Source organism: Archocentrus centrarchus, chromosome 9 (genome assembly GCF_007364275.1).
Source record: "Archocentrus centrarchus isolate MPI-CPG fArcCen1 chromosome 9, fArcCen1, whole genome shotgun sequence".
Taxonomy (NCBI): domain Eukaryota; kingdom Metazoa; phylum Chordata; class Actinopteri; order Cichliformes; family Cichlidae; genus Archocentrus; species Archocentrus centrarchus.
Window position 1 is genome coordinate 13,372,873 of NC_044354.1, and position 141,988 is coordinate 13,514,860.

The 141,988-nt window shown below is 41.4% G+C and overlaps 7 protein-coding genes, 1 long non-coding RNA gene and 1 pseudogene across 13 annotated transcripts; 6 read left to right on the forward strand and 3 right to left on the reverse strand.

The window, feature by feature from the left end:
- The first annotated feature begins 660 nt into the window (after nt 1-660).
- On the forward strand, nt 661-1,147 carry LOC115785432 (uncharacterized). The gene is made up of 3 exons (XR_004020364.1): nt 661-768; nt 898-922; nt 1,044-1,147. It is a non-coding gene; the product is annotated as an uncharacterized LOC115785432 (long non-coding RNA).
- Nucleotides 1,148-1,208: 61 nt separating this feature from the next.
- Nucleotides 1,209-24,609, forward strand: LOC115785648 (membrane-associated phosphatidylinositol transfer protein 2-like; annotated as a pseudogene).
- A 3,953-nt stretch (nt 24,610-28,562) lies between these two features.
- Nucleotides 28,563-31,263, reverse strand: LOC115785974 (ADP-ribosylation factor-like protein 6-interacting protein 4). Its single transcript, XM_030737938.1, is given in 9 exon segments — nt 28,563-29,011; nt 29,095-29,164; nt 29,249-29,366; nt 30,689-30,871; nt 30,874-30,957; nt 30,960-30,991; nt 30,993-31,008; nt 31,084-31,209; nt 31,212-31,263. Coding segments are annotated over 9 exon segments (723 nt in total). The 5' UTR covers nt 31,249-31,263; the 3' UTR covers nt 28,563-28,954.
- Nucleotides 31,264-32,426: 1,163 nt separating this feature from the next.
- Nucleotides 32,427-37,635, reverse strand: mthfd2 (methylenetetrahydrofolate dehydrogenase (NADP+ dependent) 2, methenyltetrahydrofolate cyclohydrolase). Its single transcript, XM_030737308.1, has 8 exons — nt 37,464-37,635; nt 35,585-35,769; nt 35,337-35,459; nt 34,788-34,940; nt 34,591-34,698; nt 34,381-34,473; nt 34,105-34,230; nt 32,427-33,119 (listed from the first exon to the last, which is right to left on the reverse strand). The coding sequence occupies exons 1-8, from the start codon at nt 37,544-37,546 to the stop codon at nt 32,971-32,973; spliced, it is 1,020 nt and encodes a 339-aa protein (XP_030593168.1). The 5' UTR covers nt 37,547-37,635; the 3' UTR covers nt 32,427-32,970.
- Nucleotides 37,636-39,650: 2,015 nt separating this feature from the next.
- On the forward strand, nt 39,651-47,228 carry mob1a (MOB kinase activator 1A). The gene is made up of 6 exons (XM_030737309.1): nt 39,651-39,837; nt 40,876-41,042; nt 41,502-41,595; nt 42,732-42,865; nt 43,645-43,808; nt 45,297-47,228. The coding sequence occupies exons 1-6, from the start codon at nt 39,824-39,826 to the stop codon at nt 45,372-45,374; spliced, it is 651 nt and encodes a 216-aa protein (XP_030593169.1). The 5' UTR covers nt 39,651-39,823; the 3' UTR covers nt 45,375-47,228.
- A 3,318-nt stretch (nt 47,229-50,546) lies between these two features.
- On the forward strand, nt 50,547-63,406 carry trafd1 (TRAF-type zinc finger domain containing 1). 3 transcript variants are annotated; one of them, XM_030738235.1, is made up of 12 exons: nt 50,547-50,638; nt 51,330-51,378; nt 51,465-51,600; nt 53,580-53,633; nt 53,727-54,147; nt 54,952-55,227; nt 55,302-55,366; nt 56,991-57,251; nt 57,478-57,616; nt 58,095-58,305; nt 58,499-58,556; nt 61,193-63,406. In XM_030738235.1, the coding sequence occupies exons 2-12, from the start codon at nt 51,344-51,346 to the stop codon at nt 61,229-61,231; spliced, it is 1,695 nt and encodes a 564-aa protein (XP_030594095.1). In that variant the 5' UTR covers nt 50,547-50,638; nt 51,330-51,343; the 3' UTR covers nt 61,232-63,406. The 3 variants fall into 3 exon arrangements, with proteins under 3 accessions (XP_030594095.1, XP_030594094.1, XP_030594096.1); XM_030738234.1 differs by having other exon boundaries at nt 50,570-51,005; XM_030738236.1 differs by having other exon boundaries at nt 50,596-50,662.
- Nucleotides 63,407-64,798: 1,392 nt separating this feature from the next.
- On the forward strand, nt 64,799-110,499 carry smtnb (smoothelin b). Of its 3 annotated transcripts, XM_030737366.1 has the most exons (21): nt 64,799-65,141; nt 78,825-78,982; nt 80,281-80,359; nt 80,442-80,520; nt 81,878-81,951; nt 87,337-87,433; nt 91,494-92,164; nt 93,267-93,318; nt 93,969-94,565; nt 96,095-96,168; nt 103,461-103,640; nt 103,876-103,951; nt 104,131-104,163; nt 104,928-105,101; nt 105,306-105,368; nt 105,471-105,543; nt 105,637-105,813; nt 105,926-106,052; nt 106,207-106,358; nt 107,792-107,969; nt 108,856-108,994. In XM_030737366.1, the coding sequence occupies exons 1-20, from the start codon at nt 65,091-65,093 to the stop codon at nt 107,937-107,939; spliced, it is 3,135 nt and encodes a 1,044-aa protein (XP_030593226.1). In that variant the 5' UTR covers nt 64,799-65,090; the 3' UTR covers nt 107,940-107,969; nt 108,856-108,994. The 3 variants fall into 3 exon arrangements, with proteins under 3 accessions (XP_030593226.1, XP_030593225.1, XP_030593227.1); XM_030737365.1 differs by lacking the exon at nt 107,792-107,969 and having other exon boundaries at nt 108,856-110,499; XM_030737367.1 differs by lacking the exon at nt 104,131-104,163.
- A 111-nt stretch (nt 110,500-110,610) lies between these two features.
- On the reverse strand, nt 110,611-113,478 carry selenom (selenoprotein M). 2 transcript variants are annotated; one of them, XM_030737575.1, is made up of 6 exons: nt 113,262-113,478; nt 112,494-112,529; nt 112,271-112,305; nt 112,090-112,168; nt 110,997-111,235; nt 110,611-110,907 (listed from the first exon to the last, which is right to left on the reverse strand). In XM_030737575.1, the coding sequence occupies exons 1-5, from the start codon at nt 113,355-113,357 to the stop codon at nt 111,005-111,007; spliced, it is 477 nt and encodes a 158-aa protein (XP_030593435.1). In that variant the 5' UTR covers nt 113,358-113,478; the 3' UTR covers nt 110,611-110,907; nt 110,997-111,004. The 2 variants fall into 2 exon arrangements, with proteins under 2 accessions (XP_030593435.1, XP_030593434.1); XM_030737574.1 differs by having other exon boundaries at nt 110,611-111,235.
- A 4,554-nt stretch (nt 113,479-118,032) lies between these two features.
- On the forward strand, nt 118,033-138,851 carry inpp5jb (inositol polyphosphate-5-phosphatase Jb). The gene is made up of 13 exons (XM_030738343.1): nt 118,033-118,457; nt 124,487-125,007; nt 126,622-126,729; nt 127,508-127,616; nt 130,684-130,800; nt 131,596-131,771; nt 134,231-134,342; nt 134,736-134,845; nt 135,071-135,266; nt 135,993-136,130; nt 136,249-136,332; nt 136,413-136,517; nt 136,647-138,851. The coding sequence occupies exons 2-13, from the start codon at nt 124,499-124,501 to the stop codon at nt 136,974-136,976; spliced, it is 2,094 nt and encodes a 697-aa protein (XP_030594203.1). The 5' UTR covers nt 118,033-118,457; nt 124,487-124,498; the 3' UTR covers nt 136,977-138,851.
- Nucleotides 138,852-141,988: the final 3,137 nt, after the last annotated feature.

A 141,988-nucleotide genomic window follows, 5' to 3' on the forward strand; every position in this document is an offset into this window, starting at 1 on the left:
TTCTAATTGCTTTATATTCTTTAAGAAATCTATAGTAACATCCTTCCTCATGTTTGCCAAGTTTTCTTTCAACTAATTGATATCTGTTTCCTTATAGACTGCTTCAGTAAATGTGTCACCTTAGCTGACACCTGTGATATTTAATTTAGATAAACTTGCACTACAGCGCTGCACAGGCTTGATCTTGTTTTGTACTTTCTTAGATTTGGAGAGCTGTTCTTGCCTTAGCGGTCAAAGCAGACTTCTGCAACTCATGCCACCCACACATTGCGTATGTATAGCCCACACCTACCCCTATTCTGCCCAGTGGTTTGAAAACAATGCTTTGTGTAATTCTCCTATTTGTGAAACCTCGATCATGAACAGGGGGCTCTTACAATGTTACGTAATGCTCCCCACCCTACTGTAATCCCTCTTATGCTGACTTAGCCCCCCATGTGACGGTGCTGGACTGTTGGGAGAAACAGGGTGGCTGTTGGGACCTTCGGCAAGGCACACTTGCTCTCCGTAGACTCTGGCCACCCACCTACACACACACACACACACACACACACACACACACACACACACACACACACACACACACACAGGCCTGTGTATAAGAAGGAGAATTTATCCTGGGAAGTGCTTTACTTGGATGTGCGATGCTGGATGGAGGCACAACACTGATGCTTGTCTTTGCTGCCGAGGCTTGGAGTAGATATGTGTTCCTATGCTACATGGAGCATATGTCCTGAATGACACTCCGGCTCTTGTCTTCATCTGCGTGTGAGCCACGAGAGGGAATCTTTGTCCTCAGTTGTGCATAGCAGAGTTTGACAGATTCAGAAATGAGTCTGTTTGCTGACATGTTCTGCATATGATTAATTATTTTTATTGCTGCTTTCTGCTTTTGAGTGTTGGGATCTGGAAGAATCATTAGGTATTTTCAGATGTTGACTTTATCCACATGTTTTGATTGTAAGAAACTCTATTAATTTGATATTTTTGCATTAATTTACAGCTTCCATAACCCAGTTTTTGTATTTTCTTTTTCCCCACAGGAGCCATCAATGTGGACTTCAGCTGGTGATTTGACAAGACACATATAGGAGCACCCCAAGTCTCTCCTTCCCCCCTCTCCCCCTCCCTTCCCTCTATCCCTCCCTCCCCCCTTTCCCTTGTCAATCTCCTCCCTCATCCCCCTTTCCCCTTATCTAAGCTTCACCATGCTCATCAAGGAGTACCGCATCCCATGCCCATGAGTGTGGAGGAGTACCGCATCGCCCAGCTTTATATGATACAGGTGAGGCAACACAATAAAATGTACTCTTTTCCAGCAAATTCTCACCCACACATGACCAAAATGAACAACTGCAGAAACAAGGGACGAAAACGAACAGTCAGAAGGGAGATAAATTAACACAGGGAGTTTTTCAAGTGTGCGATCACAGCTTGTCCAATTATGAAATGATTGGTCATATGATGTGTGACGTTGGTGAAGTAACCAAACAAAGGGAGCCTGTGTGCTGATATATTAGCCAATTTAAACTCTCTGAAGCTGGCTGCTTACAGCGGTTATAGGCTGCATGTTTCTGCTCTCACTGCAAACTCTGTGCACACGTACTGCTGCGATGGAGATGGACGTACTGCTTTGTCCGTACCAGACAGTTTCATTTGTCAAAACAGGCCCTTAACTGGAGATGGAGGGTCTGTGTTGGAGGCTTAGGGTTTACAGCTCCAGCAGGAAGGGCCCATTTATACAGCTTTAGTCATCCTGTGCAGCATTATTTCCTCTTCATATGGCATGTTTACATGAAGATGGATTTATTTAATCCAGTGCTGCTGCCAGTGTGAGCAGCAGCACTCAGAAGAGGTATCAATGGCAATTGCAAAGACTCTGTGTTAAAAATACAGTGTTATTTATAGTTCAGAGATGTGCATATTAGGCATTAGGTGCATTTGTTTGGATTTGAGCTGCATGGTTATGTAATGTGTGTTTATAAGTAGCAGTTTTACAGTCATTGTAGAGGACGTTACAGGTCTGTTTGATAAGGTTGAAGTATTTTGTGGGTTTTTATGTGTCTCGCCTCTTCATTGATCTTGTATTGTGAGGGCAATGTGAGTGTAGTTGTTTTTTGTTATCAGAAAATAAGAACCCAAAAGCATGCCAAATATATTGGCAGTGCAGTATCAAGTGAAATCAGCAGCTAAAGAGTTATGGAAGGGTGGTGTTTGACAGTCAAACATTAGAACTGAATAGTTTCATTGGATAGGTTCAGCATTTAGGGCTTAGGTAAGGTAAGCCCAGCAAGCTTTCAAGGTGTAGACCCCTCCTACAGCTGTTAATCTTACATCCAAATAAGAGTGTTGACAGGGTTGTTTAAAATTAACATCCACCCACAGGTATAACAATACTACAGATTAATTCAACTGTATTTTTCTATCTCTTTGTACTTTAAAAACAGTTTGTCACATTGAGCTATTAGCTACAGTTACATTGCATCATTGCAAATAAAATAATAGATAATTTAGTTGATAGCAACATGTAGTGGGATGTGTTTGCTTTGCAACAATCTGTCTGTCTGCAAAAACTGACCTAATTTCAATAATTTCAAGTCCAGAAAGTGTATATGGGTCCCTCAAATAATTTCAGATTTTATTTATTTATTTTCAAGCTTGCAAACACATTGTTATTCTCTTGTTTTTTCTACACATCCTTCCCATGGTGTAAAAAACAGACAGGTAGTCTGTAGATGTTTGGGAACATGACTCAGTGGACATGCCCCAAAGCAATCAGACATTTCAAGACGGCACATGTCAGGCACTGCGGCACACTTCTACTCACTTCATAATGTCTTTGGCACCTTTGTTGTATTTGATGGTGTATTGTAAAGACTTAATAAATCCTAAAAACAATAGCTATATATATATATACTTTTTTTTTCTTTTTTTCATTCGAACTGCTTCGCTCTCAGATTCTCAGGACAAACACTGAGCACACAAGAGAGATTATGAAAGAAACTCTTCATGTGTGAACTCTCAAGTATGTAAACAAATATTGGAGTTCTAACGTTTATTGACCCATAGTTGCCTTTCCCCTGACCTAACCATCTCTAAACAGCCACAGTGCTCTGAGGCTTCTGTCACTATGGCAACCATGACATCAGCAGCATGCCAGTGGTCAGGTTTTGTTCACGAGAGGAAAAGTGAATGAGGAAATGGAGGATAAAAAGAGAGCCAGCAAAGAAGGGACAGGAAGAAATAAGAGAGGGGGTGGAAGGAAAGAGAGCATGGCTACCCTCACTTCACTGCTGTATGTTGCCAGGGCAACTGGAGCATGTGGGCCTGCCTGCCCGCCTGCGATCCATCGTCAGTGAAAGCTTCATAAATGAAGCCGGGGCCTTAGGACAGCCTGGCCATATTGCCACCTCAACAGGCTGTGCCCCACCCTGTCTTTTCTGTCACTTTTTTTCCTTCACCCCTCACCCCACCTTCTAGGTGATTGTAATGTTCTCACAATATGGAGATTTACAGTAATAAGAAAATACAGCAACAGAAATATTAAATGTGAAAGTTTGTCACTGTTTCTTATTCGTCCACACAGGTCCACCATATTTTGAATAAGCAACCTTGGAGTTGGTTTAAAAAAAATAAATAAATAAATAAAAGTATTATCTCAAGCAGGAAACATGCCTCACTAACTTGATGGTGAGAGGAAATACCAGGATGTGACTGTCATAATAGTCGGATCTAAACATATACCGCAGGCCCTCGGGATGACCAGTATTTTATAAAATTTTCATAGCTGAAATCTATTTTTATAATCTATTTTATAGTGTAAATGAGAGCCTCCCTGTAGAGGGTATCCAGGTACCTCCTCCTACATTTTTACTCTATAGGTACAGTTTAGGTCTGTATGTAAATGAAATAAGTGTCCTGTATTTTGGCACAATGTAACATTACATTTAGAGTTCATTTATGTTTAAGCGTGTTATTGGTTCCTCACTTCCCGTTATGGGAGTGGCTAAGCCTGGCCACTGTATTGTAATCTTTTTCGTGGTGAACTGGAGAGAATCACACCCATCGCTCAAGGGGGAAGAAGGGACTCCTGCCTTTGACGGGCTGCAGTTACATGTCAGGATCCAAGCAAAGAGACGGTCTTTCTTAGCTGGATAGTGTTCTATTACAATTTTGAGTGAACTTTTCCTTTATAAAATATGCTTAAAGTACATAATCTGTGGATACACAGTTTTGTTTATCTGTATGTTCATATATTTTATAGTTTTGAATGCATATAATGCTCTGTAATCTTGAGATTTGCTGTTCCGTTACTGTGGTTCACTTCTGCATCATGTACTGGCTGTGTATGGCTGGTTGCTGTGGCGTCTGTGCTGTGTCTTTGGAGCTGTGTCTGGGTTGTTGAGAGCTGGGCGGGTTGCTAATGAATGACCTGTCAGAGGTAATGAGGTCCGGTGTGCTGGATGCCTCATGGCTTCCTCTTCCCTGCTCCACTGATTCACTGGTTTGCTTCCATCACCCTCTCTCTGCCCGGCTGAGATGAAGAAATCTGTCTCCCTATTATGCTACCACTGCACTAAACACTCTGTTAAACAAGGTTAAGCTGCATATAGTAAGACAAATAACTGCTGATAAGAGGGGAAAAAAAAAAACCATGATACATCAGAAATCTTTCACTTTTTATGGTCGTTGTGTCTACCGTCAGCACTTGGACTATGCTCTGCTGTTTATTGTCTTCCCGTTTGCTGATTTTACAATTCCTGATATTCTTGTCTGTGAAACTACAAAATGGCCATTTGTAACTTCACACAACTACAGCTACAGGCTCCACCTAGCTTCTCCTCTTGTGCGCCACTGGCATGGGAAAGGTGTGGCCCACGTGCTGCTTTTTTTGTTTTGTTTTTTTTTTGCCCCCCCCCCCCCCCCCCCCCCCCCCCCCCCTACACTTCTTTGGACCTTCCTGATTTGCAATTCAGAGCTGGACGTGCTTCATGAAGCTGTTAATTTTGATGCGTGTGGCATCATCTGTACTCAAAGTAACAGCCCACTGTCTCTGCAAAAGTCACATTCATTTAGTTGTTTGTTCTTAAACATCCTTTCCAGATTTAGTGAGTGATTCTAATAATTTAGTGTTTATATTTTTTTTTCCATTTAACACTGTGACACTTTGTACTATTCTTCTAATATGCAAATATGCATTTTATCATTCCTCTTACAGAAGAAGAGCAGAGAAGCGAGCTGTGGTGAAGGCAGTGGGGTGGAAATCATAGAAAATAAGCCGTATACAGATGGACCAGGCGGGACGGGCCAGTACACCCACAAGGTCTACATATTGGCATGCAATTCCCAGCTGGTTCCGCTCTATCTTGCCCAAAGCAGCCCTGAGGGTTGAAGAGGAGTCCCTGGAACGCCTACCCTTACACCTCCGCACCAGGTGAGATTAGCTGATGCAGAAGGCCACCCCTGCAATTTGATGCAGCATTTTGTCGACACAAGAAGACTTTTTTTTTTTTTTTTCCTATTGGAAAACAATAAAGTTAGCTTGGCTTTAACCTTAACACCTCTTTAAAACAGGCTTGACAGAAACACACAGCTTTTTTATTAATATAAATGCTTTATGCATGTGACAGCTGCTGCAGCTGGTTAGTCTATACACATTTACAGACAGAAATCTAGCTCAGGTTCTGGAGAAGATAATTTCTCCTCTAATTATATTCAGTGATTAATTTGATGATGCCAAGTCTAAGAGCAAGTTGTCAGAATATTACCAAGCAGACCATCAGATCGGCGTGTGGCCAGCAGCGCTCCCCAGACAGCCAGACGTTGGCAGCCCCTCACTTTCAGAGTGTCAGGTCCATTTGTCTGTGTGAGGTCTGACAAACAAAGACGTGAAGGTGCTGAAAAGAGATGTGCCCTTGACTGCACAGTCGGGATATTGATAGACTCCAAGTGCTGTTGACATATCTATTCAACTAGTGACAGTTTTGCTGCAGATGCAGCAGATGGGTATGGCTTAAGTGTTGTATCCTAAACAGTAAGATAGTTTTGTCACTCGTAGTAAAATAGCTCTGCTCTCAAGTTATTTAGTGAGAAAATAAGTCTCTGAATGAGGGCAGACGTTAAACCATAACTCACTCTTGTTTTGTTGGGACAGTTATTTTATTAGTTATTTTGTATGCCTTTTTATACCTTCTCTTTCAGATACACTTGCCCCTTTGTTGAGAAATTTTCCATTGACATTGAGACATACTACAAACCCCGACACAGGCAACCAGGCTGATGTCTTCAACATGTCAGCAGCAGAGAAAAGACAAAGGACTATTGGTGAGACCATTTGGTATCAGCCCTCAACTGTTGTGTAACATAACTCAGATAATAATGTTGGTAATTTTAACTTTCAAATTACGCAGACGAAAGCAAGCTCAGCACATGATTGTATTAGCAAATAAATGCAGCAAGTAATGATCTCCTCATTCAGTAGTGTTTTGCTATCTGTCCTCTTGATACTAAGCTATGTGGTGGATGAGGCCCACTTGTGGTAGTTTAATGTTACAGCATCTGTTTTTTTTTGTTTGTGTTTTGTTTTTTTTAATCTGGTTAAGAGTATGTTTTCCCAGTGGATACAATACCCTGAAATGAATGCGTTTCAGGTTATGCAGTGGCTCAGTTACAGCATTGTAATTATTTTAATTACTCATTTCTAAGTAGCTGATGGAATCTGTCAGTTGGAATTTCAGCTATAAAAAGAATTTTCAGGCTGTTAAATACAAGCCCATGCAGTTCATCTACAACCCCACCCACTTATGCACACATCGTAACATAATATTAAAACCTCAATAACAATATTGAGGGTTTAATATACTTTCAAAACACCTGGCTTCATGAGTCTTTACCATGTAAAAATGAATTCTTTTGTAGACCCAATCGATATAGTGACAGATCCCATCCCTCCTCACGAGTACAAAGCTGAGGAAGACCCAAGGCTTTACAAGTCAGCCAAGACCCAAAGGGGACCTCTGCGAGACGACTGGATTAGAAGAGTACAACAATAACCCAGGCAAGACCCCCATCATGTGTGCCTACAAACTCTGTAAGGTGGAGTTTCGTTACTGGGGCATGCAGTCCCAAGATCGAACGCTTATATTCATGATGTTGGTGAGTAAATAGTCACAGATGTTTATGCTGTGGATTTATTTTTTTTCTTTTACAAGAAGTATATTTAGATACAGTGTTAGTAAGGGTTCATTTCTGTCATGGTTTTTCACTAGGACTAAGAAAGGTGATGGTGCGTGCCCACCGGCAGGCCTGGTGCTGGCAGGATGAGTGGTATGGTCTGACCATAGAAGACATCAGGCAGCTGGAGCTGGAAACCCAGCTGGCCCTGGCCAGGAAGATGGCTCAGTTTAGCCAGGCAGAGGAGGCCACTGAGGCCAACGGAGGTGCTCCATCTCCAGACAAAGACCAGGAGGTTAAAGAGGCAATCAGCTGTATTGAAGCTGAGGCAGTCGTTGCCAGCTCAGGAGGAGAAACTCTGCAGCCACGAGGTAATACTAACTAAGGCAGTGGTTCCACCTCCTCCCGATCCTCCCGATCATCCAAGAGAGGAGGTGAGGAACATGCCATCTTCCATGTGTTTGCCCTTGTCACCTCTGTATATGGCTGTGTGAAGCTGCACATTGATGGGAAAGGTATCTGCAAGGGCACATGGTATTGTGCAAAAGTCTCGAGCACCCCTCATTTCATTATATTTTGGCTTCTAAGGAGACAAACTTTTTTTTCTTTTTCTTGAGCAATAGTTTCTTCAGGCTTTCTGAATGTCTTTCAAAGTTTTTCTTGGGACATTGGCTGCTTTTTTAAATTCATTTTCAGTCCAGTTTTCACACCATTTTCAGCAGGAATGTATTTTGTTTGTTGAACCACTTAAAACTGACCTGTGAATCCTTCAAGCATAAAAAAAAGCACTTTGCGAAGACCAATTTAAAATTGTAAACAGCCTGTTGCAAAACCACATCATTTTTCCCATTTCTTTAGTTGAATCTATGAAAAATGCCAGGGACACAAGCACAGTTTGACAGACATAAAATAGTATTTTTGCACAAGGTGATTCCCAAAGATCTATTAGCTGAAAACTTGGCATATCTCAGCATGGTGTGCAGTGTGTTTTTAAAACAATTTGAGGAAACTGGACAAGTGGAGGACAAAAGAAGTGTCAAAAACTAAAAAACTGTCTACAGCAGATGAACGAATATCTGAAAGCCAGAAAGACCCTGACACAGGATATGAATAGCTGCATCTAGCCCTTCAGTCGATCCATCTACTTTTTCACTGAAACCTCATCAGAAATAGTCCAAACAGAAGGGTGGCTGTCAAGAAGCCATTTTTAAGGACGGAAACAAAGAGAAAAGGCTGAGGTAGCCATCTGTGGAGGCTCCATGGTTTGGGGCTGCACTTCAGCCAGTGGTGTGGAGATCTTTGTCAGAATTGATGGAATTGTGAACGCAGAAAAGTACAGTCAGATTTTGCATTATCATCTTAAAAGTGTTTGAGTGACACAGCTCAATTTATTTAGCATGTCAATGATCCCAAGCACACTACCAGCACATTAAGAACATACCTGGACAGAAAAACACAGTGGAACACTGTCAGTCAGGAATTGTCTCCCCAGAGCCTGAACCTCAACATTATTGAAGCAGTGTGGGATCATATTGACAGCGAACAGAACAAAAGGCAGCCAACATCCAAAGAAACGCTTTGAATGTCCTTCATGAAGCCTGGAGAACTATTCCTGAAGACCACTTAAAGAAATTGCAAGAAAGCTGCCTCAGAGAGTTCAGGCTGTGTTGAAGAATAAACGTGATCATACCAAATATTGACTTTCCAAGTCATTAAAAATTGTACAACACTCAGTTTTTTCCTATATATTGTAAGCACATGCACTGTATGCTTGCACGTATGGTAATCACTGCACGTATTTCTCCTTTTCCTAGCAAAAATTAAAAGAAATGAGGGGTAGCTCAAGACTTTTGCACAGTACTTTCCTTAACGCATTGTGACAACTGTATTTACACCTCATCGTGCCTTAAATTCCTGTTAAGTCTCCCGTGTGACTCATTTCTACCTTTTCATATATTATGTATGTTAACATCAAAGCCAAAATATCCTATAAGTAAACACATCAAGCTGTGATGCTTGAGACTCGTCTACAGTGGAAGCTAGTATGTGAAGAATTCAGCAAGATCAACATCAAGCTGGTGCAAGGATAAGTAAGCCCTTTTCTTTTGTATGATGCTTTGGTGTGTCATTTTTCATTTTGCATTACAGCATTCTTTGAAAGTTTTTTTTTTTTTTTCTTGTAAAGAAATAAAGCGGTAGAATGAATTTGGATTACAGCTGGACAGGAAGTACAGTAATAGCATTTTTTGGTTCAGCTCTGCACAGGTGTACACACTGAGTTAACCTCAAGGTGAAGTAAGCAGAGTCTATTGAAAATCATGAGCTCAGACCATTGAATTGGTGTTAATAAAGGCATACAGGGAGCAGCTTTTGAAGTGTGCAGACTGCTTTTGTGGCATGCTTTACTTTCCTGTCAGGCGCCTTAATTTCCTTTAAGTGCTCCTCAACCATATTTACTCACAAGGGAGGTGTGGGGGGGAGACAGTAAATCTCACCTGGGTTATTTTTAGCAGCATCACTAATATCGTAGACTACATGTCTGAACTTAACCATCTCAAATGTCACCCCTTCTTCAAGGTGGCACTCACTTTAGCTGCCACATGGACCCCAACTCTCATCCAGCCTCATGTCACCCCTGTAACTGCCCCCCACCCCCCCACCACCCCCCCCCCCCCCCCCCCCCCCCCCCCCCCCCCCCCCCCCCCCCCCCCCCCCCCCCCCCCCCCTCCCTCCATCGTTTTCTCCAGGGCTATTTTTAGCAGCAGTGCTGACATCACAGGACAGAGGAGGCTGATGCTCCTCCGAGTGACCCTCCCTTCCAGCGCTGCTGTGTTTTCTGTGCCCTGACAGCTACATCTGTGCCCCTCTCTTACTGCCTCTGAGTGACCACCCCCGTCCTTTGTGCTAATGATATATAATCCATAGACTGAAGACAAGTGATGGACAATGCCTGCTCTTAGGACTGCAGTTTTTCTCAGTTGGGATGTAGTTTTTGGTGTTTGTAGCTCATTCGTGTTGCACTGGGCCTCAGTTTTTAGCACTCCACCCCTGACCACAATCAGTCCATCTGTGATGAAGTAATGCACAACAGAGACTATGATGTTTATGTAACACTGTGAGTGAGTGTGTGGTGTTCAGAGGGGGGTGGGTTGTGCAATACTTCTTAGTTGTAGAGTGTGTGTTTAAAAGAAAGAGGCTAAAACACATGTCCCAAAATAACAATTTTTTTTCCTCAGTGAGCCCGTCACGTCACAGCATCTCCGAGTGGAGGATGCAGAGCATAGCACGAGACTCGGACGACAGCTCGGACGAGGAATTCTTCGACGCTCATGGTAACTGCTGCTCTGATTTATTTATTTATTTTTTTTAAAGTAAACGTGGAAGCTGGATGAAATGTTTATAACCTACTTGCCCCCCTTCTTCATTTCCTATGAATACATCTCTTTAACCACAGATCAGTTCTTAAGCTCCCCAGATATCCAGAATGTTTTGGGGCTGCAGTTGAACTAGGTGGGTGGGTGCTTCCTGCTGGATAAGTTTGGCTGAAGACACAGGCCGAGTGTCTCATCCCGATGTCAAGCTCAGAAATCACAATCATCTCTGCCCACCTTCACTCACCTGCATCATCATTTAAACAAACCATTCACAATGCATGAAAGAAATAAAATGACTTATTTGAGTAATTCGTGTGTGTGTGAGAGAGACTGAAACTCACTGTTTAGTCACAATGATGAAACAAGATAAAATTATCCATGATGTAGTCATTTATTACATTGATAATAATTTTCCTGCAGTCATTAGTTTCCACCTAGCCCACATTTAATAAGTTGCTCATGACATTGTGAGTCACTGGAATTCAATAATTACCATCAATTGTGTTGACATCTAATTTTTTTTCATAACATGTGCCACAGTATTCATGTTTGCATGGATTAATTGGTGTGTGTGTGTGTGTGTGTGCGTGCGTGTGTGGTGTGTGTGTGCGTGTGTGAGAGTGTGCGAGAGAAGTGAAAGCCCATTGCACTTTATCAAATGACCTGCTTAAAACATCATGATTTATGAACACTTATTAATTATGGTAAATAAATGGGGACAGTGTATCAGAATGTACTTATACAAACAAATAAATGTTTGTGTTTTGATGCCTGGGTGAATCACATAATGAAGGCGCACACATTAAATATGGAAAATGAGTGACTTAGCTCAGATTGCTTCTAATTTTAGGTTTCTGTCTTTAAAGTTCTCGTTATCCTCTTGCAGTAACCATCCATCACGAGTATTCAAGAAGCATGTGCAAGTTTATTTTTACACCTCCATTTTTTTTTTTATGCAAATGAATAAAAAGAAAGCTTAAGCAGAAGAACTCCGCAAAGATGCCACACATTTAATAAGAAGGTTGAATCTACCATGATGGTGCACATTTAACCTGTCGTATATAACTATCTTAGATCTACTCACGACTAACAGCTGATGCTGCAGCTTATTAGTGAGAGCGCAATAAAGCCTTACAGTGGAATAAAGATGATCTTATACTCAGTTTAAGACTGGATTGTTATTGATATTTATAAATAAATCAAAAGGATATTGATGCAGCTCAGCTAATAAAAGGGTCAAAAATGATTTAGATCTGTTTTCAGGGTGCCTAATAATGAGCAACTCATACCATTAATGACAGGATTTTGGGTGTTAGGAACAGTACTAGTAAAACTTGTTGCAAATCTCCTTTGAGTGTTCAAACCAAGTCATTATGAAATAAAGATTTTCATTTACTTTCCTGCGTTGATGCCATTTATTTGTAGTGTAGATGCCGAGGCGGTAAATGGAATGAGATTATTTAATTTTTAAATCGAATCTTGATTAACAACCTAAAGTGAACACTGAGGAATTGGGGCATAAAAAGGGTCCATTTGAGGTCCTTTTACATCACACATTAATGTCAGTCGATCAGTAAGCCAATTCACTGGTATACGTGCATGAATTTAAGACATATAGTAAAATCATTTGTAGCAGGTAATCACAGGGGAAGCTGTTTGAATATGTTTTAGTTTTTTTTGTTTTTTTTTAATCCATTATAGTAATAAAATAATGTGTGCTCATCATCCATGGATTTTCACAGTGCTTTGTTGGATTGCAAACTTGTGGGAAACCTTAAAGTTTATTTTGCTTTATGGTTTCTTTGTGTAATTTAAACTCCAGTTGTTACTGTTGATGTAATGACACATTTATAACCTCTGATCAGTGAATACGCTTTAACTGATGATAATTTATCTGATTTTTTTTTTTTTTTTTTTCCCCCTTGCAGAGGATCTCTCTGATGGTGAGGAGGTCTTCCCAAAAGAGATTGCCAAGTGGAACTCCAATGACCTCATGGACAAGATTGAGGCTGTAGACACAGAGGAAACTCCTGGTAAGATGAAGGCCTCTTCATGGACAGGACACTACTGTGGTACTTGATGCTGAGGGTCTGTGTGTATGTGTGTTTCTAGGTGACCTGTTCAAGGAAATGACCGTCGATTATGAAAGAGCAACCAGCGAGGAAAGACTAGATGAGGTATGTGAGTTTCATGCCAAATAACATTCTTTTAACTCACACTCCTCTGATGCCCTTCCATATCTGGAATATCCCTTAAAAACCATCTGCTGGACTCAAAAGCTTTTGTTATACATGATTTAATTTGATTTTAGCTGCAAAAAAAAAAAATACCAGGCTTTAAACTTTGGAGGATAAGAGAAAGGGGTGTTTGTCCATGAGCCTCTCTGTCCTCTTGTGTTCAGATGCGTGGCTGTCTTAGCGGCCAAGCCGATAGCTCTCCCATTCCCACCATCACGGTAACAAGGCACCAGTCAGTAAGTAAACATTTTGGCCCCAGTGCACTGTGGGGTTCAATAGACGCCTCCAGTCTACTTAATGCCCCTGCCGTTTTCCTTGCCGTAGCCCAAACCCAGCTCCGTGTGTACTCCTCAACCTCACCACCCTCTGTTCAACCCCCCTGTACTTATGGAAATGTGAAGTTTTGGATTGGAAGTAAAAGACAAAACTACACATTGTGCTGTGCTAATTTATGTGAACTTGTCGTCAGGAAGCATGGTTGTCGTTTGCAGCTAGTTGAACGGTTGTCCAGGTGGAGGTTGGCTCTGTTATGTGTCTTCATGGTTCTTCACCCCTCAGTGGCTGTGAAAAGCAGTTTGCCGTGTAATTCATGTTTGAAGCAATGGCCACAAAACGTTGCAAGTCGTAACTTGAATCGGTTAAAAGCGATTTGATGCCTGATTTCAAGGCCTCATTGTTTATCTGTGGTTTTGCTCGTTTGTTTTATCACTCAGTAAGTATGTATTCTCTGGTCATGCTGTTGAAGCAACAAACATTTTATTGAATATTTTCCAAAGGCTGCTCCTCAACATTCCCGTCCATAACTCTTCTCTTTATTTGCTGTTGTCAGGAGAGCTCGTCCCAGCAGTGCCTGCAGCCTTCCAAGATCCATGTGCTCATCTTGGTCCTGCATGGAGGGAACATCCTGGATACAGGAGGAGGCGACCAGAACAGCAAGCAGGCCGACGTCAACACAATCAGTACGGCTTTTGACACAGTCATGCGTGTTCACTACCCTGCTGCGCTGGGACGCATCGCCATCCGCTTGGTGCCCTGCCCTGCCATCTGTGCCGAGGCCTTCTCCCTCGTGTCCAAGTAAGAGGACACACATGCACATATTTCTCTGCAGGCTGCAAACCTCATATATAATGATTGAAGGTTTGTGTACAGTTAGTTCCATAATTTGTTGGATCACCATTGTATTTTAAATCAGATGGTCAATGTGTGACTGAAATGCAGACTTTCAGCTTTAATTCAAGGGGTTTAAGCAAGTATTTCATTAAATGTTTAAGAATACAGACATTTAGATACATAATCTCCCATTTTTTTTCTCCCATTGTCCCATTGAACAAACTAACATCATTTTAAGTATAAGGGTTTATTTAGTACTTGGGTTAAAATCCTTTGCCAACCATGACTGCCTCATCACCAAATGCTGTGTTTCCTCCCTTGAGAGGCCATTGAAGAATATCTAATATAATTGCCTTGAGAGCTCTTGGGTTGCATTTGCAGCACGTTTTGGGTCATTATCCATTTGCATTGTGAAACACTGTCTGATGACCTTTGCAGCATTCGGCTGAATCTGAGCAGAGTATAGCCCTGTACACTTCAAAATTCACCCTACTACTTTTATCAGCAGTCACATCATCAATAAACACTTGTGACCCGGTTCCACTGGCAGCCATACATGCTCATGCCTCCATCATGTTTGACAGATAATGTGGAATGCTTCAGATCATGACCTGTTTCTCTCATTCATACTTTTCTCTTCTCATCACTTTGGTCCATCAGTCTGATGGCTGTGGGTGCAAATGATTTTCCGTATCTCTCAGTTTTACAATGGAGAGAGAGGAGTCTTCCCTTACTGATGTTTTTGTATTCCATAAAGATGTTATAAAGTGGGTGATCAGGGTTGTTCAGGATGGCTTCTGTGGTGGTAACTGGTTATGCCCCAAGTGGTGACAGTAGCTCTGTAAGCTTCTTTGACATTGGACATCCTAGCAACAGTTTCATGGAGAACTTCACATGGAACTTCGGCCATTGGTGTTGTGATGTGACTGAATTCTCTTGGTGCCAACCATGTTTCAGTAAAACACATGAGACTGCACTCCCGGTATACTTTCTGAGTCTTCACCAATATCTCCAGCTCATTACTTTGTTTGGCAGCGAGTTGACATTTCCCATGATGACTGTTGGCAGAAAGGGCTCATATCTCCACTTCCAAGCCTTCACTTTTGCACCAGCACAGCAACCACGAAACCACCTCTTTATCTCAACTGGAATAGGGTGGTACCTTCCAGATTTGCTCCATTTCAATGAATAAAGCTCTTCTCTTGAGTAAACTCTTCTCCCCACAGAAGTATCCGTCAGTACGTGACAAAAACAAAAACGGATAAAACTACAACAAAAAAAGTAAAGATCAAGCTACCGGACTTTGCTGCTACTAGTCGAAGTGCATGTTTTTTAACAAAGGGGCAAAACTACAAAAATTGTGTCTTTGTCCAACAAATTATGGATCTAACTCTAGATTAGCTGTGATGGCTGTTTGCTTATGATGGAAGAGGTCCAGATGCAGCTCATGACTCTTGTCCTCTGTTCCTGCATTTATTTATTCTCCTCTGTCCATGCCTTGGACTCTAAATTTATAATCAAATTTTTTTTTAATGAATTTTTGTTCTCTGTCACAGCCTGAGCCCTTACAGCTACGATGAAGGTTGTCTGTCCAACAGCCAGGACCACATCCCGCTGGCAGCCCTGCCTCTCCTCGCCACCTCTTCTCCACAGTACCAGGATGCTGTGGCCACTGTCATCTTCCGAGCCAACCAAGTGTATGCTGACTTCATTAAGTCTCTGGATGGTGCTGCTTTCTCTGGCCAGGTACGTGAGTTGTACTTTTTAGAGCCACAAATTAAAGTAAAAACAATAAAACAATATGTTAGCTGTTTCTATGTTAGTTTGAGTCTTTATCAGTAACTCTAATAATTATTTTCATATCCTTACATCCAGTGTGTAATTATAGAACTCCTTTTAGGTACTCCTGAACCCTGCAGATATATGTAATAAATATTTCTCACCCTTTAACTCTCTAGGTTTGCCTCATTGGGGACTGTGTGGGAGGAATCTTGGGCTTTGATGCTCTGTGCAGCAGCAATCAAACAGTAAATGAGAGCCAGAACAGCAGTCGCAGGGGCAGCATCATTAGTGTACAGGTAAACGAGACGACATCCAACATAATGAATGCATGGCCACAATATTTCAGCTCATCCTAAAATTGCCTGGAATACTCCTGTGTGCACTTTAAAACCTGTTTTGTTAATCTTAATCAGGTCATTCATTATTATTTTTTATTTCTTTTTGTTAAGTGCTGGAAAGTCTTTATGATACATTTTCACAAAATTGCCCCTGTAGGACCAGGATCTTCTCTCTCCTGGCATCGTTGTCAACAGCGCACATGGATCAGCATCTCCAACCTTGGAGGGTAGCCGCCACCTCAGTCGCAGCAACATTGATATTCCACGTGCCAGTGCGGGTGACGACACCAAGAGACAACTGCCTCGCAAGAGAAGTGACTCCTCCACCTACGAGCTGGACACTATAAAACAACACCAGGCTTTCCTGACCAGGTGTGTTGTCTGTGGGAGGACAAACTCCTTATGTAGGATACACACCGAGTCCTATTGTCATGTACTGTCAGAATATGTTTTATTTTTAACTCTATGCAAGGAAATGACTTTGTGCTGTCTTTCTAGCTTACAGTCCAGTGTCCTGCGGAATGACACAGCTTCCCGCAGGTCGAGCAGCAGCACTATGCTGGATGGAGGCTCCCTGGGGAAATTTGACTTTGAGGTGTCTGACTTTTTCCTCTTTGGCTCTCCGCTTGGCTTGGTACTCGCCCTGAGAAAGACTGTGATCCCTATGTTAGATGGTGAGCTTTTTCCTACAGAAAAAATAGAATATATTTCAAATAATTTCAAATAATTGTATCTGGTTGATATTACCTATTGTTGTACAACTTTTCTGCATTTTAGGTTCTTCCCTTCTCCCTGCTTATGTCCTTGGTTTCATTTCTCCCCCTAGTGGCCCAGCTGCGACCTGCCTGTCAGCAGGTCTATAACCTGTTCCACCCAGCTGATCCTTCAGCCTCCCGCCTTGAGCCTCTACTGGAGAGGAAATTTCACCTCCTCCCTCCATTCAATGTGCCCCGTTACCAACGCTTTCCCCTGGGAGATGGAAACTCTGCCCTACTGGGTGAGCTCTTTTTTACCAGTGATACATAAAAGTTATTATTCTTGGATGTGTGTCTTGGATGCACACAGACGCACGCACACAAATGCAAAATTCCCTTTAAAAAAAAACCAAAAAAAAACCGACTGAGATCACATCACCTGACATTTCAGATGCTGATTTTAACCCACTGTCCTTTTTCCCATGCATGCCTTAGATGGCTTAAAGATGCCTTAGTAGCACCTGTCGAGTTCACTCACATAGTAAATGCTGTCTGAAAGAAAAATGTAACATTTTTCTACTGTTTGTGCTTCAGCATCTTTTGTGAAGCAGTTTATTCATCTCAGTGTTGTCACAGTCCTGCTGGTGGTTTCTGTTTGGACTGATCATCCTTTGAACAGAGGATGCCTAACCTGTTTATACAATTATATGTCTATTGTTCTCGAAAATAAAGCACACAGAATTTAATAAACTCATTAATGAGGAGGAATTTTTTTCCAGTTAAAAGATATACCTAACATTATTGAATCAGGAACTGGGGCATTAAGGATGGACATCAGGGTTAATAAACTGTACAAGTATGAAGATGTTTCTTAGTTAGTTAGGGCCAGAACGTTCATGTTCCCTGATGGTGATAGCCTGCATCAGATGAGCTATCACTGACTATCTTCAGGCCTTCCAAGATTTTTAATAGTGATAAAGTTTCAAAGACAATTTCAAGATCAATGTTAAGGCATATGTTCATATGATTGAATAACTAGCATTATTGCAGGCTTTTTCTAATCTTAGAACAGGGTGATATGTCATCTTATTGTGTAACTGATGAGCAGCTGTGGTCCAAAAGAAGTGAGCTCCACTAAGGGCTTGACTCTTTCTTGTCTTTTGTTCAGTTGTTCTTGCTTCATATGTTTTTGTCTTCCTTGTCTTCTTTCTTTCTTCCTCTCTTGGCCTCCTGTTTCCATATCCATGTACCTGGCTCTCTACCTCTAAAACCTCCCCCGACTTCTACCCCTCCTGCCCTTCCACCCCCCCCTCTGTAGTGGAGACAGTCCAGAGCAACGCTCAGCTGCTGCTTGACAGCGGGCCTCCCCTGTCTCTTCGCTGTCAGGAGACCATCAGTGAGACCTGCATCCCTGTGCCTGTGCTAAACTGGCAGGAGGGCTCCCTCAAAGCCACACCCGCCACTCTGGAGTGTGTGTAGCCTCTCCCATTCACCTATATCTGTTCCCGACTCTCATTCATTGTGTTTCCGTCATCTCTTTGTTCGTCCTTCTTGCCATTATGTCGAGATGCTCAGATTTCAGTCCACTTCGTGCTCTTTGAGTATATCCATTGCTTTTCAATTTCTCCAAATACTGACACAAGTTTAAAAGTTTCCATATATACTTTTCCCTGTAGCATCCTGTCTTCTGGTTTACAATAAAATATATATAACTAATTGTAGTATCAAGCCATGGAAATACTCTGCAAAAATCTGATAAGCATCTCTCATGTACCATGTTTCTTTTGTGCCGTCACATTTTCATGACAGAGTTTAAAGGATGTGGGCATTTGTGTTTGTGTGCAGTAGTTTAAGACCGTTTCAGTGTATTTTCATCATCTCCGTAATATCAGCTTATTGGTGGTGACAGAAGGTTTTGTTTAACTGTGCTCTGTGTTTCTCCCTGTGAAAATAGTCAGAGGTCATGTGATTTTACTAAACCTCCAGCACATTTTCAAGACATTAGAGTAGGCTGTTAATTAAGTATTACTATAGAAGATGTGGACATTTGTGATTTTACATTCACTAAATGTTTAATGTATTCATTTACCAGTCATGTGTTGGTCGGTGAAGAAATGTGGCCTGGGCTTCGCTGCCTGCGGTCACATTTCTCTGCTGCTGCTCTAACACCCCCCCCTCCATTCACCGTGAGTTCCCCTTACCTGTGTCTCTGTCTAATGGGATCTCCTTGTTTGGGCTCAATAGCGGATGTTGTTCAGTCTCATGGTGGTGTCTTCATGGACAGTTCGTACCCCTCATCCCCCGTAACGGGCCCCCTCTCCCGGGGCCAGCGGAGGGCCAGTGAGGTCAGCATTGCCAGCCAGGTCTCAGGAATGGCAGACAGTTACACTGCCACCAACATAGCCAACAGTAAGTGTTCTCAATACCGAACAGTCTCTCTTTCTCGCTTCCTTCCACTCACACAAACACTTTCCTAGTTATTCTCCCACTTTCTCTCACATTCAGCCCAAACTTTTCTCTACTTTTCTATCCAAGTTTCTCTTTCCAGCCCCTCCAACATCATTTACTCTGACTATAGACCAACCCTGCTATCCAGCAGAAGCAGTCTAGTCAGCCACATAAGTGTCCCCGCTCCTTTTCTCTTTCTGCTTTGCCAGATTTTGGATTGTAGTGAGATTCGTGCAAGGTGATTTATCCATTTCCTGTTAAAAATGATAAAGACAAGATCAGAGTCCTGGAGAAGAACCCGCTTATAGAGCCACTTTCCACTGTCTGTCTCTCTTACTCACTGTCTAAATGTAAATGCAATAAACGAGTGCTGCATTATCTAATGCAGCAATGCATGTAGACACCTGCCTTCCTCAGCCATTCCTGCATTGTCGACTCCCTATTGCAGTGTCTGCTGAGATAACAGTACTGTTTCCTCTTTGTTGAATGTCCTTTGAATCCCTCCTCCCTCTCACCCTTTCACTTCTGTTACCAGAACATTTATTGTGCCTCACATTACTGTTCTAAACACTGCTGTTGGCCCACCCACAGTACAACCCTGGAAATATGCTTGATTACAATATGTTTCTGTTCTGCCATCAGCAGTACAGGAGATGATCTTCAACAGCATCACCCTGCCCCATTCCCTGAACTTTTCCTAACGCTTATCTTTCAGCTTATACAATCACCGCTCTTTTTTTAAAGCAGCTTAGGGTGCAATCTAACACCACTCTGCAAACTATCCAAGCTGTCAATCTGTCCACATGTGAATTTGCATCCATTTTGTCATATGATTTCTTTCTCTTTGTTTTTTTGTTTTTTTTCTCTCCCCATAGCTGAATCAAACCAATTTTAACCAATCCAAAAATTCAGTTTTTGTCCCAACTCGCCCTATCACCCACAAACAAATTCTTCTGAAAAGTCTTCCCAAGCCCTGTAAGGACAGAGAGGCTGGCCAGATCACAGGATCCTCTGATGCATCTGCAGTAGCAGAGCTGGACGATGAGACAGACTCTAGTTGAAGGTCTGAGTCCCATTGGCCAGTACGAGAACTGTCGAGCAGGGCTGGACTTTGCTATATCTGTTCTGGTCTCACTGGACTCCCAGGCTGAAGTGGACCAAGGTATTTTTCTAAGGGAGGGGGCTACTGAAGTGTGAGGTTACGGGTCTTTTCTGTGTGCTGCTCTGTACTGTGCCACAGTCGAAAGACTCATTGCTGCTCTTCCGAAAAGCCTCTTTGCCTCCTTTTTCCAAATTAATTCAGAAGGATTTGGGTGCAATCACTTGCACTGACAAGGGGTAATCCATAAATCTGATCTTGCTGGGGCTTTTTAAATCATCCATCTTTTTTCATGCACAGACTAACATAACTAACCATCTTCATCTGCTCATCAGTTCTTGTTCTTGGCACCTTTTCCTGATAATACTATTATAAACTCCTTCCTTTCCCTCCTGTAGCTGAAGAACTGCTGGGATTGGTGATGAGTTTGTCTGAAGATTGAAATCAACTTTTTGCTATAAGATCAGGGTGTGTTGCACCTTTCTGTGGCATCACATACCTCACACTGACTCCTTACAGTTTCATCTTACATCTATGTACCTTATTCACTCCATTCCCATCGCAGTTGCCAGCACGCTGGTGGGGCACAAAGCGGCTGGACTTTGCCCTGTACTGCCCCGATGCCCCTAACGGCTTTCCCCACAGTGGCTTTACCACAACCTGTTCCACGCATCATACTGGGAATCTACTGATGTTGTGTCTTTTCTCCTGAGGCAGGTGGAGTAAGCATTTCATGCCATAAAGCCTGAAAAGTTTTAGGACTTATTCGGGCATACTCGATATGAATCATTGAAATGTCTCTGTTTAGGTCATGAGGCATGAAAACACTCAAGCATTCTGGAGCTCGATGGGAAAGAAGTGTCTGAATTCACTCCCCTCTAAACCTCGGGAAAAATGGCTGCGCAAGAGGACTCATGTGAAGATCAGGGTGGGCAACAAAGCCAGTTTCAGAGCAGTTTAAAGCTCACTCTTCTGCACTATGATGTGTTGTTTGTTTTTTCTATAGTTCCAACCAATATTTAAAAAAAGAAAAAAATGGTTCAACAGAACCAACTGTGGAGAGAGTTGTCAGCATTTGTAACTTATTTTTGTTTAAATAAACAGGCAAAAACACATCATGTTCCCTTCTTTCCCTCCTTGACAGAATGTGACCGCCAACCACCGAGTGAACGACGCCGTCTTCACCGAGACAGCCAGCAGGTCCTGACAGGCCGCTTCATGTACGGCCCTCTGGACATGGTCACTTTGGCCGGGGAGAAGGTGCACATGGCTTTTTCTTTAGCAATGCAGCACATAGCTGGTGTTAGGGGGCACTTGGGAAATTTGTGTTTGAGCTCATTTTTAAGCTCATCGGCCTAAAGGCATCCACCCATTCCTCCAGAATCACTACCCACACCGAGTGTACTGGTTAAACCAGATAACTTTCTCAGTGGATTTTAGTTCTCGTTAGTTTGTGGGTCATTCCATCTTAAATCATTGTGGCCTTCTGCTCAGCCAGCTCCGATATGCCTAAAACTTTTATGGTCCAAAGTTTGGTACAAATAATGATTGCTGGAAAAATTTAGCTTCATAATTTTCATATATATTTGTTTAAAACTGGTTCATCAACCCAGTAAGTTCCAGCATGTCTTTTTTTTCACTGCCATAAAAAGTGAATCAGGATATGCGATTTGGGACAAATAAATTTAAAAGATATCTTAGTATTACCAGTTTAAATATGAAGAAAATTAAAGCTGTCCCGTATCGTTCCATATTTGAGCATACACTAATAAAAAAATTGATATTGCAAAAGACAGTGACATTTCTGAATGGTATACAGCTGTATTTTACAATAATGCAAAATGAAACATGTAGAATACTTTTTAACATGAAATTTTTTAGTCACAAAAATGTAGAAAATGTTATTTTCATTCAGTTTTCCTGCTGCATTGAGGAAATATGACAAGTTGTACCACAAAAATTATAAATATCAGTACATAGTCTGATACAAATAGAACAATCCTCTGGAGTTTCCTGATGATACTCTAAACTGAGGAAAATCATTTTGTTAAATATATGTGCATATTTTTCATTTTTGAGACCCGCTTTGTTGGCACGCACATCGCCCTGGAGTCTGGTAATTCAGGTTAAGTTTAAAATATGTTAAGTCTATACTATTTCACAGCGATCACTTATATATGTCCAATTTTAAGCCATAAAATTTTCAGGCTAGAAGTGGTTGAGCAGAAATGTTTTAAAAATCTGATTATTGAGATTGAATGATCCTTTTGCAATACAGCCACCATTGATTAATAGCTTAGTTCTGCACTTCTCACCATAACCAGTGAATTATGGAGGATCATGAACTGCCATGTGACTGTCATTCAGGTTTGTATTGTCACAGGCTGGCTCACGGCCCGTAACAAAGAATGAGGGGAGACAAAGGTATAGGCCAACAAATTCGTTTTATTGAAACTTAAGCAAAACCAAAGGAAAGATAAATATGAGATTGTGAGTATTCATTATGGTCAGTGTATGCAATGTATGAGTTCATGGACATGTATGTGGAAAGCTGAATGAATACTGCAACCCAAAACCAACCAGAACAAAGACAAACCAAAATTACCTGGAGGAGCAGAGAGGGGAGAATAATTAGTGGAGCCCTGCTTATATTAGTGAGCCCAGGTGGCTCCAATTACTCAAGGGCCCACCTCTGCCTGCAGAAGCACCGCCCCTGCAGGTCAGAGGAGGGGCCGTGACAGTATTGAAATGCTTTTCCTTCTTTCCATTGCTGCACAGGTTGACCTCCACATTATGACTCAGCCTCCATCGGGAGAATGGGTGTTCTTCACACCCGAGGTGACCAACAGCAGTGGCCGCGTGTCCTTTGTGATCCCAGAGGACAGCGCTGGGAATCGGAGTCTACCCAGTTTAAAATGGTAGTCAGGTGAGATTAGCCTTCATGCACATTTTTTCTGAGAACATGAGTTGCATTTCTTTTTTTTTTAGCACGCTTTATTGTGTCTCAATTGCATTTATCTTTTATCTTCATTTTGACTCTATTCTATTTACTCCCCAGGGGTGACCACACATTTGCTGACAGCTACTTGACAGTTGTTCCACGTGGCACGGAGTTTGTAGTTTTCAGCATTGATGGTTCATTTGCTGCCAGCGTTTCAATCATGGGCAGCGATCCCAAAGGCGGGCCGGAGCTGTGGATGTTGTCAGGTAGCTAGCTGCTCTCCCTCTCCTGTTTTCTTGGTTTCAATGATTTTCTCTCAGACTCTCAGAACTTTAAGTCTTGGTATGTTCCGCTGTTTCTCCTTATTTCAGGCACTGGCATGATTTAGGCTATTTGATCATCTATGTAACCGGACGGCCAGACATGCAAAAGCAGCGGGTAGTGGCCTGTTGTCTCAGCACAACTTTCCTCATGGCATTGTCTCCTTTTGTGATGGCCTGGTCCACGACCCGCTCAGGCACAAGGCGAACTTCCTCAAGACTTTGACAGAGGTCAGAGTGGGGACGGGAGGGGGGGGCAGTTTGTGTTTTATGTGAGAAAACAGAAGCAACAACTGCTGACACCTATTTACTAGTTACTATTTTTTTTTTTTTTTAATTCTACTGTTTGTTTAGAAGAAACCAGCACTCAACATTTCGCATCTTCATTCCTATTTTTCAGGCACACATGAAGATTTTTGCTGGCTATGGATCAACCAAAGACAATCTCAGTCTATACCTCCATTGGCCTCCCTTCTTCTCAAATATATATTGTTGGTAGACTTCTAAGAAGATGCAGGCACCAGTGCCAGGTGTCATTTTCACTTTCTACATACCCTGAGGAAAGATCTTGTTAATAGTCTCTTATTACATTTGAAAAACACTAAAGTAAATGCTCAAGTTCCCATGAAATTTCATTTAAAATATGCTCTCTGACCGCTCCTGCGTTGCTTTTTTAGCTGACAGTTGTTTCTCTGATCCTTCGACAGTTTTATCACAGAGGGATATGCAGCTCATCTTTCCCAGCTGGAGTACAACCATCGCTCTCGGCCAGCCAAGTCCAGCAGTGCACGCATGGTGCTACGCAAGGCAAGCTTTGGCTTGGGAGCAAACAGTGACTTCTTGAGGAAGAGGAACCACCTGTTGCGCACCATCTCCTCTCAGCCAGCCCCCAGCTCCCCGACAGGCAACATCCACAACAGGCCAGAGCGCACACAGAGCCAGTCAGACAGCGAGCGGGCTGGAACGGGAGCGGCTGGAGCGCGCTCACAGCCACAGCCAGGGAGGGACCCAGCGCAGCATGAGCATCACAGCCACCTGCTGGGTCGCAGCAGCAGCACCAAGCTGGAACCAGGAGTTTTCAGCTCAAAATGAAACTAGAGAGACAATCCAAGGTTTGGAGAGGCTTGCAGATGCAGTGCTGAGTAAGAGACACATGACGTGAATATAATGCAGTGAGAAGAGGTTGGCTTGCACCAGATACGTAAATACTACAAGGAAATCAGGTGCTACAAACGACTCTTTAATAAAACTAATACCAGTCACATTCAACACAAATATTATAGGCAGAGGATTGTGGCAAGATTCATTATCAAACAGATCAACATTTCAAGAAGCATTGTCCTAAGACGGGAAAATGCACACAACCAAATAAAGCTAATACTGTAGGGTCCAGGCTGTTTGTACTGTTTATTAAATATTTATTAGTCTTGATTACAAGGTCAGTTTTTGCGCCTCCAGCAGGCTTTTACATTGGAGACAGTTACGCATATAAGCACCCCCATGCAAACAACACAGAGTTGTTACAGTAGCCGCTTTGTAAACAACTAATGTGGCCAATGCAAGCACAACAATTACTACAGAGACAAACTTGTGTATAGCAGTTTTAAAGCTTTGTCCTTTTTATGAGATAATCAGGTATGTAAAGAGTCAGAGAGCGGAGCTGAGAATCGGTGTGAAGTTGGACTCGGTGTGTTGCCTATTTAGTCTAAACAAAGAAACAGTCAGAAGCCAAATGAATCTTTGTTATTTTTATTTTTTTTTTAAAGGAAGACCAAACATTGTTTTGGAACAGAACTGATCCATAGCTTTACAAAAAGCATGGATTTGATATTGTTACAGTCCAGTTTAGCTTGTTTTCTCCTCACCCCTTAGACATGAAGAATCATGTAAATTGATAGGTTCAGATCATTTTAATAAACTCAGAGAACACACAACTCTTTCCAAACTTGCACAAGGAGGAGAGATCCATTCCTTTAGTTCAGCTCTCAGCTGAGCGGAAGTTATCTGTCCCGCAGGACAACTTCCTGCGCAGCGTTTTATTCAGACTTTCACAATAAGATCACGTGGGTTACACCAAACTTAGTTTACAGCATGTAATAAACAACATTCTCGGCTTCTTGCTTACCATATATGGTAGTAAGTATACTGTGGAATGTGCATACGTAACATGGCGTACATGAGACACGTATCCTATGTGTGTTCTGTAGGCTTGAAACAGCCTGCAGGTAACTACAACTTCCTCTTTAAGAAATGTCACCACGTGTTTCCATTTCAAACATAAAACACAGTATAATATGTACATAAAACAACTTATAAAAACATACAAACAGAAGATATGATAATTCATAATGAACAGAATGGAATTTATACTATAATTCCAACATAAATCAAAGCTAACTGCTTAATACCCTTTAACTGTGGCTGCAGCTGAAACTGTTCCTGGGTTTCACACATCACTCCATACCACGCTGCTGCACCCTCCTGAAAAGTCATGTACAGTTCCACTATAGGGAAAAGTAGTACTATAAGGGAAAGTGCCAAAGTAAACCGTACAGAAGGATATGCTGTGTGTGAATGCAGAGGAATGGAGGGATCTCCTGTGTAAAAAAGAAATAAATAAATGGAGTAGATTGTGTAAGTATGTAGTTGAATGCCTTATAAAGGCTTGTATATAATTGTTACATTACAGTGCAGATCTGGTATCTGGTCCACTGAAGACCAGTTTCAAGTGTCTCTTTACTCTGGGGGTAAAAACCACTTCATTCAGGATATACTTTGATTGATGATACTTATTGTTATTTAAGACTATAGAAATTTAAAAATGTATGGATTTTTGTGGACGAAATGTGTTTTACAATTACTTTCGCTATGATGTGTATATTTTTTTTTTCTTCAACTTCAGTTGCAGCAGCCAAACCTCAGAGGTCTTTGCCTGGCACAGTATTGTATTTTTTTTTTTTTTTTCTTGCAGATCACCAGAGTTGTATCAACCGAACTGTGTCAAATATTGTACGTTTGTTATGAACTATTTGGGAAAATTCGGGATATGGCTTCTTTCTGGTTATCCCCGAGCTGTAAATGAGGTGTTGAATGTTCTCATAGATAATCCTCCTTAGGTTAAGGTCTCTTTCTCTGTGTTGCTGCACCTTGTAGAAGAAATGCGCAAACTGTAAATCCTGTATGATACGCTGTTGAAAGTAGGAACACAGAGCTAAGATTTTTTTGCTTTATGCCACTGGCCATTTATTTATAAAGCTGGTAAAGATTTTGTGATTATTCATTCAAATTACATTTATTTGTACCTTTTAGTAAGGCAATGTACAGACAGAGCTGACTGCAGTGGACCAATATGGGCTCAGACGTAAAGGGGCATGTGCAATATTACCAAGTAGCACCACCAGATCTAACCAGACTGTTGAGGAAACACGTCACAGTGCATTGACAATCAGTTGAACAGGCACATAGTATACAGATGTCAAACTGCAGAGGGTAACTCACCTTAACCCGGCACTGCTCAAAGTTTTACAAATGCCGCTGACCTGATAGCGGGTTGGAATATCACAGTCGGTTTTCTCCTGCAGAAAGACACGCTCAGTCTTTGTTTTTGTTGTGATGTTTCCATTTCAGATTATGGCATCTAGACAAACACACTTAATAGTCAGCCTGTCTACAAAAAATTTAAATTTTTGGTTTAATGCAGCTCTCCTGCAATAAATGCCACTTTTACTGAGGATGTAATGTTCAGTTTTGTTGGCCCTCTCCAGAGGTGTTCTCTTAAATTAAAGTGCAGCCTCTAAAGCTGCACTTTGTGATGCTGTTGAATTGTATTGTGCTGAGATGTGTTTCTAATATTTCATCCACTTCAGATTTCAATAGACAACATAAGATATCCTAGTTCAAAGACACCTGTAAACTCTTAGGCAGCACTTGATTTTTTTATTTTTGTCATCCTGGTTAAGGACGGTGTGAATCATGCTGTACTGCCGTCCCTCTGCATTTTGACCTTGACAAGATTCGGCTTAAAGCCATAACTCTTAGAAAGCTGCTGGTTAAAGAATAGCTCTTTGTACATTCACTGTAATTAAAAAAAAAAAAAAAAAAAAAAGACAGTCAATGCTGGAAAACATGCACTCATTTAACACTGGCAACTACTGAACCATACTCCCTGATCTGAAATGCCTGGATATAAAAATCCAGTGATACGACGCAGTGATCTGTAAAGTTTTGTAACCTCTGGGCAGACAATCGCTTTGATTCTGCTACTGACACGTTACCAGAGGCCTTACATTTCCCCTTTTCTGCCTTACATTGACCATTGCGTGGCAAGGCCGAGGATGAGCGCCGCTCACGCCCGAACAGACTTCACAGTGAAGGACGCTGTTCGTGTTGCTTCGTGGGAAAAGGCGGAAGCCATATTTTCTTAACAGGGCTTCGGTTTGTTTTACCTTTCAAAGGAAATTTACAAAGGAGAAACGTGGGGGACATAATTCACCGACATTAGGCAATCCACCGCTGACTCTGTTCCCCGGGTCCTGCAATGACTCAAACGGTTATCATTCAGAGGCTGTATATGTGCAACATAATATCATGCTTGGAAAATATTTTAACCTGTACAGGGTGTGTATTCTTGTAGGTTTTGGATAACTACATTTTATCCATTCCCTTGTGTTTTTATGTACAGTGTATAAAGAACATATAAAGAAATACTGTGTAATTTGGGCTTTTTTTCACACTCAGTGGAAACAAGCATGGATTCTTCAGAGAGCAGGAACTACTGAACTGACACTTTATTATTTACAAGGAAATTAAGTTTTATTTAGAGAAATCAAAGTAAAACAAAATTTGAGACAGAGCTTGAATTGAACGTTTATCCGGGATTAATCCTTACTCAAAGCAAAGTTTTAGAGATTTTAAGATGCTTTTCTTGCACAATAAATGGAATATAATAATGGAACTAAATGACACTTGCTTTAGATGCTCAAAGTATTAAACAAAAAACAAAAAAAAAATCAGTAGCAATGTCTTTTCATAGAATTAAAGATTTTCAAAAACAGGATACAAATAACATCCTTGTCAGCAGTTTCATGTAGGCACAATTTTCTGTCTACTCAACTACATCTGCCAACCATTACAGCTCGGCTCGGGGGGGGGAGGGGCACCATTATTGTTTACATCCAGTCTCACATGTGAGTGTTCTGCACAGCAATGCACATCAGTCTGATCAGCACAGATGTAAGATGACAAAAACAACAACATAATGACTTCTACCTTGTGTACCTCAAGAGACCATCACAGTATTATTTTTGCATCATTGGCATCTGATATAAAATGCACCCTAGAAATACATTTTGTTCAATATTTGTTACTTTCAGCAGTCTGTCATTTCGGTTTAGTGAAGGTGTACTCAGGTTGAGAAAGCTGAACGGGATGTTATCTTCTACCTGTTGATTCCCAATTTTCTCTGAAAAGCGTCCCCGTCTCCCTTTGTAGCTTGCTGTGGGATGAATAGAGGCTCAGTGTGAACTAAATTATAACAGCGCATTATTGCAGTTGTAGCTGAAAAGGTTTCTGTTATACCTTGTTGATCGCTTTGTGTTTCTCCCGGCTGACTATCTCCTCTATGATCTCTCCCTCTCCTCTCACCAGTCTGTAAGAAAGCAGAAACAAAAAAGTCACTAATTTTAACATTGTGGGTGAATTCTTCTAAACTCCAGTCATGCAGCACACTCACCTCGTCCTCCCCGTTTCAGGGTCCACCACCTTACGGATCACGCTCTGCCTGGCTTCATACTCCTCTTTGGTGAGGGGCCTCTTAGTGGACAGCCGAGCCTTCTGCTCATCTGTCATGACTGGATTTATAAAGCACACTTAAAAAACTTTTGCTTACCAAACTGCTGAACAAGAAGGTAGGATGGACCAAAAAAAAAACCAACATGAGTAGATTAAAACGAAAAAAAGTAAAATGCATGTTAGCTAAACATATACAGTCATGGCTGGAAAAAAAGGCACAGGAGACAATGAAACAGACTCAAATGCCAGTGAGTGAAAATCAGTTGAGTGTAGTTTTAAAAGACTCAGTGGAGGGAGCAGATTTGATTGTGAGGGGAATACTGTTCCACAGTTTGGGGGCAAACAGAAAACACACGGTCTATTCTGAGACTCTGAGTGGGGGACAGAAGCATCTGATCAGCTGACAGGAGGGATCTGGAAGATAAATGTGGGTGTAGGAAGGAGCTAAACCTTCCTAACAGGAGGATCTTGAAATTGATTCTAAACCTCACTGACAACCAGTGGAGAGAAGCTAAAACGGGTGTAATATGATCTGTTTTTCGGGTGCCTGTGAGGAGCCGAAACAGCAGCATTTTGAACAAGCTGGAGACGGCACAGAGAGGACTGACTGAAACCAGTGTAAAAGGTGAACTGCAGTAGTCCAAGCAGGAGGAAACGAGAGCATGAATGACAATTTAATGATCTCTCACAGAAAGAAAGACTTCACTTTTGATATGGAGCAGACATGGAAAAAGCTATTTTTAACCACTGGGTCAATTTGTTTGTCAAACTTAATTCAATTTTCTGAGGCAACAGTGCTTTTAAGAAAGAAAGAAGGGGAAAATAACCAGATAATGTTATCAGGGTTAATATCAGGATTGGGCCAAGGTGGAGGCAACACGTCGGTTGGGGGCCTGGAGCCTATCCCAGCCACCATAGGGTAAGAGGCGAAGTACACCCTAGACATGGTCTTTTTGAACTAAAATAAAAATAAAAAATTATATATCATGTTTCAAAAGCTTCTTAATTAATCAATATTCTATTCAACTTTATTTATTTAGCGCCAAATCACAACAGTCACCTCAATGCACTTTATATTGTAATTTGCTGTATTTATATAGTGCCAATTGACAACAACAAGCCACTCAAGGTGCTTATATTGTAAGGTAAAGACCCTACAATAATTGAAAGAACCCCAACAATCACATGACCCCCAGTGAGCAAGCACTGGGCAAAAGTGGGAAAAAAGAAATCTCCCCTTTAACAGGAAGAAACCTTCAGCAGAACCAGGCTCATGGAGGGGCCCAGCTGATGCATTAAAATGAAGTGTGTGTGTGTGTGTGTGTGGTGTGTGTGGTGTGTGTGTGTGTGTGTGTGTGTGTGTGTGTGTGGTTTGTCCCACCAGGTCCGAGCTCCACAGCCCCCTCCTCAGTTTGCCACATCTCCAGGTAGGATGGAGGTTTCTCTGCTGGACGCAGCTTCAACCTCCGTCCTTCTTCAGCTTCTTCTCCTTTCTCTTCTTCAACATTCTTCTTCTCCTTCAACCTTTGCTTCTTCAACTTCGCCTTCTTCTTCTTCTCCTTCAGCGCTTCTTCTTCTTCTTCTTGGCTTTGCTCTTCTTTGTCTTCTGGTCACATGACGAGGAGGAGGAGGAAGACGAAGAAGAAGAAATGATGAAGAAGAGGACGAGTGCCTTCTGCGCTTCTACTTGTGTTTTCTCATCTGGGGGAGAAACAGAGAAGGTAACCTAACGATGAGGCTGACTTTCCTGTTAAGGCTAACATGACATGCTCCAACCTTTACGCCTGCGCGATGTCTTCTTTCTGCCTCTGCTGCTGGACGAGGAAGCCGATGATGATGATGATGTGGAGGAAGAAGAAGAGGAGGAAGATCGTCTCCGTTTTTTCTTCTTCTCGTGTTTTTCTCTCTGGAAACTCTCTCCGATGATCTGCTGCGATCCATAGCTCACCGACCAGAAGTGTGCCCGTCAAAATCCTTCCGTCGCCTTCTAGGATTAAGGTTCTTAGTTCCTACTTCCGAGGCACGAGCGTTGTAGTTTTAATCAGATTATTTAGTTAGCTATTACCAGATAATGTTATTATGGTTACTAGACAAAGGTAATAGACTCACTGTCATCTACACATCCCAGTCCTGGATAAATACATTTATTTTTTATTTAGATTGCTGAAGTTTTAGTTTGGTTTATGTGATTGTGTTTGATTATGTAGGAGTGCCTGGTGTGAATATTCTAAAATAATAAACAATTTAGTGCCAAAAACACAATGATTAATGAAACTGTCAATGAATTGTGTACACTTACTGTGACATGTTGTAAATGTGAAGTAAAATATAGAAAACTGATGTAATAAAACTGTGCACTAACAATCAGTTGAACAGGTGACTTTGTTGTGTCAACCTGATGTACTGACACCAAGCATTTATTTATTGTTTAGCTTTAGCATAAATGTGTTGTGGTTAATCACAGGTGTGCGGGTCAGGCTGAGACGGTGTAAGGGTTGATTCTGGCCCTCAAGTCATGTTAATGGTAATGTATACAGTATACATGCATAAATGTAAATATCTACTCAGCCAATAACATGGCAGCATCTCAGTGAAAATGCCTTGTTGATGCCACAGGTCAGGGGAGAATGGCCAGACTGGTTTGAGCTGATAGGAAGGCAAAAGTAACTCAGATAACCACTCATTATAACCTAGGTGTGCAGAAAAACATCTCTGAATGCACAGCATGTCAAAACTTGAAGCAGATGGGCTACAGCAGCAGAAGACCACAAGGTGTACCTAATAAAGTGTCTGAAAAGTGTATGCTTCCTATTTTAATCAGGAGGGTCATTGTTGTCCTTTTGTTTTCAAATTTAGCCTGAATCAAACTAAAGAAAATCCAGTGTTGAAAGTTTAGTGTGGCAAATCTCCTGACTTCAAACTTTCAACTTTTTTTAAAACTACTTTTGGGCATATTCAGTTAATCTGAGACAGAGATTAATGCCAAACTCACTGAACTCAAACAACCTTTACTACCCATCAATTTCAAGGTCAACACTAGCTACAGAAAAACTACCATTTATCAGATGAAGTTTAAAATAAATAAGGTGATCTTTTGAGAAACAACAAAAACGTGATCATTAGAAGATATTTGCAATATTTATTTCAAAGATTTCTCAAAGGCAATTGTGAATCTTTAAAGCTTGTACACTGATATACATACTTGCCCCTGATGATGTTAGCCCTTATCACTCTTTGCACATCTTTCTAAGCTAACAAAGACAAACAACAGGAAGGCTTCAATCACTCGGCAAGCCAAAACCTCATCACCTGCTTTCAGTCATGTTTTAACATTGTCACTGTAGCAATAAATAACATCATGTCTGAATATTCTTTAAAATCTAGCACATTGCAAATGATAAATAGTGAAAATCCTGTTACATTAAACATGCTGCTGCATCAGTGACTGTAACAGTCTAATTATGGCTGGACTTGCAGTCATGAAAGCTGAACGATGTCAGCAGAAAGAGATCCGTAAGGCTATCATCTTTCCAGTCCATGTGCAAGAGGAGCACGTCAGGTTGCTCCAAGTTAAAAAATTATATATAAGAGGGTAGTGTTGGGAGGGTGGAGGGTAGGCTGGAGTGGAATGTGTCATTTTTGCTGGGATGTAGCCTAGTCCAATTAGGATGCTGCAGCCATGCGGATCCTCTGTGGGGGACACAGAAGGCCATTCTTGGCTGCTTTGATAGTGTTCTTCATCAACATCGCCACAGTCATGGGGCCAACACCTCCTGGCACTGGGGTGATGAATCCTGCTTTCTGTCTCACACCTGAATGTGGACAGGAAAGGCAAGACATTAGACACCTCATACACCAATTAGGACTTTCCAGATATCAGGTCATCCTACCATCATCATGTGTATTTATATAATGACAAGGTCACTTTATAAATAGAATGCCAGTAAAATGCAAAATCCTTAATGCCAAGTTATGTGCTGCAGGAATACGATCATGTTCAGCTTTCAAGAAGCACAGCAGAGGTCTGTGCCACCTGTTAGTTTGTCGCACATGTATTTATTATTTTCCTTCCTCTACGAAGGAGGTGATGTGACTGGTTCGGTTTGTTAGCAGGATTAGTTTGCATGGGAATTTTTTTTTTTTTTTTTTAAAACCAGAAGTGATGCTTGGCTCAGATTGGATGTGAACAAATTTTGGACGTGAGTGGATCTGATTCCAGGAAGTTTTCTTTACAACTGTCCAATATGGGAGAAATGTGACATTTTATGTCACATATGCATGTATACATATACATTACCATTATAGATCACACATAGACAAAACATGACTTGAGGGCCAGAACCAACCCTTGCACCATCTCAGCCTGACCACCTCTTGGAAGGAGACAAATCCCTTTGGGGTTACCTCAGGAAGAGCATTCAGCAAAGCAACACTGTTAAATCAAACATGCAGAGCTACCTGCTGTGGTAACCCCGTATGAATAAGTGAGCAGCCAAAAGCAGCTTTTATTCATTCAAAATGTGCTACATGATTTGGTTCAGGCATTAACAAAAACAAAAACAAACTGTTTTAGCTGCACACACCCATCCCTGTACAAGCGGACATGTGAGTGTACAGTATATGATTGGTTGTTATGTATTGTTCCACTTTATACCAAGGTTATTATTTAAAAAAAAAAAAAAAAAAAAAAAGGTTGTCTGTAATGTTTTATGGGAGACAACCCAAAACTTGTCTGTGTACCAATGAGGTTTTACTGGACTTTTGACATCTTCAGAAATGTTCACTCTGCAGCCTTACTTTCAAAATCCACATCCCCAACCAGCCGGCTCTTTCCAGTGACTGGGTCCTGCACCCTGTTTATTCCAACGTCGATCACTGCTGCACCTTCTTTGATCATGTCGGCAGTGATGAGGTTTGGAATCCCTGAAAGATCAGTAACACACACACACACACACACACACACACACACACACACACACACACACACACACACACACACACAGTACAGTTAGACCATTCAACCTGCAAAAATCAAAAAGGACTAAAACATTTAAGTCATAGTCAGAAACAAACCTGCAGCAGCCACAATAATGTCAGCGATTTTAGTGTGTTGGCGAAGTTGATCCTTTGGAGTGTAACGGTGAGAAATGGTGACTGTAGCATCACCTGCCACAGAGAACAGAGGAGTTAATGGGTGCACGCGCGCACACAAACACACACACACACACACACACACTTTAGTTTTAATCACCCAAAAATGCGCACACACATATCCTAACCTACCTCCGGGCCTCTCGTGACGGCCGTCTGTGTGCAGTAACATGGCGATGGGCATGCCCACATTCTTGGAGCGTCCGGCAACCACAACATTCTTCCCAAAAGTAGGAATACCTGGAAGACAAAACATTTGGATAGTAATTTAGATAGATTCATCAAAAGCATTTTAACCCTGAGAGGGAGAAGGCAGTCACTATGGTTACCTGTGCGTTTAATAATTTCCCAGACTCCCCAGGGAGTGGCAGGGAGCATGGTGGTCTGATCCAGGCACATGCGGCCCACGTTAACTACGTGGAAGCCGTCCACATCCTTGGTCGGGGAAACTGCATTGCAGATCGTCCGCTCATCGATGTGGTCTGTCCAAACAAAGGGGAGCTGCAGTCAAAACAACTTTATCCACTCATTTGCTCACAGTCAAAAGGTCAAATCCTACTTATCAAAGCTTTTAAACTCTGGGTGTTCTGCCTCCAGCACTAGAGAAAATACTAACAGAGACAGCAGGCAGGTGGGCAGTTTTCTGCTCTAACGTAGGCGCTCCAAACACACACTCACCAATGCTTGCATACAGTTGTGATATTTCTTGGCTGAATTAAACCACACACACACACACACACACACACACACACACACACACACACACACACACACACACACACACACACACACACACACACACACACACACACGACTCCCGATGCAGGATTCCCCCAATTTCATTCAGCTTGTGCAACTTTCCCCAGTTTGTTCTGTACCTGGCAGAGGCAGCTGAACCAGCAGACCATCCACACGAGGGTCTGTGTTGAGTTTGTCGATCAAGTCCAGTAACTCTTCCTCACTGATGTCTGAATGCTTGAGAATCGTCTCACTTGAGATCCCTGTGGGAAGTCAAAGTGTGAAAACAACTCAGTGCACAAGCAAATATGTGCAGTTTTGCCATTCACACATATGATGGGTGCACTTTCTGCACCTCCACCACACACACACACACACACACACTTACCCACATCAGCTGCAGCCCGTGCCTTATTCACGACATAGGAGTGGCTGGCTGGGTTGTCTCCTACAAGAACCACACTCAGATGGGGTCTTCGGTGGCCGGCTGAAACCCATTCCTCTACGTCAGCCCGGACCTCATCCCGAATCTGCCGTGCGAGTTTCTTTCCTGAGATGACCACTGCCTCCTGCCTGGGAATCGGTGTGACAAAGAGGTCAGATGAGACAATGAGGTAAGTGGGCAGTAACAAGCTCAAATCGTACTGTGATTCAGACAAAGAAATGACAGGTGTGTACACAGTGTTATGGAAAAATGTTGGCCCAAAAGACACAAATGACTGCACTGCAGCACAAAAGCTAAGCCAAAATTCTTTCAGCTTGATTATTAAGATCATATTTTCAGGACTAACATAAAACCTCTTTATCTGCTGGACATGGTGTATTTGATAGAGCTTGAAAGTGGCTTTTGATACTGGTCAGAAACCTTAACCCATGCACCAGTCCTAGCCTCTATAATTAGACGCAACGCGCCTCTACCCAACTGAGCCACATGCTCTATGAACACTTAATAAGTTACAATAGGTGAAAATAAAAACTTGTTCTGAACTGCTCAAGGAAAGGGAGCTTCTTTGAGCTTCTACTAATCAGTTACAGTCAGCAGTATCCAATAGTTAAAACTCATGTACACTATCCAGGATTGTACAGACTGCTGCCCCACCACTTTTTCCTCATCGCACAAGTGTCAAAGATAGTTCTCCGTTATATAACGACAACCAGAGAGCAGGGGCTAATAACTGAAGAGTAATGAGCCATCGACAGTGATGTAATCATCACTTTTATCCTGTCGAAAGTAATTAAAATCAAAAGGAGAAGTATCGAGTGTTTTGGGGAGAATGAGGTGAGTCCATGGGGCCAGTGTACCAGGTCCAAGAGGCAATGTGTCAAGATTACAAGTCTAATAAAAGCCCAAATACCATAACAGGCCGAGGGGGGAAAAACAAAAAAAAAAACAAAAACAAAAATTGTCTCTATAAATGAATGAACAAATCCCCTGCTAATGTTAATCTTTTTACAATTCCACTCACCCCCTTTTTATTGTTTATTCTGCACATGATAACATGACACTTGCAGCTGAGTTTGCAGAAATTTTCTGCACGTATATAAATAAAATTAACTTGAGGCAACGTGATTCAAACAGATCTAATTTCGTAAGACAGTGATGTAAGATAATCACACACAGCTTTTAAATTATTAGTCTTGTGCCTTTGTGGATCATGCTGATCATGTGCAGAAGCACGAGATTTAGGAGGGTGTTTGGTTTTTTTGCTTTAAGAGTGTGTAATTAGTTCATTAGTTAAATGCAAGTCGTCGTGGTGGTCATGCTGCACTCAGCACGTTTCCAATAAATACCTGCACGATGCAAATGTGCAGTGTGCACGGCTGCTGACAGGTGGCTGCAGCATTTCTCTAGCATTTATTCGCCCCCACCCACATTAACACAGCAATACTGCATGTGCACTTTTCCTCTTGTGCACAGACCTACACCTCGATCTCCAGCTGAACCCCATCCACTGGGTGCAAACACTTGGACAGATTTCATCAGCCAGCGGATCCCTGCAAATGTTACCGGTGCGACGCTAGGGGCGCTGCAAAATGTGCTCAACCGAGGACGTCTAGTACAATAAAACAAAATTAACCACCAGAATAAAAGTCAACGACCTCACCTGCTTACGCGAAAGCCTACAAACAAATAAGCGTACAGAAAAAAAAAAAGAAGAAGAAAAAGAAGCAAACATACCCACTGAGTGAGGAAACAAAAGCGCCTCTCAGGTCGTAAAATAACCATTAAGCCCATTCAGACTGCAGCAGATGTGTGATCGACTCACCTCGAGGCGGACGTGTGCAGTTTACAGACTTGGTGCTGTGTGTGTAGTTGGCACAGTTTCCTGAGAGTCCTGAGCGCTGCCATTTCTCACCGGCTGAGGGAAGAGGAAACACTGCTACAGCGCCGGTTACGAAACCCCCGCTCCGACAGAAGGGATGTGGAGGAGGAAGAGGAGCAGGGAGCCTTTAAACACCTCCCCCTGTCGTGCCTGCTGCCTGCGTCACTGCTATCGGCCACCTGCAGGCTGCGCTGCAGATAACAGCCTGTGCGAGCTCCCCCCATTCTACAGCCACAGCAAAGCCCTGCATAGAGGTGCATAAGCGGAGCCAAAGTTTTGTTGTTGTTTATTTAACATTTGCACAGTTTTAATCTTTAGACAACCAGGGTTTTCATAGTTAACTAAAGTAAACTTAAAACCAAATTTAGATGTGGTAAAAACATTTTTAATTGACTGAAGGAAGCAGCAGCCAGGTGCTACTAAACATGTTTTTGACATGTTTATTGAGAATTGTTATGTATACAAGTGAGTCAGCAACCTTCAAGAAGTGCCGTATTTGTATTCTAGTATCTATTCTGACATGTACCCTCCGTATTATAATAATTAAGAAAACTTTAACTAAAACTAACCATTTACAAACTATAAAAATAAAGTGAAAGGAGCAAATCCACACTGGAAGGTAAGACTCAACTGAAATGAAAACAATAAATAAATAAAATGAAAAAGTGAACACTGGCCCTACATTTAAAACTTTGACACTTCAAAGGTGCTCAGAACTACAGTACTACACGCCAAGGTTTTAATAGTTAACTAAAACTAGGCTGAAAAATAAAAACAGCTATAATTCTTCTGCTAGCCAAAATAAAAATGACAGTTTTGAAAAAGGAAAAAAAAAAAACTGAAACAATATTCTTACTTACAAAACTAACTCAGTAAAAAAAATAAACAGAAAAATAAATAAAATATAATGAACTGGGGAAAAATTAAAGCTGAAAGTGTGCACTTCAATCATATATCCATTGTTTGATTTAAAATCAGCTGTGATGGTTTACAGAGCCAATATTACAAAATTGTACCATTAGTCCAAGAAATTATGGAGCTCGCTATATCTTGATTTCAACAAAGAGAACTCAAATTTATTTTCTCTGATGAACTACATCTTTACTCTAATGCTAAATATTCTTCTTCTTTCAGCTGCTCCCCTTTAGGGGTCACCACAGTGGATCATCTGCCCCCATTTCACCCTATCACTAGCATCCTTTTCTGTCACACTAACCCTTTGCCTGTACTTGTTCACCTCATCCATATTTTTGTCTGTGGCCTTCCTCTCTTCCTCCTTCCTGGCAGCTCCATGTTTAGCATTCTTGATCTCTGCACATGTCCAACCCATCTCAGCCTCGCCTCTCTAACTTTGTCTCCAAACCACTCAACCTGAGCTGCCCCTCTGATTTACTCATTTCTTTTTCTGTCCATTCTGGTCACTCCCAATGAAAACCTTAACATCTCTGCCGCCTCCAGCTCTGTCTCCTGTCTTTTTGTAGTGCCACCATTTCCAAACCATACAACATAGCAGGTCTCACTACCATCTTCCTTCTTCACCTCTCTTGTGCATTGTCTGTTGCTTTGGGTGGTTGACCCCATGTATTTAAACTCATCTATCTTGTGCTACATGTGCTCCTCACAGCCTCACATTTCCACCTGTCTCCCTCTCATTCACACACATGTACTCTGTCTTGCTCCTATTGACTTTCATTCCTCTTCTCTACAGTGCATACCTCCACCTCTCCAGGCTCTCCTCCACCTGCTCCCTGCTCTTATTACAGATCACAATGTCGTCTGTGAACATGAGAATTGTTCACAGAGATTCCTGCCTGACCTCATCTGTCAGCCTGTCCATTACAACTGCAAACAAGAAGGGGCTCAGAGCTGATCCCTGATGTAATCCCACCCCCACCTTGAACCCATCTGACACTCCTACTTGCAAACCTCACCACTGGCTTGCTGTCCTCATATTAAACAGAATTTGAGGAGGTTGCTGTGTGTCACAGCACTCTAGGATGACACATGAGAAAAATCAACATTTTCTAATAGAAAGTTCTTGGCATTGATATAATAAAAGTCCCCCTTCAGAGAGCAAGTGGTACCTACAGGCCACCCGAAGAGGGCGACAGTTTGCCGGTTGAGCTGCTGTAGGCAGCAGACAGAGGAAGAGCCGCCGTGGGTGCAGTTCACGTTAGCATTTACTGTCGCTGTTAGCAGGCACCACTGACAAGTGCCTACAGTGTGTTCTTAAAACGCGTTTCGATTTACTAAACCAGCTTCAAGACTTCTAATCGAGGGCCTTTAACGATTGCTGCGCCAAGATGAGCTTCCTGTTGTAAGTAAAGTTTGTTTGTTTTTTTGAGCGCTTGCGGTTAATGGTAGCTGCGCTTCTACGAAGTTCAGTCAAGGGAAGTAAGTGGCGTTAAAATAATACACCACTGCGGAAAGTAGTCAGCTAACCGCATCACAGGCTTAGTATAGGTTTAAGTTACGTTAAAATCTCCCCCTTCTTATTCAAAGCTATCACTGGAGAATGTAACGTTATCGGAAAGCTGTTGATTTACAGTTCGTCGTAACTCACGAACTATAACTTTTTAAACTAGAGAGTTAATGCGTGCTAACTTGGCTAGCGCGATGATCAGCGCTAACTCGGGTTTGGTTAGCCAGCTTAGCTCATATGATCACGTTTTCATTTAGTTTAGTGAGCCCAGACATACTACTGTAGCCATGAGCCACACCTTTGGTAGTCTAATCTCGCGGAGAGGTTACAAAATGTAAAGCAGCGCAGTTAATTAAGTCTTCCGTTGTTTACAGTTATACCGTGACACTGGTGCGCTTCCTGTCAGGGGGGTATATACACTGTGATGTGGTTATGAGACAGACTGTAAAGTCACGGCACTGACGCTGTGGAAAAGTTGCAGCAGTCACCCATCATGAGTTTGGATTCAGCACGAAGTTCATGGCTGTCCACCACGAAGCAAACAGGAGTATTAAGGCCCAGAAGGAGCATCTGCTCCAACACAAGCTTTTTAAAATGCCGCTGTCCAGTTAAGTCTGTTATTTGTATAACCCAGTGTCTGTTACTAAAGAGGTTTTTCAGCATCTACAGTGTTCAGCTCTGTCCTGTTACACACTTACCCCCAAAAGACCTTAAAACAAATAAAAGTCAGCCAAGCAGGAATCAGACACAATCAGTAGACTTTGTAAGCAGAAGACCAATGTGTCTAATTAACAATATAGATACTCCAGATATAAAAATTCCAGAACATCAACATATGAAGGTCGGATGTGATCTTGCAGGGGGGTCAGACAGATGTGCTGCATGACCACCATGAAGACACAGTTTCTTAGCTCCATATTTATGTACTTCCAGTGGCAGTCGCTCATCTAAGACCTTCAAGCCGAAAAAGAACATCCCAGAGGGCTCCCACCAGTATGAGCTGCTGAAACACGCCGAGGCAACGCTGGGCAGCGGAAACCTGAGACAGGCTGTCATGCTGCCAGAGGGAGAGGATCTCAATGAATGGATTGCAGTGAACAGTGAGTGACTCAATACAATAAGCCAATAAGCCCACACATCTAGAATTGAAATAATGATTTAAAGTTTGCACCCATGCCCACTGTAAAGATGAAACATAAATAAAATAGTCCTTCACTTGTGCTGCACGTTTGCACCACCATGTGGTGTGAAGGTAGGGTCAAATAACACAACTGAGAGATTGGTAAATTATTAGTTGTAGCATTAAGCAGGGGTTGTACAATTACATGTTTTTATATATTATCTCTAATAAAATATTGTTTGCTAGAATATACACTTGTATACACAGGAGATGCCTTTGTCCCTTTAAATCTATTAAACTATGGGTGTAGATGATACTAATATTAATGATACATATTCTAATCTAATCTGTTGCAAAAAAAAAAAAAAAGTATCACTTTAACCATAGTAATATGCATAAATTTTGGATAACACAAATGAGAATTTACCCTTTCCTTTAGCGGTGGATTTCTTCAACCAGATCAACATGCTGTACGGTACCATCACTGAGTTCTGCACCGAGACGAGCTGCTCCGTGATGTCTGCGGGACCAAGGTAACGGCAGCCATGGTCCTCATGCTTATGCTGCTTAATTTAGAGTAAAGATGTTTCCAATAGGCTGTTTTCATGCAAGACATTTTGTGGCACGGTAGGAAAATCACCGGCGTTTAGTTGCTTCATTTATCTGTGTGCTTACTGATGTCACGGGGATAGTTGAGTAGAACAGAGTCGTCCGTAATGTGAGGGGTAACAGGTGTGCTGTACCCACTGCCATCTGTAAAATATATCAATTCATCACAGAAATGACAGAGATTGTGGATTTAAGACATTTAGATTATCACTGAGCTGTGGAATTAACACATTTTTTTTATTTTTTAGTGTCTGAAACCCAAAATAATGTTTCTGTTGGGGATGTACTTCCCCCAAAACTAAATCTGTTTTTTTCACCGTGCATAAAAGGAAGCTCAGTTCAGCTGACTTCCTTTTTAATGTCGTGAAGAGAGGTAGTTATTGTAACTTCTTACATTGTTTAGGCTCAAACTGCATGGGAAGAACTGAAATTGAGCCTCTTATCCTGAACCTTAATGTGGGTCCATTTTCTCTGTTTATCTTGTTCAGAATATTATGTAGTTAGTCAGACATTTTATTTATTTGCCTTTATTTTTCCAGGAAGTCTCACTGAGATAAAAACCTTTTCTACATAAGAGACCTGGCCAAGCTCTTAAGATCTGATCTCACGAGTTAACTACAGAATCAAGCTCCCAGATCACGTTTTGAATGGTGGAGATGGTTAAAGTAAATTAATTTCGAATCTGTCATCTGAGTGTCACATGAGGAAAACGGGAATTAAATCTAGCATGTGGTCCCTGCAGAAGCTGTTTAGTTAGACTTTTCCCCTATCCTCTCTCTCCTGCCAAGAGTCTCTGCGTTCAGTCTCTAATCAGGAGGAAGAGATGGGGGTTCACTTCCTGTTGACAGAGCCGCCATCAAGTCTATGAAACTTGTGCATTTCCCCTTCTGTTCTTTTTTTGGCTTATCAGCTACCAGATGATGTTCCACTGTCCTGACAGAAAGACACAATGGGTCCATGTTATATGCCGAGCTTTCGCGTCTCTTCTGCAGGTTCACTTTAACTAATGAAAAAGTTGGTATCCTGAGAGATGATGATTAATTTTGTTGTTTCCCTGAAGGTATGAGTATCACTGGGCTGATGGTACCAATATTAAAAAGCCCATCAAATGCTCTGCGCCCAAGTACATCGACTATTTGATGACCTGGGTGCAGGATCAGCTGGATGACGAGACACTTTTTCCCTCCAAGATTGGTGAGTTTTTATCAAAGTTTTTATTTTCAAACTTAAGTTAAAGCTTCTGTGGTGATTTGGTTGCAGTTTCATATTTTTATAGAAGTGTATTACATAGAAAGAGATTTCCTTTGAATTCATTTATAGTCCATGAAAGTTAATTAAAAATTATATTAATTATCTGTCTTCTGTGCTTTTGAAATAGACCAGACGTCAACTACAAGTTCTTGTGCTGCACACTTAGCATTCAAAACAATGCAATCCTAAATACACAGACAAGATAACCAAGGGCAACAGGATAATAGTGTTGGCTGTCCAAGGCAGTCACATGACTTCAGTCCAGCTAAAGTGTGTCTTGCATGCTGAGAAGCAGACTGACGTGAAGAAGCCTCTTAGACAAACAAGCTTTCTCTTTGTTCATTTTCTGCAGCTGGGTATTTAAAACGGGAAGACTAAAGCATGAGAGAGTTGCAGTTCCTGCTGTCCATCTTTCTGTGAATGTGAAACTATTACTTTTAAACTGGAAAAGTATCACTTTAAATGTCAGTGTTCATTTTTATATCAAAAACCCAGTGTGCTAAGCTGATACCGTCTAGTCACCGCTCTGCAAGCAATGCAGATTTTCATTTGGAACTTTGTGTGGGTGAAAGATTTCACCAGCTGTCTCTTTATTTTAAACTAGGCAAATAAGCTAAAAGTACAACAGTCCTCTTGATGTAGACTGAAATGCATTATGGGCATAGAAGCAGTGCATACTCTTCTCTTGACATCAGCATTTTCCACCACCTTCTGCCCCACAGGAGTTCCCTTTCCCAAGAATTTCATGTCTGTGGCCAAAACCATCCTGAAGCGTCTGTTCAGGGTTTACGCTCACATCTACCACCAGCATTTTGACTCTGTGATGCAGCTGCAGGAGGAGGCCCACCTCAACACCTCCTTCAAGCACTTCATTTTCTTTGTTCAGGTATGAGGTTTGTGTATCCCCATTTACACCTGGACTGTTACTTGTATACACTCAGCCAAAGAGTCCTGAGTCACTTATCTTGTACAGTTGGCCTGGTAATCTGTGTGCTGAGGAACCAATAACCTCTCTGAAACATTTTCCATTTGGCTCAAGTTTGAATAAAAGCTTCTTGTAATATGTATCTTAACGCTCTGTTCATACTGCAGATAAAAGAGGCCTGAATTCAGTTTGAATTTTTTGTTTTTATTTCTTGCATATGACTCAGTTCAGTTTTTTTTTTTTTGTTTGTTTTTTTTTAAATGACAGTATGAAAAGTGCAGTTCATATGGATTCTTGTATGGAGCCACTTACATAATTGTGTGTGGGGGGGGTAGATATTTTTGCAATACCACCTCAGTCTGTGAGCAGTTAAATCAGAATGCATGTGACTCATGTAGCATTTGCCTGACATGAGTATCTTGGTGCAAGACTTGTGGAGAATTGCTGACAGATGTAGTTAAACGCATCCTGAAATGTTTGTATCCACACACACCTCCATGCAGAAATAGCAGTCATTGCTCTACAGGAAAGCCATAATTAGAAAGTTAGCGCTCCTCTTCTCATCCTTTTCATCGTGATCATGTGCACACTAAGTCTCCGGCGTCCTCTGCCATTAACTTTAAATGAAACTGTGATTGCTGACTTCTTTGGCTTCCGTGCTTCTTTCTGTAACAGCAGTATGGTACATGTAACTATATGGCTCTTTTTCTGCATGAAGTTCTGGTCAGGACCTCTTCTATCTAATCTTCTATTGTCCACATTTAAAAAGTAGCCTGAACACCTAAACAGGGGAAAGAAATCACACACAAAAAAGCAACAGTATCCAAATTGTCATGCAGTGTGAACATATATTCAAACAGTGAGCAATACTGAACACCTTCACAAACCACACTTGTTTTGTTATAATAGCTGACATTGTTCAAACACTAAAATAAACCGAATAGTACAGAAAACCCAGGGGTTAACCCCGACAAGCCCAAATCCTGCTTCATAGTACAGGCCTCATGTTGGTTGTGGAGAGTATCAACCTTTTTGTTTAAAGATGTTTTTTTGATATTTTTGAGCTTTAAACTTATATTTTATAGCTTTTAAACTTCAAACTTAAAGGTTCTCTGTGTAGTTTTCTCCCAAAGAAATAATTGTTTACATCCATCATTCACATTGTATCCATGAGGTCTGAGAAACATTTTGAAGGTGTTTACTGCTTATTTTCTACATTCTAAATATCGCCTGCATCACAATCTATATTATGATATTTAGTGGTAATGTTTATTTGCTGTATTGCCCAGACCTAGCACACTAACTTGATAATTGTTAAACATTGTATTGAGCCTCTAATTTTTTTTTTTAATGCAGCATTAAATCAGCAGTTAATGTGCATAATTATAAAATGTGAATATGTTTCAGAAACCAGCCTGATATTCATTGTATATATTTTTTTTCTTACAGGAGTTCAACCTTATCGACAGGCGAGAGCTCGCTCCCCTGCAGGACCTGATCGAGAAGCTCGGGTCAAAGGACAGATAGACATTTCATCACACGTCTTCCTTTTATATCATTTCTCCTTACTTTTTTTTTTTTTTTTTTTTTTGCTGTCTCTGACCTCTTCTACCTCTATGACTTCTAAACTCAGCTCTAAAAATCTGTGCCTTCTTCCTTGTGTCTCCTGAATATTTCCTGCATTCTTTTCCTTTTATTCCTTTCTTTTGTTTGCTGTTTTTGAGTCCTTTTTTTTAAGCCTCACTAGATCAAAAAGTCATGTAGTAGGGTAAACCTTTTCTTTTTCCACAGGACTGTGGTTAATGACTCTGTAAGAGCAACCTACTGAATTGTTTTGTTTTTTTTATTGGACCAAGGACATTTGGAAAAATGGCTTCTATTGCTGAAGCTGCTGAACAGTGTTTTCTAACACTTGGTAGTTAGTCATTTATTTTGTTAACTGATCTGCTATAATTACAGTGACTGACCAAATGTCCCACTCTTAGAGTTTTTTTTTTTTTTTTTTTTAAACTCTCTGTCATTGGTGTACAGGGAGAGTAACAGGAAAGTAGTGATGTTGAAATATGTTTTGCATGGGCTTTTGTAAGATTACATGAAGGCAGGCACAAAAATGCATTGGTATATTATGGCCTATTAACAGCATGTAAAGTTCTGTCACTTGTTGGTTGTGTAGCGGACATCCCGCATATGCTAACATGGGTCCTATTATGTGACGAGATTCAATGATGAGTTAACTATAAGGTGCCTTTCCTCTTACACCATAAAAGAACATCACCATTGGCTCCGTGTAGTTTCAATTTAATCATGCAATTCTGTCTTTTGCACATTTCTTTTGTTCAGATAGTAAAATGTGAGATATAGTGCTTTTCCACCTATAGCCTGTATAATGACCCTGTGAAGGGGTTATGTAGTGTTAAACCATCTTGTTAACAGCAAAATATAATCTGTGAATGTTTTCCTGTCATTTTAGTTCTTTTCTGTGGTGCCAATCAAGCGTGCAACTTTTTTTCTTTCTTTTTTTTTTTTTTTTTTTTAAATCAGTGCTGGTACTTATTTTCTTTTTTTAATTTTTATTAAATATTTCCCCTGAATTGGAACATAGGGTAGTAACTATTACACCTGCACACCTGAGATGTATGTAGTATTTCAGTCATGGTCATTTCCTGTGTTTACTCTGGCTTCAAACAGCAGGGCTGTTTGTGCTATTATCTTTTTAAAAACAAATGCCGATTAATATTTCTGATAAATGTTTTGTCTGGTAATGTTTTATCAAGGGAATTCATGTTGGACCTAAATTTCTATCGGACAATCATGTGACCAATTATGATCTTAAATGATGATTCAACAAGAACTAACAATTAGATTTAGGGGCTGCAGGATTCATTTTATTGTTTTTTGTTTTTTTTTTAAATGTTACCACTTTGTAAGAAAGACTGTCATACCAAGGCAAAGGCATAGCTGTAGACCTTTAGTTCACTCCATGTTTTGGCCCACAAGATGCTTGCCAAGCCACCAAGTCAATAATCCACAGGCATGTCTAGGCATTACTTTCAGTCGGTATTCAATCACATATTTTTGAAATGTATTTGCTATTTTCTCACAATATTATTTTTTAAACTTTTGGTATGAAGTTACATTTCGTTTTGCATTGCAAAATGTTGGCTTTATCTTTTGAATCTTGTATAACAAAAATAGCTTTGAATTAAATGAAACCAGTTATTATTGGTCCAGTCTCTGGCTGGTCATTTAGATTGAGGAAGAGCCATATGTATGTACCACATCAACACATTTGCTGTAAATAAGATCAGTGTTTTATTTGAACAAAACTGTGCCTTACCGTAATGGAAGTGTCTGATGTGATGGCATTGATCAGAAATTCAATAAACACTGAAAAGACTGTGTTGTTTGGTGTGTGCTGCATGTCTGTGCATAAGAGATTGCTGGATCAACGATGAAGGGCTGATTCTTATCACTGTGTCTTTTTAAACATATCAATACCATGTTTTTGAGGCATTTAAGGTAAAACACCACGGGGCAAAAACAAAACAAAAAAAACGGCCCATTCTCTGAGCAGGGAGACAGCAGAACCTTTTGTGATGGCATGTGTGGATATTCTGGACCTGTGGAACCTGGATGGACTGCTGATACCATCAAGAACACTAGCAAAAAGCAAAAGGAGAGAAAAACTTTTCAGGAGGCATGAGGAGACAGCAATAGTATGTGGCCACCATCTATAAAACCATTCCCTTTTGGGGGTTGGTTTCTTGCCTCTCCAGTGCACCTGCTGTCACTTTCATTTGCACCAAAACAGAAGACATGGATTCTCACCTGGACAGACTGATATCGCTGAAGTTTAACTGATTTTGTGTCATACTATGATGACTGAGTGTTGGCTTAATTTCTTTGAGCAGTGTATGTAACCATGCTATGAATATAAATAGGTGATAGTGGGTAAATATTGTTTGTAAGCACCACTAAAGTGGTGTTAACAAACACACTCACTCTCTCTCTATGTGGGCAGTCTTTGTCCTCCAAGTTTGGGTCCTCTACCAGAGGCCTGTTCCTAGTACTGCGCTCTTCTGGACAGAGATCTTGGATGTTGTTCCTGGAATCTGCTGCAGCCACTCTTCCAGTTTGGGAGTTACTGCCCTGGGTGTTCCGATTACCATGGGGATCACTGTTCACTTTCCACATCCTCTCTAGCACTTCTTTCAGCCCTTGTTATTTATCAAGCTTCTTCTGTTCCTTCTTCCTGATGTTGCCATCACTCGGTATTGCTACATCAATGACTACAGCCTTCTTCCTCTGCTTGTCCACCACTACTATGATTAGTGGTGGTTGGTTCGCCATCATCAGTTTGTCTGTATCTGGAAGTCCAACATGACCTTAGCTCAGCCATTCTCAACCACCTTTGTGGCGTATCCCATTTTGACCTCAGGACTTCCAGGTTGTACTCGGCACAGATGTTCCGGTATACTATGCCAGCTACTTGGTTATGGCATAACCAAGCACATAACAGCATCTTGCACGCTGCTGTTATGTACTGGATTGTCTCAGGGGCATCTCTACACAGCCTGCACCTGGGATCTTGCCTTGTGTGGTAGACCCCAGCCTCTATCAATCTTGTGCTTAGAGGTTGTTCCAGTGCTGCCATGCTTAGTGCCTCTGTGCTGTCTTTCAGCCCAGCTTTGTCCAGCCATTGGTAGGATTTTTCAATATCAGCACTTCTTCTATATGCCGGTGGTACATGCTGCGCAGAGGCCTGTCCTTCCATGATGGTTCCTGTTCTTTCTCCTCTTCTTTCTCAGGTTTCTGCTGCCTAAGGTACTCACTAAGCACATGATCATTTGTGTCCATCTTCCTGATGTATTCATGGATCTTTGGTAGGATAGTGAATCTGTACAGTACGTACAGTGTCAGGGTGCTGCATTTGGGGTGAAACCCTCCATGCATGGTAAGGAGCTTTCTTGCCTTGATGTCAGTGGCTTCTTTCTCCTCCTTAGGCCAGCTTCTTATCCCAGCAGGGTATCTGATGACTGACAGGGCGTAGGTGTTGATTACCCATATCTTGTTCTTCCCATTCAGCTGATTCCTCAGGACTTGCCTTACTCTCTGCAGGTACTTGGGGTTTGCAGCTTTCCTAACAGCCTATTCATGGTTCCCACTTGCTTGTGGGATTCCAAGGTACTTGTAGCTGTCTTCAGTGTCTGCAATGTTGCCTTTGGGTAATGCAATCCCCTCAGTCCTTACTACCTTCCCTCTCTTTGTTACCATACAACTATACTTTTCCAATCTGAATGACATTCCAGTATCAAGTGAATCAATGTCTCATTCACTCCTGGCATACAACTTGATCCATGTACAGGAGGTGGCTGATGGTTGCTCCATTCTGTCGTCAGTATCTGTAGCCAGTCTTGTTAATGATCTGGCTGAGGGGGGGTTAAGGCCTATGCAGAACACCATGGGGGATAGAGCATCTCCTTGCTAAATTCCACACTTGATGGTGACTTGTGCAATTGGCTTGAAGTTGGCCTCTAGTGTTGTTCTCCACATCCCCACCAAGTTCCCGATGAAGGCTCTTAGGGTACTGTTGATCTTGTACAGTTCTAGGCATTCCAGGATCCATCTGTGAGACATTGAGCCATAGGCTTTCTTGTAATCAGTCCAGGGGGTGCACTGGTCTTACAGTCTCAAGTGACTGATCTACCAGTGGTGTCTTGCTACTCTGGTATTTCTGCCAATTCCTTTCTGGGCCTCGCTCATGTATTGAAACATGTGCCTGTTCATCTTAGCTGCTAATATCTTTGACAGGAGCTTGTGTGCTGAGGTGCACACACACACACACACACACACACACACACACACACACACACACACACACACACACACACACACACACACACACACACACACATATATATATATATCCTCTCATTACAATTTATAAAACTGCAGCCAGAATACTCCTGCCAAATGACATGGGAGGCTCTGTTTTTGAACTCTGAATCCATTTATCATCAACCTCTTACAATAATATGTATATGTGTGTGTGTGTGTAGAAGACCTCCCAGCCAGGGTTTTTTTTAAATAATAAATATAAACACATTTCGCCAAGTGTTTTAAGAGAATTATGTTGTATGGCAAGTGTTTTTTAAATTGTTTGTTTAAATTTAAAAGTAAATCTGTGATACAAATGTGTACTAAATACATACATGCATTTTTCACGAGATTTCTGAGGACTAGGATGGAAATTAAACATGAATTGACTCTTAGCAGAGACACTTTGAGCCTTCCCACGGTGCCCTGTCAACCAATCAGAAATGAGCCTGGAGACGCTCTGCAGCGTTTCTGCCCTGAGTTCAGACTTACAGTTAACTGGGACCTTTAACTGTTTTAACATAACGTCACCCTCTTAAAATAATGCCCTGAGTCATTTTTTTCAAGTTTTTCGGAAAAGACAAATAACTGAACCAAATACTGAAAATATAACGATGTAGGCAAAAATAAGCCTTTTTTTTATGACTAACGACATAATTGTAAGAGGTTGACGATAAGTGGATAAGTCAGTGGAGTTCAAAAACAGAGCCTCCCATCTCGTTTGGCAGGAGTATTCTGGCTGCAGTTTTATAAATTGTAATGAGAGGATTTGGTTCGGTTGAGTCCAAGCTCAACGCAAGCAGCCTGAAAAGCGCCGCGCTGGGTTCAAATCTCCATAAGCACAAGGAGGAAATAGCGAACTGTTTTTCTAGCTAGTTATCGTCAGGTAGTTCATCTGTCGTCTGTGAGCTTGGGTGAATATCATTGACTGTCTAACGGTAGCGTTTTAAAGGTTGCTTTGGCTTTATTTCCTAGGGTCGCCAGAAACTACCCAAAAAACAACAACAACAAACAAGATGTTACATTAGCTTCCTGGCTTTGTAGCCGCTTCGTAAAAGCTTATAAAGTTAGTTAGCTAGCGTTAACTTAACTCTCCGCATCGATACCTAAAGGTTTATTTAATATCGAGATATATGTCTAGCTAAATAGAAAAGAGCTAATACTGCACACATGTTAATTTTAGTTAAAAAAAATGCTTGTTGATTCTTATTGAGAAGGGATTTCCGTGCTAATTCAGGCCATCGTTGTCAGCTAACGTCAGCTACCTGCCTGAAACACTGGGTGAGCAAACCGAAAGTCCTGCTGCCAGGCAGTTTCAATGAGTAACAACAGTGGCGGCTTACAACACTTAACATTAGCCCGGAGAATGTCTGGGCCTTTTTAAATAGAGCTCTATAAACAAATGTTATTGCCGCCTGGTGCTTAAATACCACCTGTTTAATCAGTCACACACCGTATTCTTTAGCTACAAACTGTACGGCATATAGACGCCAAAATCACCAAACAAAGAGCTTGTTTCAGTGTCTCTTCCTCCTAACGCTTTGCTCATTTATGAGTGATTTCTCAGGTTTTTTTTTTTTTTTTTTTTTTTTTTCCCCCCCACAGGTTTTGGCAAAATCATGGCTGACGAAAACACACAGTTCTGTGGCAATTGGTAGGTATGAAAATCTTGCGTCGCTTGATAGAAACATTTTAAAGGGTGTGAGCAAAATGTTTCTTAATCTGCTTTGCCCTTTTAAGCAAACATGACATTCCCGAAGCCAACTTTACAACCCACGAGATTCACTGCAGGAGAAACATCGCTCTGTGTGATGTGTGCCAGGAGCCAGTGCCCAGGATGGATCTTCAGGAGCACAAACAGCAGGAGCACACGCAGGTAATCCTGAAGATGAGTGATGAAGACTTTAACATTATATCTGCAATAGATAGGTGTATGCTGCCAGTGGTGTGGTAGTGTGTGGATAAAAACGTCAATACAGATACGTTTATCCTCATAATAGCTGTACTTTTTATTCATTTCAATTTTATTTATATAGTGCCAGTTCACAACAACAGGTCAATCAAGGTGCTTATATTGTAAGGTAAAGAACCTACAATAATGGAAAGAAACCCCTGCTATCACATGAACCCCAATGAGCAAGCATTTGGTGACGATGGGCAGAAAAAACTCCCTCTTAACAGGAAGAAACTTCCAGTAGAACCACACTCAGGGAGGGGCAACTATTTGCTGCAACTGGTTGGGGGTGAGGGGAGGGAGAAGAGAGCAGAGAGAGCGACAGGACAAAAGGCAAACTATGGGAGAGAGACAGAGTTTAATAATTGGTAATGATTAAAGACAGGTATCAGCAGAAAGTGAAAAGTAGTGAGTGAAGAAGAAACACTGAGTGCATCACTGGAAGCCCCCAGCTAGGTGTAATGCAATGTAACTAATGGCTGGTTCAGGGTCACCTGATCCAGCCTTAACTATAAGCTTGATCAAAAAGGAAAGTTTTAAGCCTAATCTTAAAAGTAGAGAGGGTGTCTGTCTGCTGAATCCAAGCTGGGAGCTGATTTCATAGTTGAGGGGCCTGAAAGCTGAAGCCTCTGCCTTCCATTCTACTCTAGGAACCACAAGTAAGCTGGCAATCTGAGAGCAAAGAGCCCTGTTAGGATAATAAGGTACTTTAAGACACTACAGACCCTGATTATTCAAGATTTGTATGTGAGGAGAAGGATTTTAAATTCAGTTCTGAATATATGAAAACATTCACTAAATGGATTTAAATGGATTCCACACCCATTTGATGTAACTGGATTCTCTTATTTTATGACTCATTTTGGTGACACTTAGGGGTTAAGGAAGCGAAAGCTGAGCAACTAGAATTAGAAACTCAGGAGGAAAATGGCTGAGGTGCAGTTGTTGCACTGACATCTTGTCAAAATTGAATAATAGTGATAGTGCACAAACAATGACATTTAATGCAGTGAGTAAATGCACAGTCCCTGTATTTTTTTTTTTTTTGTCTTTTTCGGGATACCTTTTCTTTATTAGTTACACAGATATTGTGATGCATCGTAGATGATTTTCTTACAGTGTATTGCAGTGGTTCTCAAACTTTTTCTGAACTTGAAAAACTACCTGCAGTTTTTAGCAATAACAGTAAAAAGGGTTGACTTAAAGATCACAGCAATAGCTTTGACAAACTGATATTTATTTTTCCTATAACCCCACCCCCCCCCCACCCCCCCAAAAAAAACAAACAAAAAAACAAACAGAGCAAAAACAAAGCAAAACATTAATTCCTCTAAGTTTGACTTAAAATTTTGCGCCTGGTTGTCCATGCCCCGACTGCAGTGTTTTTTTTTTTTATTTTTTTCAAAGCTCCTTGGTTTGTATTGTGAATCTATCTTTATTGTTGACAACACATCGTGGTAATAGCGTTATTCTGATTCCCACCCCTCCTGGAAATTCTAGAAATAAATAATATGTATGTAAAAAGTTCAGTTCTTAAGCATAAGCTGCGAACTGATCCTGTACTGTTAAAGCATCATAACAGTGATAATGTGCCTGAGAGAAAAATAATTGAATCAAAGGACACTTTTGACTCAACCTTAATGTTCACTTGGTGTATTGGTACCTCATGGATGCTTTATTTCTTATTTAAGAATTTATTCTTTTGCAGAAAGCTTACATTTAGTTGGTAATCTTAAATTAACTATAACGTGGCTGTGTCAATGAAAAATCACCTCTAGATTTAGCACAGCATTCACCACTGACCTTAAGTCTTTAACCCACAAGGAAACAGTGAATGAGAAAACAATGTCAGACTGAGAGTGGATGATTGTAACTCTCAATTCTTTTGCTTTCCATTTTAGATTACGTGCAAGTGTGGTTTGAAGATTGAGAAGAATCATCTGGATGCCCACCAGGTATTATTGGAGAGCCTTTCCCTTCCCTGTTTATAACTAATATTTAACTATCTTCATGAAGTCCTGCGTCTTCATGATGATTGTCTCTTGCAGAGCTCTGAATGCTCTCAGCGGTTGGTCCCATGCCAGTACTGTGAATTGGAGCTTGTCTTCAGTCAGTCCAAAGAGCATGAGGATTATTGTGGAACACGCACCGAGCCTTGTTCCTACTGCAAGTGCAATGTAATGCTACGAGAGCAAGCTACGCATCCAGCCTTATGTGGAAGCCTCACACCTCCCCAAGAAAGAAACAACAGTAGGACGAGTCGAAGTCCAGTGGAACAGCAGTCGGGGGCATGGCTGGAGACCCACTCCATCCGAAACCCCCTGAGAAGCCAAGAGAGAGGCCCGAAAAATAACAACATCAGTGCAGGAGAGCAGCAAGCCTTTCCACGGCCTTCAGTTTATAACACTTCAAGGGGACCTCGGCCTGCAGACTGGAGAAATATTTCACCACAGAATCCTTTTAGCAGCTGTGAGTGTTTTGATTGATACATTTTGAGACACCAGTACATGCCCATGCTCCAGAAATTTAATTGGCTGTGAAATGAAAATGCTTTTATCAGGTGTTGTAGGTGCTTAAATGCAAAATTTTTTATTTTAGCCCATTGCTAGGTGTTTGCTAGGTATCATGGTGATATCATAATATGGGATGTAGATAAGAAGCTTCAGGGGCCTAAGATGTACCTTTGTGCCAAGTTCGGTTGCTCAACTCCTGATTGCGTAGGAGGAGTTGACAGCCAAAGAAATGAGCACACATACATTGATTTTTAGAAGGCATACCTGTGCATTTGTCTATATCAGCATAACCTCAGTGTAACTGGCACTTTTCTTCTAAAGAGAAGTCAAAAACAGCTCCGTCTAGTTTCTACACTTGTTGAACATTGCTCACAGTTTAAGTCTCCGACTATAAATGTTCAGCTTTTACAGGCAGAGGACATTTAATGCTTCTAGTAAAAATCTATTTTGAGAGATTTTGCTGCTGAGGTATTTGGCACTATGGGAGAGCTCAGCAGAGGGCCTGTGTTAATAACCTTTGAGTGTTGGTATTGAAAATACGGGGTTTCCCTGGCTAATGATAGGTGGAGGGGGGAAAAAAAACAAAGCACAAGTTTATCATTCAGATTTTGTCAGAAAATAAAATGAGAGCAAATCCTAAACCTTAAAACTTTCCCTTTTACTCTATATTTTACATCTAGGCTGGAATTAAGCTGTCATGCTGTTGCATTCAGCTGCAATCATTTTCCTGAGCTGATTGTATAATAATTTGTACTTTTAGTGCTGGGCCAGGGCGATTTTCTGCATAGCAGAAGCAGCAGCACATGGCCACACGGTGAGCACACTCTGGATGAGGATTCATCTGGCCTTGACTACATGCTGGCTCTCAGCCTGCAGAGTGATGGAGACTCAAGGGCTGGAGGTCTTGAGGGCAACGTGTGGAGTGATATCTGGGACCACAAGATTGGAAAATCCAACACCACTCTGGCCAACAACAACTACCCAGACTTCACTGTAGGGTCAAGCACAAGCGCAGTCCAGGACCAGGATCAAACAGGTGAGTTAGTGTTTACTGGAAACATGAAGTTAATCAGCTGTCAGTTTATTCACCATTTCAAATTGTTTCTACAGATACCATGTTGCCTTGTGAATTTTGCGAAGAGCTGTTTCCAGAAGACGACCTCATTTTACATCAGGTTTGAAAATGCTTTTGATTATTGTTTCTTTGACTCTCATTCAACATGAGGATTGATTTTAGATGTTGGAAAGCTCCTTTAAATCACCCGGCTCTCTAACGAGCCTCTAAAAACATCAGTGGGCTCACAGAATCTATGATGGACAAAAGCACCACAGTCACAGGATGCCTGAAAGGACTGCTATGTGTCACATTTATACACTTGGAAACTCTGTGCTTTGATTAATAATAAGGATCTTCAGTTTTATATTTTTGCTGACTTTCTTCTCCAGCATTTCTAAAGGGTGTTGTGCTTCCAGCTGTTTTAAGGCATGGTTTCAGTTTTAAGAAAATAAGGGCAGTTTCAGCAGATTTCAATGAAAAAGAAGTCCAGACTTGTTACATTAAAAGCTCATATTAGGATTGATCTGAAAGTTTTTTGTTTTGTTTTTCTAAAGTTATGCGTGGAGTCCAATTAACCAAAGCTTCTGTGCATGCTGTAGTTGCTGATTCTTAAGCACTTATATGTTGCTCAGATATTCCCTTTCAGTGGTCTTGAAGCTCTTTCGTTCGATAACCAATAGATACCTTTGTGTTATCTTTAGACTGTGTGATCAGTGAAACAAAAATAGTTTGAAGTTCTCCTTTGAGAAGTTTTGTTTCTGTTAAAGTAAAATAAATGTTGGAGGGAACCTGCCAAACTGGAGGAAAGCAGGAATGCCAGTTTGATTCCAAGTCAGTGCATCATATCCAACAGCAACAAAAAAAACAACCAGAACTGGATTGACAGATAAAACCAACCTGACACTGGTGATGTTGCAAACAGCTGGAAACTAATATTTTTTCTGCACACTATATGTGCAAGTTTTCTCTTTTTGTGTGTGTACTGTTTTGTGGGGCTTGTTGAGTCGGCCTGTAAACAGATGACACTTAGTAATGCCGGATGTTTATCTGTTGTCAGTTTTGTTTTGTTTTTTTAAATGAAGAATTCTTGATTTCTCTAGAGCAAAAGGGATTAACAACAAAAAACAACAGTATTCATATCAACTATAATTCAAGTCATTTTAAACAAAATATCACCATGTTGTTCTAAGTGTAAGGTTTTTAATCACTGCAGCTTTTTTTTTTTTTTTACTTATGGCATATCACAGTTGGCATCTGCCATGGACTAAACCTTGAAACTGGCCTTAATTCATATCTGATACAATGCTATGAAATTTTTCTTCTTAAAAGAAACATTCATTTAATCAGCGTAAAAGACCTGCTTTAGGCTATCTAGTTCCTTCAGCTGGCGTTTTCAGATATCTTCCCTCTTGGTCTGATTCCAGCTTCGCCTTTAGTTTATAACGTGTGTGTATTTTGGTTTCTCCTTCTAAAACCTCTGCACACACTGCTGCCCTCTCAGATGCTAAAGGACAAGTAATTGTGTGTATGCATACTGCACAGTGTAAAATGCTTAGATCCAGACAGATATCTCATGGCATTCAAACATTTGCATACCATTGTTTTATCTTGGTTTTAGGCTGTTCACAGTTCAGTTAACACCCTATGCATGTCGGAGCACGTGCTCCTCATTTCTATCTAGACACAACATGATGACTTGACTCAAGTAGGCTTTAACCTTTTGTACTTTTTCTTTGATTCAGACTGGGTGCAGTCCTGCTTCGGCATTTGCGTCTTTCAGCAAACAGCCCTCATCTCCACCTAAAGATGACAGGACTAGCAGGAGTGCTTCAGGGCTGGTGCACAGCCTACCTGACACATTAGCTTCTAACATCCCCACCTTCCCTCGGTCAGTCTCCCCGGCCTCCTACAGTCCTCCGGCCAGTCCACTAGAGGGCGATGTGGTCATTCCATGTGAATTCTGTGGCGTTGCTCTAGAAGAGGCTGTAGTCTTTCATCATCAGGTATTTCACTCATGAGCTGACCTAGCGAGCACAAAACTGTCATTATCATGTTGGTTGTTAAGAACTGTACTCTGTTGCCTTCGAAGGTAAATCCACATGTAAGTTATCCTGAAAAATGTGGCATTACAATTTGTAATAAAATACACTTCTTTGCTTACACTCCTGCCTCTCCTGAAAATGTGTTTATCTGTGTCTGGGTTTTTTTTTCTTTCTTTCTTTAATATAGGACAAATGTGATATGCGCCCCCAGAGTGCTCACCCTCTCAATAATGTATCAAAAGCATCGGTCAAAAAACCACTGGGCCCTGCTAAAGAACCCTTTGGACAGTCATCCCCTGAGTTTCAGAGAAGAATAAGGCACCAAGGTAAAATCTGACATTTATTCAGAAATCAGATTAAGGAGAATAAATTATTGAATGCTTCTGAGAACTCTAATGATGCCATTTGCAGTGGTGCAGCAGTAGTGTAACCACATACGGGAAACATTGTTTAGATATGAGAAAATGGCATGTTTTAAATGTGCTTTTAAACAATAATTGCGCAATCTGATACACTGTCTTTTAAAATGTCTTTATTCTCATGGCATGGGCATGTTATTCCTAAATCTTTTGGGGGTGTGTCTTAATTACCAATCTGTTCAATTAAAAAAAATAAAATGCATACATAAGGTGCAACCCTGTGTCAACAAAGACTGAACCTAAGTTTGTATAACTTGTAAAGGCTTCTTGTTGTTTGCATTTTATTTTGGGTTAGTAGATAAGGGATGTACTGTTTTTCTTGTCACTAAATGTGCATTTGTTTGTTTTTGTACTTTTTTTTTTTTTTTTTCCCACGTACATATAGCTGACTTCTTGGATGAGGACTTTGCATTTGATAGGGAAACACCATCAGGACAAAACCAGAGGGGATGGCAGAGAAGCTACATTGGACAACAGAATCAAAGGAAGACCTCCAACTATGACGTTTCTGTGAAGAACAGACCTCAGCAGGGTGGAGAAGCAGAAGGAACTCCTTTATCTTTCTGTGACACAGACAAGTCTGCATCTCTAAAGGGGTAAAATAATATATGTGGAAATATCTTTTTGAAAATAGTTTAACTTTACTATTTTTTTTTAACTGATTACATTGTCTTTATTGTATTGTAAAGATATTTTCCCTGTAATCCTGGAGAAGTAGTAAAGAAAATGGATTTGATCTGCAGACCTTTATAGTACGTTAATATTCTGATTTGTTTATTTGTTCACTAGACTTCATTATCTAGATAACAAAGAAGGAAGAGGGAACAGAAGGAATCCAATATCAAAGGTACACATGTTTAAAATCCCATTTACTTGTTTGCATGTTGTAGAAGTGGAGTAAGCAGTACATCAAATTTATTTATATTGTAGCACCTTTCTAGATAAGGATTATAAAGTGCAACAAAAAGAAACAGTAATACACACACAAACCAAAAGTTAGTTAAAAGCAAGCTTATCCAAATAAGTCTTGAGCTGCTCTTTAACAGATTCAGTAGAGTCCTCAGATCTCAGATGTAACAGTAGAACAGTCCAAAGTTTAGGAGCTGTAACCTCGAATGCTCCTTCAGGTTTCAGTCTGGAACGAGGAACCAACAACAGATTTTGGTCAGAAGATCTCAGTGGTCTGCATGTTTATGTATGGATGAAAAGTTCACAGGCATTAGACCATGCAGAGCTCTGAAAGTGATCACCAAGAAACTGAAGTCTGAAAGTGGAGACACATGAGTTTCCACTTCCACTTGTTTAAGAATTTTAAAGAAGTTATATATATAAAAAAAAAAATTTTTTAATGCATGTAAAATGTTTATAATTTGCAAAACAGGATCAGATCACTTACATCTTAAAAACTCACTAATTTAAACCAACATAATTAAAATAAAAAGTGTCATTTTTCGTTCTGCCAGCTTACATGAAAAAAATTCAAAAGGAAAAAAGTTAAAAGCAAGATATTTCTGCTACTAATCCTTTGAATAACAATAAAAACACAGCATATTTATGCATAATGAAGGAAATACCTTTACAGTGTCTTAACCTAGCATATAATGTTTTATAATAAAAAAAACAATGAGAACAAAAAATAGCAAAACATTTTACAACCCTATTTCCAAAAAAGCTGTGACATTGTGTAAAATATAAATTAAAAACAGAATGCAATGATTTGCAAATCTCATAAACCCATATTTTATTCACAATAGAAGATAGAAAACACATGTTTAAATGCAGACATGTTACTATTTCATGGAAAATATCTTAATTTGAATTTGATGGCAGCAACACATCTCAAAAAAGTTGGGACAGGGGCAACAGAAGGCTGGAAAAGTAAGTGGTACTGAAAAAACTGCTGGAGGAACATTTTGCTCCAATTATGCTAATTGGGAACAGCTCAGTAACATGATTAAGTATAAACAGCATGTTGGAGAGGTAGAGTTCCTCAGAAGTAAAGATGAGCAGAGGTTCATCAATCTGCATAAAACTGCATATAAAAATTGTGGAAGAATTTCAGAATAATGTTCGTCCATGTAAAATTATCAAGACTTTGAATATCTCATCTACAGTTCACAATATCATCTAAAGAGTCAGGTCAGGATTATGTTCAGAGTTTCAAATTAAAATCAGCTGAAAGCGGCTCTGATTCTTTCATTTACAGCACATTTTAAGTGGCGTATAGACTCTCTGCTGGGCAAATGTGTTTTATATGTGCAACTTGTTAAGCCGTACCCACTCTGTATGCTAATTAATCTCGTCTTATTTGCAACATTGTTGCATTTTACTGTAATGTTTTTTTTTTAATGTTCTTTATAGATTTTTAATCACTACTTTATCATCCTCATTATCTGGCGTCTCTCTTTGGACCTGTTATCTCCATCTGGGGTTTTAGATTTTGTTGAGCAGGCTAACACAAAGAAAGCCTGACTGTGTTGAACTCCGTTCATAGTATTTCTATCTGAGCAACTTTCACAAGGGAAACGTTGAGGCTATTAGTGCAGGTCCAAAACAGCAGGTCATGTGAGTTCCTGGTAACATTTACTGAAAGTGGTCCAAGCCAAGTCAACCATTGAACCCAGCGACAGGGTCATGGGCACCCCAGGCTTATTTATATGTCTAGAAAAGAGCTGTCACAGCTCAAACTGCTCCAAATCGTAATGCTCGCTAGGATAGATGGAGCATATGTTGCATCACAGCTTGTTTCATAATTGCAGACAGGTTGCAGTGCTGTCCAGTGTGCTCACAGAAATCAGAACTCCCCATGGAGCCCTGGGAGGATGGAGGATGTATGGTTTGATGAATCATGTTTTATTATACATCATCTGGACTGCATCATTTGTCCAGTAAAGAGGAAACACCAGGATGTACTTGGATAAAAAGAAATGTCGGTAGAAATGTTACTTTGGCACCTAACGGGACACTGTTGCAGACCATGTCCGCTCTTCATGGTGACGATAGTCTGTGATGGCAGTGGGCTCTTTTAGTGTAGTAACACACCCTGCGTCATTGCAAAATTTGTTCTGGAATTGTCGGAGCGTGGTATCGGCTTGGCCTCCAAATTCTCCTGATCTCAGTCTGAGCAACCATCTGGAGCCGTTTTGGTCCCACAAAATATTTGGGAATTTTAATGTTGTGGCTGATCACTGTAAAAACACACTGAACAAGATGCTTTACTGAAAAGAAACGAAATGCTGTGATTGCCATCCAAAACAAACACAAATATAAATAAGAGGATATAATTATTAAGAATATGGAATGAGTAAAATCATTAATATAATTCCCTGCATATAGAACAAGTAAAATAAAAACCCTGAAGTTTCTGTTCATATAAGATTGTAGATGTTTGATCACAGAATAGTTGTAACATAACTTGAGGGCCACACAACATGATTTTAAAAAGATTTTCACTTTTATTTTTTTATTCTTTTTCATTTGCAGTTACCCAAGAAGCAGAATGAAGAGCAGGAGGAAGAGTGAGAGCTGGAATTTGTTTAGAAATGGAAAAACCAAATCTTCTACTCTTCTGCTTTTCGTGTAACTTTTTTGCACTTTGAAAATGAAACATATAGCTATCTGCTAAGTGCCTGTGGGAGTGTCAGGATCTTGAAGTTTATATCTTGATGAATTTTACTGTCAAAGCGCCCCTATTATGCTTCTTTACGGGTTCATAATTTTTATTTTGGGGGACTACTAGAATAAGTTTACATACCTTAATGTTTAAAACTACCATTTTTCTCAAACTATATACTGCTGAAATCTTCAAAGCTCCGATTTAAGCTCCTCTCATTTTAAGAACCCCCTTCAGACAAAACCCTGCTCTGATTGGTGAGTTGGCATGATGAAAGCAAAGACAACTCTGATTATATGCTTAAGATAGTCCAGAATAGAAATAATTTTGATTGCTTTTAACTTTCTGTGATTAGTTTACATGTAAATATAACAGAAATCACAGCACAGCCATTATCTCTAACTTACCTGAATGATCATGACGTGGCTGTTATCAAGATTATAGCAGTGCATCGCTCTGCCTCCTATGATTCCAGGAGTGCATGAGGACTCCTACGTACCTTCTTGCAGCCAGTAAGTGGAGACGTTACAGAATTAGCAGAATTGGCTGTACTGTGGACACTAATATGGGCTGTGAAGCAGCTCCTCATTCTTTGTGCTCCTTAACCATGTGGCATTATGGGACTGTATATATAGTGACCTAGAAGGAGTTCAGGAGCAGCGTTTAATGTGGGGGGAGAAAAACTCCATATGGTTAGGACTTTGTAACTTTGCAAACTTGCACACAAAAGCTTAAAGGCATAGCTGGTGTGACATCACCTGTCGATTAGTGCAGTCTTGTTAGGAAGCCTCGAGTTGAGCATTTTCACCGTTACCGTCTCAGTGTTTTGAAAACTGGCGTGATGTGTGGGGGGGGTGGATCTGACTGCGAAACCACATGCTCATTGGCTAATGACTTCTGAGTGACAAGTTGCTGGCAAATGACTCTTACAAGGAGCATAATTTACAAAATTAAATATGACCTGAAGCTAGCTACTGAGCCCAGAAACTCCTCAGAAAAAGTTTCCTGAGGTCACAGAGCAAAGGAGACGGGGGGCCGTTCTCTGCAGCCAGCGTCGCTGGCCATTTAAATCCCGTTTTTCATACCTGGAAGCTATGTCCATCTTTTACATACAGTTTATGTGTGTAACACACTAAAGGATAGGGAAAACCAAAAACAAACAAAGCATAATAGGGGCACTTAAAAGTCTAAGTAATTTGGCGTATTCATACATATTCTACTTTATATCAGATGTTTTATGGCTAACATGAAGCCTTCACTATAAATGCTAAGATGGATTTAATTTATGTTGAATATAAGTTTTTCTTTTTTTTCCTTAAACATAAAAGTTGCATCTTGTTTATAAAGAACACTGAGAGTCCGACCCTTACAGTGTGCTTTTGTTAGACTTTACATTTACTTTGTTACTCCAGCCAGTTACATTTTTTTAAGCCACTATTTGCTTTTTTCCCATCAGGGTATGCCTCAGTGTTGGTTCCTTCGTCTTTCTATAACCTAAAGCACTTTGATAGATTCTACATTTAGTTAAAAAGGGCTTGAGGAACAGATTTGATTTCTGCATCTTTGACCAAGAGAAGAATTCCCAGTTCTATTGAACACCTGTCTTTTTATACTATTAAACTTTTGTCTTTAATAATTTGTTTGTAACAACTCGGTAATATTTTCATTGGTATTTAAATACTATCATATTTAGGATCATCTAGAATTCATATAGAAATCATATAGAATTATATTTGTGGTGTTATGAGATGTTTCCTAATATTTTATGAAGTAGTGTGAATGTTTTTTTTTGTTTTTTTTTTTTTTTGTGTGTGTGTGTTTCTCCTAAATAGTTCTGATTGATAGGACATATTTTGTGTGTAACATAGGGCCTACTATAGAATTCTTAAAAACTAGGCAGTCTCAGATGGTGGAGTCTGCACATTTTGCCTTTCTGATCAAAAAGCCCAAGTAGACAACAGCAGCAGCTCATGAGTGAAATCACCTTGTGTATTGTTTTGTTGGATTTTAGGTTGACTTGCTGTTTAAGAACAACTGTCTTGATGCTCTTTGTCTTGTGTAGTTATTAAAAGTTTTAAGGTGTACACTGATAGTTTCATGACTGGTGTGTTTTGTTTTTCTGAGAGCTGTTTCATGCATGTCAATAAAACCAAGTTCTCCACTTAATTCACTGCAGATTTCTTTAATTACTCCCTAAAATGTGGTTATCAAGGGTCAAAAATGCTGCAAGGGAGTGAATTACCACTGCATATCAAACAGTAAGAATATTAGGAATTAATATAAATGTATTCAAAAGTACATTTTCAGATATTCTATATTCATTACATATAAAGTTAAATATTTCTAGCCTTTTTTGTTTTAATTTTAATGATTTGGGGTTGAAGTTCATGAAAATCAGAAATCTAGTATCTCAAAATATTTCATTTAAAGTTTGAGTTAACTACTAAAATGTTGCTGGCCTAATGAGTCTTGATTTAGGGTCAAAATTTGGTGTAAACACCATGGGAGATGTTTTCTTTTCACACTTTGGGCCCCTTAGTGTCAACTGAGCATCATTTAAACCCCACAGTCTACCTGAATATTGTTGCTGACCATGTCCATCCCTTTATGACCATAGTGTACCCATCTTCTCATGGCTGCTTCCAGCAGGATAACACACAATGGCACAAAGCTCACATCATCTCAAACTGGTTTCTTTAACATGAAATGAGTTCACTGTACTCAGATGACCTCCACGGTTTCCAGATCTCAGTCAAATAGAGCACCTTTGGGATGTGATGGAACAACAGATTCACGAGTGGGATGTGCAGCCAACAAATCTGTAGCAACGTTGTGATGCTGTCATGTCAATATGGACCAAACTCTTAGAGGAATGTTTCCAGCACCTTATTGAATCTATGCTATGAAGAATTAAGGCAGTTCTGAAGGTAAAAGTGGGTACTTTGGACACTAGTATGGCTTGGTGGGTTGAACGAGTGTCCATCTGTTGAAAGTGCACTGCAGGGGCCTGGGTTTGGTTTCCATACTGGGGTGTTTCCTGTGTGTTATTCCCTCCCTGCTCTCTGGCCCTCCTTTCCGGTCTGCTATCCTGTCATAAAAATAATACAGGCCAAAAATAAATTTAGAAAGGAACACTTTATTGGACTAGTACTAGCAAACTGTACCTAATAAAAATGTCCCTTTTTAAACTTTATAAAGAGGTAATTACATAATGTAAATTCATGGAATTATTACTTTAGGGAAGCTTCTCATTAATATAAACAAGAACAGGATTTTAAGGAGAATCATAAGGATTTGAATGGAAAGTTTTCACACGCATATTGACACACAGCGGCACCGATCACCCTCCGTACCTGGAGGCTATTTCACATCCTCCCACACAGCGGCGCGCTTTGAATTAACGCCAGGATAAGCCGGAGACACCGAGGGGCGGGGTTACACCTTTCCGAGGGAATCCTCTGTTCAAAAACGCTTCCAACGTCTACCTCGTGAGAGTGTGGAGCCGTTTGTGCTTTCATTTTGAGCCGAGAAACAGCTGAAGAGGACCGAGATATGCTCTCCTCTGGCAGGACAAGAGTTTATTTCTGTTGACAGAAGAAAAAAAAAAAAAAAGTTTCTGCACTGAGTAGAAAGTTTTAGAGAGCGCAGAGAAACAAAAAGACAATAACAACAGCCTACGTGCCGTGCAGGTGGTACACACGTTGTTGGTCGGCACACCAGCACTCTATCAAGACCTCGTCTCACCTGAGCCTGACAGGACACTCGGAAATGTCCCTGGAAAGTTATTCAGCGCTGGATGAGCCCTCTCTCCGAGCCCTGGTGAGTAGATGAATGGAGATGCTCCGATGCTGAAATTATTGTTAATTAAAGCGGACACTGTGGTGCGATATGAATGTGCCAGGAGACCAGGTGAGTCCTTTTGTTTTGACCACCAAAATGCCTTAAAAGGAAATTTGTACTTTAATGCAGGTAAATGTCTTTTTAATCATCACAGACTGAGCTTAATGCTGTTCAATATTTTAATCACCTTTTCACACCTGACAGTTAGGTGTGTTCGGCTTTAATCCAGACAGGTGGTCTGCACTCATGCAGTGCTCTGTCTGCACAGTAACTTCCAGTGTAAAAATGAGAGGGTTTGCTGCAAGGTGTGGACTGCTGGTGGGGAAAATAAACTGTCAGCTCAGTGTTTGAAATATTAATGGGCATTTGCCTCTTTAATAAATGAATTATTTTGAGTATAATCGAAATAAACAGCTGTCAGACTCATGGAGAAAGTAGCTTCGGATGTAATCTTAGAATAAACAGTAATAACTGGTAATATCTAAAAGATATCTGCAAAATATTTGAAGTTCATGATTAATTCAATTATTTAGGAGACATTACATCAGAAGAGCATTAGTTGGTACTGATAGGAGGAATGTATCATGTGCCAGGAAGTCTAGTAACATCTAGTTCCCATCAGGCATGCTGTAATTATTTACAAGAAAGGCAAGGTGAGGCATTGGTCTGTGTAACATCATAACACCTGCAGCACAGACACATTAACAAGGAAGAATGACTCAGCTGTCCTTGTTTAGACACAAATTTGTCTGAATCAGAGATGCATACGCAACAATCATACATGAAACATCTGAAGAAAAAAAAAACGTTTTTTTTTTTTTTTTAATTTCTATTTAACTTTTTGCTTTTGCGGGTCTCCAGCTGTCAGATTAAACTCTCTGCAGCTACACTTTTCTGTCATTACCCTCACTGCTTGATTTCAGAAGAATGTGCACTTCAAGAAGAAAAAAACCCCCACAAAAACCTGATTGCTGTTCTTAAAGATCAGTAAACCAGACAAGAAAGGGCTGTTTACTTTTGAAGGAGGCAGGGTATGAATGTAAGATTTAGCTGACCTGTGTGCTGTTATTTAAACCAAATCCATTAGTCTGGAATTGTCTGGCCGGGATGCGCAGACCCTCTTTTCCCATAAATTGCTTTTATAACGGTGGGAGAAAAGGAGTACATGGAGGAAATAATATTTATCCTTCAGCACAGTGATTTACTTTGAAGTGCTGGCATTGGTTGCTTTGATCAGTGAGTTTATGAGTTTTTGTATATGAAGACAGAACAGGAAAGAGGAAGATGAACTGAGCATGAGGGAGGAAACCCGCAAATTTATCTGGGAAGGTTTCAAAGACTGTGCTGCAGATTTGTATTTAATTGACAGAACAGCAGCACGACCTTTGGGAATATTTAATTTCAGCTGCATTTTTTTCAATATTATGGTCACATTAGACCCCAGCTCACTGGTTTTTAGGGTGCTTGTCTGCCTCTTCCTGTGTGGCCTGTGAGAAAGTGCCGTCCTGAGAGGAGCAGCAGAATAAAACAACTTGTCTTCTTATCTTGACACCTATTATTCAAGCCATTACCGAGCTGGATTGAACGAGGCTCGTCTCCTCCTCGCTGCTGGATCCGCGGAGCTCCAAATCCTTCCCCACAGCTTTCCTCCCTCAGATGTGACCAGCAGCTATAAGGTCACAGAGATCCCACATTTTCACTGATGATGTTTGCGGTGACTCGAGTGTCAGGGTTTTCCACAGTGAACTTGGTTTCAAATGAAACAAACTCAGAGGAGAAGTTCACAGAGGTTTTGGTGTAATTTAAACTCGGCATGACAGACGTGAATGCGCCCTTTTGTGTTGTAGTTTTTATGAAACACCTTATTCTGTGGGGTTTCTATTCTTTGTGAATCATTTTTTTCGGGACACTAGTAAAAGATGACAGATTTTTGGAGATGGCTGGGCTTTAATTAAGCTGGTTGTAAACCCGGGTGGAGGAGCTGCTATTAAACAGTTGGATAACGAACACAAACTCCAGGCCTGTGTTGTACCTAATGAACTAACCAGTCAGAAGGTCATACGGCGGCCTCTCTAACGCCACTAATCCCGTCTCTACACTTCTATTCAAAGCCCAGGCAGCCTTTTATACTGCTCATTTAATCCCCTCCATGGCAACAACGGAAAGCAGTTGTCTTTTCTCTCAGCTACCACAATTATTTAAATGCCCACAGAAATAATCAGTTGGTGTCCCGGTTTCCTTAGGAGAAGAGCTGAGTTGCGGGGGGGGGGGGGGGGGGTTGCCACGGGTCATCTGTTTGAATGGTGCTTGTGTGGCCACAAAAACACAAAAGCTGCTGAGGCCACTCGGAGAAAAGCTCTTTCCTTCCAAACCACTCCAACCGCTGTCACTTAATGGCAGAGTTTATCTGCTGGTTTTAAGCTCCGAGGGAGATGATTATCAGCTGTTATTCCCATGAATGTGCTGTGTGGTAACAGTTTTCTGTGTTAAACCTGCAGGACGGGTCAGGTCTACAGGTGTCTGTTGACGTGGCAATCGTGCATCATCCTGCTCTGTAAGAAAGGTGTCTGTCAGCGTGGTCTCCCTTTAAACCTTCTCTGAAATGCTCGGGCCGCACTGTAACAGATGTAATATCAGTATTTGCATGCAAATCATGCTGCAGTTGAAGTATAACTCAGGCTTTTTGTTATTTATAAATTAATTTGACCGCGTGGAGGCTTTTCTGGTTGTGGCGCCTGCTGGGCTGATTTCACATGCTGGATGTCTGGCGTAATGATTTGTAACCTGTCTTGCCAGCTGTGTGACTGTCCTTTTCTCCCTGGTGAGCGAGAAGCATTCACACATGTTGAAAATAGCCAGTTTCGCTTATGTGGTCCTGCCTCGTTGATAAATGGGACCCCTGGGCCTTTATTTTATGGCTCTGTGGACCCTTTGTGAGTTGACAAGGGCTCAACTGTTACAGTCTGATAGGAAGAATGGACTTGTTTTGGAGGATCTTGGTATAGTGTCCAGATTTTGCTTAACCCCCAGAGACGGGGTCCAAAATGTCAGCCTCGTCATTAGGAAGATATAATTTGCAGAAGTTACACTACATTACATAACTCTAGTCTGGGACAGTTTCATACGGGTGTGTGTGTGTGTGTGTGTGTGTGTGTTTTTTATACACTCCAAGCTAAAGTTAGGGTCTGCTTTTTTTTTTTTTTTTTCTTCCCCTCAGCATTTTTTTCTTTGTTTCCATTAAATTACAATAAGGGGGACCAGTTATGTTTGTTTGCAGCTATAAAATTTTATTCATGGGCTCTGCATAATACACAGTTTGAAAAATCCTCACTTATACCAGTATATGGCCATGCTTGCAATAACTGGCCTGCTGGTGCTGTTGGCAAACTGAAATACTTAATCACACTGAGAACAGTAAGAAAGAGCAAATGGGGGTGGCAGATGTTGTTTATATAGCAAAAAATGGGTAATTTTAATCCGTTGCTAGGTGGTTGCTGGACAGTGTAGTGGCGTCATAATTTATTGTGAATAATTCAAGTCGTATAAATGAGATGTTGTCACAAAATTAAAACAAAATTGATTCTTTTTTCAAGTGTCGTAGGTGCATAAATAATAAAAATGGGTCATTTTAGCTCTTTGCTAGGTGGTTGTTAGGCAACATGATGACGTTATAATGTCTGATAGATAAGATAAGAACCTTCAGGAGCCTACGATGTGCTCAACTCCTGATGGTCTAGTTTGTGGACCAAAACACAAACAAAACCCTCGCACAGTGATTTCATTTAAGATGTGGCCTCGGTGCAGCCCGTGGCTGTCTGGAAAAAAAGCCAGTTTAGCTCCTCTCTTTTTAACCTGGCTGTCTTCTGATTGGTTGCCCCTTGCAAACAGAAGATTTGAACAGCAGTTGGTTGGGGCTGCTCTGTGCCTGGCTTCAACATATCAAGAATCTCCACTTCCTATAACATCACACGGAGCCAAGAGCAGAAAAAAAAAAAATGCCAGAGCATTAAGGTCTGTCTGACATCTGAGCCTTTGACTCACGAGGATTGCTCGTAAATATGCTGACCTCATTATTCGAAACTTTGGGCATGTTTAATATGAGCGCATGACAGCTTGTATGTGACAGAAAACAAGGAAAAGCATAATAGCTACACCTTTAAAGTGATATAAATCAAATTGCAGCTGGTCAGAAATATTCTTCTCAAAGATCCTGAAAAACCATTGTTATTTCTTCATCTCATGTTGCAAAAGTGACTCAAGTGTTTCCTCAGAAATGGTAGGTACAAGTTGTTGCATGTATTACATCTTCTTCAGAGTACACCACCTGCCCCCACACCCCACCAAAACCACCTGCATAGACAAGAAGACAGAATCTGACATGTTTCTTGCTCTTGAGATCTCCAGCTTTAGGTTTTACGAACTTCGCTGCCTTTGACTTACGCAGATGTTTACGCGGTGTTATTTTTCAAAGGCATAAGGGAGGAGATGATGAAGAAGGGTGCAGTTTAATATTCGGGGCAGAACTCCCTCTGACGCAGTATGAGTTATCTACACTGTTGCAGTGACAGCCCATTACACTGAACTGAAGCCGTTTAGTTACTGGCTGCAGACTTCAGCCTTTGAAGAAAATATCCAAATAAATGGCTGTGTTGAACAAAGATAAGAAGCTGCATGTTTGTGTGATAAAACTATAAAACTGTGCTATAAATAGCACAGCCCTATTCTGGCTCTGAAAGGATGAGAAAAGGAAAAACCATGAACTTTGAGATCATCTGGTCTTTGACCCTTAAGTAATTAGTTGTTGTGGGACAATCAGAGTGAGTGTAACACAGTTTAACACAGCTTGGAAAGTATTTAAGCAAAAACTTATCCTGTGTTTGAAGGGAAGGTTGAAACTCAGTTCATTGTGTCGATTTCTCTTATTAAAGTATATATTTGCTATTGCTATGTCATTTTAAAAGGTTGAATACTTTAGAAACACCCACAGCCATTGAACTATGAAGCTTTATTTTATGATTAGCAGGCACTATTTTGTCATTTTTGTAATGCCATTAGAGAATAATGTGGCAATAGGCCTAACAAAAATGGCACTCACATAGATTGGTGCCTCTCGACAGTGTAGTAAAGTGATTACATTATTATAGGTTTGTGTATTAGCTTGTACCTAAGGCTGTATTAATTATAAATTATTAAAGCTTAGGCTCCTCGTCGGTGAGTTATGCAGTCCTCTTGAGGCGGTGCACGGAGAGTTTACTAAATATTTTGTCATGCAGATTTAAACTAATCGTCACTGCGGCCTTTGGAGGCCAAAGGGATGCTTAAATTTTAGTAGCTTCACTTCAAAGACAACCAAATGCCGTACTCTGCAAGACAAAATGACACAGAGGGAAATGGGATATTTACACCCCCCGTCCCCCGTCCCCCAGGAAACATGAATAAGAAAACTGAGCAATGTAGACATTAAGAATTCATATCCACCAAAACAAACACAAAATGTTAGCCTTTTTTATATCAGTAAGGACGCTGGGTAAATAATAATTGATGACTTATGGAGAAGGGGTGGGATTAAATAAGTGTGCCCCGCTGCCCACAGAACAAAACCTCTGATCAGCAGCATCATATTGCAGAATGTAAATTATGTCTCTGCTTCAGTCTGCGTATCATCAGGTTTGACCCAAACTAAAGGTGCTTCACTCTTCACTCTTCGAGGTGTTGAGAACGATGGAGGAGACTTCACCTGTGAAGTTTAGACTCAGTAATATTATGTAGCTGTCAACCAAGCGGTGCCACGACTTTTGTAAATGTCAGATATGAGACAGCTGGTGCAGTCACAGCTGCTCTGGTCTTTTGCTCTGTGTGCTAAGTGATCCAGCAGAGATGGTTTCTGCGACTGATCTCTGTCTGGATCATCAGTCTGCCAAGTGGAAAAAAGTCTGAATAAGACATTGAATGTGTGCTTTTTCCCTCCTTGTCCTTCTCTGCCATCAGAGGCGTCTCTGAGATGGACAGCAACCTTCCCCATGAGTTTTATGCATTAAGTGTTTGGAGATTTTTGAGTTCCAAACTTCTCTCTTAGGGCAGTTTTTAGAAGCTCAGCAGACTTGGACAAAATGCCCAATTCTTTCAGTGAGATGAAGAATCTGTGTTTTTCTCCCAGGGGCAGAAAATCAACTCCCATCAAGATGCTATCAGGATGCCTCTAATGGCTCTGATTCTCGTCTGTACAACGCTATTTCAGGGAGTCAGCACAGTTATTGGGTTTACATTTGAATCCTAAGCTGTCGCTCTGTTTATAGAGAAACAAAGCAGACAAGAAGCTGCATGCAGCATTCAGCAGGGTGGAAAAAGATTCAAGTCTTTTTTTTTGCCAAGTCACATACTGGGTTAATAAAAAAGGATAATTGTATGGCATTTGATAATGCCTTTTTAATGAGCAATTGAGGAAATGTAGAAACAGTTTTTTTTTTTTTTTTTTTTAAAGCTTTTTCTATATTAACTTCCTCAGGAAGGAGGCATTTCCTGAGGTCCACTAGAACTCAGCAGACGGATGTTTATGTTTTGCTTTCCAGCTCACTCCTGTTAAAGTCGTGGCATTCTTGAGATATACGCAGCTGATCTGTTAAATTTTGTTTGCTTCTCTCAGCCTGCCTCTGTATCATTGTTATATTTACTCTGGGTTTTTATTTCTGCCTCTCAGGGATCTTTCAGGACAAACAGTTTGTGCTCTGCAGCATCCCAAATTGCTTCAACTCCTCCTCTTTTTCTTCCTGTGGGACACCACTTTTGCCTTCTGGCTCGCCATCATTAAACTAAATGAGCTGGTCACGCAGGGCTTCAGTTTGACCAGCAATGTACCATATTCAGAGACGATTCCTGGTGCACTTTGAGTCTGCTCACAGGACAGTGCAACTGTGGTGTAGGATGCAGTGGTGTCTTCCTTATGCTTTTATTTATTAGGGCTCTTTCCTACTGGATGGGCAGATACAAACATACTCTAAAGCTGACAACAACTCCCTGACTGCGTTAATGTCCTTTGGTTAGGTAACAAAACAAAGACGTCTTTTCCTACAATTTCAACTTTGAGATACAGCACTAAGATAAGATTCAGTTTCAGAAATCCCACAAGCAAGAACTAAACAATAGTGAGACATAAACCCTGTTATGAGAGCCACTCCTAAATGTGGGTCAGTTTTGGTGCTCAGCCGTTTAAATGACCTGGATACCTCACTGTGACCTGACCTGCAGCTCTGAAGGGAAGCGTTGTCACAGCAGCAGCTGAAACAGGCCAAAGAGAATCACACTGCAGAGCTGATTTTTTTTTTTTTTTTTTTTAGTGCACTGAAATGCAACAATGCAGCGAATATTTGAAATAACTTTGAGGTCCTGCGCACGGCTGAAAGGAAGTTATTTTACAGTTTAGATTGCAGCGCTGACCATGTGTGCGCAATCAAGCATGCGCTGATTAATCCTTCAGCATGCGGAGTTCTTTTCACTAATGTAAAAGTATAAATCATTAACACACACAGAGCAACACATTTGAGTCCAAATCTGTCTTCAGTGGATCATTACTGGCCTATAGGGCATTGTTGATTAGTAGCCCCCCCCCGGGTGGCCCCCATGCATTCCTCTGTGTGTCTATTCTTTATGCCTGCTACCTCAAGTGTAAAGGGGGACACTGTTTTCCCAGGTCTGCCCTGGACCTGCGTCCTATCATCCAGTTATTAGAAAGGTTCAAGCTTTTCCATATACGCAGCTGCATTGTCAGGGATTATGTTGATACCCACACAGTAATCTCTCCCTCTCACCTATATCTTTCATAGATACTGCCTCTTTTTCTTTACCATAGACAATGGAATCTCAGTGTGCATTGCAACACAATGCCTTCTAACCTTGAATCTGTTTTTTAGCTGAGAGGTGACTGAAACTACCTCCACTCAGCAGCCAGGTGTCCTCTGCCTTGCGGGACTTTCACTTGCTGCTATCCTGATTATATTTCCACTTCTCTGTGTCTGTGTGTACTGGCCTACTGTATGCAGGCATTGTTATCCAGAACTATTGTGATGCGATTGATTCATTTGATTAATCATTAAACACTGGAGTTTTGCCCCTGATGGAAACCAGTAAGGACATTTATGGCCAGTTAAAATATTTCAGAGCTTTCTCACCCTCACAATCTCTTGGTGTTTTATTTGTGTCTGTCTCAGTGTCAGTAGCAGTCCAGCTTCCTCAGTGGCAGCTGCTAATCTATTTCAGCTCTGCTGCAAGGACTGTCCTGTATTTCCTTATAAGGGCAAACGCACTTGTGGACTTGACATAAGTGATTTTTAAAGAACTGATCCAATCAGCTGCCTGGCTGCACTCTAACCTCAGCCTGATCTGGAAATTATTACTCTAGGCCTCAGTTCATGCACAAGGACACAGTACCCTCTACCTCTCCTTCATATCAATGCGCATGTATGCACAGCCACATACTTTAACCCTTTGTGTCAAGCTCCACAGGTCATAGCTTAGAAAGTGGAACGCTTTCAGTACAAAAACAGCTAATGACACAAGACCCCGCACACCCACTGAGAGTCAATAGGTCGTGACTTGGTCTGAGGGGTCGTTGTGCTCCCAGACAGAGCTGGATTGGTGTGTGTACGTGTGTGTGAGGGAAGATGATGTTCTTCACGCACCGAGCTGTGACGTTTGACCCGACCTTTGTGAACCACTTCACACAGTATTGCTGGAGGGAAATGCATAGTTTTTACAGCTGGCATTTATACCTGTAATTCCTGAGTTTAGTTTAATTTGGGTTTTTTTTTTCCATTCAGTAAGTAAATGCAAACCTCTTACATATTTAAATATATATAGCTGTAGAAGAAACCAAACTGCAGTCTAAAATAATGATTATGTGACAAAAAATAAAAATGTACATAAAAGACAAAATCAATGTTATCTGATCAGGCCTTTATGTATTAACATTCAACCCAGTCTACAAAGACACTGGGTCATGTATGTACACTTAAAAATGCTCAGACATTCAGAGACTGCATAATGGAGTTATTATGAACAAATGATGTAATGCTGAGAGAAGAATAGAGACAAATCATTTGTAACTTAATCCTGTCTAAGCACTGCATGCTTTCACACGTATCATGATGTCATATGGTCCTGACTCCAGACACCAGCAGTAGCGGGAACTGCCACAAAGGCAGTTTTGAGTAGGTGTTAATTTGTCTGTGGACAGATTTTTGTCAGGACACCTTTGAGGTCTTGTGGATCCATGGTTGACAGGTTATAGCTAGGGTGACCCGATTCTAACAAACTAAATGTAGGACAAAGAGTAGCCTGTACTTGTGTGGAGCTATGTGGGATGCATTACTGATGCTGAGAGGAAATACTGATATATATATCTAACCTTTAAAAAAAAAAAAAAACTCAAACAGGTTACAGGGTTGGTATTTTAATGTAACTATTTCACTAAGTAATAAGCAAAAGAAGAAGATGGTTTGTTTTAACCATTAAAACTGCTGTAATTTGTTATTTCACGTGCTCTTCTGTATGGTAACATCTTTTGGATTTCAGTAAAGTTGCCTCCATCTCTTTTGGAGTCTCAACAAAAAGACTCACAAGTGTTGACTTTTGTAGACTAGAGCCAATCAAAACCTGGTGTGGGACAGCCTACCTAGTCTAAGCTGTTTTGGAAGCACAAGGGGGACCTACAGAGGGCAGTTTTAATGATGTGGTTGATACCATATTGTGACAACCTTAAAATCCCTCCTTTTTTTTTTTTTTTTTTAACCACATCTGGTACAGTTTCCATATTGGGCACAAATAAATTAAACCGGCCTCCCAAACTCAGTCATATTTAAACCTGTTTCCCTCATGTGTGCCACATGACTTCAGAGGGTGCTTCTGTCCTCGGGAGTGTGTCGTCAGCTGGATGGGATTACTGGTAAACCGTAAGCACTCTCTAATTGGCCGTGATTGATTGAGCTGCTTCAGTCGGATGTCTTTTGGAGGTTTGAGGGTTTGACTCCATAGAAAGCTGCTGCTCGGCAGGAAGTGACTCAAAGCAACCAGAAGTACAAGCCCTTACGAGCCTCCATGTGAAACATTAAAAAATTTGTGTCTTGTTCCTCCTCCCAGCATTATTCCTCACAAATCATATGTTGTAATATCTGTAATAGTCATCTGTGAGCTTTGCCATGAAGCAGGACCACTCTTCTCTCTTCACCCACTCATATCCACCTCCTTCATCCTGCATCTCATCAGCTGAGTCAGGTGAGGCCAACAGGTGAGACGGCAGCTTCCTCGAGGGCCCGCAAGCACAGAAGACCAGACTGTAGCATGACTGTCTGCAGTCATTAAATGTGCTGATAGCTGGCGGTGACGTCTTGATGACTGCCTCATTCTCTGTAAAACGTGTTCTGTGTGTGTGTGTGTGTGCGTGCACGCGTCACATGTTCGTCATGTATGATTTGTTAGTCACACGTCTGTTGGCAGCACTAGCAATGCTGCATGAAAAGCTTTCTGTCTGGGTGTAACGGCCTTTTTCTGGGTCACAGTGTCGTTGTTTGGAACCACAGTGACAGTTGGTGAGCCAGAGGTTTGTGGTCTGGTTTGAAAAATGCCTACAGGGACGGTCACTAGTGTGAGATGCTGTCACTGTGTAACTAGAAGGATATTTTCCCCTCTTCTTTCCCTCTCTTGACACAACTCACTCTTTGTCAAGGCCACCGTCATGAGGCGCCGGCTGGACTCTGTTACCGCACGTTTCCCTCTCTGCTTCTTTGACCGTTATTCTGTTTTGTTTGGCAGCCGTCCAGGTGTAAGGTGTGTTTTATTGGTCTGGGTTTGGCCTGCTCGTTTCTTTCCTGTGCAGGGAAGTTATTGGTCGACTTTTTCTTTTTTCTTTATTTTCCTCTTTGCACATATGTAAAGGAAAAGTGGGTTACAGGCTTTAGTGTTGTGCCAGCAGGAGTGGCCAGTTGAATTCAACAAATAAATGTTGCAGCCAATCCAGGCAGCCATCTGTCTGCTTATTGGTCAGTTTAAACCTTATAAATGTCAGCTGCCACTATTTGAAGTTGTGTTTTAGAGCAGGTCAAGTCAAAGTGCTGAAGTCTTAGTCATTTCTTACCATCACATTGACTACCATTGACTATAATTCCTCCCTGTCTATAACATACTCTGATTTTAGGAGCTGCCCTGGCTTTTTTTTTTCCCTCCTCTTTAATAATTTTATTGCATTACTCCTCTATATGATGAATAAATAAATTAGTCAGTCCTGAGACTTGGCAGGGAGCGTACTGGCTGTACTGTCACATTCTGACACTCACTCAGCAAAGAGCTCGACAGCGTGGTAAGAGATGACTCCGGCGAGGGTTTGGTTAGCGTATGCGGGGGTGTGAAGGACACACTGGCCAGTGATGAGTGAATATGATCTCATTTTCCTGCTTCACAATCACAAACCTGCCGTCGTCTCATCTCACTGCCGGGCTGGAAACAAACCCAGTTCCTGATTGCCGGCTTTCACTGCCGTCTTTTTCTCTTGTGAGTCAGTTGGAATTTGAGGAATGACCTTTCCGAGGACTGACTCTTTCCCACCCAGCTCTCATCTGCCCATTTTTAGTCATGTGCAGGTCTAGTTTCTCCTTCATTCTTCTTTGTCACCCTAACTCTCTGTTTCTTTACTCTAACCTATTATCCTTCCCCTTCTTCCTCATATCCTTTCTTTCCAGCTGTTTATGAGCACTTTCTCTTCTTACCCATTCTTTTCAGTCAGCTCAGCACTTTGAATTTCCACAAATTACAGCATAAAGAAGGGCCCCTGTGAGCTCGAGTAGCTTGGGCTGCATATTTTGTTAAACCTCAAAACCACCGGACCTCTTCATCTCTTGTGAGACGTGCCTCCTCGTCCTCCTCCCATGGGCCAAGCAGTGGGGCACATCAACCCCCTTTTCGACCCATCAGCATGTGCTTAGCTTAACAACCACATCCAGCTCCCTCCAGTAGAAGGCAGTTGGCATACGGAGTCTCCATGCTGCAGGTTTTAACTGGTGCTGCAGGAAACCTTAGTGTGTGTGTGTGTGTGTGTGTGTGTGTTTGAGCATGATATTCATAAGAAAAGCCTGCCAGAGGAGCTGTTCATCTCTGCGTGTGTTGACAGGTTCCTGCTGTTGAGCAAAAGAGAGATTTATCTCCCGTATGACAGGAGAGGGCTCCCTCTACCCTCCTGCGCTCAAGGCTGTCGCTATCAAGAAGGCGCCCATCTTGCTGAAGTGGTGTTTCTGTCTGCAGGTGTGCTTTTATGCACGCTCACACTCCTTAATTACTCCTTTTTGGCTCAGAAAGACATACCTTTTAAGTAATAGACACTCAGAGCAATGAAATGGCTCAGTGAGTGTTATAAGTGGGCCACTTCAACATCTTCGGGTCCCACTGCAGTCTGGCTACTGTTCAGCAAGAGAGGTAGATGCCTCAGTAATGTTTTGACCCGGGGAGATGAACACATGTCTTTCTTAACACTGAGCACCAGCTGTTGCCAGACCTGTGTCTAATCCCGTGCTCTCTGCTCAGGTGGTTCTGTCTCGTCACATTAGTGAACTCTGATCACTTGTCATCACCAATCTCTAAAGCGCCCATCGCCCTGCTGACCCTCTTTACTACATGTTTGAAAGTAAGCCGGTGGTAAATGGGCTGGGCTCTGTTTGAGCTCTCAAAATACTTTTGCTTTTTTTTTTTTTTTTTTTTTTTTTAATCTTAACACTCACACTCCAATGAATGCGCTAGAGCAACTCAGGGTTCAGTATCTTGCTGAAGGATAACTGGAGGGGCCAGGGATTGAACCACCAACCTTCAGATTAGTAGACATCCTGCTCCCCCTCCTGAGCCACAGTACACCCACTGCCCTAGTGATGTGTAGTGCAGTGCTATCTGTACATCATAACAGGGGTACATCCTTGGGTTGACCCCCAGTGGGAAAGCCTATTAAGATACTGAGTACACACACATACTTGAAATGGGAGTTCTTCTGCAACCATTCCAATTTTATTTTTCAAACAGCTGAACTTTAGATGAAAAGTTATCATACATGCCGGCCATGCCTTCATGAGCAAATGATAAGAATGTCATCCACAGTTATTGCAAAGCATAAAAAAAACCCTCACATTAATTCTCAGGCTCTTCCATTGCATCACATTCCTGAATACATTTACATTTTATTATCCATCAGGTGTGACTGCGATTATGCGGATGTGATTAAAAATCACTGATTCTCATATTTTATTGGATATGCTGTCTCTCATCTGTGTGTATCAGGGCAGCCTAGCTGAAAATCTAGTCTTCTTTTAGAAACTGGGGTTACTTGCAGAGAGACAGCAGCTAACAGAAGTCAGTGCTACCACTCGTGGTATCCTCAGCAGTGTTGTGATGCTCCAGATTTGCCTTATTCACCGCCTGGTACTTACTCTGTGAACAGGCCTGTGACCCTTTACCTGCAGATTCTCATGTAGCTGTGTGGCCATTTCCTGAAATGTGAGCAAGCCTCTGTGCTGTATTCACTTGTAAATATATGGAAGTATGCAAACATAGGACTAATCTTTGCAAGCCAAATGTTTGGTGTCCTGTCTGGCTTCCAGCCATCATGCCCTTATTCTGTTTGTCTGGTATCTGCAGCTGGATGGAACCGTGGATCTGGACGAGAGACGCCGCATCCGTTCAGCCATCCGGGAGCTGAGGAGGAGAGAGATCGAGGACATGGAGGCAGCTCTGGCAAGCAAGAGATTTCGACCCACGCGCTTCAATCAGCAGGAGGACAAAGAGAACCAGCACAGGTGAGGCTGTACACACAAAAATGTCTGTCCTGATGACAAAGTGAACTATATTAGCTGAACTAGAAATACTGAGAAAACAGTCTTATATATAATAAATACATTCACTCTCAAATATGCCACGAGAGTCACACTGAAGTAGATCAGCTATCAAAGTCTGTTTAATTATTTACCTTTCAGAAACTTCCTGCTATTCAGTAATGTACAGCTCCCAGCACCTGCCACCCAGCTGAGTTATGTGGATGAATATGTTGCTCAGCTGAATCATTACGTGTTACTGTAAACATGGCATACCTGAGTAAAATAAGAGTTCTTGAAATTTGTCCAGTAATGACAGACTGCAGCATTGAAAACGGCCAACATTTAGAGGATTTTTGAGAGGAGAGAAGCAGCTGCTGATTTTTACCTAATCTCATTCAGAAAATTAATGTTTAACCCTACTTTGCTAAATAAAGACAATAAACAACAAAAATCAAGTGGGAACTCAATGTATAGCTGGTCGAAACATTTCTTTTCTGTGCAAAAGTCCTGAGTACGACAACCTCTCTGAGACCTTTTGCAGGTGTTACTTTAAGTTCAAGTCTGCAGTACAAACCCCAATCAGTTCTGTAGCAAAGTGAAGATGTGACACTATTGAATAAGAAGCAGATTCACAGCATCTGCTGTCATTCGCTTTCTCTGTCACTGATTCCTAATGTAAGAATGGTGACGGGCCCTGATTGTTTCCAGTCACTGCTGCTCTCGGATGACTTGGGTTACAAAAACAAAAGAGGTGCCTCAGTGACGCTGGTAAAGGAAGCATGCCCACTTTTGCACGTATTCATATGTCAAGGCACAGAAACCCATCGGAACGTGGCTTTATCCCATGCCTCTCTGTGGTGGAATGCGAAATATTGGCCGTGCATCTTTTAATACCAAGGAACGGAGGGGAGTGAGGGTAATGAGCCTATGAGTAATAAAAAAAACATAAAAGCAAGCACTGAAATGGAGAATATGAGGCTGAAAAAGGAAGAATGAGTGCAGCTTTTTCAGGGGGGTTTGTGTCATTGGCTGCCACATCTGTCATGCTGGAGTATCACTTCTTCCATGCTTGATTTGGGAGTGTTTCCTCTGCGTTTTCTCTCTGGCAAGAAAATGGTCCTTTATCTTTTGAATTGCCTTGTGCTGCTTTTAGTAATGTGTGTAGAAGCTTCAGATTATAGTCAGAGGAACCTCTTCTAGTTTGCCTAGTTTGTGTGGGACTAGTTGAAGATCTGTTAAAATGGGCAACACTTTACTGTCTGTCTGTCTTTCCTTCTCAGGTCAGAATCCAGTGAGAACTTGGATGTGCTGAAACAAAAACTGCAATCAATCCAGGACATCGATGAGCTCCAGCAAATGGTGAATATTGTATCATGATATCAGTAATGCTAACATCTTCACTTCACGGTTTCACTGAGCTTTTGCATGTGTCTGCCAATAGCTCCGTGGAGCCAAAGAGTACAAGGAAAGGAGGATGATCCGAGAGGCCATTCGACAAATTCAAGAGGAGCAGCAGCAGGGTGAGTTAAATCCAATGCCTGCTTGTCTGGTGAAGAGGAATCAGACACATTTTTTCTTATTTTGACAAATCAAGTTACCGTTGTGGGCAGCACGATGGTGTGGTGGTTAGGACTGTGCCTCACAGCTTGAAGGACAGCTGGGGGGGACAGTGGGTTTGAATCCACCTTGGCCGGGGCCTTTCTGTGGGGAGTTTGCATGTTCTCCCCGTGTCTGCCTGGGTTTACTCGGGGTACTCCAGGTTCCTCCCACAGTCCAAAGACATACAGTTACTGGGGTTAGGTTAATTGGTGATTCTAAATTGCCCATAGGTGTCAATGTGAGTGTGAATTATTGTCTGTCTCTCTGTGTTAGCCCTGCGACAGGCTGGCAACCTGTACAAGGTGTACCTTGCCTCTCGTGCTATGACTGCCTGGATAGGCTGTCATAGGGCGAGAGCAACCTTGAACAGGATAAGCGGAAGACAATGGATGGATGAAAGTTATAGTTGTAAGCTTTCCATGGTCTGGTGACATCTTAAACTATTTAACCAATTAGAGTGGCACAAACTATAATTTGCACTAGTGTAATTGGAGAGAAATAGACCAGAAACAAATATATCAGAATATCAATGAGTCAGATGTTTGTGGTTTGTTACAAATGACATAAATTAGTTTGAGAATAGAAATATATATATATATATATATAATTTTTTTATTATTATTTTTTTGTGCTCATTTACACGTCCACATTATTAAATTATTTCAAAATAATCCTTAGTTGTCTTGTACTGAGCCTCTCGGATTATCCACAGCCTGAAATGTTACCTGCTCTCCTTGAAAGCTGACTTTCTTCTGAAAGTCTGCCTCTCACACACACAAAAGCTTTAAACAGCCTGAGATGGCTGTATTAAGGATTCATTTACATTATACAGAGCCAGGAACAGAGCAGACTTTTGACTCACAGTTTACTTGCACGTACACTGAAGTCCATTATTTAGATCTGATCTGATCATCTGGGCACCACTTACAGATCCAGAAGAGGGTGCTAGAATTAAAGGTAAATAAAATGAGCCTGCCTGTTTATTGTGGATAAAACTCGAAAGTAAAAGTAAGTTTATCTTATTGTTTTGCCCATAAAATATGATCAGAGTTACTAGGGCAAATCCAGAGGCTGGTTCAGATAGCAGATTCCTTAATGCTGTCTGCTCCGCGCGAGGCTCCCGTCATTTGCAGACAATGTGATACACGTGCAGTATGATGCATAGAGTTTCCTCTACCTTAATATCACACATGACCAGAAGGTTAACATGAGGTCAGATAATAAGCTGCCTCCTTTGCTCTAAATAGTCTCTTCCTATTGTGTGCGCATGTTTTTTAGGGACCGTGGAGAAGGGTAAGGTTCCTGGCCTGGAGCCTGAGGGTGTGCAGTCCCAGAGCAGCATGGGAACTGGGGTGAGTACGGCAGAGTTACTGGAGTGGGAAGAGGAATGATTAAATGTCATGGTGCTGTCCTGGTACAGCCGAAACATCTCAGTTATAACTGATGGGTAAACGGTCACATGTCAGCTTCCATTTACAAAAATCAGCTAAGCACAGAGCCATTTGCGGGTGATGAGTTTGCTTGCATGGCAGCAGTGACCACCGAGGTTTCTCCTCTGCCGCAATAAAGAATGCACCAAACAACAACAAGCAAAGAGACTTGAGTCACTCACTGGACCGTGAATGTACCACACACACAAAACGCATGCCTTTGCTCCCACAGAGTGAGGAATGTGTTTGTCACATATTCTTATTCAGGTTTGACCATACTGAGAAGAAAGATAAAATTTATTTTGACTTTGGTATGAGGGCAGTAAATTGTTTTTTGACAGGGACAGTCTCCCAGCTGCTGTCATTTCACACACATCTAACTGAATAGCCTGGCTCACTTTAAGAAAAAAAAACAGTTTTAAAGTATGGTGTTTAAATAGCTTTCTTGTGATTTATGTTACATCTGTGGGACTCCTCCTTTAAACTGGACTATTCAGGCTTTTCTCAGGCATCTCGCACAGCTGGCCTGCCCTCTAGTGGCTGAGTGGTGGAGCCTTAAGGGGAGAGGTGCTGGATTATCTGCTGCTGTTGATCAGTTTTTTGATGAATGCTCCGTTTTCAGTGGATAGGTTTGTATAGGGAAAACCTCTGAGTGGTGGGACCACCTCCTGTATCTGTGCTCTAAAGAAAAATGCAATCAGTCATGTTATCAGAGTTTTGGTGTTTCATTTGAAAGCACTTGTTTTTCCCACCACAGACATTTAAAGAGGGAGAAAAGAAAGCCTCTTAGTATCAGTCCCATTGTCTGCTGGAGCCTGTGCTTTGCTTGCATTCCTGGGTGTGTGTTCTCCTTAGCTAGGAAGTGATGATGGCATGCTGGTGTAACAGGATGCTTTATCACTCAAGCCTATTCTACCTCATTTCCTTTAAGACAGCTGAACAGCATGTTGGTGAAGTTGTGAGGATAGAAGAGGGGGTGGAAAAAAGTTGGTGGGTGGGGGTTGAATTCAGATGGACAGACAGACAGACAGACAGCTCACCAGCTGTGCCCCAGTAGGCTAGTCTGCACTGGAATGGGGATGTGGCCAAAAACAACATCACCCAGCAGCAGCAGCAGGGCTCCTTCCAGTCACATCATAGCGGCGGATCTCTTTGAGCTGTTTGCAATTGTCCTGTGGAAGATGGCGGTCTTAGATAGGCCTAAACAGCAGCACGCACACAAGGGGCATGCAATATGTGTGCACCAGCTCAAAAAGTTGCCTGAAAAAAAACAAAATGAAAAACTTATCTTATGAAGGAAAGTGTTTAATAAATAGATTAATATGGTCATTTATCTGTATACCAGAATCTGGTACCATTTAGAAGTTAATGTTTCTAATGCTTACATGTGGGAATAGCCGAGGTACACTAAAAGTTTCCTTTTGCGCGTTTGCTAGAAACCATGTGGAAACTTTAATTATATGTATGTGGCAGCAAAAAATGTCAGTTACAAAAAAAAAAAAAAGGACCTTTATTATTGTAACACATAAAGGCACAAAATAGTTTCATTTTGATGGTGAAGTGTCATATTGATTCAAGAGCACAAAAAACAGTCAAAACAAAGGCGGAGTGTGTCAGAAGTTAATGTGTCAACCAGGCAACCCATTAACCTGTAAAAGTGTGCGTGAGTGTGAATGTGGTGGGGGTCAGATCCCTCTGGAGACAGAATGGGAGGGAGGGGAAGTCAAGGGAGTGGCTTCTTGGTATTATGTATGTGTGTGTGTGTGTGTGTGTGTGTGGTGTTTGTGGTGGTGTAAATGTTTGTGTGTGGGTGTGTATGATGTGGCTGCGGGAGCAGAGCGTCAGAATAGCGGACGTCCTGACTCCAAGAGGGTTACTGCTGATAGTGAGAGAGAGAGAGGCAGTCAGTCTCGTGAGGAGAAGGTAAATGTCTCTGATTTTACTGCAGGTCATACACGCCTCTGATTTTCTTAATCTTTTTTTTTGTTTGTTTTGTTTTTTTAAACCGAAAAGCCATTCAAATATCTTTCCTCGTCAGTCTGTGCTCATTTCTGTCTCACTGGAGAATGGGACGTGCCTGCCTCTGTGTTTACATTTCAGGTATGTTTGAGCAATAATGGTTTATTGCTCACTTAGGTCACTTGGTGCCCATTGTAGCCAATAGATAGAAATAACTAAAGCTGACCTTTTTGATCTGTGACATGAAATGCCATTCATTGAAGTGTGTATAAATAATGAAATAAGTATTATTTAAGGTAAACAAGTTTAACAGAAAACTGTAATATTTAATGCTAGTAATTTAAAATGATTATAGGCTCGCTTGCTGTCTTTGTGTGTTGGGAAGAATTCAGGCAGGCTATAGGTCGGTTTGTTCATTGATCATAAACTTGCTGCAAAAGGCAACTTGGGGAAAGAGTAGCTTAATTGTCTTAAAGAAACAGCCCTAACATGTGCGGTAGAGGTTTATCAGACCTTAGAGATGAATTGTGAAAGTGTGCTATAGGAAGAAAAGTCCATATGGAGTATTTTTTTAAAAAGACCAGAGGAAAGCTTAGATTGGCACGTGATGATCTGCAGTAAGTAAAAATGGGAATGAGACTCCAGTTTGATGACTTCTGCGGGTTTCCTCACTCCAGACTCCAGACTGAGTGTATATGTGATACAGAAATGATTCCTGCTTCATTCCAACTACTGTATTTCATTTGTTGGAGGTTAGCCGAGCGTGTGGTTCCTCAAGCTGCAGTAATGGAAAGTAAGCCGCCAGGTTCCTTCTTCTTTTCTTCCACGTAGAGGCATGGAAGACCCTCAAATGGGTCTGACCTCACCAGTGGAGTGATAGACTTAACTTCCATGGAAAACTGGAAGTTAAACCCATCATTTAATCCAACTATGGATTAAAACTCAGCGTGTTAATCCATAGCTGGTAAGAGAGGTGTATGTGTGTCATTCTGAGCTCTCATTGTTTTGTTTTGTTTTTTTCTCTTTTTTTTTTTTTTTGTGGAGTTGAGGGTTTGGAGGAGTCCAGATCGCCCACGCCTTGCTGTGGTCACGGGAGAGGACAGTTGTTTTTGTGTTTATGAGTTTGAGATTTTGCAATTATAGTCTGACACAAACAGGGGCTTGAAGCCAGATGGATGATCAGCTCGTGTGCTCTGGTGTGATATGGCGTCGGTGTTGGTTTCACTCTGTCAGGGCCAGAGTGAAGCCGCTAATGACAGCATGGCAGCTGGCAGCAGGTTCTGCGCTCTGGTCTTGATCTTCATTTCCATTTTATCTGCCCTTTTTTTTTTTTTTTCTTTCACTCAGCCTCACTGTCTGTGAGAAATATGTTCCCTGTGGTTTAGTGGGAGTTTTTAAATGACGGCTGTCTGTCTGAGTCCCGGTAGGAGCAGCAGAGGGTGAGGGAGATCTCGCACATGAGGAAAGTCTTGTTCTCTTTAATTGTGTTTGTTGCTCGAACACAATTATCTCCTGCTGTGACTCTTTGATTGGGTGTCTGCACTCAGAGGAAGAGTGTCCTCTCGTCTCAGTGGACTGTAGTGCCTTCATTACAGGTGACTGACTGTACCCTCTAAAATCATCAGACACTTTAATGTCTCATTAAAGGAGCATTCTTCTAAGTTTGTTTCCACTGTGGCATGCCTGACGGTATCAGTGACATTTATTGTTGTCTAGAAAAGTTGAGAAGGGATTTTTTTTTTTCTTTTTTTATGCCCCAGAGTCTGTGGTCTGCTTTTAGGTCTATATGGAAACCTGGAAAAAGTGACATCAGAGCACCTGTTACATAGATTAACACTGTTATAATTTCACATTCAGAATTTGGTTTATCTTAGCAACAAAATGTAGCTTATTTTGAGCCAAGTTTAATTATGCGTCTTAACCCGAGCAATGCCATTTCCACATTTCCACTCTCACCTTTTATGCTGCCATCTCCAGCAGCATCTCATTACAATTTCTCTTCTGCTATTGAGCTGCTAGCCCCTGTAATCTGCTCAAGGTGGGGAAGGTCACGGGGCAAGAGAGCATAAAGCTTTTGGTTTCTTTCTCACCCCTGCTTCTCAGTTGTGTTTAACTTTGAGCAGGCTTTGAGGTTGGTCCTCAGTCTGCACTGATCACACATTGCACTGATTAAAAACCTTTAAAAACCCCCACAAAGGTGTGATTTGTAGGATTTTTCACTCTGCTTCTGCTGTTAACAACTAGGCCAGTCCTTTGTCTCGAATAACGTCGTTTACACATGGGGAAACTGATTGTGGTGTGATTGTGTGGTTGGGCGTGTGTGGTTTTTTTCCGTGCTTGAAAGATAGTGAATGTGTGTAAGAAGCATTTTGCAGTAATAGTAGGCTGTAAATCTGGTCTAAGTATTATATTTTCATGTATTGTATGTTTTTTCAGGATCCACCCCAACATTTGTTGGGCTATTCTTAACCCAGATGCCTCTTTAAAGTGATTTTTGCTCTGTGATGTCATTCATCACTCCAAATGAGCTGCTGAGTGATGAAGAACACCTGAAGCTCCACACGAGAGATTTTTGCCCTTTAATAGAAAAGTTTAAGTCGTCAGAACTTCAAGTTAAGAATATGTTTAAGGTGTTTTAAAGTGTGTGTGGCTGTGTCTGCATGTGTGCACATGCTCAGAGAAACCGTATTTGTGCAGCTGATTTTCCTGTGGAGTCAAGGTCAGGCACCAGAGGCCCAACGGTAGTGTCGGCATCTACATCTTTCCCTCTCTGTTCTCCCCTCTACAACTCCTGTTTCCATTCCATAATCCAAAATACTGCTGCCTCATCTCTGTGACCTCCCGCATTGGAGCTTAGGGTCAAAGTGCTGGGGTCAGGCTCCAGGTAATCTGAAGGTGCAGGTGCTGCACGAGTCAGGCAAACGGTCAAACCAGGGCCCTAACATAGTACTAAACCAGGTGCTGAATGCACATGTTCGTGCACTCAGGGTGCCTCTCTCTCTTTCTCAGCCATTCGTAATCTAAAGTAAACATCCTTAATTTTCCAGCTGGCCAAGCCTGTTGCTCATCCATCCTCCATGCCTGGAGCATTTGGCCTTGACCTCTAACAAAAGACTTTTGTGATTGCCAACTAACCTCAGACATATGATAGACATGCAACTGATCTTTCACTCTGGTTTTGATGGGAGGAGCGGCTGGCTGCTGTTCTAAGCGATGGCTGAACGCATTTTGTGTTTTGAGAATTTCAGTACAGTTCATTGCAGCTTTGCTTTTGCAGCTGTATTGAAGTGCACTAGGCGTATGTTATTCTTCAATTTTTTTAAATTTTATTTTATTTTTTTTACACAGGACACCGAGAAGGAGAGCCGCAGTGAGCATATCCAATCTCAGATCCGGGAGTTAAGCAGCCAGCAGACACAACAAAACATAGAGCAGCAGAGAATAGGTAAGAAACACTCCTGCAGCGTGACTCCTGCAATGTGAGTCCTCTTTAAAAGAGTGGAAAATTTTCCACTATTTCATCATTTTACAAAAGCTGGATTATTTTCTGCAACAACATGCACACCCTCACACTTGCAACATATTACTTATATCACAATTTGGGATCACTGCCATACAGAAGCTTGTATATACTGTAAATACACCCTAAAGGTCAAGTTTTGCTGGGCAGTATGAACTCAAAACCAACACTGTTCAGCTCTGTTACATGTACGTGTGAATGCATACGCCTCTCTTGATGCCTTTTCCTCTGGAGTGCCTGTTAAAATAGTCGACCAAAGAAGCCATTCACTGTACGAAGTGGTCGTCAAGAGGTCATATTAGTTCAGGCTCTTTAAGCTCCTTCATCTAACTTTATTAACTGTTTGGAGTCACTCACAGCCACGACTCAGTGACTTTAGGTACTTAAGTGTGAAGCAATTTCATTAGCCAGTCTATTTGTCCAGCCATCAATAAAGTAGTGTCAGTTCATGACTTTTGGAGGGAATAAGTGTGCTACATTTTGCAGGACTACTTAGAGAGCCCCCCCCCCCCCCCCCTCTCGACCCTTCATATAGAAGACCGAAACTTTGTCCATCCTTAGCTGATTTGAGCACACATTTGGCTAACTGGAGCTTGGCCCAAGGTTCACAGTCATAATGTCATTCTGTGTGGCCTGGTCAGCCCTGGGCTTGGCTCTCAGTGTCCTTCACATGGATGAGGGGTTGGTGGTGGGGTTATGGGAAGCAACAGAGGGAAACCCAACAACCACACCTCTGCTAAATAAAGCTGATACCAGAACAGAACTAAAGCGTCCTATACGTGGCTGAGAAATTCCCCACAGTTCTTGATTTATCTGTGCCTTACAATTTAAGACAGAGTGAAACTTGGGTCAAAAAAAAAAAAAGACCACCATTGAAATGCAAAGGAAAAAGGCTTCTTTTTAAAGTGGATCAACAAAGACATGGGACTTTGGTGGTTAGTGCAGGAGTGTAGGCAGGGTGGGCCTGTGGTTCCTGAAGAGGTGGTTGCCTTGAACCCTGAACACAAAGGCATAATTCTGCCTTTCACACAAAAATAAAAGCTTATATTTACACACTTACCTCAGTAACCATGTGTCTTGCTGTACCGGTAAGGCTATGATTTCAAAAGATTCTCAATGAAATGTACTTTGTGCTTTAAGTTCCCAATGGAGAGATTTTTTCCACATGTTGGGATGATGACACCTATGTCACATACTGTATAGAAGAGATGAAGGTAGCTTGTGCAGTTTTAAAGCCTTGAGCTGAGCATTTTGGACATTATGATTGAGGGGATGGGGGGTAGGGGTGGTCCAGACTGAGAAACTGAGGGACACCGCCACCTCATACAGTAAATACTTGTTAATCAAAAGCTTTTGCACCAAAGCATACACTGCTTTATTGTACTTTTTGACTTTAATTAGACAGTAACTTAAAAAATGAGCATTATGTTCTATTCAATAAGGCATGAAGCTAACAGCTGAGACCATAAACCCATCATTATGTACAGTCTCTGACTAGCACACTTATTTCAGAGGTGCATCTTGTGTATTAGTGTAAATATAAGTTCAGTGTTATTCACATAAAGTCTGTGGTCTACCCCACACAAATTACTGTTAACCTGTAGTGTTGCAGTAGTGGTGTAAACCCTGCTGTAATACATGAAATCTCTGTTTGCCTGTGATTTCCTTACACCAGCAGGAGTTGAGCAACCAAAATTAGCACCCAGGTGCTTAGGCCCCTGAAGGTTATTATCTATATCAGATATTATCATGTTGCCTGGAGCCACCTACCGACTTGCTAAAATGATCCTTTTGTAACCTTTATGCACCTGCAACACGTTATGAAAGCATTGTATCACTTCGCAACAATCACATGTAATTTATATCCACAAAGATTTAATGATGCATGATATGGCTTCATCATGGTGCCTAGCAACCACCTAACAGGCTAAAATCACAGACCACACAATACTGTAGCACAGGCATGTACAAGTTCTAAAAAAAACAAGTTGCTCAATCTCCCGCAGTTCCAATCATTAAACGACTAATTGTTGTTCGTAAACTTGTTGCTCTTTCATTTGGTGGCCACTGAAATGTTTCAGTAGCAACTACACGCATGGACAGTCATTCATTGTGCCCTGAGAATGAATTCTTCTGACTTAAGTAATCCAGACTGTTTCTTTGGTGCCACAGTGAAGATTTTAGTAAAATATCATACAAATTTTGTTATTGCATATTGAATGGATTGCCAACACCATCAATGCCTCAGACACTCTAGTGTATGACCAAAAAGCCCAGAAAATGATTAAACTGCACAGTGGCCTAAATCTGTTAAACATTAGCTCTATGCTGTGCTCAGCATCAGCATGCTGGCATCATCTTTGAGTGTGTAGCATGCTTATAGTAGCATATCGCTGAAAGCCCAGAGTGTTGCTGCAAAATCAACAGCATAGTTTTTTTTTGTTGTTGTTAATATTATGGACATCTAAAGTAACAGCTTCTATAAAAAGATTTTGTAGCTAGTTGCTAATAGGGATTACTTTCAGTATCTTACTACAAAAGCCCGTGTTCAGCCTGTTATGTGATAAACCATGAAACCTGTGAGCAGCTGAGGCAAACTTGTGTTGACCCCTTCCCAGTGAGCACAAATAGTGGGCAGGCTTCCTCTGGGGTCATTGCTTCACTGTCAAAGCAGTATAAAGAAAGTCCTTTGTTTGTGCTCCGTATATTGACTGGCAGCAGACTGCAGCTTTTTGTTGCTATTTTGAAGTTAAAAAAAAAAAATGCAAGCCTCTCATTATGCAGTAGCAGTGGGGATTTTCCCAGAAATGGCCACACAATAGATATGACAGCTTCCCAAAGGCGCAACGTGAACAATAACGTGAGAGTTTTGTTTGAGGACTGTGTGTGTGTTGGCTCTCACTTCAGCTCAGTTATTAAAGAGCAGTAATTGAGTTTTTGTTGAGTGCATCATTAGTTATAGACACTACTATGTCGCAGACCATTCACTGTTTCTGGTCCTAATTGTGTATCATTAGCAACAGCTTGCTGCCATTTTTATCTTCTCTCATATCTGGAGCAATTGACAAGATAATTTTTGGAAATTGCTCTGAAAATGATAAACTGTTATTAATGAGCTTATTGTGTGTAATTTACCAAACTGTAATGAGCTGATCAGCTCAGCTATGTTAAGTGAAGCTGTGAATGTTCAGCCTTGATAGTGTCTGCTTGAAAGTTGAAAGAGACTGTCATCTGCCTCTGTTCAGACTAGACTCCCTCTTTGATTTGGTTAGCAAATGACAGACGTGCATGTTCGGTGAAACCCATTTGGTTGTCAAGTTGGTGCAAACTAAGGTCAATCAGAAGTGTTTTTAGGTCTTCCTTTGTACATGTGATGTGGGAAGTGGATACGCTCTTGCTTTACTCTGTTTTTCTTATCTGCGGTGTGTGTGTGCATAACCTCAGATATTCATATAGCAGCACTGTGGGGTGTTGGAGGTAGATACTTGTCACAGGGGGAGGATGTGGGCACCGCTGTGATGTTTGGAGTGTGGTTTCCTGTTCGTCTCGCTTTTTAACCCACTGTCTCCCGTTCTCCTTTTAGTTGCATCCCACCTATAGCTGTTCCGCATGCTTGCTTTCCACACTTGTGAGCCCTCCTCCTAGTTGACGCACATTCACCAGTCCAATCGCAGAAATCTCACTCAGGAACTTGAGGCCAGTCTGAAGGAAATGTCTACATCCCTTCATGCCTCCACATGCCTGCTCTGTGATCCTGAGTGATATTTTCTAGCTTGGCCTTTCAGGGGCCCCAGTGCTGTGGAAGTATTTCATTTACATTGTTTAAGGCACCAACATAACTATCGACTTTTTCCTTTGCCCTCTAGTTTACTAGTAATATGAGAAGAATCTGAGTAATATGAAAATGTGTTTTTACAGCAGAGAAAACCCACATGGTTCAGAAAGACAGTTACTTCACATATTTTATCTGTGTTTTCCATAACAGGCTCCAGTTCAGGCATGGTGTTGGTTCTGGATCACCTGGCAAAGGATGATGGACCTCTGTTGATCCAGCCACAGCGAGAAGCTGTGATCAAGGAGACTGACCTGGTAATGTCTCACCGTCAGAGGTCAGACTCCTCGGCTTCTGATCACAGTGCGACCTCGATGCTTTCCAAGTCCAATCTGGAATCTGTGCCCTCAGAGAAGGGTCTGGGCTCAGCTTACAGAGCCCGGCTGGACTCCGGAGCCTCAGACAAGAGCCAGAGTTCCTCCCAGCGTGGTCGGCTAGACTCCGGGGCCTCAGACAGAAGCATCAACTCCCAGTTCTCTGCCAGACAGAGACAGGGCTCAGATGTCTCTGATTCATGTGCCAGACCCCGTCTGGGCTCTGAGACTTCAGACAGCATTGGTCTGTTGTCAAGGAAGCGAACAGTCTCCGGGACATCTGACCAGAGTGTGAGCATGTCCTCAGAAGAGCAGGGTCCATCTGAGGAAGCGGAGGTAGCCAGGAGTGAATCCACTTGCAGCACAGATTCAGAAACTGAGAGCAGAAGCCAAGGTCCAGCCAGCACTCAAGCTGAGTCTAACCAAGAGGAGCCTGATGGGGCTGTTTTATCTCTGAGAGATCCTGCAAATGGCCTGCTCAGGGGGAAATCTGAGGTCCACAGGCAAAAGGTGGGGTATATCAGATGATTTTTGTGTGTGTGTGTGTGTGTGTGTGCGCACACGTGTGTGTGTGTGTGTGTGTGTGTGTGTGTGTGTGTGTGTGTGTGTGTGTGTGTGTGTGTGTTTGTGTGTGTGTGTGTGTGTGTTTCAGGATACAGTCAAGTCTCTAAATTAACAAATTAATTAATCTGCAACCAAATCGAAGAAATACATATCTTTGAGGAGGTCAAACTGCACTGTAATGTACTCTAGCTGTTCTGGATGCTTAACACTAATACTTTGTGGTGAATTTGTCACCCATCTGTATCTTTGAGCCAGCTCATGGCTGCACCACTAGAGTGGGGTGCTGAGCTGCATAGCCACAGTAAAGTACACAAACCGTCCACGTGCTCCTTTTCTTTCTTTCCATTTCATTATTCTTGACACACAAGCCGACACTTCATTGTTCTGTGACACCCAGGTCACATCGGCATCCATAAACACTCCATACAGATGCTGTTTGGCTTTTGTTACTTGGTTACACAAACAAACCGCGCACCTGACTGTCTCTGTTTCCCCTCAGCGCCGTTTCACCCTCACCTGGTGTCAGGGAGGAATGCACAGCGTTACAGGCCAAATATTCTGTCTCTCTTCACCTACAGAAAAAAACACACAAAGGTTCTCTTTTTGCACTGACTCTGTTAAACTGTTAAAAGCAACATTTCCCATCTTGGGGGGGCTATGGTCGCCATGACGCCATTATGTCGCTCCACTTAATGTGTTTACCTAGGGCTGGCCCCTGACTACTTTTTATTGTTCCCTGCGCTACATACACTGACGCTCAGGCTCATCACAGTAATGTAAACACTCTCGGGTCCATCGTGGCCACACTGCCAAAATAAGAACAGACGCTCACATCTTTATGTTGAATACAGTGTTACATAACAAAAACACAACCAGTCGATTCTGTATTTAGAATCTTGTAGGTCAGGAGTCCCAACAACCACCCGTGTAGCCCTCATGAATGTGTATTTCTTGCCTATTAAACATGGAGCACTGCACGCTGACCTCTATTCTCCTCCACTTCCTGTACTGATTGTTCTGTCATGTTTTTGTTTTTTCCCCTGTTTAGATAACTGTTGGCAGCGACCTCTCCCGCACTCATGGCAAAGCAAGGGATTCTGGTATGAGATTAGGCCGCCTCCCTAAACCCTGCTCTGATATATCAAGAGAAAATCTATCAACATCAAGTTTGATAGTCTTTTTAAGATATTTATCAAGGGAACATTCATCATTACTCATTGAAATCATTGCTAGATCAGTTCTGGGAATTGTGTATAGGCTATTAATTGACCAAAAAGGATTGGAGGGATGGGAAGAAAACATCTTGTTAATGCACCATATCTTCAGTGTTCTCTCTCATGTCCTGCAAATGATTGTCAGTTAATATCATCTCCTCTAATCCTTAGAATAGTTTTCAGTTTGGTCCCAAACCACGAACTTTGTACACATCACCTGACAGCATTAAGTATCAAAGTAAGCTTAAAAAAATGTGGATGAAACATTCCCTGAAAAGTCCAAAAAATAGGAACTAAGAGGTGGTGAAGCAGGGGAAGTTAAGTCAAGCAAAATAAAGGGGCTGGAATAAAAGCTAGAAATAGGTGGAAAAGAGGACTGGGATTTGTAGAGAGCTTTTGAGATGAAGGAGGGGATTACAAGAGCAAGAGGTTGTAACGGTGCTAAATTCAGCCTGAGTAGTGGAGGAGATCATGGTTATGCATCTCTCCTGTACTGAGTTTGATTCGAACTCCCCTCTTTCATTATGTCTTTACAGCATCCGAGAAGAAAGCTGTTATATCGGAACAGTTGAGTCGCACCACCTCCGTTCGAGATCGAATGCGCAAGTTTGCAGAACTTGAGCAGAGTTCAAATGTCTCAGCTGTAAAGAAAACTCCTCTGAAAAATGGGGCCATTTCCAGCAGCAGTGGCCAGACAAATGTCTTCAGAGCTACCGAGCTGTTTACACACTCAGCAGCATCCCTCAGCACATCTGGAGACAGGCCAGCACGGTCACGTGTGGACTCCGCATCTGCATCCGAGAGTCAGGCCACACCTCAGCCAAGAGGCGTGGCTAACAAGTCTCTGTCTTCAGCTGACCAATTGCAGAACTCCGTGGGTGGGACGGGACATCCAGCTGAAAAAGATGCACATGCCTCTGATAACGCAAAGGAAGACGAGACCCCAGGGAGAGCAGCTGGACAAAAGGTCACCCAGGGAGAGGCAGACCCAGACATGAAGACCTTCCTCACCATTGAGATCAAGGATGGGCGCACCACCACTTCCTCCTCATCAGCCCCTGGTAGAGGCAACATCATACCTATCACCCACATGACCCCACGCATCACCCCTAATGTCCTGGGGCAAAAGCAAGGTAGGAGCGTCAACCTCACAGCAACAGAAAACTCCCACACTAAGTCCTTAGATGGTCACCAGTAACAGTGATGGGTAACATTGCACCATATTTTGACTAGGGCTTTTGTTTTGTTTTTAATGACTTGTTAATGTCGCCAAGCTGCGGCCCACAGTGATTCTAATAGACTGTGTGTCTTTTCTTGCAAATGTCAATATCAATATTAGCCACTATAAGGAGTAACCAGCTTGTAGGAATCAGTCACAAGAGGGATAATGTCAAGGGGTTTTTGTGCATCTAAAGAAGCAGAGCACGTGGATGAGTGGGGATAGATGTCAGAGCTGAATGTATAAATGGCATGGTCGTACTGAAGGGTATTTGTTAGAGAGTGGGCATGTTGGAGCACGGAGCTGAGGGGGTCAACAGAAGAGAGCATACTTGGACAAAAGAAACAGCAACTGGTTGTCCCGGCCGAAACTGAGTAGGAATATTGTTACAGTGCAGATGAATGAGCCTGCCTGTCCACACTGTACAATCCTTTGTGTGTTATATTCTGTAGTTATTGTCTGCAACCTGTTTATTTAAAACAACACACTTATTTATTCCAGTCAGTTATCTGAGTGTGATTAAAATGAGAAAAAAAATGTTTCTGGGACATTTTGGCTGCCAAGAGGTGAAAACTGAATTTTAGACAGAGCAACATCTCAACATAGAGAGTCCATGTTTACCTGACTGAATACTGCCATCCTAACCAGAACCACAGTGTTCAACATGTTGAGAGTAGATTGAGAGTAGACCCGGCACAGTATATAGTCATGATACAACAGAGACTGATTATGTGCATGAAACAAAAACATGGCTGGCATCAACTCGGCGTTTTACAGAAGCGAAACTGCTGCAGCTGCTGTTACAGTCTGTCCAAACAAGATGTCTTAAGTTTCAGCTCTTCTCAGCGACCAGCATCTAAAACCCAAACAGTTTATTTAAAATTGAGTCTGAACAAGTGTGATTCCAGCCTCTTCACTACTTACAACTCCCTCACATTCTGAGAGCTGCGCTGCTGCTCCTTCATGAGGCCCACACAGTTTCATGTCAGTTTGCTTTAATGTTTTTAGGCTCCTTTTTTGGAAACCTGCTCTGAGTAACAGCAGCCTGTTATTGTGTCTCCGGTTTCCTTCAAAAGCACTATAAAGTCTCTTTAAATGTACACTGAGCTTTGCTGGTATGCATCAATCCTGTACTTTATGATATAGCTTTCATGTGTGCGTGTCTGGATGTGGAAGGAAGCGGGTCACAAAGAAATGCATGTGCACCTCAGGCCAGTGCTTATGTTAACGTTGGCGCCATCAACATTTTGTCAGTTTTCTGTCATTAGAATGAGTCTGTGTGTAACTGATTACTACTACCGCCAGTCCAGTGCAAGAAAACGCACAAATCTCAGTTATCAAGGACCTTTCCTGACCTTTGGGGGACATCTGTATTCATCCAAACTTAAGATCTTATGTTTTTTAAATCCAAAGGAATCTTTTCTTTTTCTGTATCTATTTCAGAGTTGACCCTCGGCCTAAGAGCAACACCATTTAAGATCTCTTCTTCCAGCTTCTCCTCTGGACCCTCCATCAAGGTACAATCTGCATTACAAAATGACAAATGATCTCAAAACTGTGGCTGCACATAAACTTCAGCAATTTTATTTTATTATTTTTTTGCGCTTTTGGCCACAGCGGCTTTTTTATCAACAGTGGAGAGAGACAGGAAATGGGGGAAAGATACAGGGGAAGACACACGGGCAAATTGGCAACGGGCCGGGACGCAAACCCGCGCGGCCCGCACCGCGGCATATGTATGTGGTCGCGGCATATGTATGTGGTCGACGGCTTCACCACTAAGCCACCCAGGCACCCCAATTTTATTATTATTAACCAGATTTTATTTTAATTGTTAGCAGATTTTAAACATCTGCTAATAATTTAAGATTCATAATTTTAAGGTTAAAGCTTCTATTTCATTTCCAACTGACCCAGTTGAATTGCACTGGTTTTTCTGCTGCCTTTCAGTCACAGTAATCACCTATAAGGGCTGAAAAGCAAGCGAAGCAAGGGAGTGAAGGACAGAGTGTGAGAAAAGGAGGGAGAGGAGGGAAGAACAGTGTTTATCAAACACAGTGCGGGTAGCCAGTCACATCTGCCCTTGTAGGGTATGTGAAAGAGAGAAGGAGAGGGAGGGAGGAAGGTGTTCTGGGCAATCCCGGTTTTCTCTCTGTAGACCGTACACACTGAAATTTATCTGGGAAATGTTTCCTAAATACATTTCCAGTACCGTGCAAAAGTCTTGAGCCACCTCTCATTTTGAATTTTTTTTTTTTTTAAAGGGGTCTTGAGCAATAGTTCTCCAGGCTTTTCTTTGGACATTGCTTTTTTCACTCATTTTCAGTTCAGTTTTGTACCTGACAATTTTTACAGTAATGCGTTTGTTAAGCCACTTAACACTGACCTATGAATCATTTGAGCATAAAAAAAACACAAGGGAACCGGTGTTGTCTCTACACATAACAGGCAACTTAGGAAAGAACCATTTTTAAATGGTGTCTTTAGACACGTTGTTATTAGCAGCCTGTCACAAAACACATTTTTGTTCCCACTCATTTTTTCCCATGAATCTATGAAAAATGCCAAAGATAACACAGTTTGACAGACATAAAATGATATTGTTACACCAACAAGGTGATTCCTAAAAAGCTATTAGCTGAAAACCTGGCATATCTCAGCATGGTGTGCTGTGTTCTTTTTTAGTTTGAGGAAACTGGGTAAGTGGAGGACGAAAGAAGTGTCAGGCCTAAAATGTATTCTGCAGCAGTATCTGAAAGTGATGTCCTTAAGAACTAGGAAAGAATCCAACAAAGACCTGACACAGGACCCCGAGAGATGCATCTGGCCCTTCAGTTGATCCACTAAAATCTCACTGCATAGATTTCCCATTTTCCTTGCAAAATATGAAGAAATGAGGTGTGGATCAAGCCTTTTTTATAGTACTGCATGTACACACACAGACTGGATGGACTGGTCTTTTGGTAGCTTTGGAAAGATACAGCAGTCAAAAAAAATCTCACAGGGAGAACATCTATATTCCCATTTGCCTCATTCCTTTATTCCTTCACTCTTCCATGAAAGGAAGCATCCTTGTGACCGGAGAGTGGGGGGATTGAGAGGAGAAAGAGGCAACAATTGATGTTCTGTTTACTTTTTAATGGTTGTGTATCCCCCCACCCCCATGTGTTGAGGTCAGTGATAATCTGGTTATGGGATTTGAGAGTAGGTTAATTAGGATTGGGAGGAGGGTCCACAAGGCTGCAGGCTGTGGACCCTCCATTCAGATAGCACGGCTTTCTTGTAAAAGACAGATTTTGCATGAACATAAAGCTTCTGCAGGTGTTGTCTTTAAGTGTAGTTGTGCATCAGATAGTTTATATTATGAAAAATATAGGTTTAAAAAAAAATAAAATAAATAAATATATATATATATATATATATATATATATATATATATATATATATATATATATATATATATATATATATATTTAAAAAAATAAATAAATAAATAAATAAAATAGTAGGCTTTTATAATGCTGTAACATGCAACAGAGCACAGGTATGACTGCATGCTAGCAGTAGCAGGCAGTGGTTTGCAACATCCAAACAGCTGCGTCATAGTTGTATAAGCTTGTTACAAATACCTTTAGTGACAAAGTGCGGAGCTGCATTAAGTGTGCTGCTGCGATTTTAAACGGCTTCCGCTCACCACCAAAGACTGAGCCTGAGTGACCTTGCTAATGAGATTGTAAAAACAGCAGACATTTTTGGTTAAGCTCAGCTGGGACTTTGGTGGATGGGTTTCAGATAGATCCAGAGACCACCTGTTGCATGACTTTCCCTGGTTTAGCTTGTGTGTGTGGGAGAGGGTGGCATGTCACAGGAGGACTGAGTTAAAGTAGCTTACCCACATACCCTTTACACATCAGTAACTATTAGAGAGTGCAGATAGCAAAGCAGAGTACAGGATAGCGTGCTTTTGAATAAACTCTTCCTGTTTAGTAATGTTAATTGACCACAGTGGTTCCTAGATGAAACTCTGATCTGGTTGGGTGGTCTTGCCGTCCCTTTGGTGGTCTAATCTCAGCACTTGCAACTTTATTGTTTCTTTACTAGTATTTTTTTCCATTCTAATAGAGTGGATGCTGATCCTGATAGCATCAGCTTTTATAGACGATCACTTTTAAAACAGGAACCATTTGAGAGAAAGGTTTAGATCATATTAACAATGAAAACTCCAAGCACTGAGTGACTCCAAATTTTTCATTACGGCTAAATGGTTGCAGTGTTTCATTGCATTAATGACATCTCATTTTAAGCAGTGGCTAATTACTGATTACATTTTCTCCTGCCCATTTTGCCTGCCACCTGTCCATGCAAATCACTGACCTTGAACGCAAATATAATTGATGCCTTAGCTTGATAACCATGGTCATGACAGGACAGTGTTTCCTAAAGTCGCAAAGATTACGTCAAAGCTCTCACTCATGCTGGTTGTGCTGTCACGTGAACGTGGATATCTAGGCTCAATGTCAGTGGCAGATTGCCTCACTGTCACACAAAGGGATGAAAAATCTATTGTTAACATGCTGCTGATCCATGACGCATGCTGATTACACGAATGGTTCACTTGTGTCACAGATTTAAGCCTGGATCACAGATCGGGGTCAAAACTGGCATGCTTAGACTACAGTGATGTCCTCCATGGGTTTGACCATTGCTCCTGCTGCCACTCACCATTTGTGTTCACTCTTCAAGCTCAGATTCACCCTGTTTTGCTTACCTTTAAACCCCAGAGATTACTGTTGCCCTTTGTCAAATTTCTCCCCAGTGAATGCAAATCCTGCTTACTTTAATCCTAGAATGATGCACTTTAGTTTCCCTGTCGATGTTTGTCATCAAGAATTGCAGGTTTATCATAAAATTCAGGCTGTATCCTTTTAGTTCTATTTAGATCGTGTTCATAGATTTAGTATGCACAGTACCATTTGATTTCTCTGCTACAGTGTAGCATCCTAAGTAATCTGGAGCATGCATTTAAAACTTGTATGAGCATCTTACAATTTGAAGAAGCTACACAGACTTATGTCAGCACTCTTGGAGAAATATTAATTTAACAGAAGTACTTCAGGCATTGATACTGGCACTGGCTGAACCTTTGTCAGTTAGCTTTAAACAAAATCTTGGAATTGTTGTCCATACTCTCCTGGGTCTTACACATCATACCCGTTTTCTCATGGCCCTAAATACTTTCCTCTTTGTGGATAAATCTTCCCTCTGGTGGTCTGTCTTGAATGACAGTTATGCAAAACAACTGACCTGATGAATCAGGTTGCATTTTGTTAGAAAGCCTTTAATAGAAGAGGTAAACACTACCGTGTAACTTTTTTTTACCTCAGCCCAGGCCTAGAGCCACATCTAAACCCCTGGTGCCTGCCAGTGGAGGTGTGAAGGACGTGGACTAGATAAAAGGAAGGCTGAAATGGGAGGTGTGTTTCCTGACTTGTTGTCACTACAGTTCCCCCTCTGGCCTCCCTCCATGCCCCAGATCAGTGGAATAATGGTGGGGCAGGAGATAAATATACATGCCCAGGGCACCTAGAAATAAGTAGGTGTGGGCTGCCTGGGAAACTGGATTCACAGCATGCTCATTGGCTGGGGGGGATTTGCTGGGGGTATAAAGGACAAGCATTGTTTTCTGACATCTCTGACAAAAGAACAGACAGGATAGCTTCTACTCTCGCAAAGGCATAGGACATAGCCTTTAAATATCCCTGATCTGACACCCCAGTGTGAAGTCTTTGGGAAACTTTGTGTGGATTTCAGTGAAGAGGACATTGATCAGTGTAACACAGAGTAAAGTTTTGTCTGGTCATGCCTGGAGTTAACCTAGACTTCCTCCCAGCCTCACAGGCTTCTGAGGGTTTGGGTAGCCCAGACAGTGCTTGTGCCGAGTCCGGCCTCGAAGAAGTAATTGGGGATCTTCTTGCTCAGGAGGAAACTGAGGATGAAGAGGAGCAAATGGTTGAAAGGAAATTTGAGGCAACATTGCGCTGTGCTGTGGAGGAGGTCCACAGGGACCTGCAGGCCTTTGGGAAGCAAGTGGATGCCCGTCTGGAGGAGGCTGAGGCCAAGGTGGCTCCACTGGCTGAGGCAATTTCCAAGTTGCAGGAGGAGAACATGAGGCTGAGGATTCAGCAAGAAAGGCTGGTGAGGCAAGTTGAGGTCCTGTGTCAGATGTTGGGGCTACCCGATCCATTGTTACATGAACTTGACAGCAAGGACTGCTCCTGTTTAATTTCTAGTAAAACCAAAACGTCATCCAGTGACATTCACTGGGAGACTGGAGTTGAAGGACTACAGGAGACTTCATCCTGCACTCCTCAAGACTGTCCCTCCAGTGCACCCCAGGAAACTTCTGCACACCCTCTCCTGCATAGTCAGTTAAGCGTACCCCAGGAGTCTCTCACATCCATCCAGGACTCACTTTCTGTGTCTTCTGGGACAAACACAACTCAGAAGTCAGAGCCTTCACCGGCCCCTCACCCGCCAACCTTTGCAACCCGCCGCTCCCTCTCTGCTCCCTCTCTGATGGCAAACATTTCTGCCAGCCAAAGCACGGTACTGCTCTGTTAATGGTTCTGATTGTGATCCCTTTAATTCAGATAAGCCACTTGAAGAATGGGACTGTCTTTTTGTTCCAAAGTTGCCAATACCTGTGGATCAACAGGCCATTAATTTTATGTCCCATGACAGTGATACTGTGTTCAAATCACGTACTCGCTCCGGTCACCTCTCTTTAGCTTTCAAATCTCACAGTATGCTTGACTGTTTCAGCTGAGCATCTCAGCTGCCAGTGAGTTCTGACAGATTGTGTTTATGTGAAGGACTGCAGTCTGTCACAGAGATATTCCAGTCCTGTAACACCATGCGTCTCTAATTGTGTCCTGGTTCGCAGTCATGTGTGCCTGCAAATGTTCTATTGAGTGGATGCACTTCCCGGTGGAGGAAAGAATGATTAGCATCAAATGTGGCCCCAGCTTTTAGTTTGCATCTTCAGACTGTGTGCATGAAAATGAAATTGAATGTTTTGAAGTTTTATTTTGGCTTTTTTCTTTTTTGTGCATTTCATTCACAAAGTTGCAATCAAGTTACAAAGGAAATGTAGGAACTCAATCCAGGTATAGTAAAGCCACTAAAGGCATTTTAACTCATGTGGCACAGTGTGTGGCATGCACATACATGTTTTTCAAAAAGGAGCCAAGTATCAAGATGTCAGGTAATAATCTGATTCTAGATTAATGATTATTTGGCCCTCATCTTGAAGCCTGTTTACTTTTGAAACTGCAGAACAAGTCCTCTGTGTGTACTTGTGACATTTCCAGGGATATTGGGCATTTGCAGCATGAGATTCAGTTATTGAGCCATGCAGAGTCTAATCCTGCAGAGGCAGCTGGGTCTGCCAGTCAACTGCTTTAGTAAAGGTGACTGGCTTCTATAAAGTAGTAATCCTTTCAGGAGACCAACATGATAACAAGGGGTGACCTTGTCTGATTGTGTTTCTGTATGTCTTTGCCCAGTTTGGGCCTTTTTCTTTTGCTCTGTTTTTTTGCTCCAGATAATCTATTTATACTTTTTCCACTTGGAATTGGTCAAAGTAGTCTATCACAGAAAAAACATAACAAAAAAGGCTTTTTTTAAAAAAAATATGCCACAGTGACTTGGATGTTTATAGGTACACTTAGGCTTAGTTATACATGACTCGACCACTAAGGTTATCAGGGAGTTTCTCACCCCATACACATTCCCCCTGTGGCCTAATTTGTCTGGCTGTGTTGTCTCCCAAAACATTCTTCATCGGTCAAGGGCCTCTCAGTCCAGCCTGTCCCATGGGTCAGAACTCTGTGTCCAGAAAAGACTTTAAAACCAGGGGCCACCTTTGATCACCCAGCTCTTTGGCTGTGCTGGGTATTGTCCCTCCCTGCTGAGACCTGGTCTAGCTGTGAGACCTCAGAGGGCAGGGCTAGGCGGCTGTGGATATGGATGGGGCCAGCTGTCTGAGCTATATCTGGACCTGGAGTCGGTTACAACAAAAGCATTAAAGCCACAGCTAGAGCCTATAGTCTGCCACGGGCATTCAGCGTCATATGAACATTTAAAAAGAATTTTCTGTAGGACTCATGGTCACTCTGAATATGTGAACACGTACCCAGGTTCCCTTAACTTTTGTTGTAGTTGTTTTTTTTTTTTTTTCCTCTGTAGTTTTCTGCTCTTTAGCTCTGCTCCTCAGCCCTAAGGAGGTGTTTTTCCTCTAAATTTATATATACTAATGTGTTTTCCCTGTTTTACACTGATAGTAATGTCTTGCACCTGTCACATAAACCATTGGTTGGCAGCAGCACTGTATGATTAAAAAATAAATAAATAAATAAAATCTGTGTCAGCTGCACTCTATAAACTAGTGAAAAGTAACTTGGCAGGGTTTCTTTTAGCCTCATGCACTTACTGTCATTCCCTCGTGACTGGAGATGGCCTGGAGAGACAAGGAAGTTATTACTGGACAGGAAGCACCAGACCTACTGTAACTGCAGTGTGTTAAGCCAACCATCATCTTGTTCTGATTACATCTTAAATGTCAGACAGTTTTAAATAAGTTTTTTTTTTTTTTTTTAAACCCATTCTAGTATGCAGCTTAGAGCCTAAGCTCTGGTTTGGAGCAATAGCTCATTGGTTTCCAACATTGGTTTCTTTGCAGTCTAAAATAATAAATGCCACGCTGTTTCCTCCAGCCTCTGAGTGCTTACTGTCTGTATGTTTTGCGCAGATGGAGACGGAACCCGTCGTCGCTTCTGAGCCAGTGTTTTCAGCTGGATCGTCTGTCCAGCGTCATGTCCCGGCCATTCCCAATGGCTCTGGCACTCAGGCCAAACCTGCTGAATGCTCAGGGAAACTGACGGCTGAAAAGCTGGCTGCGATCGAGGATGAAGAGCTCCTTGACAAAATGGTATTTCATGCCGAAGTCACAATTCTGGATGATTTAAATGATTATTTAGATGAAGTTTGGTCATGTGGAAAGTTTGCACATTGACACTAAACCTTGCCAGCTTGGTGAAGATGTATATGGAAAATCACAGCTCTGCCTTTTGTCCATGCACAATGGTAGCATAGAAAGTAGCAATTTGCAAGGAATGACCCCTCATTTTTCTATTTGTTTTTTGTTTTTTTTTCCTCTTTCACAGCTCGATGAGTCAAAAGACTTTGAGGAGAGGAGGATGATCCGTGCAGCCATGAGAGACCTCCGTAAAAGAAAGAGAGGTAACATCTTACTGTTACTCCAACTAGGTGAAGGTTTTCTTTTAAATCATGAAAAGCAATCAGGTCTGGTTTCTAATTTTCATATCTTATCGTTACTTGTTTCTGTCTATTGTTTCTGTCCTGACATGTATTAAGCAACCTTGCAATTTCCACATAATTGCTATTAATTCTGCCCTCAGAGGCCATGCTGGGATGTACTCAAGAGGAAATAGGTAGGACAGGTGGTGTGCAGTGTGCAATAACAATTTATACTTGCCTGTGTTTGCCTTTCTGTGTGCACCATCCTGTCATTGTGAGACCACAACAATTTTAATCGTAGATGTGGTGGATAATGAAGGCTATGATGACATATTTATCATTGTGCATGTATCCTGTGTTTTGTTTTGTTATGTTTTTTTTTTTAATGTGAAGTGTTAACACTCACCCTGCAACATTAAAGATCTGTTTTTCAGCAAACACTCACCATGTGGTTTCATTAGGCACCTGGTAATGAGTAGCTCAGTTTCAGAGTCTACAAAAAATCCAAGACTACCCTCAGTGGTCTAGATATCAGACAGAATTTAAGTTTAAGAATAAATCATTTATACTGTGCAGTATGCATAAATGCATGTGTCTTTTCAGATAAAAACTGCAGCCACCAGTGCAGGTACCAGTATTTTGGACATTGCAGTGTATATTTGCTCTTTGTGGTCTGTGGTGTTTGTGCAGAATTTCTTTTTTTTTGACAGTTTTGGCTTGGCTGTTAAGCCTCCCACCTGTGGGTGTTTGTGTGCTGAGAGAAATTTCACAGTACCGTGGAAAGAATTCTTAAACATATCACCTCAAATCTGGAAGCCCTCTTTTAATCCAACTTTGTGGCAGTCAGATGAGGTGCTGTCAGCTTATTTAGGACCTCTTGTCCTCCTCCTCCTCTTTTTCCACTGACATCATCTCTCCACCTTCCCTGTCTCCTCTCCTCTCCTCTCTTCCACTCCAGACCAGAGAGAAAAGGAGCGCGAAACCCGTCTGCAGGAGCTCCGGCAGCAGAGAGAAGAGCGAGCACAGAAAGGCCGTGCCGGGGTGGGAGAGGTGGTCACAAGCAAGGTGGAGAAGTCAGCAGATGGTTCAGCCGTCGGCCAAATCACCAAGACAAACCGCTTTGCTCAGTCTGGTAGTTTTTCTGTTTTCCTTTGACTTTCCTAACATTTCTTGAACCCGTATTTAACTGTTCAAACACCATGAAGCCAGTTTTTATTTTCAAAAATGACCCTGGGAAGAAAAATTTAAAAAATGGGTTTGCAAAACACTTTGAACAGTAATAATGTAAGAAATATAATTTATGAAGTAAAATTAATTTTAATGTATTTGTGTTCAGATGATGGGAGCAAATCAACACGCAGCACTGTTGTGGAGGCCAGTTATGTACAGAAAACAGACAGTGAGTTTTGCCTACTGAATTTACAATAACAAATTTACTAGAGTATATTTTTGCATTTTTCTTAACCTTCCCATAAATATGTCTGTGTGATTGTCATTTTAGGAGGGACAGTCCAGTCAAAATCATACAGCTACACCTCTTCCACCTCCACTAACACAAGCAAAAAAATTGGAAGGTGGGTCATAAAACATTTGCGCAATAACTACTCCGGATTTAAAAATCCATGCGCACCCTCAAATTAACTTCCTGTGCACATCCCCGCCTTCAGTGTGTTTGATCGCGAGGATGACACGTCGTCACGAAGCGGCAGCAGCGGGTTGGCCGCTGTGGAGCGAAGGCAGGCGGAGAGGCGCAAGGAGGTGATGAGGGCTCAGACACTGCCGAAGACATCGGCCATGCAGGCCCGCAAAGCCATGATAGAGAAGCTGGAGAAGGAGGGAGGCGGGTAAGAATAAACAGAAAGGTAGTGCTTCCAAAGAAAGAAAAGGAGCAGATTGAGGCATGTAAATATTAACACAAAACCAACATTTTTTTTTTTTTTTTTTTTTTTTTTTTAGCCCTGGAAATCAAGTGGTGGCCAAGGTAAACAAAGTTCAGCGTTCCACCAGCTTTGGTGTACCCAATGCAAACTCCATCAAGCAGATGCTTCTCGACTGGTGTCGTGCCAAGACCCGCTCATATGAGGTGAGGCAGAGAGCCACAGTAATCCACTCTGTTAAGTGCTCATTTTAATGTTGAAGCTGCAGCTGAACCTGAGCTGAGATGATACTTTGGGAATGTTTCCATTGCTTATCTATCCTTGTCTCCATATCTGTTTTGTTTCCTCCCCTCCCTTCAGCATGTGGACATTCAGAATTTTTCATCCAGCTGGAGTAATGGCATGGCGTTCTGCGCCCTGGTGCACAATTTCTTCCCTGAAGCCTTTGACTATAACTCCCTGAGCCCCAGCAACCGCAGGCAAAACTTTGAGGTGGCCTTTAGCACTGCAGAGTAAGTACATGCTGAAGATATGCTCATCCTAACATGTGCACTGACCAGTTTGGGTGTTGCTACCAGTGCTGGAGAAACCACATCAGCTTAAGGCAACCTTTGTGGAGAAAACAGTGGAAGAACTGCTGTGTTAGGCCTATAGATGTAGAAGTGATGGACAGTCTGAGCCAGTTTTATGCACTGCCCCACTCCTCTTTATTCAGTGGTGCTCTATGCCAGCATTTGCAGACCAACAATATGGGGAAGCTCTTTGACCGATGTCCTGCTGTTAACTTTCCCTGTCTCTCCCAGGTTTATTAAACCCCACTCATGACTGAGAGAGCCCATTACTACTCTAATACCTCTGCCTCTAAACCTCCACTCTCTTTCCCCTCTACTATGAGTAACTGCTGTGACACCCCAATCTCCTCCAAACCAGACACCCACGGGCAGTCCCACCCCAAACAACAAACAGGTTAAAAATGGACAAGCTCTCCTCTGTGTCTCGAGTAACTTCCCTCCATTTTAGTCTAAAACTCTTTCCTTTCCTTTCCTTTCTCCAAATTCTTCTTTCATCCCACCATCTTCACATGATACCCCACGCAGCTGTGTGTGCATCTTCACATGCTCCTACCAGGATAATATCCATTCTGATGTCTCGAGTAGTGAATCGTACTCAGCACTGGCCTGTCACCCAACCACAGCCCCCCCATCTTCTACACTTTTGTGTTGCACTATCACCCACTTCCCCGGGCACTCCAGATCCTCCCAATACTATGTTGTTATTAGGTGGATTCTCAATATGCACTCAAACACACACTATCCTGTGCACCAGTATGGTTTTTAGAATCACTTTATTGTTGTATCTTTGTGTTTTGTTTTGTTTTGTTTTTGCAGAATCCTTGTTGTTTTTTTCATCGTGTCTCATATTCCCGAAAGAACACAGTCGTATTGATTACAGTCAAAAAAATTTCCCGTCTGAGTGCACAGAAAAAAACAACAGCAAACAAAAAGGCTAAATGAGCATCGCCTGGCGCTCATTTGACGTTTTGTTTTGTCTTGTGTGTGTACGTGTGTGTATGTCACACACTGTATGTATCGTGATGTTCATGAAGCATGTCAGCTCATGAATATATTTGTGACCACAGAATGTAATGTGATTGTTTTCTCTTTGTGTTCTTTCTCACTCCTGTTTTTTTGTTTCTACCCTGAATCCTTTTCACTGGCTGCTCACTGCTTTCTGTTTTTGTTTTTTTTTCCCCTCCTCCTTCCTCATTTTCCCACACCTCTCTTTCTTTTGTCCGCTCTCTCTGTCACGTTCTTTCTGTGTGTTTTTATCTGTCCTTTGCCCGTTGTCTTTCCTGCCGTCTCTACCTTCTTTCCGTCTTTTCGGGTCTTTCTTCCTTTCCTTCCTCTCTTCGCTACCCCCTTCCCCCCGCTGGCCGTGGGTGCAGGAAACTAGTGGACTGTCCCCAGCTGCTGGATGTGGACGACATGGTGAAGATGCGTGAGCCGGACTGGAAGTGCGTGTACACGTACCTGCAGGAGTTCTACAGGGGTCTGGTGACGAAAGGCCTGGTTAAAACCAAAAATTCCTCCTAGAGTTGCGCCCCAGCTAAAACTGACCCCATGGTGAGAGAAGGAACGAGCTTACGGGGGAACCACCCACTCGGTGGTTCCAACAGACTTGATGCAATGGAGAGTGTGTGTTTGCTTGGAAAATGATAGAAAACATGGTGGTCGAGAAGAAAAAAAAAAAAAAACTCCTTTATTGGCTCCTTTTGGATATTTGATGCTTCTTGTTAATCTGAAGCTCCAAAGTACCAAACATGGTGTGTGTGTGTGTGTGTGTGTGCATGCTTGTGTGTCCATCCATGTGTGTATTTCTGCATTGTGACACTATGGCTCAGGCAGGGAGCCAGGACCATCTGCAGTTCAACACTTTAAAAGGAACTGCCGGATCACAAAGTTTCAAATAGAGTTAAGAAACAAAACAGAGAAGGGGAAGCTTGCATTGTGCACTGAGTTTTTTTATTGAGTGTAAGGTTACAGGTGTTTATGCACTTGGCCTCAAAAGCCTTTTAAAGGTACTCCAGTATTGGCAAAGTGCAGAGTGATTTATGTCAACTGTTCCTTAAATAACAAAAAAAAAAAAATCTTCTGTCATGCAGAAGATCTGCTTCTGTGCTATTTTTTGCTTCTTATACTCTTTGTAGGAGTTCTCAGAGGGGTTACAGTGTGTGGAGGTATTGCCACCCTGTGGTCAGTCTGCATAGCTCACACCAGATGCCTTTGTTCTTAAAACTGTTTATTGAAACTCACGGCATTACATTATTTATTTATAGAGAGCATTTAGAGGATTTTCTAGAGTGGTTTAGAGAAAACAGAGGGGAAAAAAGTCAGTAATAATCAGAACTGAACATGATGGTTTTCTGAATCTGAGAGTACTCTCCCTCCCAGCTGCACTCCTGTCTGTTCTGTTTTCTCATGCACGCTGCCCTGTATGCCTGTTCTTCAGGACCCACGCCAACTGCATGCCTTTGCTGGAAGTGGAAGACATGATGATCATGGGTAATAAACCAGACTCCAAATGCGTCTTCACCTACGTGCAGTCTCTGGTCAACCACCTGCGCAGATACGAGATGTCCATGGGTCGGCCCTGTGACCTCTGACCTGCTCTCGTGCTGCGAGATCTCGGCTCCGATCCCTTCCCCCAAATGCCCCCCCACCACCTTCACCCGATGATCGCCTCCACTCTGGCAGGCGGGGTCTAACAGTTGCACATCTCCGATGGTCAAGATGAGGATCGTATGTGTCTGTGTGTGCGTGTGTTTGTGTCAGTTTGCTTTAAGCTTTCCCGGCAGTGGTGATGTGTGCTGCTCTGCTGGACACACACTGTTAACGCAAAGTCTGCCATTCTCCAGCAAGAGAGCAGCAGTGAGACCTTTTTTAAGCTTTTACATCTTGTTTTGTGTGTTTAAAAACTCTAGTTAATATTCAACATGCGGTAGTTCTATCACTTTGCTGTTGTACTGAGAAACACCTCCAGAGGGAAAAGAGAAATATTTTTTATAGTATTTCCAATTTTTTTTTAAAGTATTTATACATGCATTTTTCTCTGCTACACTTTTGTAATTACTGTAACATGTTTGCACTTCTCTTGGTAATCCCACTGAAAAAGGAAAAATGTATCCAACCAAATGATCCATTATTTCTTTTCTATTTTGGTACTTTTTTTTTTTTTTTAAAAAAAACAAACTTGTGTTGCTTGAAGTGTTTTAATTAAGTTATTTTCATCTTGATGTAATCGAGTAGTATAATAATTTTTAATACATGAGCACAGGGATTTTTAGACTTCATTATTCAAGTGGATTCAACATTGTTACTGTAAACTCATCTTTCTCAAGTCCAAACAGCTGCTGAGGACATTTTCTGGACATTTTATCCATCCTCTGACCCCATCATCATCATCATCATCATAATAGTATGGATGCAAGATGCTTGCTGTTAAATTCAGGTTTGTTTTTTGTATTTCGGTACAAAGAAAACGAGGAGTAGGTTGAAGTCTGAGTCATTTAGCTGATTTGTGTCATTACTGCCGTTTGCTGCTGCTTGACTGACAGCATATGGGCAAAAGACCTCACCACCACCCCCAGCATCGCTGCACTGCCCTGCCAAACACATTCACACACAGCTCTGTTAGAGGGCTCCTTATTTATGCTTGAGTAGATTGTTTTTAATATGGTTTTTGTTGGTGTGTACATGATGCTTTTAAAGGTTTTGTTGATAAGCTTAAGATACCAGAATGCTGGATTTTCTTGTGTGAAATCCGGCTTTTAGTATAAACTTGACTGATAAAAGCCAACTGTATGTTTAACTAAATGAAGCTAAGAGTGGAGGGGAAAGTTTAAATTCAGATTTTATTTCACTTGTAAAATTTGGGTTCCTCTGACAAGAAAATTTGGTTTGAGTTGATGTAAAAGAAACTTATTTTTTAGATTTGAGAATTAACTGCTGCCAACTGAAAGATAAAAGCTTTCATGAGGCAGTGGAGTGTGTGTGTGTGTGTGTGTGTGTGTGTGTGTGTATATAAGGACTGAAACACATTGCAATTTCATTTTTCTGTGCACCGCAGTTAAATGTGAATTAAACCAATTTGAGAAACAAATGTGTTTGTCAGAGAGTATTGCTTTGAGGATAATCCAGCATACCTGCGTTGTGTGATATCTAAAGGTGAACATGAACAGTCAACACAATAAGAACCAGAGAGCAGTTCATTTTTAAAGTGGTTTACTTTCTACTCACTTGAGTCTTTTTGCGTGCATCAACCCAACCCACCAGAACACGCAGCATCAACCTCAGGCCAGCCAGACGATTTTCAGCCTGAGGCTTCATTTAGTTTCACGGTAGGTCAGAGGCAATCACAGACACACAAAAGAGCTCAAATGAGACAAGGACCATAATGACAGATGATACACAATGGACAGTGACATAAAAAAAATGTGCAAATTCACACTGGACCTTTTATAAGGCCTTCTGCTGATGGGCTCATCCATAATCTGCTGGCCTCCTAAAATTACAAGTATTTCTGTCATTGACTGTGATAATCGGCTGGTCATGGAGCAGCTGTGGGGATAGAGGAGTACTGTTACTGCTTACGTTCACTCTTAGAGGTCAGTGTGTTTGACTTCTGCACTGGGCTCTGAGGAGGCACTCTCTGTGGCTATAGATGAAGCAGAAGGCTGGTAGGCAGGCTCATTTTTAAATGGGCTGTCTTTGGCAGGGGAGAAGCGGAACTCCTCCGGCACCTCGTCCTCTGGCTGAGCCTTCTTGTAGAAACCCAGTTTCTCCAGCAGCTCGTTAATCTCAGAGCGGGTCATGTCAGACAGAGCAACGCGCTGTGAAGGAAACACACTTAACTGAGCTAAAAGACACCGATTCACACTGATATCCTTGACATAGTGATAGTGCAGTAAAGCTAAATTGAACATTGATGGATGAAAAGAAGCATTATGAAAAAATGTTAAAACTGCACAAATGAGTTCTGTGTAATGTGAAAAAGATCACTTGAAATGATGAACTCTCAAAGCTCAGATGTTTTTCGTGTCTTTTGGGTCCTTGTTTCACTTTTATGGTCTGCCAATGTACTGATGTTTTTAATGTCATTTTTATTTATATAACCCATTTAAAAGCATGGGAGTTGGCCCAAAGTGCTTTCCAGTGGAGGCAGATTTACAATGCAAATATACAAGACTTCACAGAAAGAAATTACAGTACCAAGAGCAAAACGTGATAAAGGCTGATAACCACATAAACATGGCAACAAATACAGGAGTAGAAGAAAAAATAAGCTATACAAAAGACAAACAGAGAGACAAAATCTGATTAAAAACACTGAAAATTAAGAGTAGGATTTAGAAGAAGCATGTGGGAACCTCAAGACTAAACTATAAATGGACAAGTAATGGGTAATATCTAAAGAGTAGTAAGAGACTAAAAACACTCGGAAAATGTTAAATGAAGGCTAAAACTGACAAAACTAGAAGACAGTCATTTGATATATTAATTCTACATCCCTGTTGCAAGGCACGTGTTTGTCATCATTTGCTGTAATCTTTTTAAGCCATTATGTCAAGCGTTGGTAGTTTGTGGTCATTCAGCACAAACAAATCAAAAATTTCTTTACTGTGAGACAAGCAACAATTACAATTAAAAAGAAAAGAAAAAGAAATGCACAACAAACACAACTTACATCCAGCTCTTCGTAATAATGGTTCAGGAGGACAAGCTCAGGGTCTGCGCCAGGAATGTGCTTCATCACCAGGTTATGGCTGAGGTAGTGCTCAGGGATTTTACTGGGATTAAACAGTGTACAGTTTATGAGCAGATGTTTCTAAAGAGCAACAGTGCTTACGCTTTCAGTCAAAGGATACTAAAGAGGAATATCCTGGACCACAAAGGCTTTGACCTGCAGACAGAGGTTTGGATTAGTGTTTTTCGCTCAGGTCTGGTTTCACTCTCAGGGATTATGTGAAACCCTAAACTAAAATGTTCCTCAGAGAGAAAACACTTCGAGACAGGGAGAAGGCTTCAGTCTGCCTCTGACCCTGGCTCTCAGTGTGTTGTCGCTTTTGTTCACATAACAGGGCAACTTGCCTCTCTGAGCCGGTTCAGCTGTCATCCACCACAAGTCTGGAAAGAGCCAACAACACAAGAAACAGGAGAAAGTTACAAGCACAGCTCATGTTTAGGAAATGGGACGTTACAAGAACTGGAAACAAGATTTCTGAATGCACATTATCTGCAACTGTAGTGCATCATTATACGCTTTTTGGCTTTTGGTCCCTAATCAGAAAAAAAAACCCCAGTAATGTTCTGGCATTACTGCAACCTGACCTATTTTTGCAGATATCTGAGCCTCAGGTGTTAGGTGTGACTAACACTACAATAGCAGTAGATCATGCTTTCCTTCCGTGATGCTGGCAAGTAGGTGACTGGGTGGCACCCTGGGGGGAAACTGCACAGTTTCTCACAAAAGAAGGGTGCAGAGTTTCAGTCTTTTTGTGCAGGACCGCCGGTTACACACCCTGCGCCCCCCTTTCAAGCTTAAAATGATCACCAATATTTTACGGTTATTAACATAAATAACAATGTGATTTATAGGCCGTGCTCTTCATTAGCTTGTGTGCCATACATGCAGGGAGGCATCCATTCAGCTTACTACACATCTGCCCCGCTCTCCTGGAAGCTTCACTCACGCATGCGCCCAATCCAAAAGGTTGAAAAGCAGGGCATCCATTCACACATTTAAACAAATCTGATTCATAAAATGCACTCGGTGGCTCAGTCACTGTGAATATGCCGTGATTAATCCCGTTTTCTTTACGAAGTGGGTTATGGGGGGAAAAAAAAGGTTTATTGTACCTCCACCCTCGCTCTTGCCAGCCCGTCCAGTTTCTTCACATCCACATCATAAGCCGAGGCGCAGTGAAGTAAACTGGCCAACGCGATCAGCCACATTTCTCCTGCTTCAGACCGCGGACCTGGACTCGCTCTTCACCGGGACCAGTACCTGCAGATACGTGAAGGTAACCGAGCTATGGAGGAGGAGGAGGAGGAGAGATGATGAGCAGCTACGTCACGTCCGGACCTCTTGCCACGTCAGATATTTGAAGAGAGGCGTGGAGAGGGCTCTCATTGGTTATCCCCAGCTTCCTCATTGTCTGTCATAAACGGTGTTAAAAATGACAGAGATGGACAGCAGCTGCAGATAAAGCTCAGATATGCGCCGCTTGTTCTTTCTCATTTATTTCATGGTCAATTTATGCAAAATAACAAGTGGGCTGTGTGACATTAACAACGATACACAAAAACTGATTTCACATTCCTAAATATATAGGATTATATGATATATATTAAATGGTTTAAGCTGTGGTTGAAAAACTCAGAGCTATCTGATATTTGCCAAGTCAAGGACTATTTAATTCAATTCAATTCAATTCAATTTTATTTATATAGCACCAAATCACAACAAACAGTCACAAAAATTGATGAAAACGCAAATATTTTACAGCTCGGTTCAATAAACATTCGATCTAAAGAAATAATTATGTCAACCCTACTTGTATTTTACCTTCTGCCGCTGTTCTCCTGTTTAAATAAAGGATAAATCTCTCCCTATTTTAATATTTCTAGGAACAAAGGAAAAAACTGACCTATTTGATGTGTTTGCATCACTCTCCTCTGTTAAAGCAGGCAGCAACAGATCTCACAGGTGCCATCGGTTTATAACAGGACAGTAAGTCTCTCAGTCACAACACTGGACAAATGTTATGCAATTCATCCATCAATTCCTCTTTATGAAAAAATTCATTTTTAAATTCAATATATTTTTATCTTACATTTGAACGCCTTTACAAAACTATTTTCCCTCTTTAATTATTAATCTTCTGATTACTGAAGATGTACAAACCAAAAAAATAAAATAAAGTAAAGTAAAAGTTGGGAAGCTGTGTAAAAGTAAACTTAACACAGTGATTTTCATATTTCATAAACCCATATTTCATTCATAATATAACATAGAAAATGTATCAAACTGAGACAATTTACTATTTCATGAAAAAAATGAGCTAATTTTCAATTTCATAGGAGCAACATATCTCAAAGTTGGGACAGGGGCAATGAAAGGCTGAAAAATAAGAGGTACCACAAAGAAAGAAAAATTTTAGAGCTAATGAGGTTAACTGGCTGCAGGTCAGTAACATGCTTGGGTATAAAATGAGCATTTTAGGGAGGCAGTTTCACCAGTCTGATTCTTTTCTCATTTTAAAAATTTGATATGTTTTCTATGCTCTATTATGAATAAAATATGGGTTTATGAGATTTGCAGAACTTACAGTGTCCCAACTTTTTTGGTACTGGCTTTGTAAAAGCAGTGGATTGAAAGCATGAGGTGAACTTAATTTTAGACTGACAGGTGGAGCAAACAGTTTAAAGTAAAGGATTGTGTTGGGATCACAGGGGCTTCAGGTGCAAGTGGATGTCAGTGCTAATGGTTTACATGGCTCATAGGTCAGGTACAAGGGTCATAGTCCACGGGTGAAAAATGAAGTCTGTGATGGTTCCCAAACACTGCAGTTCCCTGAATGGCCACTTGAGGCTTGCTCCAAAAGCAATTCAAGCCCCTTAGAGCATAATTCACCCCAACTTCTCCCCAACCTTCATAAATATGATAACATAACAGATAATTAAGCAGGAAAAATATCAAATTAAATCACACAATCAAGTTATATAAGTATATGAAATTATACCACACGTTTTTAAACATTTTACCACATATATACAATCAATGGTCAGGCAGTTGGGGCTGTAAATATTTTTAGCATAGGGCTCCAGGAAGGCAAAACCTGGTGAACCCAATCCATGTTGAACTGATTTTTTTAAAGCAAGTGGTTATCTAGTGGTGATTTTAGCGATTCATTTTGTGGAGCCTTGTTAATATGTAAAGGCTTTGTGGACAGTTGCAGGAGAGCCAGGATATCCCACGGTACCATAAAAGTTCCCTTATTTCCCACCTGGCCGCAGCGAACGGCTGCCCCTCCCTGAACTTGATTCTGTCTGAGCTTTCTTCCTGAAGGGAGTTTTTCCTTCCTCTGTCATCAGGTATTAGCTCATAGGGGGTGGGGGGATTGTTGAGGTTTCTTGCTAATATTGTCGGGCTTTTAACTTACAATATAAAGCACCTTCAAGTGACTGTGGTTATGAATTGGGGCTGTATAAATAAAACTGATTTGAACAGAATTTTCAAATCCAAATGAGGAAGGCAGGCTGTGACACAGTCACCTCTGTACTGCACTAAAACCTGCATTTTCAGTGTGATTAACAGTCTGAAAAAGTTAAATCTACATTCATTCATTCATTAAAACAGGAGGCTAGGGGGTTCAAGAAAGGATTTTATCTTCAGGGGCATCCAATCAGAGTGCAAAATATAAAGACATGGGAGTGGCTTGGGACTTTTGTACAGTATATATATATATATATATATATATATATATATATATATATATATATATATATATATATATATATATATATATATATATATATATATATATATATATATGTATATATATATATATATATATATATGTATATATAAAAAATACATGCTATGCACTAACTTTTTCTGTGGCACTGTGGGGAATGCCTATATTAAATTATCAGATAAAACATAAATAATAAAATGTTACATGAAATATTATGCAGGTCTAGCACTATTTACTTGCTCTAAATAATTTTCTCATATGTGCAGTAAGTCTATTTGAATTATTTCTATGTACCACCAGGTACTTCGGGCAGCCATTGAGCTAACCGCGCACACACACACACACACACACACACAAACAGACACACACACACACACACACGGACACAGTTTTTGACTCATTCAATTTGTACCACAGAGACTCATGAAGTACCCTTAGGTGTTGCCACAGGCTAGTGTAAAGGTAGTTAGGTTTTTTCTTTGAATAAATGAGTATTTATGGCACTAAGTGCAGTAGTTTCAAGTCTTTATTTTGACATATTTATATGTAGTAAATACAATAATAATAATTAGAAGCAATGAAAACTTTGAACTTTACACAAAGATGCATCATTATCATTGCATCATTATTCCATTGCTTTATAAATGTAAAAAAAAAAAAAGACTCACTGGAGGTGACCCATGTGTTGTAAAATTACTGCAGAGGTCGGGGTTCAAGTCTGCCCTATGGCCAATTACTGTTTTCCTGCTCTTCTGTCTTCTCTTCCTAGTCCTATCATAATAAAGGCCACACACACATATATATAAAGTGCAGCTTATTGATACTTTGATGTTTGAAATTGAAGTATCAATCAAAAATTCATAAAGAAAACTCCCTTAATGAAATGCTTTAAATCTGTTTCCGCTGTGTAGTCCATTTATTAAATGGACACTGTCAAAAAACATCTCAGAGGAGGAAGAACTGTGCAACAATCTGTGGAGCTCCAGCTGGTCCCTCTGCCTAGTGAGATGCGATGCCTTTCCAAAAGGTGGTTTTAATAATAACCCCTCTTATGGTTTGGCAAACTGTTCAAGGTATTCCCTGCCTCTCACCATATGACAGCTGGAATAGGCTTCTGTCCATCCATGACCCTGATTTGGATAAGTGGATAGATGATGGGTTTTAATAAAGTTGTAGCATATAACATTTCTTCATCCATTTCTTCTTCCAGCTGCTCCTTTTAGGGGGTCACCACAGAGCATCATCTGCTTCCATCTCACTCTAACCGTCGTATCCACCTCTGTCACACCAACCCTCTGCGTGTCCTTTTCCACTACATCCATGAATCTTCTCTGTGGTCTTCCTCTTATCTTCCTGCCTGGCAGCTCCATTTTTGGCATCCTTTCTCCAGTATAACCGCTATCGCTCCTCTGAACATGTTCAAACCATCTCAGCCTTGCCTCTCTAGCTTTGTCTCCAAACCGCTCACCCTGAGCTGTCCCTCTGATTTCTAATCCTGTCCATTCTGGTCACTCCCACTGAAAATCTGAGCATCTTCAACTTTGCCACCTCCAGCTCAGCCTTCTGTCTTTTTGTCAGTGACATGAATCACTATTCAAGTCTCACTATTGTAAAACTTCCCTTTCACCGTTGACCCATTGTATCGCTCTTGCGCTTCCATTTCTGAAACTGATCAAGCGTGCGGGATCTGTGCCAAATATTGAATCCACAAACAAAAAGAAGCACAGCTGGGTTTTGCTTTGTTTTTTTGTTTTTTTAAGCTGTCACTGTAAAGCGCATTAAAATGACTCAGGCATTGCTATTTGATTGAAAGTTAAAACCACACAGCCCTCGCTATTTTTCTCCCACGCACTTCAATACAGTCACCACCAGGCGGCAGGGGTGCGCCATCATAGAGTGAGAATAGATAGATCTGCAGTTCCTAACGCATGTTTTGTTTTATTGTCTTGCACCCTGACATTGTGTAGAATTTGTTGTGTTCTCATGGAAAACAGTGTGCATCAGAAAGATGTCAGATGGCAAACGGAAGCCATGTTTGTAGGTGTAGCCTAATTGCTCTAACATGTCTTTTCTATCTGCAGAGGTTCTGGCTGCCTCTGACTCAGACCACACAGTAATCGTCCGCCAACATTGGCAGACGGCGGTTGCTCGTTTACGGAAGCGCTCGGTCTCCCGCTCTCGTGCCGTCCGGGACGTCTTCTGTAATTTGAAGGGCACGGGGCACCGGGCGTGCGGCTGCAGCCTGTGTCTTTAAACGCAGGAGGGGGATCGTGTTTTTGAGACATGCAGCCTGCCTTTCAAATCTCTCGCCAAACCCACCTGCTCCTCCTCTCTGCTGTCTCCCGCTGAGGAAGGGAGGAAAGGAAGGAAGGAAGGCGAGAAGGAGCTGGGATGCCGATGGTTTCATCAGCGAGGCGACTGGAAATAAAAGTTGAGCGCGTTTTTGCTTAGCAGACAATAATTCTCGTAAATTCCCATCAGCCGCCGACGCTCCGGACAGACAGACTCCTGCATCTGCAGAAAGCGTTTACTCGACCCAGCTGTCAAAATCCTCCGCGCAGAAGAAGCCGAACAGGTAAAGGTGATGATTAATGAGACACGCATGCGTTATGTTCACGCTTGAAACCTATCAGGGGCATTTGCAGCGTAACCGGACATATTTCTATTACACAACTTTCAGGTTTCCGCAAACGGCGCACAGACGGGCATACTTCTGTTACCAACACAGGAAATGTTAATTGTTGTTACGCCTTGACGGCAGCTGCAAGGAAATTTCAAAAACATGACTTTCCTGCTCTGGATGTGTCCACATGAGAAGAAATCGGGATGCATGCTTACACATGCGTGCTACAGCATTCGGTAGTAATACTGAAGTATGATATATATATATATATATATATATATATATATATATATATATATATATATATATATATATATAAAAAAAATCAAAACTGTCTTCCCACCTTTTGCAGTGTCTTAATGAAACGGGTTAATCACATCATCATCACAAACATAGGCGCACACAAATACATGCAGACTCGGTGTCTGAGCTTTAATGTGGTGCAGAACACAACGCTGTTAAAATGACCTTCATTCTCTTTTTCAGCCATAGAAACTGTCCTTGAAGGAAGAGTTTAATTAGGCCAAGCACTCCGCTGCTGCCCCTTTCCAGCCGAGGTGACACAGCCATTTCTGGCACAGGGAATGTAAATATTTCCATCAGCCTAACATGCACAATGCAGCACTTGTGTCCTAATGTTTACATACTAGATATCAGATGAATGAAAAGTACTTCTGGGTTGTCAGTTATATTTGCATATTACATGTGAGGGTCAAAGGCTGTTCCAGATAACTGACTCCTGTTTATAAATGTAGCATCGTAAGGTAAGCCGTTTACTTACTTATCCCTTACGCGTAATGAGCTGTATACATGAGGGAGGTTTAGCTCGAAGCATGATAAAATGTAGCTACTCTGGATTTCAAAACAGCGCGTGTAATGTCAGCTCAAATGACTGATTATTAATCAACAAGTCTGTCAGTGTCTACAAGAACGGGAACAGCAATGCTATGAAGATGCTGGTGCAGAATCTGGTTATCGTGCACATGCAGACATTCGTACGCACGGTTTGGAGCCGTTTCACATGCAAGTCCAAGTGTGTGTGTGTGTGTTGTTTAATTATTCATTTTGCCAGGTTAATCTGACTTACAACAAACATATGCACGATGATTTCTGGCTAAATAAGATGCTGCTTTTGCATCATGGTAGCCACCGTTCTCTACGGAGAGTCTTTGAAGTAAAATGCTTTAGGAAGTGAATATTTCCATTCGACTGATTTCTACAATTGTTAATTGACAGAACTGGAAATTGCAACTCAAGACATAGTTTTGCGGTGCAGACAGAACACTGTGTGTTGTCAGCACGTGTCCTAAGTGTTAGACTGTAGGAGAAATCATTTTGACATCCTGCAGCCCTGGCTATGACCTGCTCAGAAAGATGCAGCCCCTTGGTTACAGAGGAGCGATACTCGATGGCATTAGGACCCGGAGGAGCCATTTACAGCTGTGGCAGCAGCTGCCGGTGTCGTTTCAGTACGGGTCATCATTAGTATCCCTGTCACAGGGGCATATGGCTCTGGAGGCTCTCAACACCAACACACTGCTTGGCTGAAACTCCACTATTCAACACTAAAGAGGGCAAAATGTGATTGGTATGCCATCTGGAATCACTATGTGAACAAATAATAGGATAAACCATCAGAAATGCAAGATATTTTATTACTAATCCTTGAAATACCAAATATTGTTTTTTTGTTTTGTCTTATTTTGTTTTATTAAGTCATGCTCTAAATGGTTCCCTTGCCAGTTTGACTCACTGGAGTCACTATTTCATGAGTCCTCGCAGTGGCTTTTATCAAAGGAATGAGGGTCAACTGAACAGACGTTAATGAACTGGTGATTTTGATGGTGGTGGGGGCTTTGACAGTCAGCAGGGCAAAGCAAATCAGAAACCTAATTAAAGTCTTTAAGCCTCAAGGTGCTTGTATGGGGAATCTGTTATGTAAACACATAAGCGGCGTTTTTATTAGATTGCTTGACAGAGTGAATGAAGAGGCTACACAGTAATACTAGTGGAGCTGTATGGTTACATTAAATTTCCTTAAATTTAGAAGAGCAGGAGTCAAGAAACTTTCAAAAGTCTCCCAAATGTCTCTTGTTCATAGAGCCTGAGGTTTTCCATTTTGTACTTGTACTTGGCATCTATACATGGCTATATTTGAGGAATTACACTCACTGGCCACTATATTAGGTACTCACATTCAACAGCTCATAAATGCAAAAAATCAGCCAGTCACATGGCAGCAACTCGGGCTTCGAGACATGGTCAAGATTACTTCCTGACGATCAAACTGAGCATCAGAATGGGGAAGAAAGGTGATTTAAGTCACTTTGAACATGGCATGGTTGTTGGTGCCAGACAGGCTGGTCTGAGTATTTCAGAAATTTTTTGATCTACTGGGATTTTCCCACACAAACATCTCTAGGATTTACAGAGAATAGTCTGATAAAGAGAAATTATTCAGTGATTGGCAGTTCTCTGGGTGAAAATGCCTTGTTGATGTTAGACGAGAATGGCCAGACTGCTTTGAACTGATAGGAAGGCAACAGTAACTCCAAATAACCACTCGTTAAAACTAAACTATGCAGAAGAGCATCTCTGAATGCACATGAAACCTTGAAGCAGATGGGCTACAGCAGCAGAAAACCACATCTGGTGCCACTCCTGCTAAGAACAGGAAACTGAGGCTAGAATTATGGCACGCCAAAATCGAACAATAAAAGACTGGAAAACATTTCCTGCTTTGATGAATCTTGGTTTCTGCTGCGACATTAAAATAGTAGGGCCAATTGGCATAAACATGAAAGCATAGATCCACCCTGCCTTCTATTAGCACTTCAGGTTGTTGGTGGTGTAATGGTGTGGGGGATATTCTTTTGGCACACTTTGTGACCCTTAGTGCCAACTGAACATCGTTTAAACAGCCTACACGAGTATAGTTGCTGACCATTTCCATCCCTTTATGACCACAGTGTACCCATCTACTGATGGCTGCTTCCAGCAGGAATATGCGTCATGTCACAAGGCTCAAATCGTCTCAAAGTGGTTTCTTGAACAAGAGAATGAGCTCACTGTACTCAAATAGCCTCCACAGTCACCAGATCTCAATTCAGTAGAGCACCTTTGGGATGTGGTAGAACTGTGTGACGCTATCATGTCAATATGGCCCAAAGTCTCTGAGGAATGTTTCCAGCACCGTGTTGAACCTGTGCCACAAAGAATTGAGATAAAAGAGGGTCCAACTCGGTACTAGCAAGGTTTACCTAATAAACTGGCTAGTGAGTGTATTTTTTCAGTTGGAAGTTAAAAAATCTAGCTTAGGGCTGAACAGGTTAGCTCAGTCGAAAGCTGAATAATGATAATGCAGAAACACACTGACTCCAGAGTGCAATGCATAAATACACAATTCTGCATTTTTGTAGGTGTGAGTAATTTTTTTTTCTTCCTCTGTGAGTTAGCAGGATGTGCCGTGTTGCTGTACACCATTGTGACTGGATCTTATTGTGAGTTTGTGGATCCCACCACTAGAGTTGGCCCTATCATTTAGACCCAGTGGTTTTCTATCCATCCATCCATCCATCCATCCATCCACTGCTTGTCCAGCTGGGAGGCTGGAGCCTATCCCAGCGGTCATATGACAAGAGGCAGTGTACACCCTAGACAGGTTGCCAGTCTATCGCAGGACTAATATAAAATATAAAATTCATTTGTGGAAATAGTTAATTTTTCTTTACATCTAACCCTAAAGAAAAAGAGGCATTGAGTGTGACTCAGTCATTCAAAACTGTATAGTCAGTGAATCCCACCAAAGGAGCCAAGAAGGCTGATTTGAGCCTGCTGTTTGGGTTACACTGCATCCTTCCTGGCTCTCTCAGCTCTCACCCCCTCAAGAGGCTGCATGTAAACACTATGACACATTTGTTATTATCAAATCATTCCACTCTCTCTGTGAACGTGAGCGGAATAAAAATTGGCGGTCTGTCATAATTGTTTCCAGAAAGGCAAATATTTTCCTCTTTCTCTGTCATGCATAAAGGAAATGAAAATGTTAGAAAGATGAACTGCACTGTATTTAGATTGTCAGCCTTCCCTCTCATTTTTCTGATTATTTATTTATTTGTGTTTCTGCCCACATTCCCGAGCACTCAACCACTGATTATGATCTTATATCTGAATGTTGTGACGGTGGCAGCTGATTCTGGCATGTTGATGTCACTGATAGTGACTGTGAGGTGGTTGGCTGAGAGAAACAATACAGTGCATGTCTCAAGTGTCACCTTTGAGTTCAAGAGGGGATACTGGGGGAAAGAAACGGAACATTTTTAGCCCAGGAATAGTCTAGATCCAGAAAGGAAGATTATAGGGTAAGGAATTGGTAAAGTAAGCAGATCAGTGTCCATACATTAAAGGTTGGAAGCTGGAACAACAGAGTTTTGGGAAGATGGGGAGTGAGAGGATTAGAGAAATGGAACGATAAGTGAGGGAGAAAGGAGGGGGATTAAAGCCTGGAAAAATACACGGTGCCAGAGGGAAGTGTGACAGGATCAATTTGGAGACATTCTGCGAAGAGACACGGTGCTGTCGCTGAATGGGCTGCTTTGGTTGGCTCTTCCTCCCGCTGCCCTCAGCTCGTTTTGCACCCACCCACTCCCACGTGTGCCCACTCACCCTCCTCCTTCATGTTTCCCCACCCAACTAAATGCCATACATGGATTGTGAGAATACATTATGCCCAGCCAGGCACTGTGTTATTGTGGGACTAAAAGACCAGTATGTTAATGGGAACATGTGGAATACAGAGGCAGCCCTCCTCCGTGCATGAAAGCCATAGCCTCCTGCTGTTCAAGGTCATGTGAATAATTATGAGGGAGTTGTGTTGTTTCTGTCCCCAAGCAGGTTAATGTTTACTGTGATTTTCACCTAGAAGGTTAGGTGTGTCCCCACCCATTAAAAAATATGACACTAACATTTTTGCTCTTTTTTCCCCCACCTATTACACTTGACACAACACTGACTCACAGATCTGGGACGGGCTGTCATTGTTTTGTGCCCAAATCAGCTTTTTTTTTTTTTTTAATTTTAGGCTCAGCTGTGTCCACAAGCAAAAGAGCTTGTTCTCGACCTATCCATGAGATTTTACATGGTGCATAAGCACTTAAGTCAAAAATTGTCATATAAATGGGAATCCAGTAACTTATAGTGCTTTTGTATTGTATGAATCCCCAGCAGAGAAATGCAAATGAGATAAGGACAATAACTGAATACATGTTAGATGAATAAGTGGCCTAAATTTGTTATTTATCTCTCTGCAGCTTCCTCTCTGTGTTGATGTTGTTGTTTATTCTGGGCTGTTGCTTTTTGCTTTTCTGGACCATGCAGCGGTTCCTCGTGTTAGTGTGTGACAGGGTGCTTTGAGCTGATATGAACTGACTGAGCATCTCCCTGGTTACTGGAGGATGGGCAGGCAGCTTAGGTAGAAGCAGAGAGGATGTGAACTGTATCCAGGCGTTTATTCTCCAAATATCCAGTCCAGAAGAAGTTAGAGCAGTAAGAGAACATGTCTCTTTATGCTCTTATTTCATATGACTTTTGTTTCTTCTTCTTTTTTTTTTAAAATCAGTACATTCAGCTGTTTCCCAGGACATGAGAATTCAGGTAATTGAACGTTCATGATGCTGGGAGCCAGAATGACTCACTCAGTTGTTCTGCTGGGTCAGTCTCATGACAGTCTTATTCATCAGCTGAATTGGTGTGCCATTTGTTAAAGAGGCTACAGGTTGTGCTGTTCGGTTACAAGTTCTTTGCCTGCCTTTTTAGCTCCAAAAAAAAGAATCCTGGCCACAGAAATGGTACTTTGGTCCTCCGAGACCTTAAAAACAACAGGAATCTTCAGGGTTATTTGTGTAATATATATTTCTATTATGAGTACCAAGATAATGTGTACCATCCAAATTGATACAATCTGAATGTTTTTGTTGTTGCAGAAATCTTAAAAAATGGACCAAGATATTCCGACCCAGCTCCAGACCCAAGAAGGCAACCCAAGCAAAGAAGCAGAAGCTGTAACAGCAAGTTCAGCTACGCCTTCAGATACATCAGCTCCTGCCACCGACCCGACCACTGGGCAACATGCAGTTCCTGCCAGGCCTCGGCGGCCCCAGAGGACCGCCAGAGTAGAGGCCTCTGTAGATATCTCTGAACTCAAAGCTGAGCCCAAAGCAGATTTCACTCCATTGCCAAACCAAGAGGAGTGCACTCCTGATGGCAGTGCGGCAAGTCATTCCATACCCTCTTACCCTTCAACAGTCAAGCCCTCAGGAGAGCGTACTGGGCCCAGCATTAAGGCTGGTCCTAAAGGTCCAGGCCACTACCCAGTTAGGGCTGCCTCAGTGCCCCACCCATCTGCTAGCAGGCCTATGCCTGCTCACCTGAACCCTCATGCACAGAGGGCTCTCTCTGTGGCAGGTACAGCTGACACTCAATCGCAGACTGTGGAAGACTTCAGGCAAGTTTCCCTTTGGGTATGCGTGCGTGCGTGTGTGTGCGTGCATGCGTGTGTGCGTGTGTGTGCGTGCATGCGTGTGTGTGTGTGTGTGTGTGCGTGCATGCGTGTGTGTAGTTTGTTTATGTCTGATCATGCCTCTCCAGGGCCTCTCCTTCCCAGACAGCTGAGACAGATTAACAGTGGCATACATCACATTTATTTATGTTCACTGATAGTGACACTGCAAGGTTGTGATTACAGTAAACATGATGCCAAACTGCAGTGGGTCTTTCAGAATGATGTGATCATAACACTTAACAGAGTTATTTCTGTGCCACAAATTTGTAAACTGGTTGTAACAAATTCAACAATCAACTCATTCAATTCAAATAAGTATTTTCCTTTCAGTGCCTTAAATTTTGGAAACATTCATTACATTACGAGTTCTTTTCTCCTCTGTCTTTGGTGTATGTGGTCCGTCTCTAGCCACGTACATAAAACACGATTAGGCAGAACAGCGATGTCCATCTCAGTCTGTATTCAAATTGGCGAGACAACATGGCAGCTTCTACAAACTGGCGCCTGCTCCTATGTATTTTTAATGGATTGATTTTAAGTTTATGAGAATGCATCAGTTTGTGGGAAAACACAATTACACACTAATCAATGTATATTTATGACTACAACATTCTTTTATTCTATTAAATAAACTAAAAAAAAAAACCCCCAAAAAAACAACTGTACCTTTAAGAGTAACATATTTTTACCTGAATGGCCTTTGCAAGGTTTGTGTCTGTCCTGACAACTGGATGTTTCCCCTTCTCTGTGGATGAGCTTCTAAGCAATCCACAGATTAGCATTAGGTGAATCCTTGCATATTAAACTGTTTCTCTGGAACGGATCTTGCTGTACAAATGGAGAGTGAGACACCGAATCAGTGAACTTTAACAATGGTGTCATAATTCTATACATAAACTCATCTTCACATCCAGTTGCTAACTCTCCCAGAAGCCATGCTATTGAAGGTGCTTTGGCCTAATCACAATTGCTGCACAGCTGCAAGCCACTTTGCAAACCACCCCCACCCAAAATGTAGATTAGCTCTCAGGGGACTCGTTTTTTTTTTTTTTAAATAGAAGCGCATAGCATAAAAATGAAGCTAGTGAAAAGAAATAGAATGAAGATGAGTTTTAATAATAACGCTACTAGTCAGTAAGCATTATGTCCTCCTGCCTTCGGGAACATTGGTATGTTTAAAAGCTTTGGTATGCAAGATACAGTAATGTTGTAGATTCTGTGATGCAACTTTTGTTTAAGATGACAAGAGGTGACTGTTCATTCACACACATCATTTGGAAAATGCCACATTTTCCCACCACATCTTACACTTTTGGATATGCTTGGCATATAAAGTAGGAGCTTTCAGACTTGTACATAATACAGTGGTCTCTAACACAAAGTCAAGACCTCGCGTATTGTCATCAGACACTGACAGAAAGGATTATATTGGTGTGAATCACTGGGAAATGTTCACAGAAGTGATTTGCTGTCGCATTCAGAGTCTGCAGGTTATGACACAGGTGAGTAGGAGATGAGTGTTTGTAAGGGTTATTATATAACACCCTTTTCCAACAGGGTGCACGTCATCACTTGGAATGTGGGTTCAGCCACACCACCCGATGACATCACTTCTTTGCTCGGGCTGAATGTGGGTGACGGAAACACAGACATGTACATCATCGGGTGAGTGTTTTGCATTGGCCGCGGTGATCTTATTTGTTCAGCATTAAAGTTGAATCTGTCATGGTTCCTGGGTCCTCAGTTAAGAGTATGTCTTATTTGTGATTACCTGTGTTCTTGTAACTATGTTTTGGATTATGTGTTGGAGTCTATAGTTTCTTGAAAGGTCATTTTGGTCCTTGAGTTCAAGTTATCCTGCTTCCACTCTTGTTAAGTCTCTGTCTCTGTTTGGTGTTTACTTACTTACTTCCTTGTTTTATTTTGCTGGTCTTGTGTGCATTGTGCTCAGTTTTGCTTCCCCTCGTCTTGTTAGTTAGATTCTGGTCACCTGTGTCCAGCTGTGTTCTGTCTCCCTAATTACCTTGTGTGCATATTTAAGCCCTCAGTTCTCTGTCATGTCCTCCTCATGCTGTGTTTCCTCAGTGTGAATCCCTGAGTCCTACTTTGTATTACTTTGTATTCTATTTTTGGTTTCTGCATTAAAGCTGCCTTCTTCAGTTCACACTCCTGTCTCATGAGTCCTGCATTTGGGTCCGCAACCTGCCTGCTACACAGCAACATATGACAGAACTGCCTGCTTATGTGCATTTGTTTCACATCGGCACTGTAGACAATGCCACTAATGAGCAGTGAGGCCCAGATTTCAATGTCGTTCTCCCTATGGGAGAGAAAAAAAACAAAAACGCTTTGATTAAATTATAAAAGCTCGCTCTCATTAGCTCCTTTTAATTTCTGTCTGCTCTTGACCCTTTTACCCTGTTCTGTGTCATTTATCTTCAAGGCTACAGGAAGTGAACTCAATGATTAACAAAAGACTGAAAGATGCCCTCTTCACAGACCAGTGGAGCGAAGTCTGCATGGAGAGACTCAGCCCCTTTGGTTATGTGCTGGTCAGTAATGGCTTTTGTTGTAAACACATATGCACACTCTCACAGTAAAATGCTCAACAGCTTAGATGTATCGTGGGATAGATCTAAGCCTGATGAGACTGCTGCTTCTTGCTCTCTCGGCTCATTTTGTTCCCTGAGCAACGGATGGGGTGATAATTGGTCAGAGGCGTGTAATGTCAGCGTATCTGTTATCTTATCCTGTCTGCCAGGCTGCTAATGTCAAGATCTTAGTGAGTGTTGCTCTCCTTTTTTGTACCTTCAGACCTATGTACTGGCCTCTTTTTCTATTTAATTATAGCTACACATGCTGATTGTAGGTAATATATGTAAGTAATATAGTGGATAGGTGTAGGTAATATCTTTAGAAATCCAGTAGGTTTCATGTGTAACAAAAATACAAATTTTTACTAAATTCACTAAAATGATGATCCTTTAACCTCATTAAAATGTGCTGTTTTCTGTAGGTAAATCTATAAAGACGAGGAATCCGGCATTCATTTCCTTTTATTTTATTCCACTACACACAGTCCCATACACCAGTACACACTCCAGTCTCTGCTTTTAGACGGTGCAGCTCAGAAAGGAAAGCCTGAATACAAATGGGAAAAAAAATCCACGTAAGTCCATATAATCCAGAATCAAGAGTAATTTATGATGAAGAAGATAAGTGTCTTTGATGATGAGAAGAAATTACCGAGCAGCAGAAAAGAAGAGAGACCCATCACTGGATCGCTTCTGTGCGTCGCCCGATCTTCAGTGAGTTCGGGCAACTGTTAATTCCAGAGGTTGCTTTATTTAGCACCACGTCCTCAGTCTCCCGTAGACTCCTGAAGACCCTTGTGCAATATTTGCACTTTTTAAAAAAACAAAAAAACAATAACCAAACAAACTTCTCTTCCTGGCAGCTTTGTTATAGGCCACCACTGATGCATTCACAACAAATTAAAATGCAGTTCTGTTATAGCACAAGACACAGACAAGATGGAATTATGCTATAAAGATTACACTTAATCACAGTTAACAACAGTTTTGGTAGATATGGACGTGCACATGTTCCTCATATATATTTCATATTCTTTCAAAATCAAATAAGGCACTAAAGGAATAAATATATTAATGTAAGATTAAAAAAAACAAAAATAAAACAACTTAATTTTATTTGTTTTCTTCTTTTTGTTTGTTTGTTTTAAAGACTGTGGTTGGTGTTTGTCTGGCTGCATCTGAAACAATGCTTGGCTCAGTTGGCATGGTGAGCCAGGGAGTGTGAATCAGCTGTCGAGTTGAAAGAGCTAGACAAATGTCTCCCAGGGTGCTGTTTTATTTTTGGATCTCGTTGTTGTCAGTGTTGATGGGCCTCTGACAGCGAGACCGATGCTGTCCCCGGGCTATCTCACGGTCCTGCTACGTTAGTTTAAACCTTGTTAAAATTATCCCGATGTGACCTTTTTGAGTGTTTCTAGTAGAAATCACTGCCCCGAACAGGTCGGGTGGGGTGGGGGGTGCAAGGTGGGGTTTGTCAAGCTTTCGAGTAAAGTGAGATGCAAGGTTGTGGCAGGAGGAAGCTGTTTAGTCATGACATGGTGAAAAGAAACGTAGTAACAAGACACCCCATCTGTACTTTCTGCTGTGAGATGCTCTGTTCACCGTGACTCATTGTTGGGTTCAAACTAACTGCTACAAGCACAAGAAAGCCTTTCAGTGCAGGAGCTTACAACACATTTTTTTTTTTTCCTGGCTATTCACTGCACGGTTTCTGCTGATTGCCACCGTAATTCCTGTATAGGTAAGCTACAATTTAAGTGCACTGAATAGCAAACACAGTTTTTTTTTGGCCTCAATTTCTAATTGCAACTTAGTTTCCATCCACCTAATATGTAGCAGAAGGAATTTTTTTTTTCATGCAGATTTATTATTGTAGTCAGCTAATTTAAAATATAAGCTATTTATATGTTATTGTGCAATGAACAGAGCGGGAAGATAATTATGTTTCTGAGACTACAAAAAATGCACTGAACTTCTTGCAAATTTCCAGCCCCTGCTAACATCACACTTGTTACTCACAGCTCATTTCTTTAATCGTGTGTGCTGTTCAAGGTCAAACATACGCTGCTGGACTCATGGCCTCTCTCTCTCTCTCTCTCAACACATTTGTCTTTGGGCTTTAATGTCTTTTCTGTGCTTAGTCAAAATGTGGCTTGGCAGCCTTCAGCAGTTTTCAGTGTTTTTTTTTTTTTTTTTTTTTTTTTTTTTTTATAAATTAATTATGTTGATAAGAATTCCTATTCATCCGCAGTGTATGCAGTTCAAGGTACCCTCTCCTCAGGCTTCACCCACGTGCACGCAGATCTACTCGTTATGTGTCCTCACACAAATCACCAAAAAAAAAAAAGTTGGTCCACTTTACGGTTCACTAGAACCCATTATGCAACAGCCAGTTAGTGTGCAAGCAAGAGGGTCTTCTGTCACGTGGAGATGTATGCCTCCATTTCCGCCCGTGGGGCATTTGAGACTGGGTGTGATTGTGTTTCTTCAAACTGTGGGTGGGGGATGGGATGTGTGGAGACATGGACATGGGAAGGGTTGATGTCAAATGTAGATTCCTTGTCTAGTTTCACTTCACATGTCACATTCCTGACTGTGTTCATTATTTCTTTAACATCAGAGATGTGCTCATGTTAAATCCTGCATATTATCATGAAAACAAGAACAAGTGCTTGGTAGGATGTTGAAGGACTTCAAGAAAGGAAAAGGCCAACTATCAAGGTTTTAGTAGTTTGTACCCTCAGCAAGTTTAGATGCTGTAGCAAAAGCTTTAGTATCCTTTTTGTGAAATAGCTGGAGAGCTAGACCACATGCTCCTGCAGGCCAAAATGGAAATTCAGCTTGGTAAAAAGAGGACAAGTGTGAAGGAAGCCACAATATTTTATATTCATGCCATAAGCCTGATGTGCAAGTGAACTTTACAGCTGCTCTCCTTCGAGATTCATGTGGGTCCTCGAAACTCTCCTGTGTATTTACACGATCCCGTCTAGTCATGTCTGACTCTCTTCACCTTTCTGTTCTTTAGGTTACATCCCAGCGGATGCAGGGGGTGTTACTGCTGATTTTTGCCAAATACTTCCATCTGCCGTTCCTGCGTGGAGTCCAGACTGAGACCACTCGCACAGGCCTGGGAGGTTACTGGGTGAGATGCCTACTGACACTCTATTGTGACCAGCACCATGTTATGGAAACTTCCCACATGAAAACAAAGCACTACAGAGAAGTGGACTATATCACTGCTTTATTTTTAGGCTTGCATCACTGTCACATGCACCCTGATATAGATATGGGACACACTAAACATACGCATATGACCTCTTGTAATTTGTTAGTCAAATGTGACTTCATCCATTTATGAAAATAAAGAGATTGATGCTGATATCTCACAGCCAGCTCTTGGTAATGTTTGGAAAAATCAATCATAAGAAAAATGAACCAAGAGGACACTACTGACTGGAGGGATATTCCAATACAATAATTTTTCATGTGTTTTAAACATTTGCCGCTACTTTACAGCAAATTTTGTTAACAAGCACAGTTTTCTTTGAAAAGGAGGATCGTTTCAGAATTTTATAGAAAAAGTGTTTCTTTTAAAGTGAAATTCTCCTTTCATAAACGTAAACAATACAGATATTTTTTGGTAGATTTTATAATGAACTGTCTTATGTGTTTTAGTGGGTCAGAGCAGTGACAAGAACAGTGCCGACTCATCTTGTCCCCATCTCTGTTGTTACCATTAAATATTGATATTGTTCCTCCTTAAACTGAGTAAACTTCCTGCCTGTGGCAGAGACAATACAGTGAAAAATCTGACAAATTAATTAGTATCTTTACCTTTTTTTTAAAAATATATATATCAGTAAGAACATTAATTTAATACACACATTGATTTAATTCATTTCCATCTAACTTGTCTTCTGCTTGCTTCTTGCTACAGGGGAATAAAGGTGGAGTGAGTGCCCGCATGTCAGTGTATGGTCACACCATCTGCTTTCTCAACTGCCACCTGCCGGCTCACATGGAAAACTCAGATCAGCGGATGGAGGACTTTGAGAGCATCCTGCAGCAGCAGCAGTTTGAGGGCCAGGCTTCCACTGGGGTTCTTGACCATGAGTACGTCCGTTCACGGAAAGACATTCACACACACTAATAGTTATTAATGTATAAGCTATGCCAAAAAAAATAAAAAATCAGATTTGCACTCTATTATGTTGGTCCATTAGTGCTGGAACAGTTGCAGAACCACAAAGCTTGCCTTTAAAAGGCTGGATCAACTTCATCACTCCACAGATGGAAATGTGAAATCCCACACAGCACACATTAGTGAGGAGGCACAACATTATGGATGAACTAATGAGAAATATTTTTGCATTATAGTTCCTTTTGCAGCTGCAAAAGGAACTTTTCACAGGACTCTGTGCAGTCCTGTGAAAACTATGTCCCATAATTGAGTAGCTTGTAGAACCACCTTAAAGAGTAATAACTTTTTTTTCTGTATGACTTCATTCAGCTGCTGTGGAGGAATTTTGGCCGACTACTTTACAACATTTCTTCAGTTCATTGGGGTTTGCAAGCTCTCTTAAGGTCTTGTCACAGCATTTCAGTCAGGTTGAGGTCTGGACTTTGATGGGGCCATTGCAACTCTTTGATTCTTTTCTTTTGCAGCCATTCTGTTGTAGGTTTGGGATCATTGTTCTGTTGCACGACCCAATTTGAGCCAAGCTTTAGTTGTTGGAAGATGGCTTTGCATTTGACTCCAGAATACTTTGGTATATAGAGGAAATCATGGTCGATTCAAAGACTGCAAGGTGCCTAGGTCCTTTGTCTGCAAATCAAGCCCAAATCATCACCCATCCATCACTGTACTTGAGGTGTTTGGCAGATGTGGTGCTGTGCATCAATGCCAGACATGTCCACTTTGGTCTTGTCTGTCTAAAGGAAATTTTTCCAGAAGTCTTGTCAGATGTAACTTTGGAAACCTAAGCTGTGCTGCCATGTTCTTGTTTAGACAGAGGATGCTTTGTCCTGGGAATTCTTCCAAACAACTCATACATGTTCAGTCTTCTTCTCTAATTGTACTGCCATATGTTGACTGAAGCCTTTAGAGTCTGAGATGTAGCGTTTTGTTTTCTTCAGTTTCTCTGAGCATTGCCCAGTCTGACCTTGGGGTGAATTTGTTGAGGTGTTCACTCCTGGGAAGATGGTGTTATCACACACCTGAATGGTACAGACCAGCAAACTGCCAGAACTTCTTTCATAGAGATGCTCACACTTGCTGATGATGAGTTAATCAAGTGTAGCACCTAGCTGCTACTCACCCTCTTAATTCCTATGGAAGCAGTATGCGTGGACTTAGGTTATTTTATTTTATTTTTTTACATAACTACATAGAGTGCTGTGAAAACTTTCTTTTCCACATGAATGTATGTTCTTACTGCAAAATTTGATTGCAAAGTGGGCTATAATTTGATTAGATTACCCACTGTGGGTGTAAAGCTGTGGCATCTGTGGTGTGATGAGTGGTAGTATTGATTTGACCTTGCAAAGGAAGGTGATCTATCTGCATCTTTACTTGTAAATGTATTACTTTATAATCTGAAAGAATATCCACTCTTTTTTTCACATACATTTTTAAGTCTTGTCTGAATATAACCTCCATCCCCACCCTCAGTATTTTTCCCATATATCCCTGTCTACATACCTGTAACAGCAAACCTACCGTATTTTTCGGACTATAAGTCGCTCCGGAGTATAAGTCGCATTTTTTGGGGGGGTGGGGGGTGGGGTATTTGATAGAATCCGAGACCCAGAGCAGAAATTCCATCTTGAAAGGCAATTTAAAATAATAATGGATTAAAGAACAGGACGAACACGGTTACGCCTACGTTATGCTAACGTAACACATTCAGCTACATGATGCACAACAAACAGAGTACGTGTTTGGTATGTTAACGTAACATTAAGTTATTCAGATAACCATAGCATAAAGAACATACTAACAAGTTGACCAAACCATCAATCCATTGAATTCTTCATCCTCTGTGTCACTTCTAAACAACTCCGCACACTCCGTAGGTAGATGAAGCGCCGCTTCCTCTTCTGTGTTGCTTTCGTCAGACTCGTCGTCAGCTGCAGTTCCAATTATTCCGGCCTTTCTGAATCCCAACAGGATGGTTTCGGTTGTCACTGAAGCCCATGTTTTCTTGATCCATCCAATGACTTCCAGGAAAGTTGTGTGGCGCATTCTCCCAGTTGCCATTAAGCTGTGCTCTCCGTCCATCATCCACTGCTCCCACAGGTTACGCAAGACTGCCTTAAAGCTCCGGGTCACGGAGATGTCAAGTGGCTGCAGTATTTTGGTTCATGTGTTATAAATTTCACATATACGTCGCTCCGGAGTATAGGTCGCACCCCAGCCAAACTATGAAAAAAAGTGCGACTTATAGTCCGGAAAATACGGTAGTTTTTTTCCCCATCCTCATGGTTGTGAGAGAATAATGGCACAGTTGACGTTGACTTATTACTTCAAGTCTCACATTAGTATGAATTCACAAAATTGCTCCTTCTTTCAGTGTGGTGTTTTGGTTTGGGGATCTTAATTTTCGAATTGATGAGCTGGAGATGCAAGTGGTAAAATCAGCCATTGATAACAACAAGTTTTCCATATTGTGGGAAAAGGATCAGGTAAAACTAAGCATTTATATGTACTTAATTATCGTAGACATAAAATTCAGCTCCTCTGCATGTGACCTTCCTCAGAAGCACGAAATATAACCTGTACTCATTTCATAGCACCTGAGTGGTTTTTGATTTTGTAATATTGATTTAAAAAAAATACAGTAGTAGAATCTAAATATTAAAATCTTACATACGTATTATTATTATTATTATTATTATGTCTACCAAAATGCATTCAGCCCCTGGAGTGCTTTACTTGTATGTGAGAAGAGAGCTGAAATTATGCCATGCAGTGTGTAGGTAGTGCCACCAGAGGGAGATACAGAAACACACTATTCTTATAAAAAACATCAGTAATTGTTTAAGGTGTGTGACGTGTTCTGGTTGTGATTTTTACAGCTAAACATGGCCAAAGACAGTGAGACAGTGTTGGAGGGATTCCAAGAGGGACCGCTGAAATTCCCTCCTACCTACAAGTTTGATGTTGGAACAAATACATACGACACAAGGTTGGTGATGCCGGGGGGGGGGGGGGGGGGGGGGGGGGGGGCTTTCATGAATTCTAGGTCACTGACCAGATACAGATACCTGTAACACACTTCCTCTGAAAGGTTTTGACTAGCCTGAAGGGATCATTAAAGTTCTTCTTTTATCCTCCATCTATTTGTTTCAAACAAGGTGGTATTTTTTTTTTTTTGTCATGCTCCATCTTTCTGTTTCTGGAAATATCCCAGTGGGAAGAAACGTAAACCAGCTTGGACTGACCGGATCCTGTGGCGTCTGAGAGCCACGGCGCCTGCTGGTGCAGGGAAGCGTGGCTCCATTTCAGGGCTGACAAGCGGCACCAAAGTGACACAGCACAGCTATCGAAGTCACATGGAATTCATGATCAGTGACCACAAACCAGTCTCCTCCATCTTTACCCTTCAGGTGAGAGAGACTAGGGTACAATATCTGGCATTGAACATACTTCTCCAGACCTTGCCATATAAACATATTGGCCAAACCGCACCAGTCCCTCCTTCTCCACAGCAACTCAGGTTACTTTAAAGTAGTTTAAATTGATATTACACAAAGGCTTTGATTAGATTTGTGCCATTTAACTTTTTCAAAATATGACTACCTCATCAGCACTGCCCTGCTCCCCTGACTACAGTCACCGTGAGACTGATTGTAAATAACTGTTAGTTATTTAGTTCTTACCTTTGCTTTGACATTGATTTTGCTGCCCTTTACCTCCATGATTGTAGCATTATTGACCTTTTCAGACTGAAATAAGTAGAACTGCCTTTACTTCTGTACACTTTCATCCTGATGGCAGCGTAAAGGCAAGGACTTCTATAAATATATAATGCTAAAGTGGAGCTTTGGCAGGAACTTTGCTGTTTATAGTGATTGAAATTCTCATGGGCCACACCTTAATCTGGTAGTTACTTATTATTTATGTCTTAAAAAACAGAAATGTAACAGGATTACGCTGCAATTCTATGGAGGTCCAGTAGTATCACAGCAGTGTTTCACCCTCCAGGCTCAGTGATGGTCACATCTGACATTTTCGATGATGTTGATCCTCTGCTCTCTTATTATCATTTTAGGTTATTTTGGACACCTTACAGCACTTTGCCTTTAAATAACTGTGGTAAATATTCTTTGTAGTTCCCATACAAGGTGGATATTCCCCTGGTCACAATCATAGTGGAGGATGAGTGGAATAGTGTTGCTGATGCCACACCGATATTCAAACTGGCACCCAACTACTCTCGCAGCTCTTGGGACTGGATTGGACTTTACAAGGTAACTAGTGTGGCCACAAACAAAGACACTACATTAATACCAAATCAGGTAGGGGCAGCATAAGAAGTATTTCAGTGCATTACCAATTTTAATCGAGCAGTTGCTGCTTTCCTCATAGGTGGGTTTCAAACACTACAAGGACTATGTGGGATATGTGTGGGCCAAGCAGGAGGAATCAGATTTTCTTCGTCAAGAACATCAGGTAATCTGGATGCATGTAGACTACAATACAAGGATAATTTTCTTTCACATTTAATGAATGTCTTACCGACTGTTTTCCAGGTAACCTTTACTGAGGAGGAATTGCCTAAAGGCTCAGGAGACTTTATCTTGGGTTACTATAGCAACAACATGAGCAGCATTGTGGGTGTAACAGAGCCATTTCAGGTAATTGCAATGGGTTACTTGAGGTTAGAACAGTCAAATGCTTTTTCCTCTTGGTGTTCTTATTTGCATTTGTACACTTTTATTTCAAACGTCTTTTGCTCTTATACTCTTTTTTTCATCTGCTGACAGATCCAGCTTCCCACCACAGGAGATGACACCAGCTCTTCAGACAGCTCTGACTTCACTTCAGAAGATGACAGCACTGTTGTCATGAAGATGAGATCCCGCAGTCCTAGTCCACGCAAGGCCAAGCACCGCGGCCGTCGCAGCGGCAGCCAAAGCCGCAGCCGCTCTGGCAGTCCTCCCCAGGCTAAAATGAAAGGGCTCAATATCACTGATGGTCCTCCATCAAGCGCCACTGCAGAAAGTGAGTCCCCAGGAGCCCCAACAGAGGGCAGTAGCAGCCAGCTGTCTGGTCCTGAGGCGCAAGCCAAAAACTCACAGGATCCAGGAGTGTGATCTATCACTGAGTCCAGCTGTTTTCACAGCTCACATAATAACCTGTTGTGTCTTTAAAGTCATGCATCCACCTCACTGTAAAGTTTCTGTAGAGAAAATTTACAGTCTCTGATGCCATCCTTTTCAGGAATAGCCATCTGGTTTGTCCAGGAGGTTTACTTTGCCTTGAGTTGTTTTAGTAAGCTGTGCATATGTATGTCTTTTCTTTGTAAACCCTTCACTCTCTGCTGTGTTTCTTCTATCTTCGTCCGTTCTCAGGTGTGGACAGTACAGGGAGCTGACACCTTTCATTAGAAAATACTCAAGGATTTGTGGTCATGTAGATTAAGGCAGTGGTCACTTAATATTTCATAGGAAACATCTTTCCTGTTTTTCAACAGTGCTTTGATGTTCCTAGCTGTTGTATCATCTTGCTACATATAAAATGCAAAAAAATGCTTTTGTGACATGGCTTATGATTTGTACTTGGCACAGATATTCCACATAAGTCACTCAGTGTTTGCTTTAGTAATGGATCCATTATGAAACAAATCTTATCATACAGATAGGATTTAATTCAAAAACATCACCAGCTCTGTAAACAATCACATTATAAGTTTCTGCAAATGGAGACAGACAGCAAACATGCGGTTTGACTTGGCGATGTGACTCTAACCTAGTGGACATTCCCTGCTTTTGAAATTCAGCACACATTACACTATGATACCTAATATGCAGGGAGCATTTCAAATGATCCACCAGTGGGAATAAATTCCTTCAAGGGTGCGTAAAAGCAGAGTAGAACCAAAGTAGGTGGAGCCTGCAATTCAGGGGGCTCAGCCACTAGCTATGGCAGCAGCACAGCACACACCAGTGTAGAGTGAATGTGAGGGTAAGGACCTTTAAATAGACCGCCATATCCGTGCAGTGGGTATGTGATGGGCGTGGGAGGCTGTCAGCTGACACAGCACAGCTGTCTTGCGAGAACTAGTTGATTAATCACTGAACACTGATTGCTGGCCCAACTGTGGTAACACCTACAGCAATACCTGACTCACCATGAATTGCTTTTACACACGATGCTTGGTGGGAGTTAATGAGCCTTATAGTTTGCTTTCACAGCAAACAGCTGTTAATTTTTAAGCAGATAGACCCACAACACACAAAAAACAAAGCGCCTGTTTTGATTTTTAATATAATGCAAATTTGTGACCATTTTATTTACGTGGTGTTTAAACCCAAATCAAGAATTTTTTAATCTGGATATCTCATACATGTTCCACTATCGTGAAATATCACAGTGTTCATTTTATATATTAAACAAGTGAAGTGGTCCTATCAAATACATTACTTTGATTTGTTATGTTTTTCTCTCTTGCTCAGATCCTCCCTTAATGATCCAGGTGATTAGCTGACAGTGACAGTAGTCAGAATAGTTGTGTTGCATTGCTACTGTGTGACCTCTTAGACACTTTATACTGTTGAGCACATAGCATAGGACAGTGTGTACTACTGTAGCTGTAACTCTGTGTGTGTTTTTCTGGAAGTCTGAATGTGCGTATGTTTTGGATGGTAGAGTCGTGTGTGTGTGTGTGTGTGTGCGTGTGTGTGTGTGTGTGTAACTGGCTGAGGCAGTGAATGGGGTCTGTCTGCATGGTTTGCTGCTCTGGACATACTGTACATTCCAGTACTGTGGTTTTTGTGCCGTAAAGTGCTGTTTTTTGACTCCTCTTGTCATAATTGTGGCTGTGAAAATTGTTAGAAAAACTTGGTAAGGACAGTAAAAAAAATAAACAAAATTGAACTAAAGTGTATGTGTTAGGTGACAAACTGCAGAATAGTTGTACTTGCAGAAATCTGGAGCTGTTTCATTGTACTTAAATGTAATTTCTTGGTTTTAAAATGGGGGTGGGGGGGTGGGGCAGACAACTTTTGGACCTTTTGTTTGAAATAACATATTTAAAGAAGAGTCTCATGCTTTAGATAGTTTATATGATTATATTCTGTACTGCAGTCAATGCCAGTGACTATATTGTGAAATGTTAATGAAACTGTCTACAGAATGTTATTATTTTGTAATTATGTGGCAACAATAGAAAAAATATATGTAAAGGATACATATGAAGTCTGCTAGAAATTATCAAATAGATGACAATCTATGCCGTAAAGATTATTTTACTTAATTATGTATTTATTTTCTTATTTAACTGTGAAATGAGCCTAAATTCTGCTGGCCAGCAAGGGAGCATTATTTCTACTAAAACAATATCACACAATATTGATAATTATTTTCTTCTTCTTCTTCTTTTTTTTTTTTTTTTGACAAAGGATGGTGATTTCTCCAGTTAACATATTAGTAAATTCATAACAAATTCTGCTTTCATTGTCAGAAGTGTAGATTGTTTAGTGTAGAGGTGTTTGTATAATTGTGAATGAAACGCCAAAAAATACAGCAAGCCTGTGTGATACGATTGTTGGCCTATGACGATGGTTTATCTCTGTGAAATCATCTAATCACAGAAGCAAGACGTTTAAGGGTTGCTTGCTTTGTTCTCCAACCCAGAAACTAGTGCAATACTGTCCAAAGAAATAAGATTCTCCCTTTCAAATCGGGGTCTGTCTGTTTCTTGAATGGTCTCATATTTATTGTCATTTAAAAATGTGTAATTATGTTATGTAGTTCCTCAGCTTAACTGAGCAGTTTGGTGATTTTTTTTTTTTCTCTCAAGGTGTGTCTCTTTGGAGGAGCATGAAATGGAGATAAGTAAAGAATATAAAAAGAGTGACTCATCTTACCAAATGAATTACAAAATGCAAAAGCCACCTGCTATTTCTTTCTGTTTTGGTTCCAAGGAACCAGACTTCCTTGTAATATTTGTAAGTAGTCTTGAGCAATAGTTCTCCAGGCTCTCTGAAAGTCTTTCACAGTTTTCTTTAGACATTTGCTGCTTTTTCACTTATTTTCACCCAACTATTTTCACAGAAATGTTTATTGCTTATTAAGCCACTTAACACTGACCTATGAATCATTCAAGCATAAAAAGGCACCAAACTCAAAAGAACCAGTGTTGTGTCTACACATAACAGACAATTTGGCAAAGAACCAATTTTAAATTGTATCTTTAGGAAGTTTGTTACTAGCAGCCTGTTAAAAAAAAAAAACACATTTGTTCCAATTTCTTTAGTTGAATCTATGAAAAATGTAAACAGTAACACAGTTTGACAGACATAGATTTTGTATTTTTGCACCAATAAATGATTCTCAAAGGGCTATTAACTGAAAACTTGAAATCTTAGCATGGTGTGTAGTGTGTCTTTAAAAACCCTGAGGAAAATGGACAAGTGGAGGACAAAAGTGGAAGTGGCAGGCCGGAAAAACTACAACTGATAACAGGTTAAAAAAAAAGGGTAGGGGGGGGGAGGGGGGGGGGGGGGGGGGGGGGGGGGGGGGGGGGGGGGGGAATCCAACAAAGACCTGAAAGATGCATCTGGCCCTTCAACTGATCCATGTTTGCTGAAGCCTCATCAGAAATGGTTTCAGTGGAAGGGTGGCTGTCAGGAAGCCATTCTTAAAGATGGAAAATGGGGAGAAAAAGGAGAGGTTTGCCAAATTACACAACAACTGGAATGAAAATCAGTGGAAACAGAACTGAGAGAGTGATTAATCCAAATTTTAAATTTTGTTTCAATATGTATGAAGTAGGCCAGGAGAGAGGAGCAACAGTGAGTGTCTGTGAGCCACCTGTAAAACATGATGGAGACCCTGTTGTGCATAAACATACACGAAAAGCTGCACCTATTTCCCATTTTCCTGGCAGAATATAAAATAAAAAGGAACAGTATGGCTCAAGGCTTTTGCACATTACTGTAAATAAGGGTGATGGTCCTAAAAGAAATAATAAAGTCTAAGTTGCTAAATCCTTTTGCACAGATAACTGCATGTTCATATCTCCTTTGGGTTGTCAGTATAAAGGTAAGCAGAGCAGCTGCACAAGTGAGAAGCATGTATGTCACGGATTACCAGCATTAATCTGTTATTTTCTATTATTGATCTAATGAAAATGAATAAAACTTCTTGATTTGCTATTGCTTGCTATTTTACCCTTTCTGAAGTCTAAAATAGTGGTCAACAATTACATCCTGCAGAAGGCAACAGCAGGCACATCTTGCATCATGCTTTTGTCCTCTGAACGGAAACTGTCCACCCTGCAAATTCACATTGAGTGCACTGATGCAACACTATCAGGGAGTGAGTTGCTTGGTTTATTGTCACTAAACAAGGTAATACTGAACAAACTGATAAAATAACAATGAAAATCCTCTGATTGAAACAGGACTGTGGGAGGGTGGGTGTGGTCTACTACTTTCATAAATGCTATGTCACTGTGACCAGCAGTATGTTCATATCTAATGAAAAAATGGAAATGGGATTATCGAAAAGGTGTGGCATGTCAATATTCACAATGACATGGAAAAAAGATTTACGTAAGATCTCTCAGTGAACAAGTGGTTCACTGAGAGATCTTGTAATTTTTTTCCCCATCTACTACAAGGATATCAGATTTGAGATAAATTTATCTTTTCTGGGTAAAACACAAGATCTGTATGTTCCTGTGAAGAAATACAATGTTCCCAAACGGAAGATAAATATACTCTGGTCTACTCAAGTGGAATTCATTCAAATCTTATAAATCTTCTCATGGGAAATCAGCCAGATTATTTTGCTTTGTTTTATGTTGTGACTTCCTTGCCTTTGTTTAAGCAGTAAGTTTTAGAGACAATAACTAAACCCATCTGTTGCCAACAAAGGTACAACATGTTCACAAAACATAGCTTTTGATTATATTAAATAACAGGCCCTGGAGCATGAGAAAGAGATCAGAATTTTTTTATTCTAATATAATCAAGTTATGTGTGGATATAACAGCCATAGCATCTGTTTTTTTTTCTCCCTGCAGTCCAGTTTTCACTGATGGAAATGCATTTCCACGTTAATCTAGCTGTGTCACCAGGGAAGCGAATGTTCTGATGTA

Coding starts and splice junctions, on each gene's coding strand:
- mthfd2 (XM_030737308.1), bottom strand. CDS start 37,546: ATGGCAGCGCTCAGGACTCTCAGGAAACTGTGCCAACTACACACACAG. Junction 35,770..37,463: donor CTGCACACGTCCGCCTCGAG/GTGAGTCGATCA, acceptor ACCGATTCCCAG/GCAGGAGGCAGTGGTCATCT. Junction 35,460..35,584: donor ACGGGCTGCAGCTGATGTGG/GTAAGTGTGTGT, acceptor GACTTCCCACAG/GGATCTCAAGTGAGACGATT.
- mob1a (XM_030737309.1), top strand. Junction 42,866..43,644: donor ACTTTTTCCCTCCAAGATTG/GTGAGTTTTTAT, acceptor TCTGCCCCACAG/GAGTTCCCTTTCCCAAGAAT. Junction 43,809..45,296: donor ACTTCATTTTCTTTGTTCAG/GTATGAGGTTTG, acceptor TTTTTCTTACAG/GAGTTCAACCTTATCGACAG.
- trafd1 (XM_030738235.1), top strand. CDS start 51,344: ATGGCTGACGAAAACACACAGTTCTGTGGCAATTG. Junction 57,617..58,094: donor GAGAAGAATAAGGCACCAAG/GTAAAATCTGAC, acceptor ACGTACATATAG/CTGACTTCTTGGATGAGGAC. Junction 58,306..58,498: donor AAGTCTGCATCTCTAAAGGG/GTAAAATAATAT, acceptor TTTGTTCACTAG/ACTTCATTATCTAGATAACA.
- smtnb (XM_030737365.1), top strand. CDS start 65,091: ATGTCCCTGGAAAGTTATTCAGCGCTGGATGAGCCCTCTCTCCGAGCC. Junction 105,369..105,470: donor TTATGTACAGAAAACAGACA/GTGAGTTTTGCC, acceptor TTGTCATTTTAG/GAGGGACAGTCCAGTCAAAA. Junction 105,814..105,925: donor CTGGAGAAGGAGGGAGGCGG/GTAAGAATAAAC, acceptor TTTTTTTTTTAG/CCCTGGAAATCAAGTGGTGG.
- inpp5jb (XM_030738343.1), top strand. CDS start 124,499: ATGGACCAAGATATTCCGACCCAGCTCCAGACCCAAGAAGGCAACCCA. Junction 134,343..134,735: donor TATTGTGGGAAAAGGATCAG/GTAAAACTAAGC, acceptor TGATTTTTACAG/CTAAACATGGCCAAAGACAG. Junction 135,267..135,992: donor CCTCCATCTTTACCCTTCAG/GTGAGAGAGACT, acceptor TATTCTTTGTAG/TTCCCATACAAGGTGGATAT.